The sequence below is a fragment of the Hermetia illucens genome, chromosome 3 (genome assembly GCF_905115235.1).
Source record: "Hermetia illucens chromosome 3, iHerIll2.2.curated.20191125, whole genome shotgun sequence".
NCBI classification, from domain to species: domain Eukaryota; kingdom Metazoa; phylum Arthropoda; class Insecta; order Diptera; family Stratiomyidae; genus Hermetia; species Hermetia illucens.
Genome location: NC_051851.1, coordinates 146,826,576 through 146,942,341, shown reverse-complemented (window position 1 = coordinate 146,942,341; position 115,766 = coordinate 146,826,576). Strand labels below are relative to the sequence as shown.

Genomic DNA, 115,766 nt, shown 5'->3' with positions numbered 1-115,766 from the left:
TGCCGCAACTAAGGAGTACGGCACCAAAGTTGTACAGCGCAACTCCACGCTCGAGTTCCGAGGAGCTCTGCCCGCGATGTAGGCATAACCACAACCACCATGAAACTCCCACTAGGGGGCCAACCGCAAATAACCGGGCCGAGAACACATCCTCCAGAAATTCTCCTGGAGCATATGCTCTCAGAGGGCCATCCCGGTTCCCATGGTACCAGATAACCTCCGGTGAGGCTTCGTAGCAGAGCCACTTCAGATGAGTCCCTTGCAGACTCGGGTCTGTTCGCCCTCCTCGAGTACGTGGGGACGGAACTCCCCAACGGGTTAACTGGAATCAACCCGAGGCGGAGTTGCGCTGACAGGTGGAACTGGTCCAAATGTCGGTAATGATTGTGGAAGTGGAGGATGAGCAAATTCTTCAGTAGAAATCTGCTCGAAGTATTCTCGCCATCTATCCGTTGCGGCTCGACGGTTGGTAAGCAAAGTACCGTTCTTGTCATTAACCCAACAGAAGTGTTCGATATCCGATCAGATATCGGATCTCTCTCGCCATCCCGAGTGTCCAGTTTATCGTAAAGATTTTTTTAATGGTCCGCTCGCGTGACAGCGACGGCTTTCTTTACTTCCCGGTTGGCATTTTTATAAATTTGCCAATTGGCCGGTGCTTTATCGTCGGGAAATTTGTGGTAGAGGCGTTTCTTTTCACGGACCTTCATTTCAACATCATCATTCCAAAGCCAAATATCTCGATTGATGTACCGCTTACGACCGAATTTATAAAATAAGTTCATTAATTCTTGAGCGGTTTTTTTTAAATCCACATTTTCACGGATAAACGGAACCATTTTGCAATTATCCGTTCCGCTCGTCACTGAACAAGAGCTAAATGATGTGGATGTCAGGATGAAACGATATTGGCTGATATTAGCATCCATTGGCTGCTAGCATTCCCTGCTGAAATTGTTATGACGTTATAGTTTTCCAATCAATATGTAGTAACGAGCGTCAACTTATCGCAAATATTCCGCAGGAATGTTGAAATAATGAATTTCCAAAGATATTAGGTCAACCACGGAAAACTACAATATCAAATCTAAGATTACTTGAACACTACAATAAAATTAAACAAATTATCTTTCCTTACGGATACTTATAAATAAGTTTTATTGATTTTTTCATCTTTTATAATTTTTTTCGAATTTTCACATAATTTTTACATTTTTTTTTAAATTTAAATTTCTTTCTTCCGCTTTAATTTCAAGCTAATACAAATATTTACACTAAAATCCTCATGATAAATTAATACTAAGCCAATAGCTCTCATTCAATCGAGAGCATGGCCTTAGTTCAAAAAAATAAATTAAAACATATTAATTCGGTAGAGAAACAAAGAAGCATTGAATCGATGATGAGTCGAATAATCAAGCTGAAATCCTGTCAATAATTGTTTTTTTGATAGTAACAAGCTCATGTGAAAGATAATATTTGTCCCAACAAACAATTACTAGAAAAATTGCGTCTATTGCAATGAATAGAATATTTTTGTGCATTGTAATTGATTTTTAATAAACAGCGACATACTTAGTTGCTCTTTTTTGTTATTTTTTTCTTTATTAGTAAGGAATGCAGCCTCGTATGTCTATTCGTAATTAAATAGGACTTACTCCACAATTCTGTGTTTGTAAAGAGAACCTTGGAATTCATTAGGACGTATTTTGTCTTACAAGAATTTTTTTTTGTTGATTTTCTACATTAACGAGTATTTTTATAATTTTTTTGCTTGTTTTTGTCGCATAGAATGGAGTTTTCTCTACTATGATCACAATAAAAAATTTACTAGAAATGATTAAATGTAGAATTACTTTTTATTAGCGCTTTGTAGTTATAACCCGAGATTACACTTTTTCAGGTACTTGGTCATGGGATTTTTCTAATAAAAAAATGATTAATTTAAAAGAATCGAATTGCAGCGATGAGAATATTTCCTTCGGGATAAATAAATGGGAGGAGGTTAAAAGGAAACGACAACTTAGGAAGGTATCAAACACGTTCTAATTCACGCGCAGTAGCGGCGATAGTAAGGCATTAGCTCAACAAGTTTAAATTATTATGGATGATATGGATAATTCAAGCCTAAATTTTAGACGCAGCAAAACCGGTTTGTAAAAAAAAAGATCCTCAACAAATATTTTTGAAAGTTCTTTCAGAATGAAACTCACAACAAATTTTATATTTATCAACTGCAAATTCATGTATAATTACAATAAAACGATAGGCAATAACAAGACTGTAAGGCTACTGAAAAAAGGTGAAATTAAGCAACACGATTCCCTTTGAAATATATTCCCCCTCAAAAGCTAAGAAATTGATATTTCCTTGACGAATTTTCTAACATTCAAATGGATTAAAATTTGAGAAACAAAAGATCAAAAATCGAATAGCCACTTTATGATATCATTTAAATTACTTTCATTCCATTCCACACTATTTTAAATTGCTTCATCTAAATTACACTTTTTTCGTGGTCATTCGCGTACTGTCGCTACGGGTGGAAATTGCCTATCATCAAATATACTTTTCGTCGGATAGTCCACAGCCTCGCTAAGATCTCGACATTTATCAGATTCTACTAGAATTAATTGGAAAAGAAAGAATTCTGTTAGTATAATTGGTTTACTTGAGGGGCTCGATCAAAAAAATTACCTGTAAGTATATCCTTTTTCGATCCCTTCAAAATTCCGGCGTATGTACATTGAGATTTTGGTGAGCTATTTTTACTACTATTGCTGCTAATATTATCTAAGGATGATTGAGATCTATCACAATAACTATCGTTCATGTCCAGTTCTGAAAATAATAGAAAATAAAATCCTTAGACATTTCAGATCTATTTAAAAAAAAATTGTATTTCCTTTGTCGATGACGAGCAAAAAAAAGAAAACAAAACAAAAAATAAGAAAACAATAGTTCACCTTTGCGTGATAACTGCAGCAACCTGAAATTCAATTAAGTAGAAATGAAAAGGATCAAGGGAATTAAATATCAAGTTTCATATTTATATATAGATTAATTCATCTACAGCGGGATTCGAAATAATAAAGAGTATTGGTAGGTACCAGTGATCGCTCTGAGGAGTCCAATCAACGTTATGGTGCACCGTTTTAATGCCATAAACTCCTAAGACTATAACTGCTGTGGTAGGAGGAAGGGGGCAGACTCTAGCCGACCCAGATCCTCAGGGCCCGTCACATTCAAGAAGGAAAGCAGCTACAGGTTTCTCTTAGGCGAAAGAAGTGACTAAGGGTTTCTCTCTCTCTTCCGCAACTTCAGCAATGTGAATTGTAGTATACACCGAGCCTGGCAGCATGGTCTCCTAAAGGCCAGTTCTCCAAGCAAACTGTTGTGATCCGGTTATTCAGCTATTGGCAGGTCGTTAATACCATCCAAAGTCCATACGCGCATCCGGTATTAACGTGAATTTCTCCTCAAGATTTACATATGCATAGATGGAGAGTCAGCTTGTCTTTTAGTCCAGTAAATGCCTTATCATATTGTAACGAAAATCACTTTGGAAAATTATGTGTGACGTCAAGATTGTATTGGGTTGGGGAAAAAGAAATTTCGTATTTGTGATCGAAATTTGACGCTTTAACATACTTAGAATTATCCGATTTAAGCCAAATATACGCCGTTTTGTTCGCAAACTTGTTGCTATTTAGAAGGCAACTTCATTATCCCCCTCTTATAACCCCCCCCCCCCTTATTTGCAAAAAAAACTCAGGCAGCTAGTTTTCGCAAGCCTCTTTTGAGACCAACTTATTAGCACCAAGAGCGTTTTGCATGGACCGAAAGAGATGGTAATCACTTGGTGCCAGGTCCGAACTATACGGTAGGAGCGATAGGATATCTCATCCGAGCTCCCGTAGCTTCTGGCAGGTCATCAAAAATATGTGAGGCCGAGCATTGTCCTGGTGGAACGCAACACCATTCCTATTGACCAATTCTGCTTCAAACGGTCGAATTGCTCACAGAAGAGGACCGAATTGAGGGTATGGCCATAGTTGAGCAGCTAATATATAGATTTGGAAGGAAGCCCAGACACAGCTACACATGTATCAAGTGATCCAGTGAAGAGATGTAGATCCCAAAAAACATTAGGGTTAGGATGTTTAGGTAATTCGGGTGGATTAAGGAATGGGATCAACATATAACATAAACTGGATCACTCACCTCACACCTGGCCAATTAACTAAATAGGTGTGTTGTATTAAATGTCCATGATTATACATTTTCTGTTTTTCTCTGTCTCTCTCTCGATATGTTCCGATATAATGAAAACGCGTCGCGTCCAAGAGAATAGCCACTAGGCAAATTTTTGCTCTTGCCTCTACGTACCCAAAATGAAACATTAATAACGACACATCAAAAAGTGGCTAATGCTCCCACCAGAAGGAGCCAACCTAAAGTTCTGATTTAGAAGTTTCCTCTTGCATTGAGGGAAACCACCATAAACATAGGAATCCAACAATAGGAAGGGTGGGTCTTACAAATGACGCTAGTTTAGCTGCGCAAGTAGGTAGGGAATAAAGGGTCATAAGGATAGGAAAGAACTATATAGAGAATATTCAGAAGTACAATATCTTATTCATATCTATAGCTTGAATTATACAAAGCCTACTGATGAGTCCACTGGGAATGGACGAAATGTGCATATAGGGGCTCCCAATAGGTCTCAAAACCCAAATAAGGAGGAAAGTCTTCTAAGATCCCCATGCATCCAACATATCCCAATGATGCAATGATATGCCATCTTTACCAATACTTCCTCCAGAGTAGATATAGTGTAACACATAGGAATTAGTTCAAGGGCGGACATACACAATATGTTGACAGCCAATAGCATGTATTAATTTGAATTAGATAGTTTGGTCTAGGTAATGAGTGACTAATTTCTAATGTTTACCTTCGAAAGTTACAACTCGCGGTTTTTCAGGTATACTTATCTCGGTCTACTGATTTTGAAATTTTAATTTTGATTCAAATTCTGCGTAACTATCTAATTTAAGGTAAAATGATTCGTTACAAAAGGACAGTGCAGCTATTGAAACACACATCCCACCCAAATATTGCGCCATGATGGCATAAATTATTACTTATTCATTTCTTTAAATACCACCTTTTAAATTGGTTTTGTGTTTTTATCCCACATGGATTGAGCAAGATAGAGTATTCTCTACCACCATTACTCTTCTTGCAAATTTTTAGTTTATGGCTGATCATCACTCATTTTTGTTGATAATTTTCGATCTTCTTGCTTCTCATCATAAGCATATCACTCATGTCCGAAGTAGTCTTACTATTCCTATTCATTGGGATAGTCTTTTCCTTTCCTTGTCATTTGTCTTGTGGGGTTGTCTGTCTGGCTCCAAGTCGGAGGCGTCGGGAAATTACACTGTTTACCAGGACATAGTTTTATGATGATTGACCTTTACGGTCGATGAGAACATATTGTTTGAGTCGTTGTAGCATGATAGATCCTGGTCATATTAGCCATATGCCTGCTTTCCCTATTTTGCTTAAACGGCAATCTTATGTTATCCTCTTGTTGAGTAGTAGCTGAGAATCATGGTGAAAGTTTCTGCGGGTTGTGGGTTGGATCCTCGGTGTTGGTTCTTTTTCTAAGTTCTAACATTGGTTTTCCACTCATAACATTGAGACCGTAATCATGAAGTCATCCGGCGCAGAGAGGCTGATGTCCTCATGGGATGTCTATTCCTCCTCCCTAACTTACCCATCTATCTGCATCCAAGATCTTGTCACTGATGACTGTCTTTTATTGAATAATTCCCCTTCTTACACTTGGTGGTTTTTCAGTGAGAGTGTGGCTGCTACATTGTACGGTATAAATTAATACCTAGTTATGCCCCCCAAAAAATACCACCTTCCGAAGTTTTTGTAATTCTTGTTTTTTATCCCACATGTATTTAGCAAGATAGAGTATTCCCTACCACCATTACTCTCCTTGCATTTTTAGTTTATGGCTGATCATCACTCCTTTTGATAATTTGCCATCTTCCTGCTTCTCATCATAAGCGTATTACTTATGTCCGAAGTAGTCTTACTATGCCTATCCATTGTCATAGTCCCCTTGCTTTGTCATTTGCCTTGTGGGGTTGTCTGTCTGGCTCCAAGTCGGAGGCGTCGGGAAATTACACTTATTACCAGGACATAGGTTTTATGATGATTTACCTTTACGGTCGATGAGAACATATTTTTTGAGTCGTTAGTTGGGATCTGTTTCCCCCTGGGGTACTCCAAGATAATACCGAGAGTACAACCTCTCCTTATTAACTTTCCTCATGGCAATGACCTTCATCATTGTAGCATGATAGATCCTGGTCATATTAGCCATATGCCTGTTTTTTCCTATTTTTGCCTAAACGGCAATCTTACGTTTTCTTCTTGTTGAGAATTCGCTGAGTATCATGGTGAAAATTTCTGCGTGTTGTGGATTGGATTCTCGGTGTTGGTTCATTTCTGAGCTTTTAACATTGGTTTCCACTCATAACATTGAGACCGTAATCATGAAGTCATCAGGCGCAGAGAGGCTGATGTCCTACTGGGGTGTCTACTCCTCCTCCCTAATTTACCTAGAGTCGTGGGCCTTACAGACTATGTAAGGCAGCCCTTCTGAAATCAGTTGGGCTCCCGAACTCTTAAGATTTTCCAAGATTTATTCAGATGACGTCTGTGGATCCTCTTGGAATCTCCTTAAACTCTTTGTTAAGTTTTCAGGGGACTTCTTTGAGGCTTCCTTCTTATGCTGTTTGTAGTTTCTTGGTAACTCTATTTAATCCCTTAACATCGTACGGTCTCTAGTGAAATGCGGCTGCGCCTCAACATTGGACTCTCTCACTATATCCAGGTGAGAGGGGCGGCTGCTCCCATGCAAATAGTTTCAGTCACCTACTGTGCAATTACACCCTACAATATGAATATCTGGTAGTAATATGGTAAACCAGATACGCATTAAAGATTGCTACACCAGCCTTATGGCAGACATTGTTAGCAACAAATTATAGGATGAGTTTGTAGCCAGAACACAGCAGAAAAGTGATTGCCTGACGACAGGGACCCGGTACTGTGAGGGAGCGGGACCATGTCTTAGAGTAACAGCTGTTGGAGTTCGTGGATATCTCTTCACGAGAACTGATAAAATAATCCGAAAAATGGTCAGAGGTTGATAGTCGCGGGTCAAGCCAGCTTGCAATGTAGAATGCAAGTTGTCGACCACACAAACCAAAAGTTGTCCTGGTGGAACTGAACACCATTCCTATTGACCAATCCTGGCCGCTTCTAGCCAATCGTCTGCTTCAAACGGTCGAGTTGCTCACAGTAGAGGACCGAATTGAGGGTCTGGCCATAGTTGAGCAGCTCGTAATGGATGATTCCCTTCCAATTCCACCAATTACACAACAAAACCTTCCTGGCCGTCAATGTGGGTTTGCCGATGGTTTCGGCCGGCTCGCCGCGTTTCGACCACGGTCTTTTTCACTTGAGGTTGTCGTACGTGATCCACTTTTCATCACCAGTCACCATCCGCTTCAAAAATGGGTCGAATTCGTTCCGTTTCAGCAGTTCATCGCAGGTATAGATTCCGTCCAAGAGATTTTTTTGCCTCAACTCGTGGGGCACCCAAACATCCAGCTTATTTTTGGAATCCAATCTTCTGCAAACGGTTCCAAACGGTTTTATGGTCTATATCCAGTTTCTGGTCAATTGAGCGAATGCTCACATGCCGATCTACTTGGATGATTTCGACGATTTTATCGGTTTCTACGACGATTGGCCTACCAGTACGGGGTGTATCTTCGACATCCACTACACCAGAACTGTGCTGTGCGAATCGTTACAGTATCGGGCCTATAAACTTCACAAATTTTTTCGGCCGCTTTCTTTGCATTTTTACCTCTCAGGCAGTAAAAACGTAAATTATGACGAATTTCTGGCTTGGTGGCCTCCATCTTTGACGTGAGACTGAGAGACTGAAAAGTACAATCACAACACTGCCTAAGAGACACTTGTAGCACAGATTGTCGTCTTTAAATCACCGTATACTATGAACCGATGCGATAAGTACAACACAAGATATGTTTAAGTGTCGCCATCTATTGACAACATGCCATTTCTTTTTCCCCAACCCAATCTAACAGTAAGGCAAATATTTAGTTATGATAATCGTTCACAGATGACTCTTATTTCGGTAGTAAGATCTTGTCGCAAAGTAGTTTTCTAGTAAAGTGCTTACATCCCTTTCTGGAATGTTCCGCGTAGTATAAAAGGGCCGAAAATCCGCTTGTATTAAACTTATAGAACGGGTTTTTGCGTTTAGTGCGACGCAATCCAGTGATACGAGCCTACGCAAAGCAAGTAACGTAACTAGTGACGAGTACGAATTGCTAAGAACGTAACAATTTGTGACAACGGTGCGATTACGTAAAGGAAATCGTAACAATTGCTGACAGCGGTAGAAATACGGAAAAGGAAATTCGTTACAATATTCATTACTCCAAATGAACTTCTCTTCTTTCCGCTGCAATTTGTTAATGGGCCCTTGAATATTCGCGTAGCTTGGTACGAATTTGTGATACTATTAGGTTGTTGCACATGAAATAGCCGATTTGATACCAAAATTTGAAACGACTGTAAAGTTTACAAAAATTTATTTAATTAATCAAAACAGGTGCCAGTCGATTCAGTTTTGTAGAAGTCCAATTTTCAGGGGTTGATAAACTCATCGAAGACAATTTTGATGACCTCTTCATTCCTCAATTGTTATCCCGCCAAAAAATGATCCAAATGTTTACAAAAGTGATAGTCGGTTGGCGAAAGGTCCAGCGAATATGGTGGATGAGGCAGAGTATCATACTGCAATTCGTTCAACTTTTGAACCGTTATTCTGGATTCATGAGGTCGTGCATTGTCGTGAAGGAGTATCACATCATCTCTTTTGACCAATCTCGGCCATTAAATACGCAATTTTTGGTGCATTTCCTCCAATTTTCCACAGTATTTCTGTGCATTTATCGTTTCTCCAGGTGCCAAGAAAGAATAGTGGATAACTCCAGCTGTTGACCACCAAACAGTCACCATTACCTTCTTCGAATGGAGGCTCGGTTTCGCCATATGCTTCCGTGGCTCATCAGCATCTAGCCATTGTGCGGATAGGCGACGATTGTCCTATAATATGCACTTTTCATCACATGTCACTATTCTGTGCAAAAAGGGATCGCTTCTGTTGCGGGAGAGTAAAGAACTGCAAATTTCCATTGACAGCGCCATGTTTTGCTCCGTAAGGACTTGCGGAACCCATTTGTCGAGCTTTTTCACCTTTCCAAGTTGTTGCAAATGCCGGGAAACTGTCGAATAGTGTATGGTCAGTTTCTCTGCAATGTCTCTCACAGACTGACGTGTGTCAGATTTGACTAGCAAACGCAGCTCGTCGTTATCAATTGATGGTCCTGGATGTTTGCGTAGCTCACTTTGATGGTTTACTTCACCTGACCGGAATTTTTCGAACCACCGCCATGTGGTTCGTTCGCTTACCGTGTCAGCATGGCAACGAGATTTCCCTTCGATAAGAAGTTTGAAACACGTTGGAGTAACAAGGCAAACTGGGAGAGCGTGGTGCGACATATGGCTCAAACCATCAACTGATTACTTGATACACTGACGGATCGCTCGCAGCAAAGGGAGCGAGTACCAGTGTCATTGGTCCAAGGAAAATGTACTTTGAGCCAATGGACAGGTACATTAGCATATTCCAGGCGGAAATATACGCCATAGACAAATGTGCCTCCTTTAACCTGCAAAGGAACTATAAGGGGCAGAACATAGCTATTCTCACCGATAGCCAAGCAGCGATCAAGGCACTTAGGTCCAACCAAGTGAACTCTAAACTGGTATGGGAATGCCTTAAGAGACTGAATACACTCGGCTCGTCCAACAAATGTCTGAATACATTGGGTTCCAGGCCATGCTGGATTGGAAGGCAACGAGGCAGTGGACGAACTAGCCAAGAAGGGAGCCGGGACGCCTTCACACGGGCCAGAACCCTTCTGTGGAATCGGAAACGATTTCATGGCTATGAATCTAAGAAATGAAGAGGAACGGTTGAGGGAGCTATACTAGGCGGACCTACTAGGGATGGAGCAGTCCAGGGTGCTTATTGGGGGATACGAACCCATACGCACAAAGGATTGCTTAAACCTCACCAAGAAGAACCTCGAAATCATAGTGGGAATTGTCACTAGTCATTGTTGGCTGAACTATCACCAAGGGAAGCTAGGGATATCTACGGACACTGCCTGCAGGTTTTGTGAGGAAGATGACGAAATCTCTATACACGGCCTGGGACAGTATCCGGCACTTGTGCAAAGTAGGTCGAGGCATCTGGGAGAACACTTACTACCAAAGATCTGGAACTAGGGAACATACTAAAGTTCCTAACGGCTATAGGCCTGCTTGAGATACTATGATCAATAGGTACACTACAACCTGTAAAAGGGGCACAATAGTTCAAGGAGGCGGTGCGACTTTCCCTTAACAGAATAATAATAAGATGTAACGATCTCGAGGATACTACCGAACATTGGTGGACCAAGACAAAGTCGTCGTCGTCTTATTTCAAGGGTATTTAGTTCCGTGCTACTCTACACAGCTCCAGTTTGGGCAACCGTTCTGGAAAACAAATCAAACAGCGGAAAACTGGGAATGGCATATTGACTAAGTGCACCCCGGGTATGCAGTGCTTATCGAACAACATCAGGAGAAACAGCATATATACTGGCAGGGACAATCCCCATAGACATCTTGGCGGATGAAGGTCGATGTCTCTACAACAAAATGTATGCAATCGGGAAGTCTATTTTACTTCGACGGCAACTAGCACGGCGGGAATCCATCGCAGAATGGGGAACTAAGCCACGGGGAACTAAGCTACGAGCTAACACAGTTTTTAAGTGGACATGGAGGTTATCGGGCTTATCTACATCGATTTGGACACGACGAGTCACCATGGTGCCCAAGATGTGGTAATGTGGCTTAGAATGCGGAGCATGCTGTATTTGCCCAAGTTTTACAGTACAACGAACTAGGCTGGAGGCAATCGCAGACAGGCGTTTAACACCTGAAAATATAGTGAAGTTTGTGTTGGAATCAACGAAGGCTTGGAATCAAGTGGTAATTGAGTTGAAAATGATTCATCAACAGCTAAGGCATAAAGAACTGCGCAGAAAGCGAGAAAGGGAGAGAACAATATTGAGCCGCAGTTAAGAACTGATCCAGCCCCGCGATGCAATGCTTATAGCAGTCCCGTAGGGAGAGTGGAAGAAAAAGGAGGTGGTTTTAGTGAGTAGGAGTCTCACATAACTGCATGGCAGGAGTCAGCAGTAGATTTTGAACCTTTCCACCTTCTAACGATGAAAAAAAAGACAAACAGACAGACATTGAACCGATTTGTTTCGCAAACAAAGCCTTAAAAATTGACGTGAATCATTCTTGTCAGCCAAGCCGGCGCAGTTCTTTTGGGATGGAATCCACATATTGCCAGAAAGATGAGAAAAAGTCATAGATTCAGATGGATAATACTTCTGTACATGTCCTTCTTAAATAAACGTCCAAAATAAAAAAAAAACACACGAATTAAGTTAAACATCCAATAAATAAATTTTGTGTGACAGATATACAAACCGACTTCAATGAAATTTGGTCTTACAGAACACCTTAAAAGGAGATAATACTCTGAGAATGAATTTAAGAAAATTAGCCAATCCAAGAAAGCAGATCGAGTTCTTGGCGCTTTGTTAAATTTTTCTTTAATCGCATCTGAGCCCCAGAGTAAATATAAACAGTATTGTGAAAAAGCTGATACTGTTGGCACACTCCAATACCCTGGGAATATTTTTCCACAATCGATGCAACCCCATATCGATCACGGATGTCCTCATTTCCGATGTGATCATGGACACATTACAACACATTTCCGTCTCCACCAACGCGAAACACTGTTCTTTTTCTTTCATATTCGGCCAGAATATGAAACCACAGAGGACGGAATGTACGGAAAATTTCAGGATAAGGGAGGTTTTCATGAAAGAAAGCCGATTTCAATGAATAAACCAGATCTGATACTGGGAAATGATTTTCTTAATTGAAATATCACATTCTATAAAAATTGTAGGAATATATTGGGCGACGTTATTTCTAATTCAAAGAATGGCATATTGTTGATAAATTCATTATCATCATCAACGGCGCAACCACCGATATCCGATGCCTTAATAAGCAACCCCCGGTTTTGCGCCGAAGTCCACCAATTCGATATCCATAAAAGCTGTCTGGCTTATCGACCTACGCCATCGCTCCATCTCAAGCAGGGTCTGCCTCCTCTTCTTTTTCTACCATAGATATTGCCCTTACAGACTTTCCGGACTAGATCATCCTCATCCATGCGGATTAAGTGACAAGACGGTCATAGATTTCGTCGTTATGTAGGCTACGGAATCGCCCATCCCAAAATTCTTCGGAGGATTCTTCTCTCGAAGGCGGTCAAGGGTTTGTAGTTTTTTTTGCTAAGAACCCAATTTTCCAATGAATAGATAAGGAGTGGCAAGATCATTGTCTTCTACAGTAAGAGCTTTGACCCTATGATGAGACGTATCGAGCGAAACAATTTTTGTAAGCTTGAAATAGACTCTGTTGGCAGCCAACAACCATGCGCGAATTTCATCGTCATAGCTGTTACCGGTTGCGATTTTCGACCCTAGATAGGAGAAATTTTCAAGGGTCTCAAAGTTGTAGTCTCCTATCCTTATTCTTACCGTTTGACCAGTGCGGTTTGATTTTGTTGGTTGGTTGGTTCTTGGTGCTGACGTTGCCACCATATACTTTGTCTTGCCTTCAGTGATGTGCAGCCCAAGATCTCGCGTCGCCTGCTCGATCTGGATGAAGGCAGTTTGTACGTTTCGGGTTGTTCTTCCCATAATGCCAATATCGTCAGCGTAGGCTAGTAGTTTGGTGAACTTGAAGAGGATGGTGCCTCTCGCATTTATATCAGCATCGCGAATCACTTTCTCCAGGGCCAGGTTAAAAAGGACGCATGATAGGGATAGACCGTTGTTGATGTTGAATGGTCTCGAGACTGATCCTGCTGCTTTTATCTGGCCTCGCACTTTGGTCAATCAATTTCGTTGGGATACCGAATTCTCTCATAGCTGTGTACAGTTTTACCCTGGCTATGCTAACATAGGCGGCTTTAAAGTCGATAAAAAGATGGTGCAAATGATTTCCATATTCCAACAGTTTTTCCATCGCACAGAGAAAATCTGATCTGTTGCTGATTTGCCTGGAGTGAAGCCTCTTTGGTATGTCCTCCAATGCGAGATAGCAGAGAATATCGTACTTATTAACGTGATACCTCTATAATTGTTGCACTGCGTGATATCCCCCTTTGTTATGTATGGGACAGATAATGCCTCTTTGCCAATCGTCAGGCATTGATTCGCTGTCCAACACCTTGAGGACAAGTTTATGAACCACTTGGTGTAATTGGTCGGTCGCCTCCGTATTCAATCAATTCGGCCGTAATTCCATCGGCTCCTGGCGATTTACGGTTTTTAAGCCGATGAATTGTTCCCTGCACTTTTCTAGTTCGCAGACTTGTTGGTTCTCCCAGGCTTCCTTATTCCGTCCGTGAAGCCGCTCCCACGCTCGACGAAGTTCGTAACAAGTTGAGAGTGGAACATTACTCGGTATGTGGCATTTTTCCGTTTCGTTGCTAGCTCTTTGAGAAATTACTGCTATTTATATGATTATCAAGAAGACAAGATAACATATCTAGAAGCGAACTAACGAAAATATAGGCAACGCATGGCCGTTAAATTTGACTTCAAATTGGCATTTTGAACGAGCTATGTAAGAAAAACACACGATGTCAGGTTTGCACCCTTAATTTTAAGTTAACTTATCAATTCTACACCAGTGTGTCTGATTATTGTCTTTCCGGATCGAAGGAAATGGCTCTCAAAACCCACCCACCGCAAAGGGGAAAGTTAAAACAATACTTAAATAAATAACGTTCAAATATCAAATTTGTGCCTGTATGAAACAGACGCACTCTGTAATGATAGATCCTACCTAGGTCGATTGGAAATAGTCGATCGAAATAGTGCACCGAACCACCTAAGTAACTAACTTATCTAAATAAAGTGCCTAGAATCCCTTCAAATACTACAAACTTACCCGTAACACCTTCCAGCGGATTCCTTAAATCGTGCACACGTATCAGTTTACAATCGCCTCCCTTCCTCGCCTCATTAAATTCATAAATATACAGGAATCCATCTTCGCATGCCATCAAAAGCCTCGTTTGCTTCTCCAACTTCGCCAAAGCACAAACGTACTTCAATCCAGGTTGATTCAGTTGAACCGTAGCAAAAGCCCGATCCTGGCTGAACACATCACTCACTTGACTAGGGAGATACGACTGGACCGCCTTACTGAAGAATCCCGTCCAACTGGATGACGATTCCTCTGCTTTCACAGACGCATCTTCAAGGCTCTCCTTGGATTCCTCCTCGCTAGATGAGGGCGGAGCGCTTGAATCCGCCATACTCTGACGTTCCGCATTCTCAACCAATTTCCCATCAATCTTAAATATATGCACGGTTTCTGTATTTGAACTGGCACAAAGAAATTCAGCGCATGAGTTGAACATCAACGAAGCAATGTTAACATTTCGTTTCACGCCTCGTCGAAACTCATGCACCTTTCGGGCATTTTTTGTACAAAAGACTCGTATCACAGTTCCACGTTCGGATGCGGTCGCAATTAGAGCGCCATCCGGTGAGAAATTTATAGCCGACAACGATGAATCGTGTGCTTGGATATTCACTCCCATCAAGAGTTTATTGGCATCGAAAATCTGCAGTTCACCGTTTGTCGACGAGATCGGATAGGCCAGGTGAGAATTCAAGGACAACGAACATAATCCCACCTCGTTGGGTGAAACGTGTCGAATGGAATGCAAAAGTTTCATGTCTCGGATATTGTGAATGTAGATGCTGTCCCGCAGGCTTACAATTAATCGAGCCCGATTCAGGCGTACCGACAATATGTCGGATGGGTAACTGTAGTTGCATATTTCCGATCCTTTTTTGAAATGACATATTTTCAGCTTATTCGGCTCGGCCACCGTAACCACTGCCACAAGGCTACTGCTGAAAAGACGCTCTGCAATGCGAGTGTTCTCATTGTGACTGCAGAAGATCTCTTCGACTTTTTCGACGGATGAAAGGGTGAATAGACGATATCCTGTGGTTCCCACAACAGCAAGAGACCTAAAAGATAAAATTAAAGGAAATTTTAGTAAATTTGTTTCATATTTTAGTAATTTAAATATTTTTCCATCCATTCGAGATGGAAATTAGTGATTTAATCGAGACAATTGATACTCAGTTCTACAGAAGCTGAAATTCAACATATTCAAATGGATCATGGAATCTCATTATAAGATCTGATTTGCATTTGGTTGTAGAATTTCAAAACGAGAAACGTAATTGAAACACGTTCCACCGTTCATGACCGGATCTATCAAACAAACCATTGGACTTCATCACGTTTCTAATCCTGATAACAAACGATTCCAACGACATATTCTCGCTCATTGGCCCCGCGGGTCATCGACTTAATAAAACGATCCCACAATAAGTTTGTTGTCATTATTATTATTAAACTCAATTTATCAGTTCGTCTTTAATAGGCTTTTTATCAGCGTCAAGTTTATAAAATAATATGAACTGGGTCGTCGTCGCGAACCCTGTTGTGGTTGTTCTCTCAAGCTAAGAACAAATAATCATGGAATATTGCTTTGTGGTTTGCAAAAAACAGCAGCGAAAGCCATTAAAGATTTGTCTCATATGAGAACAAGGTGAACTTGAATAACGATCACACCCGCCCTCGTATTCCCAGGTACGGTATTAGTAGCGAGAATGTCGCTTGTTATCAAATTTGTGTCATTCAAGCGACAATAAAAATTAGGAATATTTGTGGAAACATACTTTACTTGTTAGCCTTGAATGTTCTCGTCCAAAAAGGAGATATATTCGCGTTGATTTGAGGGTGTTAAATGCACGAGTATCTTCTCTTGTTCTATTCGATACAAATGCAAAGAATGCTGTTAATTTATTAAAGAGTTTCCCAAAAGCTCCGGGGACTACTTTAGCTCTAAGTTGAGGACATTAAAAAACGTCGCTCCCAGCAGACTTGCTAGAAATAGAATTTAGCTCCGCCAAGGATGATAACAAACCTATCTGAAAAAGGAGGAGAGTTGAGTCACTGTAATTTGAGTGACCAAAAAATATGTTTCAGGTGTGTATGAGGAAATGCCGTTTTGCAGCTACTTTTTTTCCAATGCCAAGAAATCCACAAAGCCCAGAGGGACTCGTTGAGGAGTTTCTGTAAAGAAATTAGAAACGCTTCCAGAAAAAAATGTGAATCCAGACGAGTCTAGCTAAAGACCCAGATGAAAGAAAGCCCTAGAATTCCTTGTAGTAATGAGCGGTGAGATCCAGTTGGATGGAACACTTCTCCACAATAGGGTTAACAAAGACAATTGAAAACTCACGAGCTTGATTTTGAGATTGAATAACGTGACCGAGAATCTCATTTAAACCATATAAATTACTTTGTCTACCCTCTTCTATCCCAAAAGGGGTTCCATTTCTGGAGTAGCATCTGATTTAATATACATTGAACCAGGGTTGAAAAGGTTACATACTTAAAGTGGCCTCTCTAGAAAAGTCAGGGCCCGACTAAAAGTCTCACTCGCTCCCTTGTCAAAATATTTGAAAATTGGTTGAAACACATGAGGCAGTGGTAAATATCCCCTCCCCTGCATCGCAACCAGCGCGTTTAACAACCAGGAAAGCCTTATTAGACCATCAGCTGACACCCAAAATTGAGACCGCGACAGGCAGCAACTAGGCGAGTATTCTAGTCATGTTAGATATACACAGCAGGCGCCTTCATAATGTCTTTTTGAAATCAATGGTATTAGCCGTCAGGAAGCACGGTATAGAAAACACACGCTGACTCAAGCACATCTATGTGATGAGACTCTAAACGTCGCTATACGCAGGAGATACACACCAAAGGGAGTCCTATGATCTCTAATGTGGGACTTTGCAGTGAACAAGCTTCTAGTCTTAGTGAACAGAACGAGGTCTCATGCCCAAGAATATTCTGATGATATTAATCTACCCATTTCGGGAGAAAATCCTGCAACCGATCTTATAGTTGGTATAAGAAATTTTGAGGAGCATAGAAGGGCAGTGTGAACAGAAGAATCATACGATAAACTCCAAAAATATAGTCTCCTGACGTTCACCAAAAAGAAAAAATTAACGAACATAAGTGAAGCGAAGGCAAACAGTGACGAACTATCCTCGCTTCAGAGATTCGCTACTTCTACATTTTGGGTTCTATGAAGAACGCAGCTTGCCTTGAAGGTCGCGCTACAGCTGCCAACCTTGAATCACGTAGTCAATGGGGAGGCAAGTCTGTAGCGTACAGGTTCAGCTGAATAACATATATGCAAGCCCAGTATCAGACTATTACTGATGATTATCGCAAAGCGACACTCTTTTGATGTGGGAACCAATTTCTGACAAGATCTAGACTACAAGATTCCAGTCCAGGTTAAAACGCATCACAATTGTTCTCTGCTACGTGAGCTAAGGAACGTACCTTTGCTGCAAACTGATTTAGTTACTGCAGATCAAGTGGAGGGTTAGAACCGCTTAACAAAAAGTTGTTAGATGTGTTTTATGTTAGTATTGTCTTGTGAAGTCTTATGTGTTCTATTGTACGCAGAGCGCTTGTTCGCACGGAGCTGATTCTAGTCAACCCGTTGTGGAGTGCCATCCCCACACACTTGTGGAGAGCGATCAAACACGAGTCAGCAAGGGACTCATTTGAAGTGTCTCTTGCCACGAAGCATCAAAGGAGGTTATCTCGTACCATGGGAACCGGGATGGTCCTCTGCATTCAGTATAAACCAATACCGATGTGTTAGTCCTGGCGGGGCTCTGATTTTGGTCTTCAAATCAATCCGTGCCCCAAGAGGGCCGTGGGATTATGCCTTCGCGAGGCGCACTCACGTTAATCCTCCAAGAACTTCATGTGCTACTTGACCAACGGAGATTTCCGATGCGTAAGTTCCAAATCAACCTTATCGGCATGCAACGGATAGCGTTAATTTCATTGCCAGCTACGAAATGCAGGGGAAACCACTCTCTCAAGATAGCCGATGACGGGGTTGTCCCAGGAATATTTGATACCCTGTAATTTCTACAAAGATACTATTTCCACTCATTTTAAAATTCAGAGTATCTGAGATTTTTCCCAGAAAATAGAAGAAAGGCATCCCATCATCGACTTTCTAAAGGGTTTCTTTCAATATCAATGGGAAATATATCTGGAGTACTCCAAGCAGGGAGAGCATTTCAAAGAAACTAGAAGCCGTTATGGCGGCATATGAGAGCACAAAATACCATGCGCTGCATTGAGGGAATCTCGTAAAAATTTGACATCCAAAGCGGAATACAGCAGGATGGCATTCCGTCACCGATATTATTTCTTGTCTTCATCATCATCACCATTGAACCTAACAGGCGGGCGGCACGATGCTGGATCTCCAGGGTGCTGATTGAGTTTGTCAAGCAAACACCAACGTACGTTTTTTTAATGAGCGAGTAGCGAGAGTATTCCTTCTTTTAGGCGCGCCTCGAAAAAGGTTTATGAATAGGTCGTAGTATTTACCGCCCATTAGGGATACCACCCAAACGTAAAGACTCATTTCCGCAGATCCTATCACATACATCCCGCAATTCCTCCTCGTTAATTTTAGGCATAACGCACTCGTTGTGTCAAACCATCGCGTCCGTTCCGTTCTTTTAGTGACTTCATGTGCCGCGACGAAATTCTGTTTAAAATAGTACGTCGCAGACAGGTACTGACGAAGACTTGGAGATTTTCATATAACAGCACAGTAAGAACACTGACACAGAACAGTCTCAACTTGAGCTTGGATTTCCAGATTTTAGACAAGGCAGTGAAAGTGGACGTGGCGATATTAATGCGTCGATCGACATCCAGTTCGGTACCACCGTGGATAGAAACCACGCTTCCTAGATACATAAATTGATCGACGCTTTTGATGTTCTGCAAATTAATACAAATAGGGAGAGTGCGATGACTCGTCAGACTGAGGAGCTTGGTTTTGTTGGTGTTTACCTTCAGTCCAACTCTACTTGCCTCTCTTTCTAAATCCAGAGCCATTTGGCAAAGATCATTCACCGAAAACAAGCCTACTCTCTGTTAATCAGACTTTTGATGGATTATTTTAGCAACTTTAGCTACAATCTTTACGTCAGCAAGGAGACTGCATATACCCCTACAATTGCCACACTCAAAACAGATGTCCTTCTTTGAAATTTTAATGATCACCCCTTCTTCCACTTTCCAGGAAAAGTCTCGGATTCCCAACATTTTCATACAAGTGGAAGTAGCAAATCTGCAGAAACTGTAAGTGCATCGATAAATAATTCTGCGGAAAGACCGACGAGAGCCCGGCGACATTACTCCGCTTGAGTGCATTGATGGCGGGGATGATTTCTTTTCTGTTTGGAAGAACAGTCCGTATTCACATCTTACGGTGACTAGCTATTTCACTTTTTTCATTTCAACTCTATCAGATGTGACAAGATTAAGAACCGAGGTAAAGCGTTCTTTCCACCTCCTCAGCTGTTCGTCGTTGTGGATGAGAAGTCGACCGGTAATGTCCTTCACAGGACCATCGAAAGGTTTGCAACCGCAACCAAGTTTTTTTTTGTGTGCGGTGTACATTTTTGAAATCATTGCGTTCTGCTGCATTTTCCGGTATTTCACTCGATATTGAAATTCGAGCGAGTCACGCCTACCACATTTTGTTGCGGTCAATACAATGGTCAGCAAGATTTTATGACACTTTTTTCAGAACGTGGCCGACGACCTGAGCAGCACCCGAGCAAGGAGCATTGTTGAAGATGATTGTATTGGGCCGCCAATACTGATCAATAGTATCAGGTCCGATGAATTGAAACCCAACTTACCTTGAAGCTCTGGGTTTGAACGATGTTACACCAATAACAAGGCGGTCGAGGTTACAGCATTCCATGAATTTCCCATCATTTTCGTTATCATCATCATCAACGGCGCAACAACGGGTATCTGGTCTAGGCCTGCCTTAATAAGGAACTCCAAACACCTCGGTTTTGCGCCGAGGTTCACTAATTCCATCATTTCGTTATGGTTCCCAAAACCATGCTTCCCCATCTCCTCCCCAAGCAAAATGTTGTCAACGCCCGCCTTGGTATTCAGATCAGCCAGCACCCTTACCACGTCACCTTTAAGTACACTTTAGTATATCCCTCACTAATTTCCCAAACAACTCTTTTAGCTAAAGAAGACGAGTACCACAACCAGCTCCGCGTTTGCTTTGAGCAAAGCAGGTCCAACATTCATTGTCCAGCTGTCTCGCTAAAGAGCCCTTCTGTTAAACTTCCCCATTATGATCTTCCTCCCACGTCCTCTCAAGTCCAAAAACCAGAGCGCATAGCTTGTCCTCATATTCGGCAAGTATAGCGCTGGGTAAATCGGAGCAGGTGCATATGTCAATTCTTTTCACTTTTGCTGCGATAAGTCCTCCTTCCGGTTGTTTCATTATTTCCTGCACTGCTTAAACCTGTCATTCGAACTGATACATATCTTTGCAATGTGATCGAAACCAAGCCATCTAAAGCATCGTTTCAGTGCCACCCTAAGCCAACACATAGCCCAAGTCACTTTGACTCTCCATGTTGCCAACAGTTTGAGAGCTGTCTCCGTAGGCTTATTTTTTGCGTTTTTTACCGCTGAGTTTTGAAATCCTCCAAGACCTCGAAAACCTCCTCCTTTGTGATCTCATCTAAGTCCTTGCAATCTATAGTGATCTCGAGCCTGCTAGCCCTTATATCCGTCGTAACTCATGTATTGTGTTTGGCTTTGTGTTTGCAGCTGCTGCTGTAAGCTTATCACTCACACATCACATGGTCCATGGGCCCAATAGTTGGGCGTTTCTCCTACGACTTTTTAGAAGATTTTAAAGGTTAATTTACAATTGTTTCTGTACGAGACGCGGGTTGAAGTTAGTAGATAAGCCACGTCGCATGAGCCTGACTTTTGAAGTCGATAAATTGAAGAAATCACGAACTTTCTTCTGTATAATCTGTCAATTATCTGTCAATTGGTGTTTTTTTTTTATTAGAGCAATTTCTTTTTTTGGAAACTTTTCTTCGAGTTATTGAAGGCAATGTTCCAATGTTCCAAAAAAAGCGAATATAACTATCTGCTCCGATTGCTGGATTTGATTGCGTCCGACTTTCTCGAGGGATATTGTGAGAACCAGATTTATGACAACCAATCTGATACTTAACATACACCAGGAAATTGCATAAACTACACCCACGCAAAGTGGAGAAAATGAAAGAGCCGATTTGTGTGTGACTGCTGGCCACAACCACTTGTCAGATATTATTTTCAAAAAGTGATTAAATAAATTGTAAAAATCGAAATTTACCAAAAATAAACAAAAAAATGAAAAATTTATCGCATTTTATTTATGTACTTCTTTTGACAAAAACTTCGAGTACCATAAAGAGATCACCCTATACATTCGAGGTATAATTCTGATGATTGGAATTGAATAAGCTTAATAGGTCGCTTCCAATACCGCGTCAAAAGCGTCTACCTGAATTGTCATTGTCAGCGCCACCGAAGTTATACCTCCAAAAATCTAAGCCAATTCTCGGTCACATTAAATACATATTTACCAATGTTATCGTACAGCTGCCTCCATACACTGCAAACTAGAGAAATCTGCAGTCAGAAAGCATTGAAAAGATCAACGAAATATGACCCAAGGCAACATGTATAACCAAAGAGTAAGTGAATATCGTTTCATATGATATTTGAGAATAAATTAAATATTTTTACACACATCCACATGAACACATTCGAATAGTTTGGTATTCCAGCTACATTGGTATTTTGAGGTACTTAAAAATAAGCAAATAATTGGCACACGCTAAGAAGAGCTCAATATCAACGAGATCCGTGCAATTAAGATTCAAGTAACGCTGCACAGCGAACAAAAAAAACGTATTCAATGGCACCGAATGCGATGAACTATGGATCGTTGGAGGTGATATGCTCGCACTCGTAAGTAATGGAGTCATAATGAATTTGAACTTGAAATGAAGCTAGAAAGAGACTTAGCTGAGGAAAACATTCTGTCACTTCAAAAGACCCGCCCCAATGTAGAGTCAACACTGGAATATGGAACTACTGGCATCTTCACGGTCAGAGCCTTATCTATTCAAACGTCTGGAACGCAGTATTAAAGCCTTCTCAGCAGATAGTACGGCGAATCTAATACTAATCGTTGTGTAAGGTCCACAGATTTCGTAATCAACGAGTTGATCATCACAAAGACCAGTAGAAAGCCCAACTAGATCGCCTAGCATTCCGTTGTAATTGCGCCTCATTACTAAATCAACTCAAGTGATCATAACGCAGTTAGAAATGGGCTCATTGGTTAGATTGACCCCTCCCAAGTGCTCTATTATTCGAATATGTTTACAACTGGAGACTGTTGTTTTGCACATAAATATTTAAAACGTAGATTTTTCATTATTATTTGTAAACATAAACAATGCGCGTAGTAAATCCTTGTGCAATAATACGACACCTCCTCCTCCTTCCCATCTAAGGTCATTTGTTTACAACTTATTAAACGTACTCGTGAGGCTTCGTCTTCTTAATTCTGTACACATGCTTTGCACCTGACCTTGTTACTATCAACATAGGTATCTTAGTCACCACCACTGGAATGCATGCACGCGCTAGCATAGAGTATTTTGCGTAAAATTAGTAAACAAAGACTTCGTCACAGAAGCTTTTTTCAAAGTTCACATATCATATCGGCAGGAAGTTGACTAGAGACTTTGTTTGATAATGGCACTTGCGGGGTAAGACAAGAGCTGTAGAGCCACGAGGCAGATTGATATTGTCTAGCATTTCGAATCAAAATTCGAAAGCTGAAAATTGAATTGTTTAGAATTTATTGACGTTTGTTGCAAGATGATTTCCGCAGTAAATTAACTGCGGAAATCAAGCTTGTTTCTTATAAAAAGCACCACCCATCATACGTAGCCATATAGCGCACTTGCTATGGAAATTTGCCTAACAACTACCATTGCGCCGTCTAAATACCTACAAATAGAATAGGAGACGCCAAAATGTATAGCGAAACCCGACATTGATGACATCATTAAGTTCGCTCACAAGCTGGTAAAACTGTCAGACCCCCAGACCCTTCAGAAAGACATTGGGGCAGTAGCAGTAATTTGGAACCCTTATCATAAGCGGCCGTGGTTTATCGACAGAACCCAAGTGAATCAAGACTCTTTTTTGACAGCCCTACTTTTGGCTTGTATACTACAGTTCTATTAGGAAATAATGACCGTCTGGATGGGATACCTCTACTAAACCCAATATTTACCCTTACTCATTTGTCAGTATTAGTCCAAGCAATTCATATTGCAATGTCTCGAACAAAGTTTTGATTTACTACATCTCTTATTCAGCCTTTTGGTATCGAATTATAATGATTGAGATGGAGCTGTAAAGTTAACGCCAAAATTAGTGATGGGCCTTTTCAAGTTTACTATAATGAACCTCTCTCCTTACGAAAAATCGCTGATTTTAAACTTTAATAGAAGAAGTAATTATACCTCAAGTTATAATAGGTAACCCTTTAATTCTCCTTTGACCCAAATCAAAACTGTAAGAATGAAGGAAGGTTCAAAAGGGGATGATCCAGGTTCAAATCAAGGCTCCGATCACTGAAGTTTGTGATTTGTCTAAAAGAGATAAGTCAATGGGTCTACGAAAGACATGAATGCAAGGAAAAACCATGCACTCCAAAAAAAAGGACTCGCAAACTGCCACTAATGACTTTTTATTTTGTTATTATTTTTCCCTTGATGAAAGAGGGAAAAGAGAATTCATTCATTAGTCACAGAAATTGTTTTAAAATTCCTCTTCAGGCTGATATCGAAGTGTAGCTAGATATATTCTGAACTACCGCAAAAGAAAAGGAAATGGAAAAAGAAGAGGGACGAAAAAGGGAATGGAAAAGGAGACGGGAAAGAAATCCCCTGATAAGAGGGAAAAGAAAAGAGGGACGACAAAGTAGAGGGAACGCAAAAGGAGGGGAGACGGAAAGATGAGAGGACGGAAAAAGAGAGGGGGATGGTAGAGAGAGGGGGTGGAAGGGGAGAGGGGCATGAGAGGGGAGTGGGATATGGAAGGGGAGAGGGGGATGGAAGAAGAGAGGGGGATGGAAGGGGAGAGGAGAATGGAAGGGGAGAGGAGAATGAAAGGGGAAAGGAGAATGAAAGGGGAGGGGGAGATGGAAGGGGAGAGGGAGATGGAAGAGAGGAGCATGGAAAGGGAGAGGAGCATGGAAGGGGAAAGGGGGGTGGAAGGGGAGAAGGGAATGGAAAGGGAGATCGGGATGGAAGGGGAGAATGGAATGGAAGGGGAGAGATAGATGAAAGGGGAAACAGGGATTAAAAGAGAGAGTGGATGGAAGGAGAGAACACATAGATGGGGAGGTGGGATGGAAAAGAAGAGGAGGCGGAAAAGGGAAGAAAAAAGGAAAGGAAAGAGAGACGACACGGAAAAGGTGAAGAAAAGGGAAGGGGAGTGGAAAAGGGAGGAAGACGGAAAAGTAGGAAGACGGAAAGGAAAGAGGACAAAACGAAAAGAAGCCAGAAGAAGAAAGAGAAGTGAGGCGAATGGGGGAAGGTGGGAAAACCTAGTGCAAGAAAAAGCAGGAGAGAGGAGGAAATAGGAAAAAAAGAAAGAGGACAGAAGAGATAAAAAGAGTGGGAAAAGAAAAAACAGAGGGAAAAGTATAAAGCAGAAAGAAAGAGAAGAGAAAAGTAGAAGGCAGCAGGGGATAGGAGAGAGGAAAGAGAAAAGGACTGAAAAACAGAGAGGGAACGGAAATCAGAAGATGAGAAAGGGAAGATTAGAGGAAAAAGGGAAGAGGAAACGAGAAACGGAAAGGAGAGGAAGATGTAACGGAGGCAAGTTGTTCATTCATCTAGCAAATTTTCCTCCTACAGTGAAATGATAGAGTTTTTATCCACATACAATCAAACAAAGATGATAATTGATATACAAATGCACAAACAATATAAATTCACTGTCACTAAGGCATCCCAAAAAGTCGAAATATTTACGCCATATTATTTTTTAAGTCTTAATATTAAGTGCGCAATTAAGTTCTCGCTATTTTGTTATAAAAATTCATTCATTCAAAGTATTAATTGAAAGAGCTCGAATACCGTTATGATAGGAGTGTTCGTCTCATGAGGCTATCCACGAATCAAACCATTTTTCGATGTCTTCATATGAGCCGAACTGCTGATCAGCCAGACCATTGAACAGGTAATGAACGTATATCTGGGGAATATAGCGGGCGAGGTAGGACTTCCCATTTCAATGTCTCTATGTAGGTTTCAACGGGTTTGGCAACATCAAGCCGAGCATTGTCATTCAGTAGAATCACCTTTTCGTGATTCTGCTCATATTGTGAGTTTTTTGTGCAATGCTCGACTCAGTCGCAACAACTGAAGTCGATATCGGTCCCCAGTGATGGTTTCGATCGGTTTCAATAGCTCATAGTAAATAACACTGACCTGGTCGCAACAGATACGCAGTATAACCTTCACAGCCTGTATATTCGGCCGAGCAGATGACGTAGAAGCATGATCGGGGAGTCTTTATGACTTTTTCTTTCTTTTTGAATTGATGTAATGAATCCATTTTTCATCACCCGTCACGATGCGATGAAGAAATAATAATAATCGATGGCGCAACAATCCAAATGGATCAGGGCCTTGAAGTGTGTTAGAGCACTTCATTCAAGACCGTAACGGTACACTACAGGATTATAGTACCCTGTAGGAGGCAATGAGGTCAGCATTGCGCTCGGCCGAGATTATTACCCTCATTCAAAGCTGAGTCGACTGTTATCCGACGTCAAATCACGACACAAATCCCGCTGCCACCAATGAGATTTCGCTTAAAAGGGGTCGGTGAACTTACAAACATCAAAGAAGAGCGGTTGGAAACGAAACATTGGGAAATCAATTATGTGTGGCGAACTAAAACCTATCTGGTCTCAGGAAACTACTAGGGAGATCAATATCTACTTCAAACACAAATTCTGGCAGCTCTAGTAGTACTGTCTTGAAATCGATGAGAACGCCATTAGGACTGTCAAGATGAGGTCGCGATTGTTTCTCTGTTCTGTCCAAGCAACACAGTATATGTCCTTTCGAAAGAAATCAGACGGAACTTGAACAGGGTCGTCTGGTGACACACTAAAACTGTCCATAAACACGCATTTCCTCTCTGGTAGAGATCGCAGTCCAGAGCAGGAGTGCAGCACACTGAGTAGCATGACTGAAGATATCCTTATTTGAAGGCCGCAATACAAGTTAATATGAGATGTTTGGGAAACCTACATAGACACAAAGATAAGGTCCGACTAGGAGATTAGATTTATGGAAGCCGTGGATATATACATATTTCCCAGCGGAGCTAGAGATACCAATAAAGTTTTCATGATGATAATGTAGACGAACCCTCTCGAGTAGTATGTATACATAGTATAGCCATAAGTTCTGTCAGTCGATGCATATAACGAGAAATGTTAGGCCGCCGCAACTGGTAACACTGCGCACGGAGAGTACCTAACCATACCCCACTTCCGTCAGACTTTCAGGTTCCGAAGGCCAGTAGAGTAGCGTGTGAACGACAACACGATGAAGTTCGGTAACTACGAAAAAAGAATCGCAATTATTGCGTTGCATCTGTGTAGGATTACGCCGAAAAATATTCATAGTTTGTCAAAAAAAAGCTGCCAGTAAACGAACGATTCGTTTTTAAGGCATTAGCTCGATACCACGAAACAGCTGATGTAGACGACAGGCCGCGGGAGGGCGCCCGCGCTCAGTACGTCGTCCGAATGTCATGCATGCTGTGCGTGAGTGTGTTCGTCGCAATCCTCTCCGCAAACAGAAACGAATGTAGGCGGAAATGGGCGTTTCAACTCGAAGTATGAGTCGTATTTTACGAGAAGATCTCGGTCTCGTGGTGTATCGGCGGTGCGTTAGCCATATATTAACGCCAAAACTGAAGAAAATATGGTGAACTCGGTGTGCTGCTCTTCTGCAACGATTTCCCGGTAAAAAATATCGCAAAATTCTATTTTCCGAGGAAAAAATGTTTACCATCGAGGAAAAATTCAACCGACAAAATGATCGAATAAAGCTCACAATTGTTATGAAGCCAAAGAAAATGTGAACGTTGTCAACATCCGTCATCCGACATCTGTCATGGTATGGTGAGGCGTCTCATATCACGGAGTAACTGACATTCATTTCTGCGGTGTCAAAACCAATTCGAGCATGTACGAAAAGATGTTGGAGAATGTAGTCGAGCCATTGAGTGAATTTCTATTCGCTGGAAAGCAGTGGTCCTTCCAGAAGGACTCGGCCCCCGCTCACAAAGTCGAGATAACTCAACAGTGGTTACTGTCGCATGTTCCTGACTTCATAACTGCGGATGAATGGGCCTCAGGCAGCCCAGATTTGAATCCTCTGGACTACAGTCTTTGGGCTAAGTTAGAGGAGACTGCCTGCGATAGAACTTACATCGATTTGGAGAGTTGAAGGCCAGCATCGTGCGTGCAGCTCGAGAAATGCCGCTTCATATCGTGCGTGAAGCGATCGATGCATTGTCTCACAGACTGCAGGCCTGTATAGCTACTAGTGGCGGCCATTTTGAATAATTTTTTTTTTCGTTTGAAAGCTCTATGTTTCCCTTTTCTTATGGTATACTCCTCAATTGATTTGGTTTATTACTTCGTGAGAAATAAAGACTTGTTTGACTGACAGAACTTATGGCTATACAACATATGTTTACCCAAGCGAACCCGGGATGCACGCTGTTGTATTTGAAATTTGAGTTGCTTACACACATCCTTCACACTATGGTGACTCAATTTCAATTTAGGACTACAGCAGGAGAAATATATCCTCTCATAGGTATACATTTAATAACTAATCTTGCTTTTCCTTCTGAAAATCAAAGCCATCAATAGCAGATCTTTCATCTGACTCTCCTTCAACTCTACACTCATTACACATCCAAACATTAAAGATCGCGTGCATCCATGTAAGAATCGTGTGCATATAATTTGGATGACGAAATAACACCTCAAAAGATATAATCAGCCTAGCAGGCCTTCATTGCAGACAGTAACAGGAAGAGTAGGTCGCCGATAAAATTTGTTCAGTGGTATCTTCGTGGCGCAAATGAATCTTGTCAATAAAGAAGTCGACGGCATCGTCACCTTATTACTATCCACACTAATTATCTGTGCAAATGATTCACGGCTCAATTTCACAATTGGCAATAAAGATCTTTTTTTGCGTCTTGTTCGTTTACACACTCGTGCTAAAGTTGTCCAAGGTTTTTCTGGTCAAGAATTTCATGTGTAATCGAAACGAAGAGCGAGGGGGTGTTACTGACTTAATTTCGCACCGAATTCCTGCATGTGATTTGCATTTGAAATGTTGAGAAGCTTTAAGATTTAGCACAACAGGAAATGACCTCATTTAGTGGTTGGCTTTTGGGATCGATTTCAACAAGGTATCATATTTGGAGTGCATCGTAGCATAAGCAGACGCCTTTCTTATGGAAGACTTCCTTGCAACCATACACATATACTGGTAGCAACATCCACTTCATTCTTCCCCTTATAAAACTGCACAACAAAAACCTGCCGCAATCAATGTCAAAACGACCTTGGGAAACACTCACTCGTTTATGAAAGTAATTTTATAATACCACAAAGGCCGATAAGAAAAAGCGCAACCTTACGAAAATGAAAATGATTTCTTTCTGTTCCTTTTTGCCAATCACTCCAACTTTTTGATAAGAACTTGATTTTCAGTCTAAAGTCATGTGAAATTGTCAGTTTTTATATCAACGGAACATTATGTACATTGGACAGATAGTGCTATCAAGTTGTTTGCCGCAAAGTCATAAATTGATCCAGGAACCAGACTTTAGGTAGTGGAATTAGTATTGCAGTCTAACTGGAAGATACTTAAGAGGTAATGACCTGCCATATAAAATTTATAAAAAATGAAAGGGCATAAGTAATAAAGATCAAAGTTATAGGCTCGAATAGAAACCACAACCATACACTGGACCGAGCCCTAAAAAAATACTCCTTTATTAAAGTTAACAGAACATCACATGGATAACTCTGAGAGAAGCATTCCTGACACAATGTCAAAGATGGAAGAGTTCTTCATTGTGCTGTCTTCAGGCAATGCTTCCCTAAACGGCATGCTGGCCAAAATTGGCAACTGAAAACTTTGAGATGCATGCACGACATGCACTCCATTGAGGAGTACTGGGGCAAACTGGCCTGTAGACCTAAATGCACCTGAGGCCTGCCTCGCTTCGACCAATTGCTTGTGTATCAATCGGAACACCATTCCCACGCTCCTTAATTGGTGAGACACGCGACCCCTATTTGTAACTAAACTCTTCTCCACCAACAGACCGGGACCATATCCTATAGGAGGTAAATACGGGCTATTATGGATTCCATGGAAGCCCCTCTATGTTCTGCCTAAGGCCAGGCTATTGAAGTTAACCTCATGAGAGTTATGGCTGTTGTCCAAGCAAACAATGCGTCGTGTTGCGTTTTCCAAGAGGGTCACAGTGTATTCGAAAATATAGAGATTTGGACAGGGGTTGGTTCCAGCGATTCTAATGGAGAACCTACATCCTTTATGAACTAGAACATCAGCCGGTCTCTCCTTGTTAGAGAGCGCTCACCTTCATTCCAAATGAGATGATTATTCGGTGATTCATCATTTTCAAGGCTCTAGGATCCCTTATTCTTCATTCCTGTTGTCATAATAGTCTTCTGGTTTCCTTGTAAATCGAATTTCGATCACAATATTCGAAAACTTCCATTTCAATGGTTGTAAGCAATATGAACAGAAAGAAGAATGCCGCTACGGGTTTCTCCTAGTCAATGACGAAACCAACTGCAAGGAAATGTTCCACTGCTCCTTATTCTCAAATCTTTCATAGATGCTCTAAAATATATTTTTTCCAGTCGTCCATAGGCTTTGAAAAAAAATAATCCCTCCGTAAACGTAAACCATTTTCACCCCTTAGTTTTTGATAAATTGGGTGCTAAGCTCTAAAAGAGGACTCCGTGGATCGGAATAAGAGAATCCTTAAACAAACAAAAAAATAATCCCTCGCTTTGGTACATATAAGGCACCCCCACAACAGGATAGTAAAATCATTTTAATAATAGCATATGGCATTCCTCACGTATCATTCGTTATTCTGCTGGAACTTAAGACGACGCAGGAACGGAAGGTAAAATAGCCGAGACGAAACTAAAAATACCAAGACGGTTTAAGGAAATTAACTATTCATTCTGCAACTGTGATGACGTGAGATTTCGAAGTGACGGATCAACGAAATGTAGGAGCAATGTAAAGCGGAATCCAATGATTAGAGAGTACGAGGTTAGACAATTAAGTAATGAGACTGATTCCATAAAAACCGTATATTTAAAAATTATTCCACAACTCTGCCATCCCCTTCAAAGTAGTCTCCTTGGGCAGCTATACAGCGATTCCAGCGCGTTTTCCACCTTTCATAACATTTCTGGAACGCTTGGACTGGGATATCCGCGAGTACCCTCGTCAAGGCCGCTTGGATGTCCGTAATTGACTCAAAATGGGTTCCTTTGACCACCAATTCTGCTCTAGGGAACAAAAAAATCACAGGGTGACATATCGGCCGAATAAGGCGGCTGTTGCAACACGACGATCCCTTTAGAGGCTAAATACTGGAACACGCTGAGGGCGGTGTGGCACGGTGCGTTGTCGTGATGGAGGATCCAGTTACGAGCGATGTCTGGGAGCACCCTATTGACTCGTTTTCGCAATCTTTCGAGTACTTGGCGATAGTAGACTTGATTTACGGTTTGCCGCGGTGGAACAAATTCTTTGTGGACGATTCCACGGCTATCAAAAAAGGTAACAATCATCATCATCATTTCACCTTCGACTTGCTCATGCGAGCTTTTTTCGGGCGGAGGGCGTGCGGAGACAACCATTATGAGCTTCGGCGTTTGGTTTCCGGGTCGTATTGGAAAAACCAGCTCTCATCGCCTGTAATAACTCGATCAAGCAGCGTGGCATCGTTTTCCACTTATTCCAAACAGTCTTCTGCGACGGTCATTCGATGCTGCTATTGCTCCTCAGAAAGGTTCTTTGGAACCATCTTCGCGAACAACTTTTTCGTCCCGAAATCACCTGTTAAAATTTGTATGGTTTCACGATTCCAAAATTCGAACTGTTAACGCCGATCTTCACGGATTAGGGCGTGCACACGCTGCGCATGCGCATCAGTCCGCACCTCGACTGGTCTCCCACCGCGCGCCTCATCTTCCACGCTTTCAAGCCCCTCTTTATATCATCGAGACACCTGGGCACGACTAAGGGCACTATCACCATGCACTTTTACAATTTTAGCGTACCTTTCCGAAGCTGTTTCGCCCAATCTGGCGCAAAATTTTATCGCGACGCGTTGCTCTAGATGTCGTTTCTCCATTTCCGTGACGAGTATCACCAACACACATCTACTCAACACGACACAGCAGGGAAACTAAACAGGTTAGAGCGATGGTGAATATATCAATGGAGAGATGAAGGATGCCGGGGAAGGGGAAGGAAATTTGAAAGTTGCAGGTTTACCACAAGCGCAGCAATAAAAGCAGTCTCATTACTTAAATGTCTCACCTTGTATTTTCAAAATTTCGCATTGAACAGCTAATAACGATCGATCTGCTCAGATCTGTTCACATGCTACATTAGGCATACAGGGTCTGCTCAAAGAATTTCATTAAAAATTACGTACCTGGGTCCCGTTTAAAGTACCCCTTTCTCCAACGCACACACAGTCCTGGTACGCTTCTTTTGTAATGCCTTTGAGCGCCTTCGTCGCATTTGCCTTAATCTTGCAATTGGTCTCAAACTTTCTCTTTTGAAATGCTTTTTAGAACGGGGTGTAAGAAAAGATAGTGAGGAGCAAGGTGAACAAGAAGTTGGGAAGAACGGTGATCGAGTGTTTGGCAAAAAGCTTACGAAATCTAAGGACTAATGGGCTGGAGCGTGGAACCCGTGATTCATTATCTGTTATGACCCTTTGACGAGAAGTTTTGATGTCCTTCTGAACGACCAAGCAGTTTCGGGACAGCCATAGTCTTCAATCGTCTTCAACCAACCTGAAAACCTGTTTTTTTTTTTTTTGCTTCAGGAGTCCGACCGGTATTTCGTAGGCTCTTCCGCTGGTGAAACATTGATGAATGGGAAAGTACGATCCGACCGACAGCCAAATCATCAAAAAGGGAAACCTGTAAATAGATTGACAGGTGAAGATAACATAATAGTCTGCCATTATTTTCTCAAAGGACTGTAATTCGAATTGATGCCCAGTGGGAACCTGCACTGTAGGGAGAAACTGAATCACCAGGGGCATCTCTTTGTCAGCCTACTCCTTCTTTTATTCTGAATCGTTTCCTTCATTTTTTTATGGGCTCCCAGTATCTTACCCTTAGGATCCAAAATACGGAAGCTATGATTTTTTCGGCTGAAATTGTTTTTTTTTTTAATTTTTTCACGAAGTGTGCAAACGTGAAGAGCTACTTTCGGTTTTAGGCGTATAGTGCGTAACCAAACTCTGCCAACATAAATAGTTTTACCCTCATTAAAAATCTCAACTAGAATTTTTCGTTCACAACGAGGTAACGGATAACTGTGTGAATTCCGCACTTGGCGAAAAATTGGATTGACATTTTCACCGTACTAACCTCAAAATGGCCTCTTTCCAAAGCGAAAGAGTCAGGCTACACGACAGTGTTGTAGAAAATCCACTCTACGACCGTGAGAACTCCATTACACTTACTTTCTGGACATGCCTCGTGAATAACTCCTCCACCCAGAGGATGCAGTGTTGGATAGCAGTCTCCAATTCAACAACATAACAAACCAAATCAGATGTAGAATTTGTAGAAAAATATGCCAAAAACGAGATGGTTGTGTGAAGTCCATACCGTGTAAGATGATGCTATCAGTTCACCACCTCAGATATGGTTGACCTTCATATTCGTATAACAAATACAAATTAATACTTTTAAGACAAAAGGACTCTATCGATCAAGGCGGAGTGGAGGCCATAAAGACGCTATGTTTTAACAACATCGGAGACAATTCTTCCATGTTATTCGATTTCACATGTGATTTGAACCTTCTATTTTCTTTCTTGTTCCAATTCTAACTTTTTGCAGCCCCACTTGGCAAAGGGGCTGACTGTTCAACCGAACCTACCTCGTCTTTCCAGAAGCTGATTAGCGTAGAAGCAAACCAGGGCGTGTCATGATCGGGACAAATTAGTGGAGCTGCATTTCTTGCTGGCATACCTGAGTCATATTTGGCCGATACACTTTTTTGGAATAGCTGTCCTCGCGAATGACCTCGGCCAATCTGGATGGTCGTTTATGTTCTCCCAATTCCACAATTTCCGTACATGCCGAACCTTTTAACGATATCATGACACCTCCATAGAGTATGCCGTCTGACTTGGCAAATTTCAATGCTCCGCGTCCTGCAATTCCTTTGGAGGTTGAAGTAAGTATCCCACTGTACTTTTAAGTAAGCTCCACAATACACTTGTCAACTGCAAGAACAGCTGAGTTGTCCGCAAATATAGCAGTCATTGTATTATCATCTTAAAGCTATTTCCATTGAACATAAGGCAGAGTTTCTGATTCAGGACATTACCTAGCGGAACACCTGCTAGAATCTCCTTTAGGTCACAATAGTCATTTTTATAACATTTCCTTTAAGGAAATTTTTAAAAAAGGTTTGCAGTTTCACCCAAGACGGAGGCAACTCGCCAGATGCGGTCTTACCCATGCAATGAACGCAGTGTTACTGCAAGCGTCAATCATGCATTAGCCGCCCCCTTTTCCCCAATTACAAAACAGGCTACGTCTACGAGTTACAATGAATGAATAGGCTTAAATCGAGTCTAAAATGTCCTGCCAACCCCCCCCCCCTCCGCCAAGTAATTTCAAGAAAAGGCCTCTAAAGAATGTATCACCCAGGTAAGATTTAAAAATATCATAATATGGACATGGTAAATATCGACGGAGTTTTCATTCAAAACCTTGCTGTGAAACTCTATAAAAGACGTCCAAAAAGACAGCAGAACATACCTTTTTTCATCAGTTCCTCCGAATAATATTTGTCTGAAGCTAAATTGACTTGTTTACGAGCAGGCTAGGTACATGGGAACCAAATCTCCGACCATAGATAAAAATTGGTTACGCAAAGTATTTCGAGAAGTATAAACCAAGTATAAAGAAGGAAAAAGGAAAACATTTTGACGGTCCAGGACCTCCTAAACCCGAGAGTAAGCATGTGGATTTCCGACCATCCGATATCCACCGACCATAATAGGTAGCTTGTCTACTACGGCAACTAATGCAATAAAGAAGAATAGTGGACTGAGAACGAAATCCACGCCGGATTTTTTTTAAGAAAGGCTTTAAAACTTGGAAGAACAGAAATAATTATTTCCAATTTGATCCGGAATTGAGGGACTTTGGAAAAAGATCTAACCGCAAAGGCAAACTCGAAAAAGTTGTTTGGTATTGGAATTAAACAAACCCAACGAGAAGTCTGCAAGTAATTTTCACGGCAAAGTGGAAAAGGTTTTGTAAAGCAAAGACAAGGACCTAAATGAGTTTATTTCACAGGAAACTATCTATGTGGGGCCAAATGAGCAATCCAGCTTCAGGGATATAGAAAAGATTACCATAAAAATTATGAGAAAACTATACAAGAACACAGAATGTTATTAGTTTTTCCGGTGGAAGCAGCAATGAAATAGACTACTATGTACAAGATAAGAGCCCTGTCCAGGCTCAGGAAGCAAATATCTCTTAAAAGGTGCTCCAAATGCCTTGATGTTTCCAATTTGTAGCAGCATGCACCAGCAAAAGTGAAAGGTGAGAAGTGGGCAGGAAGTGTAGAGAAGAAGACCAATTTATTAAGGATTGCTCAGGTCAAGCACGATGTTGAATTGTTCAGCAGCAACACAGATAAATGAAATTCATACAAATCAAGCCTCATAATATATAACAGTTCAGGATCACCTCTCAGAAATCATACCAACCAACAACGTCGAAATTACAATTGCGCTACCTGGTTGAGGGAGATATTTGACAGCATCGCGATATGCATGTGGAAGACAAGCCCTGTGGAAAGCAATCGCTTTGCTGGGAGCACATTTTGTAAAGGCTAAAAATAGTCTGATATTTTCAGCTCCAACGTTCCTTCGAGGTCGACGATAGCGCAATATAAGGAAATGTTAGACAGTTTGGTATTTGATGTTAGAAACCATTGGCTTGACATAATTCCTAGCGATTGCAATGCGTGATTCTTGGAGTAGGGAAACCGAGTATCAAACCCCAGGGACCAAATCCTACCCGAAACTCCTATAGAGTTAGGCATCGTTATACCCAACACTGAATGCACACCCACCTTGTACTGAAGAGGGTTGAACTTGATCTTCCTGACATACCTCAGTACCTGGTGAGTAAGAGGGATGGTCTGGTGAGTGAACGAGCACTAGACTCACTGCTAACTATCTTTGATTGGCAATGAAGGAAGCGAAGATCAATGGCACTAGGGAAGCCCGGACGGTTCCCTTGTCCACCTGGACGGTTGAAAAGGAAACACATTCCTAGTGGCTTCCTAGAGGAAGTGAAAGTAATGGTGTAACTAGGAAATTTTGACGTTGAAGAATGTTTTGTAACTGAGTAAGGAACATCCGCAATCCCCTTGAAGCTGATACGAACAAAACACGCGGGCAAAAATCATTTCTATAGACGAACCCTCGTCTTTTGGTTAAAACATTTTTTTTTCTACAACTGAAGAGTAGATCTTAGCTGTTCAACGGGATGACTTCTAAATCCCTGGGGTTATCAGACAGGAACTACGGAAAATCTACGAACGTTTTAGAGATAATAAGGCAACGAAATTCCAAACAAAGCTCTTAAGTTTTCTACTAAGCCTAGCGCCAATTGGTTTATAAGCACATTTAATTCAACCATGATGGAAGAAGTATTTCCCGACCAGTGGAAGAGGTAGAAATTGATGTTTCTACTAAAGCCCCAAAAACAACCCTATTTGTTGCTGAACCACAATGGAAGAAGATTTTGAAGAGGGTGAGAGTGCTCTGGTTCATTGAAACATCCGGTGGGCTATTAGAGCAACAATATGAGTTTCGCCAGGCGCCCCAGCTAATTCTCTGGTACAAATGAACGAGTAACGAAAGAGTACATTGTGGCAGAGAGTTCTTCAAGGATCCGTATTAGGACTACTGTTGTGGACAATTATTTACAATGCGATGCTCGACAGACCTTGATTGATTTTTTAGACATGAAGTGAAAGCAATCAGCAAACCACGGTTACGAACGATAAAACTGAACTTAGCGAACCAAAAGCGAAAGGGGTCCTTATCCGAGTTTGTGGCCATGAGAACGTTTTAGGAACAGCCCTGATGATGAAGAGGGGTTCCCGAGTTCGAAGTTACCTCGGGACCCCAGAATGGAAACTTTAAGAAAATGACTTCTTGATAGAATTTCTCTCTAAAATCCTGCTCATGTGTAACCACTTCGCGAAAGCATTTAAGAGGATGTTCATTGGTTCGTTCAATGTATATAATACCGGGATAACAGCCAAATTGCCAAGAAATGTGAAAGAAACTCAAATACAGGTGGTACGAAGATAATTAGGATTAAGATAATAGCAATATTTTTGCAAGGAATGAAGGAAGAATTAAACGTTAAACGCAAACTTTTGAAGAGATGTGGTTAAATCAGGTACCGGCAGAAACAGAATTGTTGACACGACAAAATGTGACCCAATGCCGAGATAATGCACATTTCGGGTCACACTCCAAACGGTTGTCCACGGGGCAACAGGCAAGACTGATTAAGAGGAGAAACAACCCTATAAAGAAACCTTATTCAGTGATTATTCCCTCAGCTTTGAAGAAATGATAACTGCCATGAGAGACTTGTGGGATAGTAGTCCTGCCCGCTATAATCAGAGAAAAGCTTCTAGAAATTGGCTGTAAGATATAGGATAGCAAATTTTCGACCCTAGAAGGCAAATATAATAAGGCCTTCGATCGTTGACTTCCAAAAAGCCGCTAGCAATGTATTATACAAGAGAAGAAAGCAACGCAACAATAGCCCCGAAAGTGGTCACTAGCCTCATACATTGACCCTAAATATTGAGAACTGGATCAAGAAAAGGCACGAAGAATTAAAAATTATCACTTGGCAGTTTTCTACGGGTCGTTATAAAAAATTTTTGCACCGCTTCAGGTTAGACAAGTCTCCCGACTTGGACCCAAGGACCCGGAACTTGTTATGATCCATTTTCCCGGGTTCGCACACAACTGCGTGATCAACGGACGGGTAACACGAATGCTTTGATGTAGACCAGAACCCTCTCCAAGAAATAGTACTTCACCATTATCCCGTAAAAATAAGGATAAAAGTGTCAAGGTGACTTTAGTGAGCGTGAACTCCATAAATGGCTGCAACCTGGCACAACAGCGTCTTCATCTTATCTACTAAACAAAATATTAGTCCCTGTGTAAACTCTTTCGCCATATTCCCTCCCTCTGCACAGTGTCACAGTTGTTAGGATATCTTATAGACACTTTCCAGACGTTAGCCTGATTTCTCCTTCTTAATTCAAATCAAATACAGTACAAACCGTCCAAAATAACATGCCATACATCCATTATTCAGCATGTTTCACCGAGGTGCATGCATATACGAACGATGACAAATAACACATTCTATTTTTATTCCAACTAAATCACAGCCAACCAGAGCCTCCAGAAATCATGAAAATCGAATTACATGGTAATGCGATTATTTAAAGCAGTTCCATCTTTGATTGCTTTAAGCTGATAAAAAAACTGAAGCAGAAGTAATCCAATCTACAGAAAAAAACAAAGGCACGCCTAAAATTCATTTTCATTACAAAGTAGGAAAACAGCCATGCACGCCAGACACTCTGGAGGCACGGAGACGTACGTTTTTATCAAGCATTCCATACTGCATGATGTGTCACAGTAGGAAGTGTATTTTCACGAGTTCTCCCGTAGTGTTTACTCTTTCATAAGCTAATACCAGCACTCACAATCTCCATTATAATAACAACATGTTTTTTATTTTGATAAAAAAACGTAATTGGAAGCGTGTGGAAAAACAAAACGAATTCTTTCCCTGGCATTAGATTTCCATGGAAATTTCTGTGAAAAGCTCTAATCTTTTTGACTTTGCTTTGTCCCACAGAGAAGGTAACGAGCTTTTATTGTTACTATTTTCTTCTGTTAATTACCGTTTGCGGTTATTTCTTTAAGAAAATTTTCCTATCTTGTGAAATAGCGCTTGTCTTGCTCACTGCTAGCGCTATCACACTAATCAGGTGTATGTATTTAGTCATTGACGTAAGTAATATTTGCGTCTCGAGAGAACTGTTGTTATTCGAGCTTTATTAATAGAAGGTAATCTAATCCTTTAAAAGCCCAAGGTGTTGAATAAACAACAAATTAAACAGCAATCCAGATAGATGATACTCGATTCTAAAAAAATAGTGGGAAAAGCAGGGTTACAACCATTCAACTATGAAATTGGCGTCGAGTTACAATGTCGTCCACTTTTCGATGGTTTTCTTTATAGGATGAGTGTTGGCCCTCCGCAACGGAAAGCCATCCCCTATCATCAGAAAACTAGCCCGGGACCGTTTGACACATTACTCCGGGCCTAACCATTTTGCCTTAGGGAGCCTTCAAGCCAAAAAATCCTCTTTACCAACGGGAGGTTGAAGGAGAAAGGAAAACTGTTAGTTCAAAGAACTCCCCGCTACCCGATTGAGCTCAATCTTCTCTACGGGAAGAAGAACCAGAACGTAATGCAAAACACGGCCCCATTTACCAGTCTTCCTCAGCATCTCTCTCTCCGAAGAGAATTCCTCTGTGTCTACACGGAGTTGCTGATCCCATCTTACCTTCCAAGAGAAAAAACATTGTAATCGGGGTCGCCCACCATACCATTGCAGCACACACAGTAAAGGGATCATGCTTTACCAATCTTGTGCAGATAAGACTGAAAACCACAACGCTCGCATAAAAACTGGTTAAAAATTAATCAATCTAACCAGGCTTTCGATCCAGCCACGGATCTAAGTTTCCAATCTCAATCTATCTGCTTCTCGGCTCCATTTGAGCCGTTTCCTTTGCGCTTACAAAGGAGGACGACGGCGATCACTCCACTGTACTCAAACGTTATCCGCAAAACTCCACGCCTTTGTTCGTGCGCAAGGCGCTACGATACACCTCCTTGTTAAGAAAGCGGTGCCGCAGGGTTATTTGCATAATCAACCTTTCGCGACTCTTCTTCAGACTATCGTCAAAAGCGTCCAGAGATCAGGCCCAATGCTACTCACCACGGGATCTTCATCCTCCTTTCGCTCTCTGACACCTCGTAGTGCAGGGAGCGGTCTCTCAGATAATCCCTTAATATCCACAAAAGATAGCCCGCTACATGAAGATATTTTTCTAATGTGCCTAGCATATATGTTCTTTTTACATACTGGAAGAAACTTCTAGCATTGTAGGTTACGCGGAGCATTACCCATTGAAATCGACGAATGTACGCCTCACCTCGGCGAATAGCATCTACGACTTCCATGAACCGCCTTAGGAATAAGCTCCCAGCAACACGGATCGCTTCGGCGAGTCTACTTCTGATGAGCCTCTCTAACACTTTCCTAGCTATGTCAACCATAAAGAGTTGTCGATATGCAGGCCACAATGGAAAATACCATCCTTCAGGCAAACATTAAATGAACCTATTAGGAGTAGATCCGGCCCATAATGAAATACCAGTTTGTAAATCTCTGCTACAACACTGTCGAGCCGAGGCACCTTCTTATTGTTCATATGGACGGCTTCCTCCAACGCTTTTCACGAGATACAACAACCCGAACGAGGTGCGCGGATACGACATGGTCCATCTGAGCGGCACTAAGTGTTTTCGCCAATTTTTCAAGTGACCAGTTTCTAATTAATTCCGCGTGGATGCCCATCCACCTCGTCGACTAGCTCCTACGACTTATCTATCGCGCTGCAAAGTCTCGCTGATTTATAGTCTGAAATTTGAACGCTGTGCCAAACTCCAGTTTGTCAATTTCGCATCCACCAATAAGTAGGTCTGTCACGGCTGGACGCTCCTTGGGACAAAAAACATCGCATGTGGTCTTTATCAGGTACACAACTTGTGACAGTGTCAGCTTCACCTCTTTTAGCCCACAAGGGATCTAGCACTGCCACGTTGACGTGGATCGTGGCGTTTAAACTCCGTCCTCACCATCATCTTCAGAATCCGCATTTCTTTAGAGCCTGGATAAGGTATGCCTGATATTATAGTCTCCCCCAACCGCGATCCGTCTCTCCGTACTTTAGAAGCCATCCTCTGCTCAAATTACCGAACACCGCGCCGAGTCCGCAGTATATAAGCTCTATTTTACCAACCACGTCACTCTCCTCAGAACACAACTGTCATTTGTGTTGCATGTCTTCGTTTGGTAACATACTTGTCTGCATCTACTACATGCTGTCCTCCGGTCAGATACTTCAACCATACTCTACAAATTATCAAAACAATTCTGATTGTCTCGTTGTTATAAAATTGTGACAGTGAGAATTCTCTGGGCGTTCATGCTTAATGGTCTTTCCACTTCAGCCTTGGCCGTAAAACAATCAATATCTCCGATTTCCAAAGAGCACATAGGCTCTAGGCTATGAGCCTTTAGTCCCAAAAACGATATACAAAAAGTGTACCCTTTTGGGTTTTCTTCAGTCCTACTTCAATGAGAATTCCACTAACCTTCATTTTTCGTATAGTTACGGGTAGTTACTTCCGCTCCACTATCTTCAGGTTTTATCTTATGGGTCTTGCCCTCCGACAGAATAAAATAGAACTGGCAGTTTAGTCTTCCTTACTTTTTAGTACTACTGCCATGACAGGTGATTGGAAAAAAATGCTAGCTCCGAATACTCTTCTTCCAGTTACATATTAACTCCTATACTTCCTCTTTTGAATGTATATATTTTGCCATAAGTTTAGTTTAGCTTTCCATACTTCATACTGAATTTTGGATTCGCCATCTAAATGGGGATGGCGGACGGGTCCAATTGGGAAGAAACTTTTAATTAACCTCAGCCGCCCTAGGCCCGACTTTTACTAGACGGTTTTTGTCCTAAATATAACATCCAGCATTTTTTGGAATCCAATCTTCTGCGAATGGTTCCAAACGGTTTTATGGTCCTTACCCGATTCCTGGCCAATCGAGCGAACGCTCACATGCCGGTCTGCTTGGATGATTTCGACGATTTTATCGGTTTCTACGACGATTGGCCTACCAGTACGGGGTGTATTTTCGACATCTACTACACCAGGACGAAATCCATCGAACCAAGGCTGTGCTATGCGAATCGTTACAGTATCGAACCCATAAACCTCAAAGATTTTTTGGGCCGCCTTCGTTGCATCTCCATCTTTGACGCGCTATAACTTGCGACTGAAATGTACGATCATAAAACTGTCAAAGAGACATCTGTAGCCCAGATTGTCGTCTGCAAATCGCCCTATAGTGTGACCCGATGCGATAAGTACAACACAAGATATGTTTAAGTGCCGCCATCTATTGACAAAATACGATATTACTTTTTCCCCAACCTAATATAATTCACACATGTAAGGTAGCAAATGTCAACCTGTAGCCCCACGCTGCTGCCAGGGCAGGAATGACGCAACGTCTCATGAGTTGCCTCTACTGTGGAAGTCAATCACGTTGCTCCGTCGACATTTCCTAGTAGCCTGTCCGATCTCCGGCCTATCTCCCTACCGACAAAAACAAATAATCCCCAACTATTGTAAGTAGGGTATCACCCCATAAAAACACATTTTTCGCGAGATTGTGCAGAAGCTGAAGTTTAGTACCATTAAAGGATTGGATAATTGTATTCAAGTAAACATTCAGACCCTCACCTCACAACTGCTGGTCGGTTGAAATTTTCCCCCACTCATGTGAGCCCCCAGAGAGGTAAGAAGCTGAAGGCGCAAAACAAGCTATATGATAGTATGCGGGATGGTTCGGAAACCGAATGAGCCCAAAAGTGTCTTGGTGACGTTGACCGTGTGCTCTCTTAAGGTTTTCACAGTTGCACAGAATTGTCTGACATTGGTCGACCCACCCACTTCCCTAGGCAGAAATTCAATCAAAATCGTTAGTTTTCAGTCTTTTCTTTGACCGAAATTTAGGTGTTAAATTTTCCTCCGAAGGAGAAACTGGTGTATCGCCAACATGAAGGCTGCCCTTTTGCCTCAGGAGTGTAATAAGCTACACAGGTTTTATCTCCAGTTACAATCGGGCAGAGCGAACTTTTTTGCAGGAATTCAATGTTTCACGAAAAGACGACGAGAGATCTGAGGCATCCCCAAGGGTGGGTCCCTATCCCTGATTGCAGCTATCTACAAGAAAGCATCGCACTCAAATCAGCAAATCTTCACGTTTATCGCTAGTAACCACTTTCTGCAGGATGATAATGTGTCAACCAACTACTTGGTTGTGCTATCAGGCTTCGAAAAAATTCATACAAGAAAGTAATTTATAGATTGACCTCGGACAGGATTCATACTACGGAAACGACTACGAACACGAACACGAATAAATGACTACGCTCTTCGATCCTGGAATGTTCACTAAACAAATCTGGCGTTATCAAAGACCTACTTCGACAGGCCAGCAAGTCCAGTCAAGGTTCTAGCAGTTCAGGAAACGAATTGAAATGGTTGCGATATAACGGCAGTCCCACACAATCTTCAAAAGTCAGAAGTTATGAGGGAAACGAGAGTTTGGAGCCGCCTTCATCACGAAAGATTGTGTTCGTTTCGTATCAAAGCAAAGTTTTTAATATACGAGAATATCAACAGCACCAACTAAAGAAAAAGATGACGAAGTCACCAAGCAATTTCACGATAACTTGGAAAAATTATTGGACTATGAGCTATGAATGATGTCAAGATATTGCTCAGCGATTTCGACGCCAAGATTTGGAACGAGGAGACATATCGCGGAACGACCGGAAGGCACAGTTTACACGATAGATCAAATGGCAAAGGTGAACGCCTCATTGACTTTGCAAGTAGCAGAAATTTAGTTATAAAATCGACATGCTTCCCACACAAACGCATTTACAAAAGGATATTAGCATCACCAGATGGTATTACCTTCGCACCTGCAAAAGGTGGTGACCCGGCATCCTCGATTTGAGCTCATGTCGAGGAGCGGAAACGACTCCCACCACTACATGGTAAAAAAGTCTACAGGTCCTGAAGTGGGAAAGCTAAAAAATGATTTAAAAGCGGGAGAATACCTAGGCCCTACTCCCCAGAATCTCACGGGAAAGCCTATGGATGACACCTGATATGACCTAAAACGCGCAATAAAAGCAAAAGCAGAAGTGATTAGACATGAATCCCGCTGCGAAGAAATAATTAGTTTGACGATGGATGTCAAAAAGCGCTTGATAAGAAAAGCAAGGGTATACAGACAATATATAGAATCAAACACAAGACCGAAGAGAGGAATAGGAGCTCCAAAGGTCCCGGTTTTCCACCGAGGTACACCAATTCGATATTCCTAAAAGCTATCTGGCGTCCTGGCCAACGACATTGCTCCATCGAAACTTTATATACATAGGCATACGACTGACGAAAAATAGAAACGAAGTTGACGAAATAAAACGACTAATTCAGCTCGCAAACAGCCTGCAACTCGGTCCTACCGTTTTAAAGAACTAGCTGCATACACAGGAAAGCAAAGCCCCGGGTATACAAAACGATAGTAAGACTTGTGTTATGTTATGGATGCGAAACGTGGGACCTAATACAACCTTCCGAAAAACTGGTCAAAACCCAATACCTTCGAGAGGAGGGTCCTGGCGAGAATAATAGGAGCTAAACGAAAGGTCGATCAATAGCGAATCAGATATGATCATGAGCTGTACCAAATATTTGGCGACTTTGAAGTCGCCAAATTAGTAAAACTTCGAAGGTGCAACGGGTTGGCTACGTTCAGCCAATGGACGACCCTCAGATACCTAAAAGGATATTGGAAAGGACGGTAAAAGGACGAAGACCGGTAGGAAAACCCCGAAAGCGCTGGGCACATTATCTTGACGAAGACAGCGCATCACTGCTCGAATTTAAAAATTTAAGGACGCGATCGATGGATCGAGATGATTGGAGGAAGGACATCCTGAACGCTAACGCCCGAAATAGGCTGTAGAGCTTCGATGACGACAACGAACAACAGACTCCAAATATGGCTCCGGAAACCCTTCAGGTTGTTCAGCAAAAGAAGGCCAATCCCCTGCCTGTTGAAATCATACTGATGCTCAAAAGTACCCTGTCGACTGAATCAACACCAAGTGACCAAGGAGAATTTCCAAATGGTGGCACCGGGAAACGCTGCATTCACATTCACTTGCTGATCGTGATGCTCCGAGGCCTTGGGCGATCAAACCCAAATCTTAATGGGGACACATCTGAGGTGACTCTGGCCACGAAGTCTCACCAGAGGTTATCTGGTACCCGTAGAATCAAGAGAATTTCTCGAGGATGAGTTCTCAAAATAAATATAAAAAATAGGAATCTAATTTAAAAGTTGATATGTGAATTTTGTCAAAACTACGTTCCTTTCTCTAATTCAGAATGTTGCAAAGGTCATCATTAATTGCATTCCCTATTGACAATCTCGAAAGGAAATTAAAGGATTTCGCCCCCACATCTTATGCTTCCTTAAGCATTAAACCATATGGCCCCTAAACCTGCCATAATTTGCGATCAAATAGAATAAAATCAGGCCACCAATTGTCTGAAGAAATAAAATTGGGGACGTTGTTTTCGAGGCACGTTTGAGTTGAACGGGCCTTGTGTACCGGGGTAGAATCTTGTTGAAATGCCTAATCTTGATTTTGGAAAAGAAATAGACTGATAAGTTTGATAATGGCTTCCAAAAAACTACTTGACACCCTGCTGCCGATTTGTTCATCCTTTTTACCTAGAAATGGATGCTGGTGATACCATTGTAACTATCACACCACCAAACCATTACTGAGGCAAGGTGATAACCCTGTTGAACTCTTGGTATTAGTTTTGAGGCTTATGGGAATACTTGGTATGAAGTAAATGGTTTCGACTTCAGCGCCTTACTGGTAATCTTCATTTGACTGACATCAGCTTTCACTGAAATTTGGGGCTTATTTAGAGTGTTCAAGAGAAGGATGTTTTACTTGTCTACAGTGTTCATGACATCAGAACATTTGCATAAACTTTTACTTCAAAGCCACATCAGCTTAGTTTTTTAGGAGATCTGCTGAACTATTGGCCCTGCTTGAGGCCCTGCTATGGTGCTGCCGCTATGAGACCCAGGAACGTTTTCATGTTTCTGCATTTTATTAACAAAGTTCTTATCCACCGAATAGTGACCAGCATTATTCTTCTACGCCACACTACATTCTTACTGAAAGTTTGTCAGGTGTTAGGCTTCTTGTTGGGCAGAAAGGTAGGTAGTTCGTCAGGTGTCTTATGCCTTAGGGTGTGTTATGCTACTAGGAGCAACCAAACTCTTGCTTGTACTGTAAAAAAACTACTCAAACTTTTCGATAAAAAACTACCTAAACTAGATTATTTCTGATCTATTCGAACAAGCTTCTTGTGCTTTATAGGAAGATTACTCATGTTAAATAGTCCAAAAAACAGTATCCGCAAACAAAGTGCTCCTACGTCATCTACACCATCAATATCCCATAAAATTTATGGCCCCACTTTAACTCATAAAAAATCTAGCAAAAATCTTCCAATCAATTCTGCTCAGAAATCTAGTGGACCCAGCCCGCATTACCATAACCGGTACCGATGGCTGGGAACTTCATAAATATCATCACGACAACTTTCCATCTCATCACCATTCTCTGCCATGTTCTACTCGTATTCTGTGCCAGTGTCCAGCTCGACCTTACTTCTCAGCTGACTATTACGGCATCCATAATAATACGCGCACGAATATGATCAGCTGACACCTGTTTATATGCAGTAGATACTTGTTGAATTTAGAAGCAAATAAACGAAAATGAGATAACGTTTGGTTCGTTCAAGGTACTCTTGGTTGTGTAAATTGTCGTTGATAGCGTTGAGTGGGCGTCATCCAGACTAATGTGTACTCATGTGAAAGAGCACTAGAGTCAGCTGAATGCCCCAGACGTTCAGTTGAAGATAATAGTTCAGCGATTAGATGATTATCTATTTACATGCTAAGATGCAACCAGCAATCTTTAGTTAGACTCTAATAAACAAATTCCAGCCAGTTTCAGGTCGAGTGAAATTGCTCCCCAGATAGTGGATTATGTCTGGCTCACTTGCATAGAACAATTATTTGACCGTGTGCGGTGGCAAACCATAAATAATCCCAGCCTGCACAGTGTCTAAGTCCAAATCATCCAATTCTGACCAGAAACGAATGCTATTATCTCTCATTACATCTTGTCCTTGACATTCACTGCATTCCTTCTCGTATTTCGGAAATTGTAAGTCGTAGAATAGTTACAGACAAGTAACAACGCCGGACAACGTATGCACAATACATTACGAGTGATGTGCAGAAAAACGGAGTAGATGACCTCATTGCCAAAGATCCCGAAACAGGAAGGTTGAAGTCTGTAGAAATGAAACCGGTTTATTTGGCAAAAGAAAAGATCGTAAAGTCATCAAGAAGCACCTGGTCATTAAACGTGTAGTTAGAAGAGAAAACAGAAATATAAAGGCAACTCAACCTAAGAAGTGAGTTATATTCCCTGGAGTCCACTGTCCAATAGTAGGCATGCAGCGTTAAAACATAGAGTCCACTTTTGACTGAAATATCACTACATCATCAACATCAACGGCGCAACAACCGGTATCCGGGCTAGGCCTGCCATAATAAGGAACTCCAGACATCCCGGTTTTGCGCCGAGGTCCACCAATTCGATATCCCTAAAAGCTGTCTCGCGTCCTGACCTACGCCATCGCTCCTTGGTCTTCTCTCTCTACCATAGATATTGCCCTTGTAGACTTTCCGGGCTAAATCATCCTCATCCATACGGATTAAATGACCCGCCAAACGTAACCTATTCAGCCGGATTTTATCCACAACCTGACGGTCATGGTATCGCTCATAGATTTCGTCGTTATGTAGGCTACGGAATCGTCCATCCTCATGTAGGAGGCCAAAAATTCTTCGGAGCATTCTTCTCTCGAACGCGGCCGCCAAGAATTCGCAATTCTTTTTGCTAACAACCCAAGTCTCCGAAGAATACATGAGGACTGGCAAGATCATTGTCTTGTACAGTAAGAGCTTTGACCCTATGGTGAGACGTTTCAAGCGGAACAGTCTTTGTAAGCTGAAATAGGCTCTGTTGGCTGACAACAACCGTGGGCGGATTTCATCATCGTAGCTGTTATCGGTTGTGATTTTCGATCCTAGATAGGATAAATTGTCAAAATTGTCAATTGTCAAAATATCACTACTACTACAAAATATGCACTACTGCTGGGACCGAATTTCACTGAAAACTATACCACACTCCTGTTAGGAAATGAAACGAACACTCACCTACCGTCAAACCAGTCTAGCTTTACCGCAGCTTCCGTGACTGAAGCTGTTTAAAATGTTTTCGGCCGTGATATAAAAAAGGGAGCACTTGTCAACAAAAATTAACGAGAGCGTTTTCATATGCTCTGATAGATAACAAAATTCCAGTTATTGTGGGCGTGTGCCTATTTTTCAACCATTGTTTGATGCGGTGTATTTTTCGGGAAAATGATGAAAATCGTCTATCAATATTTGTTTTCGAAAGGCAATACAAAATTGATCCTGTTCAAAAGATAGACATGGTGGCCTTCCTCGATGTCAAAAACAATGGGGCCAATCTCAATATCAAACTCGATACAACGGGGGGAAAAGAGGGAAATCAGTTGCCCATTTCCAGAATTGACACTAAAATTCGGTAGATAAAATGCAGCTGCAAGTCTAGACGAGTAAAGTGAAGCCCAAGGGAAACAATAACGACAAAACCAAAAAGGCGAAGCAGAAAGCAAAGATACTCGAATCTCACGGCATCAAGAGATTTTAGATGCGATAGTAATAAGAGCAATCGTAGAGCAAGAACTACTGAAAATTTTCACGAGACAACAGAATACTGAACAAGCAAGCAGTTCCACATTACGTAAGCAGCGAATGAAGTGAACTAAGAAAATGAACCTCTTTATCATCCGCTCCTGCTTGCAGGGGTGGATATAACATCTTCCGCCCTTCATTGCACCAACAATTTATCGTCCGTCACCAGGGAGCGTGTTCGACTTGAAGCCATCGCGAAAACTAGTGACCAAGAATCAATGGAGGCAGAGGCGGGTGCATCAGCAATATCACGCCGTACTGCAGCCAAAGGTTACAATATTCGCCGAAGTATTCTTCTTCACCGTCCGCCTGAAGTCTCTGCTGAGATCGGGGACGAATTCCAAAGAGCGTGTTCCAAATTTTCAGAAATGAATCCTTTGTATAGACCAGGTATTCCCAAGGTCTATGCACCTCCAACAACTCCGAAAATTCTATCTAAAATCGATGATGGAATTGAGTCTCAACTGTGTGATTATATGTCGCTACTCCAGCTACAGTCACTTACGTATTATGGTGCAGTTGCGGCGGTCAAGTTGCATGATTGGTTTGAGTGACCAGGGATCCACCATGGAAAATTCGTCTGAAACGTCAACCCAAATTACTAAATTAAGATATTGGTAGGTTGATTCAAATGAGCACTGGCAATTCCAATAAGGTGCAGAGAATTTACTATGCTATCCCCACTCGTAGTTGCTTTTGTACACACTAAAGTAGAAACTTTCTGTCATATGCAGACATGTTCAGGAAGCAACCTACGCGAGGAACTAGTAGAGACTTTTCGGTCTTTTCAGGCTCAACATGCGATTGAATTACCACCGCCAGCACCTGCAGCCCGCGGATGTTACCGAAGAGAAGGTTCGTCGAGTCATAAACTGCTCGAAGAACTGGAGGGGCCCCGGTCTGGATCGGGGGCGGAATTCCTGATACGAAAAGTTCACCAGTATACATGGTCGGTTGGCACATAACATAAATCACGTAATTAACCGATCGAAGGGTAACTATTTGCTCATTTGCAATTGTCGAAAATATGGCTGTGGGTTAGTGAGTTCTTTACAGAGACGGAGGGTTTTATGTGTGACATTCAGGACAGTCGGCGTGTTTACCACAAGAGCATATAAAAAGCTCATAATGAAAGAGCGGATGGAAGATGCCAGTGCCAGTGTGTGGTTCAGAATTAGAGACGCTACTGTTATGATAGAGAAGCATAATGCTGTATCTAAAGTGATCCATCAAAACCTCGCAAGTTGGAAGACGAGTGGTTCGGCGTATATTATCGATGTTGATATCCGCCATAATAGCAATATTGAACAGAAATACGCGAAGAAAAAAGTAATCCATAAACTACTGGCTCAGAAAATTAAAGCAATTAGGCGTCTCGAGAGGATGGCTGTAGTTGCCGTAATATAGCCAGCCACATATATTGCACCTAGATCCCTTACAACTTCCCTAGATATCCCTGGTTCAACCCATGCAGAAGAACACCAGTCTGCAAACCCGCTCGATGTTGCGAGGGGTGCTCAAAGGATTTACAACAAATGGTACCCTCAATACTCAAGTCGATAATATATGTATTAAGTTGTTGCAGATGAAATGGCCGATTTGGCAATCAAGTGAAGTTAGTTGCGATTTTGCTGTATCAAACCAGCACCAGTTGGCGCTGTTGGTATCGGATAATGAAGTATACATTTAATCAAGGAGTCATTTCAGTTTTAACCATCGTTATGATAACAGTGAATAAAAAGGAAAAAAGCATGGAAAAGAGCCAAGAACGCATACTTTTTCTGTATGAGTTCAAACTCGGCCATAAAGCAGCGGAACCGACCAGGAACATTAACAACGCATTTGGAGCTGATACGGTAAGCGAACGAATCACACGGCGGTGATTCGAAAAATTCCGGCCAGGCGACGTAAACCTTCAAAGTGAGTCACGTGGACATCCAGGACTATCGATTGACAACGACGAGCTGCGTTTGCTAATCGAATCCGACACACGTCAGTCTGTGAGAGACATCGCAGAGAAACTTGGCGTACACTATTCGACAGTTTCCCGGCACTTGCAACAACTTGGAAAGGTGAAAAAGCTTGACAAATGGGTTCCGCATGCCCGTACGGAGTAAAACATGGCGCTTCGAATGGAAATTTTCAGTTCTTGACTCTCCCGCTACAGAAGCGGTCCTTTTTGCGCAGAATAGTGACATGTGATGAAAAGTGAATATTATACGACAATCGTCGCCTATCAGTACAATGGCTAGATGTTGATGAGCCACCGAAACATATGCCGAAACCGAGCCTCCATCCGAAGAAGGTGATGGTGATTGTTTGGTGGTCTACAGCTGAAGTTTCCACTATTCTTTTTTGGCACCTGGAGAAACTATAAATGCACAGAAATACTGTGCCTAACTCGAGGAAATGCACCAAAAATTGAGTATTCAACGGCCGAGATTGGTCAACAGAGATGGTGTGATAGTCCTTCACGACAATCCACGACCTCATGTATCCAGAACAATGGTTCAAAAGTGAAATGAATTTCAGTATGAGACTCTGCCTCATCCACTATATTCACCAGACCTTTCGCCAATCGACCACCACTTTTTTAAGCGTTTGGATCATTTTTTGGCGGAAAAACAATTTAGGAACGAAGAGGCTGTCAAGATTGCCTTCGACGAGTTGATCAACCCCTGAAAATCGGATTTTTACAAAACTGGCAAACATGCTCTTGTATCTCGCTGGGAGAAGTGTTTTGAATCGACTGGTACCTATTTTGAATAAATAAATAAATTTTCGTAAGCTTTACAGTCGTTTCAAAATTTAAAACCAGAACGGCCATTTCATTTGCAACAACCTAAGATAGTCAAAGGCCGTTATTTATTTGACAAAGACCTGTTCGAAATAATGACTATATTTCTACATATTCTCTTCGCGACGCATTTTTACCACGCTTCAAAACGTTGACAACTTAGTCTAGCAAACTCGGTTCCTTTTCAGAAAGCTTCACACCGATATTTCTAGAGGTAACACGAGCACAGAAATCAGTTAGTGGTCGTTACTCATTTACCTTCAGAGTTGCAATATTATTCTAAGTTCTAAAGTTAATCCTTCAGCTCTTAAGGCAATTTAACTCCGACTAATTTCTGTTTGAAACTATTCAAATTCTCATCTTTCATATCACAATCGTTCCATCAGGAAGGCAAATCCTTCTTGCATATTAAAGGGGTCATGGAAGTCTATCCTACAACTAGCATTTAATTGCCTTTGTTCCGGCCGGTAGTGGAAAATATCGATCGAATGCAGTTCATATGGGTTAACTTCCGGGCTTAGATACTAAACAAGTATGAACATCGATTTCACGAGATTCAGCTGGTTTGTTTAGCGACTACATGAATGTTTGCATATTATACCCTGAATTTATTTGACGCACATCAAAGTGAAAACTACAAACACAAAAGAGATTCGAAGGCAATAACAACAAAACATTTTCAAATTCAAAAACCATAAACAACAATAAAGGTTACGCAGCTGATGTCTACGGGTTTACAGCATTTTCCGTAACTTTCAAAGTACGTTCAGGCCTAACTGAATACAGAATAGAAAACAGTCATCAGCTGGTGGCGAGGCAAGGCAAATGCGCCCTTCAATGGGGACACTAAATTCATTTCTTCGTCCACACAACTGCCTTTTGTGGTAGCTGGGTCATTGTTCCAAGTTGTAGTTGTCCATAAATGGCGAGGCTAATACTCCAACGAGTGGATCACTGGGTCATTTCGAATGAGCGCTTCAAACAAATAATTCAAAGCACACAAGCTGGATGGCTGGCCAATTGACTTCGGATCAGTCTCTCTGCAATTTAGAGGTACAATTTGTTCACGACGCACACAGGCAGAATATAGCATGTGAATATTGCGCAAACTCCCCCCTAAAAACCAATTGAATTGAATACTTGATAGTTGATGGCTAGAAGCGGTGGCTACTCTGAAATCCACAAAGCTTGGCTCTATGAATATTAGTTCACGAGCGAATGATGAACACAACATGTGACAAAAAAGAATTCAAGTCTTACAATCTTTTGATGTATTTAATGGCCTCACTTGAAAGTAGACTTTTATTTTTCTGCTATATCAGATTTACTGTCACTTGAACAAAAAGTGCATATGTACATGTTCAGATCAAAGGCTTAAAAACTTCTTCGTCTTCATTGCCTAACGACAGGTTTGGCTTTTGATGTAATTTAGATATAAATGTGGCTTTGCGTTATACCTTACTATAAGCCTACAACTCCTAAGCTAAAGACAACCCAACAAAACAGCCAGCTTCTGACTTAATCCTTCAACTGCTGGCCGGACTTTAAAGAGTCTACACCCCCTTCAACTGTTTTGCATCATTTGCCTCTAAGATGGATTTCACCTTGTCTTGTTGAAGAAACTAATTCAGAAGGAGAACATGGCAAGAAACGTCGTTTCCCCTTAATATATGATATAATCCAATGGTACACGTATGGAGACAAAAACAACAGATCTCTCAAGGTTATGGCTAGGGGACTCCATTCAACGTTCCAAAAAGACGAAATTGTAGAAGACCTAAAGGAAAAGGATTTTAAGATCCTAGACACTGTGAATATATTGAAAAAAAATACAATGAAAAAGGAGAATCAATAATCAGTAAGCAAGGATTATCGCTATTCATGCTTACGTTCGACAATAGTAAAAACTCAAAACACAATTCACAACTTAAGAGGTATCCTTAATATGAACATCAAAATAGAAGCACTGGGAAGAGTCAGCGACAATGATATACCTTTCTGTGAAGAAGCCAAAATAGAGACATTTGCAGACGACACTGCCATCCTTACCACGAGTAAGACATCCTAAGAAAGAAGGACGACCTAAATGCCAGATACAAACAGATGTATTGGCTATTGGAGAGGAATTCCCAGCTGACCATCGACGACAAGCTGCTAATTTATAAGCAGATCCAGCTCTGGGGCTGTGCCAATGAATTAAACCTGCAGGTCATACAAACGTTCCAAAATAAAGTGCTTAGAAGCATAGTAGACGCTCCCTGGTTTATTGGTAATGAGGATCTGCATACGGACTTGAAACTACAGTTGGTTAGTGACGTCGTTAAAGACCAAGCAATTAAACATAGCCACCGACAACAATCACATGATCACATCCACGAAAGCCACCGACAAGCACATGCGTGCCTCGCTAGCCAAGCTCGGGAAACAACATTTCACATGTCCTCCATAGCTGATGCGTTGGACCGCACTAAGACGCAAATGAGATATCGCGCGTTCAGACGTAATGGGCGTAAATCTAAAAAGATTAGAGGGAAGAACCACGACGAATTGCATCCTTAATCAATATTTCCTGCATCAGATCTTTAGAAGCCGCAGCCGCTAGAGTTCCCTTGTTATATAATGTGGGCTCTGCGGATGTTAGTGAGGAATGGTAAGAAGACTGTAGTGTAGAGGAAGGAACCCACCCTAATCCCCCTTCCCAACCCTAATTAACACAGGTTTGTTTAGGTTTATGGGATAGCTCTCTCTCCTGATTGCCTTCCAGATGCCTCTGAATTTACGGGCCTTTGCAGCTATATGCTGAAAGTTATTGATGTCAGAGCTTCTAAGGAGTGCCTTTCTCTACCTTTCAGTGAAATTAAATCTTTATTCATTTATTTGAAAATTTTAATATTCTTTCGTCCCCGTTGAGATGAAGCGGTACTGTGATAAAAATACAAAGAAACAAAGAGGCAGTTGGCCCAAGCTACCTATTCCATCCTCCCTCTGTGTCCGAATTCCAAACGAGAAATATTGGATATTTGTAATTCAGTTTTTGTTTGATTCAAATTATCTTATACTGTGGGACGAGGAACAACTCATGAGGTATTTCTCCTTCAGTTTTTCCTGCGTTATTTTGTTTTATCTTCATCAATATTTGCCTTGACAATGACGTAGAAATGTCTTTTCCTCCCGTGCTCATCAGACCAACGCCGCTGTTATTAAACTTCTCCCTTGCAACCTAACATTTTTTTATTTATTATCAATATTAGTTATCGGGTTATTGAGATTCACAGTACGAAAGGATAGTGGAAAAAGGATATGACGAAGATGCAGGTCGTGACAAACGGAGGCCAATAGATCGGAAGTCGACCCATCATAAGCGGGTGCGTCCGAAACAGCATGGTATCGCTGTGACTTACGACGATTGAGTCTGTTCATCTGAAATATAAACAAACAGCGACGCCTGCCCATTGACAAGGTCCTTTTCAGAGTCAAAACTTTAACAAATTCTACCCTGCAAGGAACTTTCTCTGCTCTTAGGGCACACCTACACGCTCTTCGTAAACACAAACTTGTTTCTCCATTGCAGCGACCATCTCAGGAACTAGAATTGATGAAAACCTTGCACCAGAACCTACATGATGCGCGCACTGTTTCCCTTGGATATCTCCACAGTATTCGAATGGTTTCGGCAACTGTCGACCGAGACCTAATAAAATTCTGAAATCCCCGATTGGAGCTGTTCCTCGCGTATACGCTGGGACTGTGGAGAAGCGGGTCACCAATGGCAAGATGCTCTGGGGAAACAGCAGTTCTTCTGTTGCGGATCTGGTGTGTTCTCAAAGCCCAATACCGACATGCCGCGTTCATCCAAAACAAAAACTGGAGGAAAAAGCCATCAGGGAACGTGAATCCGAAAACCCATCTGTGTTCCAAACCTCAATTATGTCATCGCACGGTTTGTTAAAAGTTAAATTGCTCGAACATGAACTCATTATTTTATTCATGCCTAGTTTAACGTGAATTTAAGTATTACGAGCTAAATATTGTACAACTCTGTGGACATTATTGCAAAAGATCAAGTAGGAAACTTTTTTTAGTTATACCTTAAAGAAATTGTTCCAGCTCCCCGGTACTAAATTACTTATAAAGGTAACTCAGCTCAAATATTCAACAGCAGCCGGGTTGATAGATTTAAATCATGATTTAAAATGGTAAATGCAAAATTTTTATTATTATTATTTTATTGATCTAAACAGTAGCTCAATATGTTCGTGACGTTTTTCCTAAGAGTTTTATTTGAACGAAAAACAATAATTATAGCATTCAAATAATCAATATGTTCGCCCTTAATGCTCATGACCTATCCCCGTCTTCAGACTAATTTGTAGATCGCGCTCCGCCAAAAATTGTGCGGTCTTGTGTCGATGGAAGGCAAGACATTTTTGTTGAATGGTAAAGAACCTTTCATACGAGCTCTTAGACTACGCCCTTTACCACTTTTACAACATGAGGCCTAGCGTTATTGTGAAGCATTGTTTTAACCTAGTCGCACTGGTCTTTTCAGCTAACTGCTTCATTTCCGTGGTGGGCAATTTACATTTGCTGACCACACTGTTTTTTGTCAATTATCTCCCAATGCAATATATCCTTTCGGTGCAACCAAATCTTTCATTGGGTGGAGGTCCTGCTTGACTCTCGGTATTGGCGTTTCTCCTGGAGTCACCTATTCTTTTCTTGGTTCACATCACGAACGATTCAGTACAAGAAACATTGCTTATAGCCACGTGTTGCTCAGTGACGTGCAAGATGTTGAAGGGTCTTTCTTCCTTTTCTTCGTGTTCATTCGAGTTCGTAAAGCACTCATGTTCCTAAACATGATATCACGCCAAAGAACTTTGGCTATCGAAAACGGACTATGATCGGTTTGATAATGGTTATGATAATGGTGAGATGTTTGTGCATTTTTACAGTTTGCACCCACTCGTCATTGGTGGCACATTGTTCGAGCACAAAGCCTGCCATAAGGTCAGATGAGTTTCAACTGACCAACACCGTACGAGCCATCACATCGACCACTACGCGATCAACAGTAGATTTAAGAGTTGCCTCCTGGATGTGCGTAAAAAAGAGAAGCGCTCATATCAACCTCGAAACGGATCGCTTATGTTCAACACTCATCGCTTGTATCACCCAACTGTCGCTCGATAGGTGGAGAACTACCCTGCTAATCGGACGACAAATATACAGAATAACCCACATGAGAATATTGATGATTATTGGATCAAAGAATGGAAGGGATTGAAGACGTGACGTTCTTGAACTTCAATACTGAAATAATTAAAACTTATTTTTTTCTAACAAGTTTGCAAGGCCAATAAAGCAAGTTTTAATTATTTCAAATAACTTAATCGCTAGAAATGCCGCGTAATTACACTCAGATCCAATGCTTAGCAAAATCCCAAAAAGTTGAGAATAGCGCACGCCTTGACGAAAGGGAATTTGTTACTGCGCTGGACAGGGAAGCGGAAGATACCGCAGAAAGCAGAATCATGCAAGAATTAGTATGTGATTCAATGGTCCTGTGAAAGATGTCAACGGTCGACTTCTCATCCAAGATGACGAGCAACTGAAGAGGTGGAACAACACTTCACCACGATTCTTAAGCTTGTCATATCCGGTCAGGTCCTTCCTCTTGTAGATGAAATGGCTAGTCACCGTAACACCGCAACGAACTGGTCCTCCACGTAGAAGAGAAATCATTTCGGTCATTATTGCACTCAAACGGAGTAAAGCCACCGGGCTTGACGGTCTCCCCACAGAGTTATTTATCGCTGCACCTGCAGTTACTGCTGCTGACACTACTTCCACTTGTATGGGAATCTTGGAAATCCGAGAGCTTTCCGAGAAAGTGGAAGGGCACCCTTTTTAAGTGTAACAACTGGTGCGCGTGCTCCCCGCCATTGCAAAATTAATAGCTAAAACAATCCTGGAATGTCAAAGAATATCTCGAAAGTTTGATCGACAAAGAACAAAGACAAAGAAATTCCCCCTCCAAATCCTTCACTACATCAACACCGTACGAATCATCTTAGAGCAGTGCACGAAGTTTAAATCTTCGTTTCAACTGCTCTTCATCGATTTCGAGAAAGCTTTCGATAACGTGAACAGGGAGTCTACCTGGCGGTTTCCGGAGAAATTAATAGCTACTATCAGAGCGACATATCACAACGCAAAATGTCACGTGTTGCATCGAGGTAAAATTTCATGGACAAGCATCGAAGGCGTCGTTCGATTTGTACATCCAGGAGCGACATTTGCACCAAACTGGATGTTGCCCGACGCATCAAGAGCACTAGATCCGCTTTCGCTACCTTGACTAAAATCTTAAAATGCAATTATCTCCATTCTGTGCTAGTGTTCATCCTGGATTGCTATGTGGGATTAGCACATGGAAAATGACAGCCAATGATCCTCGAAGGCTCCCAACCTTCGTAAACATCGGAATATGCTGACCTGATACTATCAGAAACGAAGATCATCCGGGCACTGGCCTGACATTCGTACGCACCGTGATCGGAAGATATAAGTGGCATTGAATGCGTCACACCTTCCAAGATGGCCGACCAGCAGATCGCCCGAAGCACAGGAAGATACTAGACAGCTACCGCACTTCCCCTTGCCCATCAAGAATGGAAATCAGTGCGAGTACGCACGATTTCAAATTGCATATAACGAAAACCGGATCAGCTCTGCTTGACACGTTGCTCGAACTTGCCAATGTGTTGGTGAGATTGGCACGTTTTTGGCTATGTTTAATTGAATACGTGAAACTACTTTTGGCTATATGGGTGAGCACACATCAGTGCCATGGCTTCTTTAGCACCGATCATGTGTACGGATACGTTTCCGCAACACATTTGCAAGTCAAGGCATTTTAGGGTGGGTACCGCCTATTAGATATACTGTGATCGTATTAATAAAGGAGAGATAAAAAGAATGTTAGCCATGACATTAATGCGTGCTCACCCATTTAGCTAAAAGTAGTTTCACGTATTCAATTAAACATAGCCAAAAACGTGCCAATCTCACCAACACATTGGCAAGCCCGGGCGGCATGTCAAACAAAGCTGATCCGGTTTTCGTTATATGTCGCTCATGCTCAAAGGCAAATCAATTTGAAATCGTGCGTACTCCCACTGGTTTCCCTTCTTGATAGGCAAGGGACAGTGTGGTAGCTGCCTAGTATCTACCTGTGACCTCAAGGACCCTTGGCGCAGAACAGTAGAGGAGTACAGGCAACTTAGGAAAAAATGTGTGTGCGTGTGAAGCGCATTTCAGATAAACACGGGCGATGGCAGGTAGATGTGGTCGGCGCGCGGATCAATGGCATCCATATATATTTACTTAACGCTGTGCGAATCTATATCTCTTTTTGCACATTTGGGTGGCTTGAATAAAAGGAAGTGCATTCAACGTAATTTTGCACCTTACACGGAAGACCAAACAAGGGTAGTGTAAGGTCATAGGACCACAAAAAGCACAAATAGCGAACGCTACGCTTTAATCAGCCCAGGAAAACCTGCAGGGATCCGAGAGAGCTCAGAAACAAATTGATCGTCGAGGACCTCGATGCACTCCGTTCGCCCTAATCCATGCAACTGGATACTCGGCTGAAGTTTTCAATAAATTGGAGGAGGAGGATTCTGTGACCGTTTCAAGCTGCGAAGCATGGATCAAAGAAGTTACTAAATGAGATTCTTAGCGGTTTAAGGTTCCGAAGAAAATATCAACACAAGCTCACATTTCACCACAGACTGTATGCTCTCAATAGAACATACACTTGTACCGTTTGAAAACGAACTTTCGAGTGTGGGATGACTCGTACCCACGGTCCAGGCGAAGGGGACTCCTCGCCGAGCAGCTAGTTATTTTCAAGGCCACATACTACTGCCAATGGCTAATTGCTGTAAGTCCAAGCCAAACACTTGCCGTTCGCATGGAAGCCAAACTTCACCCCAGCTGAAGTGTCGAACCCCGTTCGAAACAGAACGTATCACTGCCGACAGCCTGGCTTGTGACGTGAGTGAATGAGCTAAGCGTTCTCAATCCCGCACTCCCCTCCCAAATGAAAACAAACTGAAAACATTTATCACTAAAAAACTAGCGAACCAAACAAAGAAGTCCGCCGTCATCTGACTGGCTGCTGGCTCCCCGTCCAGCGAATTCGAAGGTGGCTTTCCTCCAGCCACGGAAAGGTCAATTCTGCTTCGAGACAACGTAGGGTCGCAAAAACACTGGTGGGCAACGTCAGGAGGTATTGACTTGCCCGGAGGACGACCTCCAGGGATATTAGCGTGACAATGTTCGGTACTCACGTGAAATCCTGGTTGAAGTTGATGTTGTAGGTAATCATGGAAATGGTGTCGGGGAACGGGCGACTGGACCGAAATTTGCCAATTGAAGCGATGAGCTCTCGCGCACGGGACAATATAAACAACGGACAGCTGATCTACGCGGGGATCTGTTGGCACCAGGAAGCTCGAAATGAGGGAAAACTCGCAACGATTCGCTTTCGATCGGATCACGGGAGCCCTTAGGACGCGTTCGAAGGTTTCTCCAAGGAATTCAAGGTCAAACTCGTATTTTTCCTCGCGTAATTTACCGCACAAGAATTACTTCCGAATCAGCACTCGATAATTGACGCAAAACTTTTCACTTGACGCTGGACAGTCCTTTCTTCACGAATTCTAGCGCAAAACTTGGCAAAATGTTTTTTTCACTTCACACGAAAACCTAGCGATATTCTGTTCTGTTTTGTTGTTTCCACAGTTTGTGTCGTCGCTTGCGCTTTTTCCTTTGTTTATTAACTGTTTTTCGCGTTCACTGAAGTGAGTTCTCTGCCTCTAACGCTGGCTCGCAGTCGCGTCTCCTCTCCGCTGACGGTGACGTTGGGTCGGTTCGATATTTTTAAGTTCGCGCGACGTCGTCGCTTCTCCGCTCTGTGGCTTGTTTTCCACTTTGCTCTTTGTTTATGTTTTATCTGGGGCTTGGCGGCAGCTTTCCGATGGAGTATGAGCGACGATCGCCAGCTGTGGAGCACAACAGAAAACAAGTTCGGTGAGTCAGCAAAGAACATAAAAGCTGCTGCGAATGGAGAGCTCGGCGTCGTTCAATTTTGCAAGTGGGTGATAATCGAGGTGACATTGACAGTTCGAGGAAATGTAGGGGTCCCAGATGCGATGTCACAAATTTTTGAAAACGGCTTCGGTTACTTTTATAGAGTTTTTTGCCCAACCACTTAAATTATATGCAAAATAAAAAAACTCAGATGAAATAACTGTTCTCAAAACTTAAATATAACCAAAAAAGAAAGGCAGATACTAAATTTTTCATTTCAATTTGTGCGGGACCTTTTTACTCGCAATACATTCCACAGAGTTTTTCACTCATTCCCTCACTCCCACTCAATACACTGTCAAAATCGCATTTAGCCAAGAACTTTAGATTTTCCGTCAACTGTCAGAGGCGGCATGTCACTTCTTCTGTGACCAATTCTGGGAGGAATCACCTGCTCACAACTTTGAAAGAAAGATCTCTTAAAACGGAATTAATCCACTGAATTCCTTCGAAAACAAACAAATCTACACAAAAATGGCTGCAATGGATTTGGAACTCAAGCGAGTAAGTCATTTCCGCAAATTTCCCTGCCATCTTCCTCCAACTGAGGTTAACTTCTCTCGGACCATTTTAGGCATTCACCGAAATGCAAGTAAATAAAATAGAAACTACGAAGAAAATGAAAATGATCGACTACCAATGTGATGTTCTGAAGGAGTCGAGTAAGAAGTACGAAATCACAGAACGAGGAATTACCGAATTGGATCCCAACACAAGGTACGAGGGGACTTCCTCTGCAAGGGTTAGGGTTTTTATAAATTATTGATTTTCCAGGGTTTACTCGTCGATCGGGAGAATGTTTGTGTTGTCTACAGTGCCTACGACACGGGAAGAGCTAAAAGCGAAGCAGGCTAAGTGTGACAGTCTCGTGGAGCAGTTGAACGAGAAGAAATCGTACTTGTCCAAGAGCCTGAAGGAACAGGAGGATCATTTGCGGGAATTGGTGCAACAGAAAAAGGACGCTGATGCATCGTAATTTATTCGGAATATAAAATAATCTCCTCACCTGCTCTTTTTTTATTTAAATTAAAACATTGCAATAATATCACAAATGGCAAATTGTTTTAGTGTTTGGATGTGGAAAGTTCTAGACGCGAATAGGTCCTAGATTCACCCCGTAACTACGGAAAAGTACTCCACTAGTCATCCGGCGTAGATCAAGTGTTATTTATCGGAAATAGATAAGGAGAACCTGGCAGGGGTGGACCTAATGAAGTCCGTGAAGCTGCTACCACTTGTAAAAAAATGTTGAACAAAAAGCGGGAAAATCTGATCAAAATGACTAGATTGAGAGTGAAGACGAGCAGTCTACATAGTTTCGCGTATATCTTTCTCATCTCAAAAATGTTCCCAAAGAAAAGAGCGGCGGATCATAAACGGAGATCATAATAGATGCATAGACAACGTCCCGTAGAGGCTGTGAGTAACTCCGGCAAATAAATTAGTAAACTTGAAGATTGCAAGGAAAACAATGGAAATACACTGTATCTGAAACCTTTTGAAGAAGCTCTACGCCAGCAGAGATAGCATCGATTTGCAAGTTTTCCCGAAAACGAATACCTCAGTCCCAAAAAAGAAAGCAATATTTTTTTCCCTGAGATTACTGGTTGGTATCTTATTGTAGACTGGTCTGATTTGCTCAAACAAACTCGCAGATGTTAGTTTCTCCTTGGCTGAAGCTGAAAATCTCCTCAAACCACCACCACCAGAGAAGAAAGGCGATGGACGAAACGAACGAAACGTGGAGTATGATGGATGTATAAACAATCGCCAGTAAAAGCTACGTGCAAATTCTACAGAAAATTGCAAAATATAATAAATAATGGTTGGCTTCTACTCTAAGTTGGACATAGCGTCATAATGGTCCACTGATATATGTTTCCGCTCCTTTCAAGGTGTCCCGAGAAGCTTACACTTCTCCAATGCTTTCCCTATATTCTGGGGCGAACTTTTCATCCGCCATCCTGCTATAATGGATTGAGTTGTCACCGGTCGGTTCGACCTATTTACTACACTTTCGCTTTTGGATCAATGGGTTTACGGATATTTGGTCCGGGTGGAATCTAGCACTTAATATGTCGAGTAACATCAAACTTGGTACTACTGTTGGCAGGTATTGATAGTGCGAAGAGGTGCAGGTGGAGAAATTTGGTCTTGTCCGTGTTTATCTTCAATCTGACTGTGCTGACCTTCTTCAAGTCAAGAGTCAATAACTCTGGACGAGAGCAAGCAGATGTCAGTTTATTCGTGGTGCTTGAGGAATGGTATTATAGTCGATTGAAGTCCTCTAAATCTTTGCGGCAAGACAGCATGAAGAACATCGTCGATAACATGAGATAATATTAGTGACACCGGTTGCAGCCCTAGTGGACTAAGCTTTGACCTTAAAATTTTTCTCAGAGATTTTACCCCGCTCCAGCACGTGATATTTTCCGCCCCATATGTTGCTCTGACAATAGCCATTAGTATCTCCAAAACGCTGCGTGAAACATTCCATATACACTTCCAGCTGATGCCGTCGAGAGCTTTCTTAAAATTTATGAAGGGTGAAACGGAGATTCTAAAGTCCGCACATGGTTCTAAACTGATCCGGAGAATATTGATGTGGTCCTTGGAGGAGAATTAAGAGCCTGCTCTTTGTCGATCAAGCTTCCACCATGCGGTTGAAGAAGATTTTGTCTAGCCATCATCATCAACGGCACAAAAACCGGTATCCGGTCTAGGCCTAGGAACTCCAGATACCCCAGTTTTGCGCCAAGGTCCAACAATTCGATCCCTGAAAACTATCTGGCGTCCTCATGCAAGAGTTCGTAGTTTTTTTTTTTTTTGGTTAAGAACCCAGGTCTCCGGGAAATACATAAGGACTGGCAGGCAAGGAAGGTTTTGTACAGTAAGAGCTCTGATTTCATTGTCATAGCTGTTATCGGTTGTGATTTTCGACCCTAGATAGGAGAAGTTTTCAACGATCTTAAAGTTGTAGTTTCCTATCTTTATTCTTCTAGTTTGACCAGTATGTTGTTCGTTCATTGGTTTTTGGCGATGACGTTGCCACCATGTACTTCGTCTTCCAATGGTGCTTATTTATCTGGAGTGAAGCCTCTTTGGTATGGGCCAATGGGGTGTATGGGGCTTTCCGGCCTAGCAAGATAGCGTCAGGCGTTGGTTCGCTCTCCCACACCTTTAGTATAAGGTGATGAACCACTTGATTTAATTGATCGCCTCCATATTTAACCAATTCAGCGGTAATCCCATCGGCTCCTGGCGACTTGTGGTTTTTAAGCCGGTGGATTGCACGGACTGTTTTTTCTGTGCTTGGTGGTGGCGACATGTGTCCGCCGTCTTCAGTTGGCAGGACCTCCTACTCGCCGATATTTTGGTTGTTGAGTAGTTCATCAGAATACTCAACCCAGGGCTTTCTATCTTTGCCTCGGCACAATGAGCATTGAGTTGTATAAGGTTTCATCCTGCTGACTTGCTGGTTGGCGTCTGGTACGGTTACTCCCTGTACTTTTCGAGTTCACAGAACTGTTGGTTCTCCGAGGCTTCCTTTTTCCGTCTGTGAAGTCGGTTCTCCACTCGCCGGAGTTCGTGATAGGTCTCTGTGCGTCCCGGCTTTCTTTGAGAATACAACATTACTCGTTATGCAGCATTCTTCCGTTCCATTGCTACATTCATCGTCGAACCAGCCGTTCCGACTTTTCTTGCGACTGGGACCAAGTATATTTGTGGCCGTTTCAATGATAACGTTCTTCAGGTGGTTGTGATGATCATTGGTTGATGCTTCATCTCAAAGACATCTGTTAGCTGCGGTTATTGCGGCACCCATTCCTCTTATAGGCATATTATTATATGATTGTCAGAGGAGATTATAGGTGGTATCTTAGAAGGTATCCTTCTCCGACTCTGTAGTCTCCTTTGTATAAGCGTGCACGTTAATGGGGCTTATATTTCTAAATTTGCCTCGCAAGCACAGAGCGCATAGCCGTTCGCTTATATTATCAAAGCCGATAACAGCAGGTTTCTTTTTTTGGCTGACTAGGAAATATACTCCGTGCCCATAGTTTACTGGATGGCCAATATAATATATGGTGTAGTGGCTTCTCCAGGAAACCGATCCGTGTCCAACGTATCTCCTGCAACGCTGTTACATCAGCAACAATCCATATTGGATCAGGGCCTTGAAGTGTGTTAGAACACTTCATTCAACACCGTAACGATACACTACAGGATAGCCTGTAGGTGGCAATTTGGTTAACATTGCACTCGCCCGAGATGATTAGGTATTCATTCACAGCTGAGTCAACTGGTATCCGACGGCAAATCACGATACAAATCCCATTGCCACCAGTGAGGTTTGAGCCGCGACCTTCCGTACGATAGCCTTGTGCTCTAACCACTCAGCTATCTGGACACATTAGCTCTATATTTATCCTAAATACACTTTCTTTGGCCGTTTGCTGAAATATGTTTCCATTCCCTTCAGGGGTTCCCGACAAGCACACTCCTCTTCCGCCTGTTTCTGGAGTAAAACACTCGTCGGCCATCCTTAAACAATGTATTTAGATCTCGCTTTCCTTCATATGAGAACTATCCAGTGCCACTTCCGCAGAAATGACGCTTCCTAGATATACTAATTGCACAACGCCTACAATGCTCTACCCATTAATGTAGACAGGGAGAATGCAATGACGAGTCAGACCGATAAATTTAGTTTTATTCGTATTTATCTTTAACCTGGCTGTGCTCAGCTTCTTCTCCAAACCCAGAACCATTTGACCAAGGTTCATAAATCAGGTAGAGAGCAAACAGATGTTATCAGCTTAGTTGAGGTGTTTGAGGAATGCTTCCAAGGTCCATTGGATTCCTCAGCCTTTCCGTGCAAGCGAACATCATCGACAACGAGAACAAATAATATCGACGACGAGATGCAACTCTTGTGGACTCCGCTATAAATCTTAAAGTTCCTCTGAGTTTTTATCCCACACAGAACCCGACATTTCCCGCCATCATATATCAATCTGATAATAGCTGCTAGTTCCTTCAGAATATCCCTTTTGCGTAGGGCGTTCCACATAAAGTATCTGGATGGCTTAAAGAGGTTAGAGCGATTTGCTGTCGTAGCGGAAGGTCACAGTTCAAATCTCACTGGTGTCAGGGGGATTTGTTATCATGACTGGATGTTGGATACCAGTCGACTCAGCTGTGAATGAGTACCTGAGTCAAATCAGGATAATAATCTCGGGAGAGCGCAATGCTGACCACATTGCCTCCTACAATGTACTGTATTGTACCGTTACGGTCTTGAATGCAGTGTAGACACTTCAATATGGATTGTTGTGCCAACAATTATTATTATTCCATATACAGTCCCGGTCCACGCCGTCGAAAGCATTCTCGAAATCGATGAAGGTCAGATGAAACAGGAATTCAAAAATCCGCACATGGTCCCAAAATGATTCGAAGGGTATTTTGTGGTCAGTGCAGGAGAATCAAAAGCGAAAACCAGCCTCCTCTTTGTCAATCGAGCTTTCAAATTGTTCCATCATTAGCCCCAAAACGATTTTACCAGGTATCTTCTGGAAAGTGAGAAGGACGTAAATATGCTACAAATTGCCGCCCGTCGTCGAAAAATCGAAAAATCTTTTATTCCCAGGATTATCATATAAATGAAGAGGCAGCTCTGATATGGGAATTGGAAGAACGAGACTTATTTTGTGCTATCAGATTCGAAGAGCAGTAGATCGGAGAAGATATATTTTTTTGCGGGAGTTCTGGCAACCGAATGTCACATTCACTGCATAAAATGGCAATAACTTTTCTCCTCATGTTACTAGTTGAAATTATTTCGCGAACTGGAGAAATTCGCTTCAGCAACCTTAAAACCAATACTAACCGATGTTAGTTTATGGGCGAGCCGACTGAGAAGATTGAAATACACCTGGTCAGCTAGTAGAATCACGCATTCGCCTCTCTAGTTTGGTGTCCAGGAACCCAGAGGGTACTGAGTTTGAGTGAGTCAATGAGATGGATAAGTTTATCCCTACACTGTCACCGCCTGTCTTTGATGGCGGCTTGACTAAGTCAAAATAGCTACATTTCGTTTGCAAGTCGGGCATCAAGTCAACATCCAAATATCCTGTGTCCCCAGTATGTCCGGTTTGGATACATTGGCGTGTTCTGGAAAATGGTATGATTCATATATACTGTGCATACCTAGGAAAGGACTCCTGCTCTGACCCGTCTGTTCTACCATCAGTCCTACATTCTGCTCTCCAATTTGCCTTCGCACACGAATATATTTTAGAAGAAAGTGCCACTCTTTACTCATTTAACCGTGGACGATTTGTCTTAATAGTGATGGTGCCATGAGTCCGCTGAGGAATTTCGGTCAATTAGCCTCAGACCCTATAGAGAATCCCAGACATTTACTTAAGAGTGATCATGAAGAAGCCTTCCTTCAAGTCTCACGCACCCACTTCAAAAACAAATCCAGATAAACTGCTTTTCACAAAGTAATTAGCATTAGTACAACATGCCCTAACTGTCTTCCGGGACATAGAGGACCATTAAGGAAATTCTAACTAAAATAGGATTGGAGGGATATTTTCTGCAATGGGTAGTTCCATGCTAAAAACTAGGACCATTCAATCGGACCTAGGAGGTAACTACTTAACCAGAGCTGTGAGTAGAGAGTAGAGCCCCTGGGTGGCGATATATCTCCAGTTCTCTGTTTAATAATGCTGAACGAAATTCTATGCTTAGTGGAATGGCGTGAAGATGAGGGCGTATGCCGACGGCTTGGTGATATTGTTTCAGGAATGTTTCCCTCCATTATGAGTGAAATCATGGAGAGCACGTTGGCCAAAATGTATGCGTTTGGGCTGGAAGATTCAGATAAGACAAAGGCACTCGAATTTCACCTTCCGCGACTTGTACCTGGGTGGGATCCTGGATTCTGTTATATTGAAGACTTAACATAAAACGGAGGGTTCAAAGACTTGTATATTCTTCAATGCCTGCAAGCGAATTTTTGGAATGAAATGAGATCTTCGGTCAAGGATGGTTCTCTGCATGTACGCAGACATCGTAAGGCTCATCCTAACGTACGGTTCTATTGTGTGGTAGCAGACACTGTTCAAGAAGTGCAATAGGACCAAGCTTGAAAGCATTCGAAAAACCCGGTTGCCACTTAGATTCTGCAGTCCTGGTCGGGAGATGCCCTTAATGTACTCCTGCACCTCCACATACGTTGTGGCGTGCATTGCTGTGAACCTACGTGCGAGTTCGAATGTTGGACAGCAAAGCCCTACCGCCATAGTAATATCTGGCGTTCCCAAAGGAACACGCTACACGCAAGTCGAACGTCACGGGCAATTTTGCTGTGGGCTTTCCTACCAGGTTACATTGAAGGATCGGTGAGATATTGCAAGGTGATGATACCGCCGGCGGATCAAAGAACTCTCGGTGCGGGATTTTCTTGAACACGAACAGTGTAGTTGGAGGGAGGTTCGCCTGTGCATGACTGGAGCTTGATCTAAGCCTCAAAAGCCGCATAGGTTTCCCAACAGTCAGAGGTTGAGCAATGCAAGGACGCACTGAACAGTCTGGGGCACATTCACAATGACTTTCCTTTAGGTTCCCGGCCAAAAGAACATAGAAGGGAAATAGGCGTGCCCGGCGGGGCTCTGTTCTTTACAATCCCCGGTGGACACAGTCTGTGTTCCGCTGGCGACTGTCAGGTACATAATCTACTCGCACTACTTAACAGCCGCTGAATTCAATTCGCGAAGGTTCATCACAACGACAAGTTAAGGAGAATTTGGCCCGCCTACAACAAGACTCAATTGTAACAACTTTTGGGCTTGATTTGTAAATACGTACAGGATTACCACAGTTTGCACGGGACACTAGCCTATAGGGGACCATACCGCCAGCATACCTTACAATTCGCTACCAAAGCTGCGGGGAGGAGGGAGAAATCCTCAACAATTTGCTTTCGTTGGCGCAGCTCTAGCCGAGCAACCTAGATATACAATTGTTTGAGTTCCTCAAGGAGATCTCTTGTTGCAAGTTAGGGGATATAAATAAAAGGAACAAATCGTTAGGAAAAACCCGATATGTTCATTGCAGTTGCTCCCTTTCTCAAGATTGCAACAAACACAGAGCCAGAGAGTAACTTGCTACCGAAATATCGATATTTGCAATAAATGTACCGATTTGTCCCCAATTAAAATACCATCTGCTCTTTTTATTTATATAATAAGGACAACCCACAAGTTGAACACCAAAATCAGAGTGAAGCTGTTATACTACGTGAATGCTACGAACTCTGGAGATTTGAGCCGGCTGGACCCTGCTCGCCTTGCTTCCCCATCACCGTTAATTGGGCTCCTCGGTGTCGCCACTACCTGCCTAATGATTTTCAATTTATACTGCATCTTGGGGTCACGTACACATTTTTTTCCAACGTTCCCTCAAACATTTCACTATTAGTCAGAGTATCACATAGATACTCTGGTTCAGCGTAGACTTGTGGCGTTAGGGAAATTGAAGCAGAAGAATCCAGGGCGACTGTCAATCCTTTTTCTGTTCCGTTGTTATTTTTTCGATAATGATGGTGACTAGCAAATTGATGTTTGCTATACCAGATAGTTCGTCTATCACGACATTCTGTTCGCCCGAAGCTGAAGAGTCTTCGTGTTAAACTGGTCAATAAAGCCTCACTGCCGCGGCGAAGACTTCCCTGTTTTCTGCTTAAATGCATATATCAGTCGTTTTGTTTAGCCTTCAGTATCATGATTCTGCCTTCAACCATATCTCGGAATTATTTGACGCTGCTGTACACCACTTGCAGCTCCTGACCACACGCACATCATCTATTACCATTGTATTGCTCCTGCATGGCACCCATTTCCGTATCTGAAGCATCACTGGAGGGAGTAATCATTGCAGTTTTGGGAATATCTTCTGATGCTACCGATATTTAATTGATGATAAAATTGTGAATATTTTACTTCTTTGGATTTTACACGAAAGGTCTTACAAGTCCTTTTTGGTAGCCGCCAAAACTGTTCTTTCTCGATAGGAGGTGTAATGGGTTGGTTCACTGAATATTCATGAGCCGACAAATTCCCTACAAAATCATGTCCTCATACGCTGGAGGGCTGGTGTTCTTTCTACTGCTTTCGCCCTAAGAGCATACGTTCAGTCTTAAGAAGTCTGCCCCTAATATTGGTTGTTCTACATCAGCAACGATGAGTTCCCCCCTAGACTTTCGTCGTAAGCGGGATCATCATGTAGGCGATGATGGGCGTAAAACTTTAAAGTTGATTGCAGTGGCTGACATCTCATTCTTCTATGCGGAATTCTCGGTGTCACCTCTTCTTGTCGATAACAACTAGACAGGCTCTGTAAAAAAGTTCGACCCTGGCTCAGTTTATTCCGGGTGACCTTTCTGGTTTTTCTGCTTCTAGTTGTTCACTCGCACAATACTTCGCACCTATGCGCTTTATTTCCAAACTGCCAATGATAAAAAGAAAGGCTTGCTATCTCAGAATTCAGTCAGAATTCATTTGATTCAATTGACATTCTACTTACGCAATAATTTTCTTCAGGAAAAGTCGGCTTTGTCATACTGGGGTTGGCTCGACTCAAGTTGTTATGCAAAGAAAGTGGATATAAGTTATTCTCCAATTGGTGCGAACTCCCTCAATCTTACAGCAAAATAAAATCTTTCGTTCGGGGACGGCACCTTTCTTTTTAAAGTTGGGTACACCTTCTGAGCATAGTCGCATCGCACACTTTCGCAATCCTATAAATGGCCTGGACCCACTAACGGGGAGAAAGAGCAGATTCCCTCCGGAGACGATTTTTTCCTTCGGAGGACAGGCAATTGAGACTGGAACCAAATTAAATCTCTTTTTGGCCCCGAATCATTTTCATCCCGGGCCCGGGGTTTTCTCTTCACAACCCTAATCAGGTCTACTATAGACCAACCCACGACTTCTTGCAGTGCTGGCACGTCCGAGACCACCTATTACAGTCTTTTGGTTTACTGATGTTTGGAAAAATATAGAAAGTATTAAATCTCTGATACTGGTATTTCTTGAGAATGATTCACTTGTCGACCGAACCAATCAGCCTGTAAACATGTTAGACCTTTGCCAGTTTGAAAGCGTAAGCCTTCAAAACGCTAAACTATAAAGATTCGACTAAATTAAATTATAAATTATTAAAAATAATTATTGTAAACTCCGCCGCGGCAGGACGGGCCCCGGTCCTGTCGAGAAATGGGCAAGGGTTCTTGACGCATGGACGGCGTCAGGACGTAAGCAAGTTAGTCCGCACACAACGAACAAAACAAATACGTGTCTGCACACTAAATGTTGGTACCCTAACTGGCAAGACGGAGGAACTCACAAGAGCCCTTCGGAAAAGGTGCATTGACATCTGCGCTCTGCAAGAAACCCGATGGTCTGGTGCCAAAAGCTGCGACATTGAACGCGAACGCGGTAAAAATGGCTACAAACTTCTCTATTTTGGTAACCCACACACTCAATATGGTGTTGGCATTGCCATCTCAGAGGGTTTCCGTGATGCCATTAAAGAAGTCGAACGATTTGATGATCGGCTGATGAAGCTCACCATTATATCAGCTGATCGCACTATTCACTTCTTCACCGCGTATGCACCACAAACAGGTCGACCTGATGCCGAGAAAGATGCCTTCTGGCAACTTCTCGGTGAAAAGACTTGTCACGTGCCTGCTGACGATTACATAATCATTGCCGGCGACCTTAATGGTCATGTGGGTGAAAAGGCAGACGGTAACAGGTGCCATGGGGGAAAGGGGTTCGGAGCGCGCAATGAAGGTGGCGAGCGTATAATCGATTTTGCGGACACCCATGACCTTGTACTTATGAATACATGGTTCATCAAACGATTGTCTCACCTTCCCACATTTTATAGTGAGAACAATAAAACGCAAATCGACTATATTCTCATAAGACGCCAACATTTTACCACTGTCACTGATTGCAAAGTCGTTCCCTATGAGACCATCGCACCTCAACATCGGCCGTTGATTGCCGTCCTGCGAATTAAGCCACCGATAAAACAACGTGAGGAACGCACTGGCCCGCCGCGCATTAAATGGTGGCGGTTTGGTGAGGAGAAAGAAGAAACGGTCTCACTCATACGATTGCCAACCATTACGAATGTGGAAGAATCATGGAACCAAATGAAAGACACGATCCACAAAGCGGCCTCTGCAACCCTCGGGGTCACCAAGCCGGGTAAGCGGTACATCAACCGAGATACTTGGCTTTGGAATGATGATGTTGAAATGAAGGTCCGTGAAAAGAAACGCCTCTACCACAAATTTCTCGACGATAAAACGCCTGCTAATTGGCAAATTTATAAGAATGCAAACCGGGAAGCAAAGAAAGCGGTCGCTGTCACTCGAGCGAACCATTTCAAAAATCTTTACGATAAACTGGACACTCGGGATGGCGAGAGAGATCTGTATCGACTTGCTAAAAGCCGTGATGAACGCACACAGGATATCGAACACTTCTGTTGTGTTAATGACAAGAACGGTACTTTGCTTACCAACCGTCGAGCCGCAACGGATAGATGGCGAGAATACTTCGAGCAGATTTCAACTGAAGAATTTGCTCATCGTCCACTTCCACAATCATTGCCGACATTTGGAGCAGTTCCACCAGTCAGCGCAACTGAAGTCGAGGAGGCAATAAAACAAATGAAATCGGGGAAAGCAACAGGACCTGACGACATCGCATCTGAGCTCTGGAAAGCGAAGAGCTGGGACCCAACACTGCGGCTCAGTGAATTCTTTAACCGGGTTATTCAGGAAGGAAGAACACCATCTGACTGGCAAGAAAGTACCACTGTTCCAATATGGAAAAAGAAAGGTAGCCCAGCAGAATGTTCAAATTACCGTCCGATCCGGTTACTTTCCCATACCATGAAGATTTTTGAACGCATTCTTGACAACCGTATTCGCGAAATCGTTGAAATAATCGTGAATCAAGCCGGATTTGTCAAGAGCTGCGGAACTACTGACGCAATACACGCTGCGCGGTTACTCATGGAGAAACACCGTGAGAAGCATCGCCCTCTTTACATTGCCTTTCTGGATCTAGAGAAAGCGTTTGACCGTGTACCACACGAACTCATCTGGTATGCTTTACGACAACACTTCGTGCCAGAAGAACTCGTGCGCTGGGTTCAATTGCTCTACCACGATCCGAAAAGTAAAGTTCGAAGTATGGCGGGTGTATCAAAACCGCTTCGTGTCTCTGTTGGAGTTCATCAAGGAAGTGCCCTCTCACCACTCCTCTTTGTCCTTGTTATGGACACCGCCACACGGGATATCCAACGTCCAGCGCCCTACACACTGCTTTCTGCAGATGATGTTTTCCTAGCATCTCATAGCAAAAATGATCTCGAGCAACTTGTTCAAAAATGGAATGATCGCCTCATGCAACACGGTCTCAGATTGAATTTAAACAAAACTGAATTTTTGACGACCGATCCCCATGAAACAGGCACAATCACTGTCAGCGGCAGTGATCTGCCCAGAACTGAGCGATTTAAATACCTCGGGTCAACGCTATCAGCCAAAGGAGAGCTGCGCTATGCAATTGCTTCACGCATTAACGCAACCTGGATGAAGTGGCGTTCCACAACTGGTGTCCTTTGTGATCGACGTATCAACGAACGTCTCAAATCTAAAATTTACCGCAATGTCGTCCGTCCAGTCGCTCTCTATGGTTCGGAGTGTTGGCCAACCATAAAAGACAATGAACGGCGTCTTGCGGTAACGGAGACGAAGATGCTACGTTGGACTAGTGGCGTCACACGTTTACATCACATCCGAAATGAGGATATCCGCGATCGTTATGGGGTTGCACCGATCGTGGAAAAGTTGCGAGAGAGGCGTCTTCGATGGTATGGTCACGCAATTCGTGCAAACGAGAATTCACTTGCCAAGATTGGTCTGAACATCGAAGTCGATGGTAAACGACCAAAAGGCAGACCTAAGCAACGGTGGCTTGATACGCTGGATGGGGATTTGAAAGCCTCGAGATTGCACCCAGATCAGGCATTCGATAGAGCCAAATGGCGAAGCCGATCACGACGAGCCGACCCCGCTTGTGAACGGGACAAAGGCTGAAGACAAAGAAGAAAAATAATTATTTTACTAAATTATTTTGTATTTTTTAAAATTTTATCTATATCAAAATTACTATAAGAAGCGAATTCATTTCCTAAATTTCTATCATGCTCTGGCTTAAAATTACACTTCTTCAATTGCAAAAACGTTGTAATCCATGGTTCGCACACCTCACCTGAACAGAAGATAATTTTCCCGTCAGCTTTCACTACTTTCTTAACAATTGTCGATATCTTTTTCATGCATTCTTCGGAGAGAAATGGTGGGTCAACTATAACCAAGTCAAAGTAGTTCTGAAATTCTTGCAAACATTCTGGATTGTCGGCTTCATTGAAGTCGTAGTAAACAAAATCATCACCGTATGATGCAAATCGCCGATCATATTCGAAGATTTTTACTAAAGGAAAGAAAATTGCTATTGCTATTGCTATTGAATATCAAAAGAAACTGAATTGAAGACGTACCATTTTTGTGGATCTCTTTGATGGAGGTGTATACCGATGGGCATGAAAGTAGACCAATTTTATATGTGTCATCGGTTATGATATGTTGACAAATAGCTTTTAAATCCGATTTTGTTTTGGCGCTGTACCAAAATTGACTTAGTTGCTAAAAAGAGGTGAAGTGCATATATGGATATCAAGAAATCAAGTGTATATATGATAAACGACAACAATATATAAGAATAGAAAAGACCCAACGACAAACCACAATAATCAAATGGATACCAAGCAAGAGCTTAAAATGTAGATAATGCTAGCCTTAGATAAACTGTTATTCCCTGAGTCATCTAACAAGCAAATCTTAATACAGATCCAATGTAAGTAGCTTTTATTTAGGATAATGAATTAATTGGCTTTTAGTGCAATCAAATCTAATTAGATATTAGTAAAAATAGTTGCCGTTCCGATGCTTGAAGTTCTTCTAAATAAAAATAAAACTAGGTAGCTTTCTCCTACTACAATATATTTTAACAGTTAGTAAATACGTATTTCGAGAGCTACTTACTCTCTTCCTCAGTACTTAAGCTACCTAGTTTTATTTTTATTTAGTTATTAGTAATTAAATGATAATTTCTTCGAATATTATTTATGCGTAGGTTTCGAAGCACTATTAATATGTTCCAGTAACTAGCGTGTCTAGCACTGCATATGTCAAACATAAAAGAATTGTTCCATACATTTACTATGAGAGTATTCATACAATCCAGCAGCGGGCGTTTCGGATCCGCTCAGACACAGCATAGCACAGATCAAAATTCTTGCAAAGAATATTTTTTTCCTATACTGGAAGGTGTCCCAGTAAGGAAATTAAAAAGCCATTCCATTGAAAGCGAGGAAGCCTAGACATGCCCATGAGTTTTTTTAGGAATTATTGTGTCGAAGGCCAATCTATATCAAAATGTACCTCTCAAGTATTCAAACATAATTTTCGCAAATATAAAGTGGTTCCATGTGTAGGGTACAATGCGAACTTCTATTCGATCTATAATTTTGCGAAGATAGTAGTGTTGTGTCAAATTCATTCCTTTTTCAACCGTAAATTTATCATCAGCCTTGATAAATTCACGAATGACTAAAACGTCATACAAAAGAAATAGTAGTAGGATTTTTCGGTACTAATTTTACATGCATTCATTTCTCATTAGTTTTGAATTAATTAAATCGTTAATGTCAGAACGAAATACAAAGCCCCCTGATATGGGCGAAACGGCGCACATGCTTAATGATTTTCTTCCACTGTACAAATACAAGGCGGGAGACGAGTGTTCTAGGCTTGTTTGACATGCTCCATGCTGGATCCAGAACGCCTGCTGCTGGATCATATGAATTCTCTCTTAGTAAATATTAGTAAATTTGTCCAGAAATTGACTGACGGTTTCGTCCAGGGTAGAAGCAACTCATCAGACGCTGCCTCATATCTTCCCTGGAAGCAGCGTGACCAAAACCGATGATGGCTCCATATATATATATATAATCGTAAACACGACACCCTTATACATAATTCATAAAACGCCATGGATATGAATTATATTGCTGCCGAAAACCGGCGTGTTATGAATTATTTATCGCGCTGCTCCTGGGGCAGAGGTGAGGGAGCTTCTGATGCAAGTTCGGGTTCTAGCCCAGAACAGACTGTTTTTACTTTCGTCATACTACGGAACTGAATACAGAACACTAACATTCTTATAACTCACTACTTTGCAAGCAGTTTTCTGGGTTGTTTTCGGAGACGATTATGAAACTTCACTATCCACAACACTCTGCGAATGTTCTAAACCAAATCCTGCGATACGTAAACGAATCTGAGATATCCGTCAGACGGGCACGTCGAGTACAATGGATCACCACGCTCTGAATATAGTGTCCTTCTGGCCACTGCCAAGTGCGGAATCTACTCGCATTAATTAGTTACCGTGTACCTCAGATGGCGAAGGCTCACCACCTGTGCGAAGTTAAGGAGGATTTGGCCCGCTTATAGCGAAAGCCGATTGAGAGAGCTCTTCTGCCAAACACATGCAAATACATAGAAGATTACGGCTGTCTGCACGGGGCAATGGCCTATAGAGGACCATGCCGTCAGACTTGGCATACCCTACAATTCGCATTGCCGAAATTGCGGAGAGGAGAGGAAACCCTCAGGCACTCCCTTTGCGATTGGCCAGCTCTAGCTAGAGTCAGGCTAGAGACACTAGTTAAAGCATTCTTTGTTAACCTCAGAGAGATTTTTAGCTGCAGGGTGGGAGAGTTAGTTTCCTTCGTGAATGGTACTGGTTGGCTCTAAACATCTAAGCGGACTGGACTCTGTACCCTTGCTCTCATAACAGCAGTCACGATCTTAGGAGTTTCTGGCATCAAAACGACGCACCACAGCGTTAATTGGGCTCCTCGGAGCGGCCACTGATATCGACCTACCTATCCTATGGTCTGAATATTCAGCGACTAAGCCGCTCCCCACCCTATACACATACCACGTGATCACCAATTTAGTTGCGCAAAAGAATGGCAAAATTTATAATTTGTTGCTTATATAGACACCTGTCTAGGTCAGCCTTTGAGGTTCCTGTGAATTTTCTTAACCATTGTGTCTAGATGACTCCTCGATCTGGCTAAATGTTTGCTAGCGGAAAACCTATTTTTCCACTATTTTTTTTTTACTAGTTTCCAGATCATTACGGAGGTCAACGTTATGAAAATATCAGGGACCAGCGGGGATACATATCACAAGTTTAGACTGAAATGTTTGTCACACATTAATGTTGGATGGTTTGGCCTAGAATGCCTTTGTATCTCATCTGAAATCTGCGTTTCATACAATTTCCCTATTTAGCACCACAGTCCGATGTCAGTTGTTGATCTCTCAAGTCATTCTCCAATTTCAGAAATCGAGCAGCATGCAATTTACATTGACCACTACCATCTGTTTCGAAGTTTTCCAGGTGGTCGTTTACTTTTCGCCTTGTCTTTAGGTAGATGCTTGGAACTTCTGCTGTCCTACTAGTCGAACTTTCCACCCTATGGACGGCAGTTTATTTTTTAGTTGATTTTGTAGATTTAGCATTTCAAATTCAGATAATATTTGTACAGTACCGAGCAACTGATACTGTCGTATGAACATTTAAAAAGAACGACATGAATGTTATACACCAAACAACATCTGTTTCACTGATAATACCTAATCAGTCGTTGACATTCCACGTAAAAATCCTCGCTGGTATTCGCCAACAATATTTTTTAGGAAGGTTTCGAACTGCGTTTCGAATATTTTTTGGACAGCACCGATTTATAGAACAACAACTTCAGACAAAAAGTCTTTGACTTTAAGTTTTAGTTGCTGATTCTTCGCCTCTATGTGCCATTTCCAGTCGAGCCTTCTATCAAGGTGTTGATCAAGTGTTAAGCCTCGTCTGATTGGGGTATATAGCGATGTTGTTGACTTTCACTTGAAGACAATTTTGTTTTTACACTTTCACGCATTTGTCTGTATCCTCCACACCTACTACCGTTAGATAGCATTCCATTTTAAATAAGCTAGTTTTGGGACTGCTTGTGGATTGCGTTAACGCCAGCAATGGTAGCTGTACTGGTTAACGGCTAGCAGGAAAATCTGCCGTAAAAACCAGATTCACTGTAGCACACTCTCCTGAGGATTTCCCGCTCTGATCTTACGTGGTTAAGTGGGAATTTGCTTCAAGGACATTGCTTATGTCTGATACAATCCGGCGCACTTGCCTATTGTATTGTGCTGCTTTCTTATCCCGAATTCATAATTTCATTTCGTATCATGTTGCTGTCTGCTAGGATTGGCAACAGTTTCTAAAGTAGACATTTTTCGACTGATTTTAATATAGCGTGTCAGAGTAGCATCCTTTACATACTTCGAAATGATTGCTGTAAACTATCACTGGAAGATTAGTCTTGTTTTAACTGGCAAGTAAGGACGGACCACCTATTCTGGGCATATGTTGGTTTCCATAGCTTACGTAAGCATTCCAATGATAACACAAATACTGCCACCACTAAGTATAGAAAAAAAGTCCATGCCATTTATGGGCTTAAAAATCATAAGTCGCCCGGAGCCGATAGAACTACAGCCGAATTAGTTAAATATGGAGTGGAGTGGGACAGTGAATCAATGTCTGACGACTGGCAACGGGACATTATCTGTCCCATTCATAAAAAGGGAGATATCACGCAGTGCAGCAATTATTGAAGTATGACGTTGCTTCGCTCCAGGCAAATCAACAACAGATCCGATTTTCTCTCTGCGGCAAACGATTGAAAAACTGTTGAAATATGGACATCAGTTGCACCATCTTTTCATCGTCTAAGTCACGGCCCTGAGAGAATTCGGTATACCAACGAACCTAGTTAAGGTTGACCCTGACCAATGTGCAACAACGGTCTAAGACGATATTGACATTATGGGAAGAACAACCCGAGATGTACAGTCTACCTTCATACAAATCGAGTAGATGGCGCGAGATCTTGGGCTGCACATTAATGAAGGCAAGGCGAAGTACATGGTGGCAGCGTTAACACCAAAAACCAAATAACGAACAACATCGAATCGCTCACAACTTTGACACCGTTGAAAATGTCTCCTATCTAGGGTCGAAAATCACAACCGATAACAGCTATGACGATGAAATCCGTGCATATTTCAGCTTACAAAAACTGTTTAGCTCGAAACATCTCACTATAGGGTCAAAGCTCTCGCTGTACAAGACAATGATTTTGCGAGTCCCCATGTATTCCTCGGAGACTTGGGTTATTCCGAACTCTTGGCACGTTCGAGAGAAGAATTCTCTGAAGAATTTTTGACCCCCTACAGGAGAATGGACGATTCCGTAGCCTCTATAACGATGAAATCTATTAGCGACACCACGACCGTTTAGGGAAAGTCTATAAGGGCAATATCTATGGTAGAAAAAGAAGTACCGATACGTCTGGAGTTCCTAACTAAAGCAAGTCTAGACCGTATATCGGTTGTTGTGCCGTTGATGATGATTATGACCAAGATAGAGCGCAGACGTGGTGGAGGCTTTGCTCACTTTAAAGGTTGTTTCCCATCAACACAGCTGTCTTTTGCGATCGTCATATAATCGAATATCTCAAATGAAAAATGCTTCCGAGTGCTGGATTATCAGCTGCGCTGGTGCTCATTCAATGGACAAGGCTGGCCAGAATATTCAAGACAATAGGAAACAACAGAAAACCGGACTGAATTATCATCGAGGAAACAGCAGACTCGATCCCGTTACTATACCAGACACGTAATGTAGTTAAGGTTGCCAATCTAATGGTTTAGCCTTCGGTGTTCTAAATCTTGTAGGTTAAAACTAATATCGGAAAGCACTGCGACAACTCGGAAGTAATAATGAATGCAGTTCCGTCGACGGAGCAGAAAGGGACGATTTGCAAATAATGACCGGAATATTTCAAGTAGAGCTTATAATTCCCATCACAGACTTTACTCTACGAGGATATTACAGAACAATGCTTTTAGCCTCAATCAACTTTTAATTGTAGCTTTTTTAACAAAAATATTTACCCAATCCTCCTCGAAATTGACATCTTTACCGCCTTCCAATTCCAGCTTTTCCCGTTCTTCCTTTTCTTTCAAAAATGCTTGCAAAATCTCCAGAGTATCTGCAGACAGCTGCGGTATATCATCGTCCTCAACTGAAGTCATCGCTCCTTGTTATTATTTTCACAAAATAAACCCTCGCGACTCCTTCAAGACACTCACAACTTTGACTTTGAAATGTTTGTGGGCCCCAAGTGCATGCGGTTAAAATTTGACGTTTTGAACATTGGTCCACAAACCGGAAGTTATTTTGCAATTTGTATTTAGATAGTCTGGAAGAGTTTTTGATGAAATAGGGTTAATTTGAAATGTATTATAAATTGTACTGCTTATAATAAACTAAGTAGATTACCCTATCTTGCTCCAGATTTCAACATATTACCCCAACCCATCTGTTTCCACCTCCCAAAGGCGTTACCATCCAACAATCAACAATTCCACTTAAAACCGTCACGTTGGTACGCCCGAACGTCAGTCAAATCCTACGCCAGAAATTAATTGGTCCACATCGGATTTTTGTACTTTCATCGTGGGTCCAATTAAAATTTTCCTCCAGTCTTTTAGCGTTTTCCTCTTAAATTCAAAATATTGTAATCAATTACAACTCGGTAGATTTCGCGCTAGAAAATTCTATCTCATTTAAAATTGACGAGAGTTTGTGAGTCATTTGCTTGAAACACGAATAACGTGAAGAACTTTCCAATTTCGAGGAAAATTTCACTAAAAAGTTTTTTTCCGGAATTATTGTGACAGCGAGAAAAAGTCGCGTAAGTAGTATTTATTGTCGAGTGTTGGCTCAATTGTTTCAGATTCTTTTGTTGTAAGTGGAAAATATAATGTTACTGCGGAGTTTTGGATAAAGTTAGAGCAGAAAGTGCTGGATTACATCAGTAAATTATGGACGAGAACATGGAATCGCTAGCGAGCGGGTGAATTTTCCCCAACTACTCGACAATCAATCAACCTGAGATAAAGTTTTCTGATAAGGCTTTATTTACCATTTGATTAGCGCGCATTCTTTGTGGGTCTGCCTTGGTCTGGCTATTATTCCGCGAGTTACATGGAGCCGGAGACTGCGGGTACTGAACGCCGGCTTATCTCGATAGTTGCTTGGTAATATCAGCGAATTGGAGTAATCCAATCGCTACTTTTCGCTGCTCGGTCGATTAGTATTCATCGATTAAAGGCGCCGTTAATCGCAATTGGCTTTTAGATGCCAATTGGATGGTTATTGATTTGCATTTGGCGGAAGAGCGGCAAGCGAACATCCCATAGTATTACAATTACGCTAAATGAAAGTTAAAATCACCTAAAAAGCTGCGGCAATTTAGAAATTGCCTGACATAACCACAAACCATGGCCTAGTGCGCACAATTCATTAAATATTCATGCTCTCGGCTAGTCGACTGCTCCGCGCAATAACGACTCTTCATAAAGTTTTAATTAATGAATTTTTTCAGTGCCACTCGGTAATTACTGTTTCCATGAAAACTCAGGCCTTAGCACGGAAATGCAGCTGTACAATGTTCACTTCTCGTCAGCAGAATTTGAGTTGGTTCGCCTCATATCTCAGTTTTAGAAAGTTTTTATTGCAAACGTTACTGTTTCGTTGTGCGGTAATGTTTGCGTTATGGTCGTACGAATTGCTCTTAACGTGACTGAGTTGCGCACGCTAACTGCCGCAATCTTGTCTACTTTGCCATTAAAAACCTGAAATCAAGCTGAACCCTGTACACAGCAATGTTTGTTTTTAACACTTCTATGTTAGCTTTGAGCTGGGCTGGGCTTGTAAGTAGTAATTTGCCTTTCTGTTGTTTTTTCACTTGGACTTTAATGGATATATTTAGTTCGATGTTTTTTTTCTGCTAATGAAATCCGCACCGGAGTCGTCGCAATGTCACTTTCTTTCACAGAAATGTGCTTAACAAACGGAACTCATCTTATTTTGATGACTCATTCCCGTAATTCATGTCCAATGATAACCGAGTACGTGTCTTTGCAAAAATCCTATGAATTTGTAAAAATCAAACGCATGAGTAACCGCCTCGGTGGTCGCAGTTAATTTGTTACGAACCGGCTTCCGAGCACATCAAATTTGTACTTCGTTATCTCGCCTGCGCTATCAACTGTCGATAGGATAATTACTGCTTCAACAATGCAATCTTTGTTTATATGCGTATGTTGCCATAAATAGCCGCTCGTAACAGTATCTAAGGTCAATGGGTTACTTAACGATTCTAAATGAGGATGACAATGGACTCTTGTCAGCGTTTTAAATACCTACTGGCCGTAGCCGTATAATCCATAGCCATGCTTGGTACTTTAATGAGTATCTGTCGATTTTTGCACCGACACAAAAGAAATTTTATTCGTTTTATTGTGGGAATTTCTATTCGAGATTATATTATTGCCAACCGATAACACAAAGGCCGCTTGTCGATATAGGGCTGCTAAAAATGCCATTAATTTCATGCGATTAAAAGCAGTCGATCTTATCGTGAAATTTAACCCAGCGCTGTAGATTTCAAAGCTCATGGTCAAATGTAAATTGCTAATCATTACAATACTGATCCACTCGGGGCGAGGACACAAAAATCCCATTTGCAAGTTACGAGAAGATTGACCTTGTCTCCTTGAGTATATCTCCCACGGTTTGAAGGCCTTCACTGATTTTGTAAAGGCCTGTAGTTAACTAGGCAGGCATCAGTAGCCAATTAGCGCTGTGGTGCGCCGTTTTGATTCCACAAACTACTAAGCCATGACTGTTGTTAACACATGGGTTATTAAGTCCCGAGACTAACACATACGAGGGTTGTTCCAAAAATAAGGTTCCCAACGTTGTAACTTTGCCGCGCATGATGCTAGGCGAAATCTGGCAATATCGCCTTGTTCACTGGTTCCTCCTCAATAACATTCGCCCGTTTGCGACGGTCAGTACCGGCCTGACAGCCATCCGCGTAGGAGCCCGTCATCGGCGTCACTGCCATTTGGGAAATTCATGCGGCCATCGATATTTCATCCAAAGTTATCACCCATAAAAATTCATCGCTAGTTAAGTGCAGTGTATGGGGAAACGTGTATAAGCATTCAACATGTCCGCAAATGGTGTAGGGAGTTCCCTGATGCCGGATGCATGCCGCACGGGCATCCACGATGAACAACGGAGCGGGTGGCCGTCGATCTTCTGTGAAGCTGTGGCGAGAGTGAATACGATGAGAATACCGAAGATTTCTTAGACGCTATTGTTACCGGGAATGAAACGTGGTGCCATTCCGTTACTCCGGAAACAAAACAATCTCACCAATGGAAATACACCGAGCTCCAATTTCCAGGTTTCTGAACAGGCGTACTTTTTCGAGACCGGAATACAAAATTGGATTATGGATGGTCAGAAGAAAATGGCGATTATGTAGAAAAATAGTTTAAAGATCAACGTTTCCAATGGTGTATTCGTTTTTTTCAATTAAAAATTCCTTGTGAATGAAAAAAAATATGGAAACCTTATTTTTGAAATAACCTTCGTACATCGCGCCGCGATTACCATACTACCATGTTTTTCGGTAGAACCAATTTCTACAGGATACGTGTGGAAATTTCATGGCATTTGGTTTAGTAGTTCTTGAGATATTGAAGGCTAAGGGACGATAGATTTGTGTTTGTTTAAACAACGATGGAAAAACCGAATTTCACGTGTTAATGAAACACTGTTTTTTAATCGGAAAAATACCGTTCAAGCTGAAACATGGTTGAAAAAGTGTTACCCAGAAAGGTGCCCTTCTAAAGCAACCATTTGCCGATGGTATGCGAACCTTAAAAGTGGCCGAACATATAACCAAGGCACAGGGTGCCCAGGACGCTCAATTGAGGTGGCAGCGCCCGAAAACATCCAAAAAGTCCTAAAAATCGTTATGACCGATCATAAAGCAAGGTTGGAGGACATAGGTAAGATCCTGAAGATCTGAAAGGGGGGAATTGTGTCCAAAATTGTACATGACAATTTATATATGAAAAAATCTTGTTCCAAGTGGATTCCGCGTATGCTCACAGTGAAGCAAAAATAAAACGAATTGATGATTCAGAACGCTGTTTGCAGCTGTTTACACGGAGTAGAAAGGATTTTTTGCATTGGTACCAAACAATGGATGACGCGTGGATTCATCAAAATACTACGAAGACAAAACAAGTCCGACAGCCGAATGGAGACTAAAACGTTCGAAAACAACAGTCAGCAGGCAAGCCTCTGTGTGGAAAGAAATTCGACTCGGAGGTGAAGTTATAGCCGCAACTGACGCCTATTCTCAGTCTAAAAACACAATGTTTTATAAGAAAGGCATGGAAAGTTTAGAAAAACACTAGAATGATTGTATCGCTATGAAAAGCAACAATCTTGATAAAAAGTCGAATTTTTAATTAATGACGCATGTGTTATGAGAGCAAACAAGCAGAATCCTGCTGACTCAGATCTTCAGAGCCAACCCGTAGCATTCAAGAGGGAAAGCAGCTCTTTTCATCCTGCAGCTAGAGATCTCTCTGAGGCCCCCAAAGAATAGTTTACCTAGTGTCCGTAGCCTGATGCTAGCTAGATCTGGCCATTCGCAAAGGAATTGCCCGAGGGTTTCCCCCCCTTCTTCACTGCTTGGGCAGTGCGAATTGTAGAGTGTGCCGAGCCTGGCAGCATGGTCCCATATTGCCAGTACCCTGTGCAGACCGCTGTAATTTTATATGCATTTGCACGCATCTGTCACAAGAGCTCTCGTAATCGGGTTTAGTTATAAGCGGGCCAATTCCTCCTTGACTCACCATCTGAAGTCCGCGACTACTAAGTGGTACGACTAGATTCCACACCACTCATCGAAGGACTGCCAACAGCAGAGCTCCGCTTGGCCTGTCCGTCGGCCCGCTCGTTCCCCTCTATGTTCCGACCGAATGACCGGGAACGCAGAGGAGGATAACCTTAAGTGTGCCTCCCAGACTGTTCAGTGCGTTTCTACACTCCCCAACCACTTTGGGGGCCTTAATGGCCGCTTGGCTATCGATCAAAATGGCTTTGTTAAGCTTAGGGTTCCGACCATGCTCCAGCCAAAGATAGGCTTCCAGTATCGCCATTACTTTCACTTAGAAACCACTGGTGAAGCCTGGGAGACCATACGACTCGAATATACAGTGTGTCCGAGAAAACTCCCGCATCGAGTCCACATTTTGATCCGTCGATGAAGAATACTGTGGCATAGGCTTACAATATGCCACCGACCCACTTTTCCCAATACAAGGCAATACAGACTTAATTTCAGATCCAGGACTACACATGCATACACTCCAAGCAAGGCTCTGATTCACAGTCCTTGTCGCTGGTGGGAAAGTGCGTCTAAACCAGTAGCTCCAGGATTTCACCAGAATATTCTGCTCAGGAGCCTTGAGACTTTTTAAGAAAAGATGGGCTCCTATGTTCTGAAAGGTTTGGAGACCTCACCGACGAGATCTAAACTGAAAAATATTCAGCTGTGATCTGAGAAGGATCTAAGGTCAGACACTCACCAGTTCTCCATCCTAAAAATCCCATTGTCAAGGACCTCCCATCAATCATAGTTCTCCGAAGTGGGGGAATGGAAGAATGTTGTATCCTGTTACCGATTTGTATTAATAATAAAATCAAAGAATGATTCACCTCTTTCATTGATTTCCGAGCTGCCCCAAACACGTATTCTTTGCATTCGCGTAGCATATACACGTTTTCCGCTATTGCCTGCTCCAGTTTGACCACACAGGTCGCCGGAACTCAGGTTCGGACACAGAAAAGCGTGCAGGGTGCCCTTTGGGATCGTAAGGATCATGTCTTGTTACACTCGATTGAAAAATTCTTAGAGTCCTAGAGCCGATTGTATGCAGATCTTAAAAATACAATACGTGAAACTAATTTTGGCCGCATGTTGTAGTCTTTTTTTTTTAAACGACTATACTTCAGAAAAGAAATGAATTCAGTTAAAAACATAAACCATAAAGCCGCCTTATACCATAAGCCCGACGATGAAATGCCGTCCAATTAACAAATTTACAAGAATCCCAACTGTGAAGCAGAAAAAACGATCGCTGTTACCGGAGCGGTCCATTACAACAATTTTTACGGTAAACTAATCATTCGGGACGCCGAAACAGAACTATATCGACTTGTCAAAAGCCGATACCAATGTCCACGGATAGCGAACAATTCTGTTACATTTATGACAAGAACGATACTTTACTTACAGATCGACGAGCCGCAACGGACAGGTGGCGGGAATAATTCGAGCAGATTTCTACAATAGAATTTGCTCATCCTGCGCTTTCATAAGCAAAATCAGAGAAACCAATAATACCTGACGATACCGCAGCTGAGCTTTGAAAAACGAAGACCTGGGTCTCAACGCTGTGGTTCAGTGAGTTATTCAAAGGGGTTATTGAGGAAGGTAGAACACCATCTGATTGGCAAGAAAGCACCACCGGTCCAATATAGAAAAAGAAAGGCAGTCAAACAAAATGTCCAAGTTATTGGTTGCTGTTCCACACCGTAAAGATTTTTGAACGCATTCTTAACAACCATATTCGGCACAGTGTTGAAATAGCATTAAACCGAGCCGGGTTTGTCAAGAACTGCGGAACTACTGATTCGGTTACTCATGGAGAGGCGCTGTGAGAAGTTTTGCCCTTTTTACATTACATTTCTGGATTTGCGGCAATGTCTAGTGCCACAGGAACTCTTGCAATGGCTTTGCTCTATCACGATCCGAAAATTATAGTTCGAAGTGTGGTGGGTATATCAAAACAGCTTCTCGTCTGTTGCGATTTGGAAAGTGAGCAAGTAGAATTGAAGTAAACACTAACGAAACTAAAGTTCTTCTTCTGACGGATAATCGTACGCTTCCTATTTGTATTAGTGGACAGAGCATCGAAGATATCGATCAATTTTTATATCCAGGAAGCGTGGTTTCTGTTGAAAACGGCACCAAACTGGATGACGCTCGCCGCATGAACAGCGCTATATCCCCTTTCACTTGTCTAAAATCTGGAAATGCAATTAGCTTAACGCCTTACTGGTGTTCTTTCTGTGCAGCTATATGGGAGTAACATATGAAAAGTAACCAATACTGTCACTCAAAGGTTCCAAGCCTTCGCGAACATCTGTCTGCGATGTGTCCATCGGTAGTACGCTGGCCTAATACTATTTCAAACGAAGAATTTAGTCGCCGCATGGCTCTGAGTGTTGGCCGTCTATAAAAGACAATAAACGGCGCCTGTCGGTAATGGAGACGAAAATGTTGCGTTGGATCAGTGGCTTAACACGCCATGATCACATCCAAAATGAGAATATCCGTGTTCGACATGGGGTTGCACCGATCGTTGAAAAATCGCGAGAGAGGCGTCTTCGATGGTAGGGACGCGTTGACGAGAACTCACTAGGTAAGATTGATACGCTGGATGGCGATTTAGAGCCTTGCAGTTCCATCCAGGTCAGACTTTTGATCGAGCAAACTGGCGCACCGATCAAGGCTAGCCATTCCCACTTCTGAACGGAAACAGGCTGAATAAGAAGTAATTGAAATAAGGTGATTAGGAAAGCTGTTTACATTGCATGGGAGTTTGCTTGGGAGGGTCCCTTGTCAGAAATTTACAGGGGAGAAAGAAGGGCTCCGCTCAGCGTTGAACTACCCATTTAGAGGTAGGCTAATCTCAGAGATACTGGGGTCAAAAGAAGTTTAAACTGCAGGAGACTGAACGGAGGAGACGGATGTACACTGTGGCAGTAATTTGTGCTCCCTCCCGCCCACAAAACGAAAATCAATGACGGAGGTAGTTGAACTTTTAGGGCAGGTGTTTGCCATGTGAAGTAATGTTTCACGACAATCCCGCAAAAATATTGTGAGACGAGGGGCAGGTCCTACAAAAATGTTAGATATCGCCTTCTGTTTGTAGTTAAGTCTAAAATTAATAGACCATTAGCTTAATCCCAACTACAATTTTATTTTATTATGTATATATATATTTCGGGAGCAACTTACTCCCTTCATCAGTACAAAGCTAAGGTCCAACAAGCTGAAGTACACACTATGATTCTTGATCGATGTATATTACGCCAATGCTATATTCATACTAAACCCTTCGTCAACTATTATATTAAGATATAATTGATACCCTTCACAAAACGGGCTTCTAAAAACCGCACAAAAAACTTGTCCAACGTTTCTGATAAAGTTGCATAAATCGTCAAATCGTAACTAACGATATATCTTTTCAATACATTCACAGATACAAGATGAATGACGACCAGGGTACGGAGAGCAATCGCACATCGACGACGCAACCACCGCCACAGGCCCGCCTTATCGAACATGTCAAAGAAAACAAAATAGATGTAGCATTATGGGCAACTCGAGTATTAACAATTGTATTTGCAATTGGTTATGTTTTTCCAATATTTGGGTGAGTATTTTCGCTACCTGCTACCTCCGCTGCAAATCAAGGATTTCCACTAATCCACACTTTTTTTCTTTCAACAGAACGTCCCAAAATAACTTCAATAAGGTTCTGTTAGCTAATGCAGCAACAAGTGCATTGCGACTACACCAACGTATTCCATCATTCGCATTCAATCGCGAATTTTTAAATCGATTGATAATGGAGGACTCGTGTCACTATTTATTATTTTCTTTGATATTTTTCTACGTTAGTCCAGTCTTTTTGATTGTGTGCCCCGTGGTATTGTTTGCTGTTCTGCACGCGTCCAGCTATTCACTTAAATTGTTAGATGTAAGTATAGACGGCGATTTGCCTCTTTTGAAATATTTTTTTATGGTTTTTTAATGTGTTTCCAATAAGTCCAACTGCAGGATCAAGTTGCCTATTTCTGCTATTTACATAGATTGAATTTTCAACGCAAAGCAATTATTTTTGAAAACGATTAACCCAAATTTTCCCTTCTCCACCTCCAGATAATTGGACAGAACTCATGGTGGGGGGCAAGGTTCTTCATTTCGATTGTAGAATTTCAGACGACCAACATTCTACGATTAGCCGCATTCTCTGAAATATTTTTGATGCCGTTGACGGTCATATTAGTTTTCATGTAAGTATCAATTCACCCCATCATATCAGGTCTTTGTGTCTATCGAAATTCTATTCCGTCCTTTTGCAGGGGTCGCGCTGGTCTAATGACACCATTCGTCTACTATCACTTCCTATTCATGCGTTACATGTCACGACGCAATCCCTACACCCGGACCATGTTCACTGAGTTGAGGATGGCCACCGAATCACTGGCATGTCGGTCACCACCAGTTGTTTCGAAAATTCTACGTGGTGGAGTTGCATTCGTATCACGTCTGGCGCCACAAACACAGGTGCCACCACCACAAGCTAATTAGATATTAGTAGAATGTAGTTTGCGAAAGCAGAGACATTTATACCTAATTTAATGATTTAGGATATATTCTGTTCGGTTGAAAATTCTTTACTGGTATGACTCGTCTTATATTGTTGTCGTTTGTTAATCGTTTTATATCGCAATAGTTCTTTCTTCTCCGTGCAATCTAAATGTGTATTTCCCTAGTGTAAAGATAACCACGATCATTTATGCACATCACAGCCAACAATTAAAATTCACTTTCGGTTAAACTGCGTGTAAATCAACCCCAATTCGAAAAAGAATCGTTTCAAACTGAGTTTTACGTGTGATGTTATTAAGTGAACCTCTTTTTCGGGTATCTAAGAAATTTGTTTGATGTTTATAGGAAGAACTCGTCGCACTCTTGTAAAGATGTACACCAAAGCGTTTTAGTTTCTTGTTAAATACATTCTTAATGACATTTACTAAAGATATGATTTGGATATTTTCATTTGGAATTGCCGATACTCTTTACGATTAGTAACATAACATTCAAATTTGGTTTCTATCGTGTAATGCGAAGCACGCTCAATGTGAAAGGAACAACCATATGAAGAATTTTGTACCAATATCAAAGATTTAATTTTAAATGAAAGTGGAATGAAAGGTATTAGAGAAGAAGGAAGTTTGTCATAGTTTAAACGGTAGCTAGTAATCGCAACATGAATAACATTGAACAGCGGATCTATTTTAACGGCAGAGCGCAGTAAGGAGTAATTTAAGAGATCACGGAATAACAATTTCTAAAATGAGTGGTGGTTCACCACTTTTCAATTTGTAGAAGAGAAATGTGGTAAAAATATAACATTTTGCATAATGTGTAGGGAAATATGCAGACTTTTATTTCAAATTATTGTAATGATTGTATTCTTGTAGTTTTAATTTGCCCGCTACAGTGTTCCAAATTGATACAGCAAATCTCTGGTGTGATCGGATAAGGACACTTTGTACAGAGCTATATACGTTTGTGATTTAAATTGTACGCTATGCGGATACAAGGATCTTCTCTCTATATTATTCATATCCAATACCACCTGTGACAGTTGGTCATTTCTTACCACACTGCTTTGTGCCTTGGGTAATAAATGAAGCAACGTGGGTTGGGCTCGTCTAAATCAAGTTCGCAACTTTTCTCGGTCATAGGCTTAGTCCGGGTAGATCCGAGAAGCTTTTAAATACTCAACTATCGTGTCAAACGGTCGCTGTTTCTGCTGGCATCTGTGTACTTTTCACATTGACCTGGATCTTCATGCTCGTTTTAACTAGCTCGAAATACCTCGTCCTTTCTTGCAATTTCCTAATGATGTCGATTGGGCGTATCCTAATTGCTATCGTGATCATAACATGCCACTCATACAATATTATCGTATCAATTACCACGAGGAAATATTCATGGTCTATAGTAGGAGGCCAGCATTGCGGAACCATAGAGGGCTTCCGAGCGAGCGATGCTGCTAGAAATGCTGGTTTTGAGATGGTTTTTTGAAGAGTCCGCCAGTTATACAGCGCGACTTCATTCAGGCTTCATGTTGATCCGAGTTACTCAAATCACTCAGCTTTTTTTAATGACATTCAACGCGTTTACTTTGTGTGGGGCCTATCCTTAAGAAAGATCCGGTAGAATATGTCCTATGCTTTAGTTATTTCTTTTCCTGATTCTCCCAACATTTGGTTTTTATTTACTGAAGACAGCACGAAACTCATTGCCTTAAAACCTCCTCATTTAGCTGGGCTCAGGGTCAGCATGTTACGTTAACAAAAAACGAGCTTTTTTTGCAAAATGCTCACATTTTAAACTGCCAATTTATTGAACTATATCTTTTGTGGAAGGTGTCGTCTTTGTCGGAAATGATCAATCGAGAGTAACTGTGTCAATATTTATTATTTAACTTCATACGACCGTTCAACACTGTTCGGACTACAGAAAAGCTGATGTGCCAAAACAGTTAAGTTGATAATATTTTCTATCCGTTCAAGAGATTTGGATGATAAAAAATTAACGAGGAACAAAACCTGGAGTTCATAACTTTTTTCAGTAGGGATCTGTGCAAGCTATTTAAAATCCCATGCCCTGCAAAACACGGCAAATTAGAAAAAAGTAAGAAGCATTCTCTTAGAGGACAAATGGAGGTGTAGAGGCAATCAGAATGATTCCAGGTATAATTGCTAGATGCATAAAGTGAAAGTTGAAAAACTTAACCAACAAAGAGCAGTCCTGTATCGATCATATCAAAAGCCTACAAACTAGGGGAAAACAGTGCGAAAGCCCCTACCTCCGTCGTTCATATATTTTCCACTGACTGCGGAAAGAAACAAAAGGGTTAGCACATACAATATATACATAGTTTAGCCATAAGTTCTGTCAGTGAAACAAATCTGCATTTCTCTCGAAGTAATATACCAAATCAATCGGAAAGTACACCATTAAAAAAGGGGAACATAGAGCTTTCAAACGAAAAAAAATATTCAAAATGGCCGCCGCTAGTAGCTTAACTGGCCCGAAGTCTGTGAGGCCATGAATCGATCGTTTCACGCGCGGTATGAAGCGGCATTTCTTGAGCTATACGCACGATGCTGGCCTTCAAACTCTCCAAATCGGTGTAAGTTCAATCGCAGCCAGTTTCCTCTAACTTAGCCCAAAGGCTGTAGTTCGGAGGATTCAAATCTGGGCTACCTGAGGCCCCTTCATCCGCGGTTATGAAGTGAGGAACATGCGCCGCTAACCACTGTTGAATTATTTTGGCTTTTCGTAAACTCTCGCATTGGTTTTGACGCCGGCCTCGCAGAAATGAATATCAGTTACTCCGTGATATGAGACGCCCCCAAGTCGGATGGTGACGACGTTGGACTCGCGGATTCATTCCCTTTGGCTTCATAACAATTCTGAGCATATACTCGATCATTTTGTTGGTTGAATTTTTCCTCGATGGTAAAATTTGTTTTTATCAGAAAATAGAATTTTGCGATATTTTTCACCGGGAAATCATTGCAGAAGAGCGGCACACCGAGTTCGCCGTATTTCCTTCAGTTTTGGCGTTAATATATGGCTAACGCACCTACGGCACGCACCGAGACCCAGATATTCTCGTAAAATACGACCCATAATTCGACATTCGTTTCTGCTTACGGAGAGGATTGCGGCGAACACACTCACGCACAGCATGCACGACATTCGAGCGACGTACAGAGCGCGGGCGCCTCTCCCGCGGCCTGTCAACCACATCAGCCGTTTCGCGGTATCGAGCTAATGTCCTAAAAACGAATCGTTCGTTTACCGGCAACTTTTTTTTTTTGACAAACTGAATCTTTTTCGGCGTATTCCCATATTAGTGCAACGCAATAATCGCGATTCTTTTTTGATCGTGTTGTCGTTCAGGCGCTACTGATCTTCGGAACCTGAAAGTCTGACGGAAGTGGGGTATGGTTAGGTACTCTCCGTGCGCAGTGTTACCAGTTTCGGCGGCCTAACATTTCTCGCTATACGCATCGGCTGACAGAACTTATGGCTATACTATGTACATATAAAGGAGAATGCACAAAAAACAATTTCTCAGTTTGATGAGTCATTCATCATTCAAATTAAAACGGCATCTAAGCAACTAAATGCGATCGATATTTGCTAACAAAAAATTGACAATTGAAGTCAACCTTTTACGAAATTTTCTATTATTTGGGACAGCAATTGTTATTCTTCTTCTTTTTCTTCAGCCTTTGTCCTGGTCACAAGCGGAGTCGGCTCGTCGTGATCGGTTGCACCATTTGGCTCTATCGAATGCCTGATCTGGGTGCAATCTGGAGGCTTTTAAATCCCCATCCAGCGTATCAAGCCACCGTTGTTTCGGCCTGTCTTTTGGTTGTTTACCATCGACTTTGATATTCAGACCAATCTTGGCAAGTGAATTCTCGTTAGCACTAATTGCGTGACCATACCATCGAAGACGACTCTCTCGTAATTGGGAAAGCGATTGTTATTATTTACATTTACATTACATTACATTTTCAAAAAATTTCCCCCTGTTTCGACGGGTCGAACTTTGTGCAACTGTTTGAGTATTTCACAATAAAAGTGTGTTTGTCCTTGCGGCACAAATTTACTATGCACCACATATTTTCAGTGAAGGAACACAAAAAGCATCGTCTTTGATTCGTGGTTTGCTCATACTCGCTTTTTTCGGATGAGAAGGCTCCTTAGTGTGTCATTCGCTGCTCTGACGCTTCGGTTTGAAAGCATATCGAAAAAACCTCGTCTCATCCGCTGTTATCACTCTGTTCAAAAGTCCTGGATCCTTTTCTTAGCGTTCATGAAATGCCTAGCATTTCGATAAACGATATTCCTTCATCACAATCGTCAGGGCTTTCGTTGTCCGTAGGCTTGTTCGTTGTCACCGTAGGCTTTTTGAAGCATTTCTAACGTCCTAAACCCTTTCTATCCAAATTTTGCTCCAAAATCTGGTCCATGTATAATTTCTTTTTCTGCTTTAGAATTTCCCGTTTGTCAAGATATTTAAATTCACTGCATTACTCTCAAACAACAGTAAAACAAAAATAAAATGCTGAGATCAGGGAAAGAGATAAATAGAGTATAGTTGGAGTTATTCTACTATGCTAAATCCTACCTGATCTCTCTTGGTGACAGGCCCCGCGACAGGTCGACCAAGAAAATGCATAGAATGTCGTTACAAACATGATGATCGGATTAAGTCACAGGCCTCGGAGAAATGCTAGGGCGTCCACCTCAGTCGACGCGGCAGGACGGGCCCCGGTCCTGTCGAGAAATGGGCAAGGGTTCTTGACGCATGGACGGCGTCAGGACGTAAGCAAGTTAGTCCGCACACAACGAACAAAACAAATACGTGTCTGCACGCTAAATGTTGGTACCCTAACTGGAAAGACCGAGGAACTCGCAAGAGCCCTTCGGAAAAGATGCATTGACATCTGCGCTCTGCAAGAAACCCGATGGTCTGGTTCCAAAAGCTGCGACATTGAACGCGAACGCGGTAAAAATGGCTACAAACTTCTCTATTTTGGTAACCCACACACTCAATATGGTGTTGGAATTGCCATCTCAGAGGATTTCCGTGATGCCATTAAAGAAGTCGAACGATTTGATGATCGGCTGATGAAGCTCACCATTATATCAGTTGATCGCACTATTCACTTCTTCACCGCGTATGCACCACAGACAGGCCGACCTGATGCCGAGAAAGATGCCTTTTGGCAACTTCTCGATGAAAAGACTTGTCACGTGCCTGCTGACGATTACATAATCATTGCCGGCGACCTGAATGGTCATGTGGGTGAAAAGGCAGACGGTAACAGGTGCCATGGAGGAAAGGGGTTCGGAGCGCGCAACGAAGGTGGCGAGCGTATAATCGATTTTGCGGACACCCATGACCTTGTACTTATGAATACATGGTTCATCAAACGATTGTCTCATCTTCCCACATTTTATAGTGGGAACAATAAAACGCAAATCGACTATATTCTCATAAGACGTCAACATTTTACCACTGTCACTGATTGCAAAGTCGTTCCCTATGAGACCATCGCACCTCAACATCGGCCGTTGATTGCTGTCCTGCGAATTAAGCCACCGATAAAACGGCGTGAGGAACGCACTGGCCCGCCGCGCATTAAATGGTGGCGATTTGGTGAGAAGAACGAAGAAACGGTCTCACTCATACGATTGCCAACCATTACGAATGTGGAAGAATCATGGAACCAAATGAAAGACACGATCCACAAAGCGGCCTCTGCAACCCTCGGGGTCACCAAGCCGGGTAAGCGGTACATCAACCGAGATACTTGGCTTTGGAATGATGATGTTGAAATGAAGGTCCGTGAAAAGAAACGCCTCTACCACAAATTTCTCGACGATAAAACGCCTGCTAATTGGCAAATTTATAAGAATGCCAACCGGGAAGCAAAGAAAGCGGTCGCTGTCACCCGAGCGAACCATTTCAAAAATCTTTACGATAAACTGGACACTCGGGATGGCGAGAGAGATCTGTACCGACTTGCTAAAAGCCGTGATGAACGCACACAGGATATCGAACACTTCTGTTGTGTTAATGACAAGAACGGTACTTTGCTTACTGATCGTCGAGCCGCCACGGATAGATGGCGAGAATACTTCGAGCAGATTTCAACTGAAGAATTTGCTCATCCTCCACTTCCACAATCATTGCCGACATTTGGAGCAGTTCCACCAGTCAGCGCAACTGAAGTCGAGGAGGCAATAAAACAAATGAAATCGGGGAAAGCAACAGGACCTGACGACATCGCATCTGAGCTCTGGAAAGCAAAGAGCTGGGACCCAACACCGTGGCTGAGTGAATTCTTTAACCGGGTTATTCAGGAAGGAAGAACACCATCTGACTGGCAAGAAAGTACCACTGTTCCAATATGGAAAAAGAAAGGTAGCCCAGCAGAATGTTCAAATTACCGTCCGATCCGGTTACTTTCCCATACCATGAAGATTTTTGAACGCATTCTTGACAACCGTATTCGCGAAATCGTTGAAATAACCGTGAATCAAGCCGGATTTGTCAAGAACTGCGGAACTACTGACGCAATACACGCTGCGCGGTTACTCATGGAGAAACACCGTGAGAAGCATCGCCCTCTTTACATTGCATTTCTGGATCTAGAGAAAGCGTTTGACCGTGTACCACACGAACTCATCTGGTATGCTTTACGACAACACTTCGTGCCAGAAGAACTCGTGCGCTGGGTTCAATTGCTCTACCACGATCCGAAAAGTAAAGTTCGAAGTATGGCGGGTGTATCAAAACCGCTTCGTGTCTCTGTTGGAGTTTATCAAGGAAGTGCCCTCTCACCACTCCTCTTTGTCCTTGTTATGGACACCGTCACACGGGATATCCAACGTCCAGCGCCCTACACACTGCTTTATGCAGATGATGTTTTCCTAGCATCTGATAGCAAAAATGATCTCGAGCAACTTGTTCAAAAATGGAATGATCGCCTCATGCAACACGGTCTCAGATTGAATTTAAACAAAACTGAATTTTTGACGACCGATCCCCATGAAACAGGCACAATCACTGTCAGCGGCAGTGATCTGCCCAGATCTGAGCGATTTAAATACCTCGGGTCAACGCTATCAGCCAATGGAGAACTGCGTTATGAAATTGCTTCACGCATTAACGCAACCTGGATGAAGTGGCGTTCCACAACTGGTGTCCTTTGTGATCGACGTATCAACGAACGTCTCAAATCTAAAATTTACCGCAATGTTGTCCGTCCAGTCGCTCTCTATGGTTCTGAGTGTTGGCCGACCATAAAAGACAATGAACGGCGTCTCGCGGTAATGGAGACGAAGATGCTACGTTGGACTAGTGGCGTCACACGTTTAGATCACATCCGAAATGAGGATATCCGCGATCGTTATGGGGTTGCACCGATCGTGGAAAAGTTGCGAGAGAGGCGTCTTCGATGGTATGGTCACGCAATTCGTGCAAACGAGAATTCACTTGCAAAGATTGGTCTGAACATCGAAGTCGATGGTAAACGACCAAAAGGCAGACCTAAGCAACGGTGGCTTGATACGCTGGATGGGGATCTGAAAGCCTCGAGATTGCACCCAGATCAGGCATTCGATAGAGCCAAATGGCGAAGCCGATCACGACGAGCCGACCCCGCTTGTGAACGGGACAAAGGCTGAAGAAAAAGAAGATTGCATTACTCTCAAAATCCATCGATTGGCTTCCATGTCCTAACATGCTTTATGGCTTCTTCTAAAAATATATACCGTTGTCATAAGCCCTATGTAAGGTGTAACACGTCAATCATACCTTCGCGGAATCCCTGTCGATTTTTCGATTGTTTCTACACTATTATATGCCACATAGTTCTAGGACCTACTCCGTGGCATTTAAGAATACACTCAAAGTACTCCCTGCTTGTCGTAAAAGACCACTAGAAAGCATAAAGAGTGCCAGCAACTTGGAATTTTCGAAATTTTCTTCCTACCGAAACATCATCGTCAAGGACAGGGATTCACAACACAACTACGATATTTTCTTCCAACTAACGTCCTTTTTGCTCTATTAATAAACAGGAGCCACCTAACACCTAAACGAGTATTCCATAACATGCTCCACCCAGGGTCCAAGGAAGTCATATGTATGCAAACCTTTCAACAAACTACACTTCTATTTCTTTATTTAAAAATTTGAAAATCTGAAAACTACTCAGCTCTTAATAATGGTCAAAAAACATAGTAACCATACGACACAGACCATTTAAGAAACTGACACATTTCAACCAATTTTGTAAATTGTGTTGAATATAGTGCACACCCTCACGCTAAGAAACACATTAAAAAAATGCCTCCCAAGCCAGCCGTTAAAGCAGTAAAAAAATCAGGTAAAGCCCAAAAAAACATTACAAAGGGCGAAAAGAAAAGGAAGCATAAGCGCAAGGAGACCTATGCCCTCTACATCTACAAAGTACTGAAGCAGGTTCATCCAGAGACGGGCATTTCTGCGAAAGCTATGAATGTCATGAACAGCTTCGTTAACGATTTATTCGAACGGATTGCTGCCGAGTCGTCCCGTTTAGCGCAATACAATAAGCGACGAACTATTACCAGCCGGGAAATCCAGACAGCGGTTCGATTATTATTGCCTGGGGAGCTGGCGAAACATGCAGTCAGTGAGGGGACGAAAGCAGTTACAAAGTATACGGGATCAAAGTAAGATAACGTTGCGATTGTGAAATCAGTTGGGATTTTAATTATTTAAATAAAAAATTAAAATGGTGCGCATCCGTTTTATTAATAAGCATACGTCAGAATTTGTCCTTATCAGGTTATATTTAGAAGCATTTCCAATCTGCAGGAGACAGAAGGAGGAATCGGAATTATTCAAATGATTGTTGTCAAAGGGGGCAACTAGGTTCGCTCGAAAATCAACGGCAAACTCAACAATTTTCAGGGCCGAACGGATTTTTACAAACAGGAAAGGGTGGAATGCAATGAGCTAGAAAAATAACCCGTTCTCACATTCTCTAGATCAAGTCAGGAAAAAAACATAAATTACTTCTTAAATTTGCGAAGATACATGAGCCTCTAGTTTAGCTGAACCCGATTAACCATTTTCAAAGTACAGATATTGAAAGAACGGAGAACAGATCAAGCTTATTTGTCTGGAAAAAGCTCTGACCCTATCTAAGCAGAAAGATATAGTCATAATTTTCTGAGAAACGCCCTATATGTAAAAACTTACAATTTTCCCACATTTCTACTCCTAGCGCTTACTGTGCACTGGATGGGCATATTTACCTTCGAACAGGCTTGTCTCAGGGGATGTTATAGACCCCCCTCTCTACTATCCCGATGAAAATTAGTGATGGCCTTCCATCCCCCTTAAATGATAACGACATCCCGAAAAGGGTCACTCACTAAAAAATTGTTGATAAAGCAAATAACGAAGGTGGGTCCTCCCTCACTCTAAATTTACATTCAACTTGAAACGGGGAAGGAAATTATCCTGCTTGCATGACACATCCTCCAAGGCACAGTTCAGAAAAATGTTGAAAGGAACGTATTCAGAGCCACAAAGGAATTAAACTTAGATGGCTCATATCAAAATTAACTTCATAAGGTCACTAGGAAATGAAGCGAAGCGATTTCCAGGAATGTGGAATGTGATGAACGTTGGATTAGAAGCTGCTAAATACGAGAGACAGGCTAGGATATTTCATAACAGTGATACTCAGAAGTGTATCAATTGTAAGCTAGACAAGAGCAAAAGAAGTAAACGTATATTAAAAGAGCACTATTCGGTGAGTAGGCATGTACAAGAGTACAATCAAGGGCTTATAGGGACCAGCGATAAAGAACACAGGAACAGGAATACCTTATTGTGCTTTTATATTCTTCTAGTCTAACGGGGGTAGATCCGAATCTTATGTTGTACGGATTCAAACAGCTACCATAAGCCGTGCGTATCATGGCCAACAAATTGGGTTATGACTTCAACTTTGAATGCTAAGGTGGACGACTGTGACAACATCTTGAGCATATAATGAGAAGCGATGGTCTTAGCGACTGTAACAATAACAATAAAAGGTTCGAGAATTTTGGCAGCATTCACTATCTTTTCATTAGCTGCACACTGTTTCAACACAATGCCTCGATTGGGTTTCGATTGTTCGGAAACAAACATTAAATTCAATGCCTTTTGAATGTGTGTAATTAGAAGAGCGCTGACATCGAACTTGAAGGAAATTCGTTATCTGATGGTTGCTTATCTTCGTTTATACGTTGCTACTACATCTGCTCGTAAAGTGTTAGCTCCAAGACCCCAAGAACGTTAGCAATTGGCCTTTGAGACTGAAGCGAGTGTTATTCACAGAAGCTCTGGCAAGCTGACAAAGTACGAGAAGTACAACGCAGCGTGGGCCGTGACAAACGAATTTCACTATCACGTTGGAAAATAATAACGATTTTACTACGGTATATCATATAACGAAAGAGCTTACATATGCTTTTAATGGTCTTATTTTTACACGACAGTAAATCTTAGAAAGGTACGTCCGCTCCAGCTCCACCGCACAAACACCGGAGGTAAAGCGGGCCCATGTGGGATTCGCACCCACTAAAAACCAACCCTGGTCTTCCCAGCCCCAGCCCACGCGGATTGGGTTTGCCTTTAGGCGCTCATTCTTAAGCTTCTTTTAGCTTTCGTTCTTCGGCAATTCCTACTGTATTTTTACGACTGTGGAGAAAATTGTAAGCCAGTTGTTCTTCGAACTCAGCGTCTCCGCAATTAACTTTTCCGGGCTAATGTTCCTGTCCAACGCTTGATTCATTTTCCTCCTCTCCATTGCGAACCTTGGGCGGTGAAATATCGCATGCTCTGGATCATCCGGTATACCAATTCGGTGGATTTTTCAACCCAAAGCAGATACTGCCTGCAGCAACCGCCGTATTACGTGGAAAACTAGGTTATGTGGTAGTTGGCCTCCCCATGCTTCCGCTGGGCTTATGCGTCCATCAACAATTTGTAGACTCATCCCATCTGTGACCAGAGACCATCCGACTCTGACCTTGTCGCATTGTTGCATTCAATGTGCCCCTCCACACATCTTGCATGGTACAGCACACTTATTTTTTCGCTAGAGATTATGCTCGCTACCACCAGTACTGTCTCATCTGATGTCGTTCTAAAGGACTGTAAACCCTTAAACCAATCACCCGATAAACCGAATTACTTCCACATCCGAGAGTTTGTCTTTACCCACATAGGTGATGAGTAAAGCAGGATGGATTGCACCACTCCGACTAGAAGCAACCCCCGACAGTGTATGTGTACGCTAATATTCGACAACATTTTTACAAGTGGTGCGGTGGTACTGGCTACCATTTGGCATGCATACTGTAGATGCTCTCTACAGCTCAGTTTGGATTCAATTACCATTCCCCGGTATTTGACACGACCGTATATCCACCAACTTGCACTTTCGCAGTGTTTTTTTTTGTTGCTGTTCGTTATTAAGAACGCTTCCGTTTTCGCGCCCATCAAGGTCAACCCGGCTCCTACTTTACCGCTCTCACTCTTTGTTGCCTTAATGTTACAACCACAGCTAGATCATCTGCAAAGCTGACAATTGTAGGCCCTCTTTGCGGCAGAAAAACCAAGCACCTCGTTATACACGACACACATATTTCACAACATGGGAGCCTGTACCGATTCCTGTGGTACCCCGCTGTAACAATGTACTCTTTGAGACTCTCGTCCATCTCGGACGAGTGAACTCTCTCTAAGAGGTAATTTTCAACCAGATTAGCTAAATACTCGGGAACACCTGTCAGTCAACGCACCTTTAATTCTGTTCCAATGTGGTAGAGTAGCCGCTTTAAATTAATGCGCCTTTTGGCACATTCACGACCATGCCTATTGCATTCACGATAGAGTGGGCACGACGGAAACCAAACTGGTGTTCCGCCAAGTCATTGCTGTTTTCGACGATGGGTAGGGGTTGTAGATGACTATTTCTTCATCTTCCCCATTGTATTAAGCATGCAGATAAGGTGGTACAATGCTGGGTCTCCAAGTGGCTTGGTGGCAATACCAACCTTTTCCACTGGGTAGGGAATATTCCTTCTTTTAAGCATGCCTTAGAAGTGTTAGCGAAAATATCGAGTCTAGTCTTCACTGTCAGCTGTAAAGCTCTGTTAGGGATGCTATCTGGACCTTGGGCCTTGTTATCGCCGATCCTACCATATATTTCCTGTAGTTATTGAGGGCATTATGCCCTCGTTGAGGTGGACAACCGTGTGCCTTCTGATATTTTCCTGGTGAGGGAAGAAGAGTGGTAACAACCTCTTTCAGGAGATGTGGACAGGTCACTTGAGGTGATTTCCAAAGCCTTTTCACCCTATAGGCTTCACGCTAAAGGTTTAGCATTGGCATGGTCGCACAACTGCGTGAAACAGTCCCCCTCAAAAGCAAACCACTCGACATTTCGCTCTTGATTTCGCTGGAGGTTACCTGGTGGTCACTGTGAGTATAATTCTCACTGACTTGCCAATCAACTTTGCTGGATAAAGGGACACTCACGTATGTCAGGTCCACTATAGACCTCAGGCCCCCCTCCCTTGAAAGTGTGAAGAGTCCCCAACATTCGAGAGTACCTTTAGCTTCATGAATGTTTCGAGCAGAACACATCCTCTCACATTCAGGTCAAGAGTTCACGCATTAAAATCACCTGCATCAGAACGCTAAGCATCTGCTCATATTCGTAGGTGTAACACTGAGTGGAGTATAGCAGTTGCAGATGCAAACTCCTTTCACCTTCGCTCTGATGAAGCCTTCCTCTGGGTGCTCCAATATTTCCTAGAAGGCTTGTTTTCTGCAAGTCCATAGCGTTGCTTGGCACCTTTAATCGTTGACCCGAAAGGCACCGTGGTCCCGATATGACTCATTATGGCCACATCGATGTTTTTCTTGTGGATGGGAATACTGGAGCATGTTATGTTCCATTTTCCGAGATTCAACGACACCCTCAACGTAATTATCGGACCCCAAATTTTCGTGAAAGAGACGCTGTTGTGGGAAGCAAATTGGAGCGCGACAAACAAGAAAAACTGCAGGAATTGGTGATTTCATCGTACTGGTAAAGACCAAAGGGCTCCATGCGGAGTAATATTTCACGGTGGTCTTGCGGGGAATCTAGGTGGTTCTGGTGGGTGAAAATCCCAAATATCGCTGCAACTTACAGCATGTTTGTAACATTTCGCTCACCCATAGAAAAAAGGATTGATGAAAATCCACCAGTTTCCTTCCTTTCTTCTTCAACCCCGTGCTTATTCTAGGCACTGTTAGATATTGAGCCCTTACTCAAGAGGCAGACATAGACAGAAAAACCAACAGGTACGTACCTTTGAGAAATTTAGAGAGCAGCCGCACTAGACATGGAAGTTTATAAACAGGTCATCAGGTTGAAGCCACCGATGGTTATCTTGCATATTGGAGCGATGCTTTGAGTACAGACAGATGTTAAGCATATCGAATTTATGGACCTCGGTGTTTAGATTTCCTTGTTAAGGCAGGCTTAGACCGGATACCGATTGTTGCGCCGTTGATAATTTCTCTTATGGAGGTACAACAATGGATCTATTGCAATCTAAGTGCCCCATTAAAAATTCGATGATTCCGGGCTTGCCCCTATCCGATCTCAAACCTTCAATTTTTCCCGAAAAATTTAGTAAGGATTTAAGGATAGGAGGCAACAAAGAAGAGTTTTTCATTGACCAATTGGTTGCACTTTGCTTTGTTGAATCTTAGAAATCCACTCAATGAAGATAAATTTGAGATATCACTGAAAAAAACTTATATTAGTACTATTAGCAATATTAGTTCTCCCCCTCGAACAGCACCTTATCGTGATGGAGGAGCTTGTGGTAGTTTACTACTACGCTAAGAATGTCCAAAAACAGATGAAGATGGAAACAAAAGATTAGAATTTTCCGAATGGTAAGAACCCACGACTCTGAGAAATCATGTCGTGGCCGAGGCACAGATTTTGGAGGCCTCAGCTAATTCATGTTCCCCCACGGCGAAATCTGCAGAAGACAGGCTCTCCACTTCAGTGGAAAACCTACACCCGGTGTCTACGGCGCCGTCAGCCACTTGGAAATCTAACTACGGCCGGCCGGTCGGTGACACTATTACCTAACTCTTCTAAAATACGGGAGAGGAAGACTCGGCAGAAGGAAAGGAGAGGGGACTACACGCTTGCCTGTCAGAACCTTCTCCTCCGCCTGTACCAGGAAAAACGGAAGAGAGGGAAGCTGGTAATGTGGACGCAACTGGTCTAATGCCGGCATGTGAAAACAGATCCATGAAGCCCGGACTGAACCTGGGAGGGCTTCTAGCCGACGACAACGGAAGGCACTGCGAAAGAAGGCGAAGTTTCTTGGGAATGAGAACATGGTCGTTGCTACACCACCAACTGTGGCGAAATCCAGAGAAAGCGGAACTTTCGGTGGAAGGTGGCTGGTAAGCCCGGTGAGATCCACACTGAACGCAGCCGACTTTTCAGTTAGCGGCGGTTTTCATATTAGGTTGCTCTTATGGGTACAAACATAGGAGTTAGTCAAATCAACCTGCAGCATGCCAAAGCTTCTTCCTATCTACTGGTGGAAAAGCTGGCAAAGTCCTTATATATTTTTGGTTCAAGAGCCATGGGTTCGTTTTAACCGAATCTGTGATATTGGATCAGTCAAAGGGACCAGGATTTTCTTCGATGAAAGATCCTCGGGACCGAGGGCTTGCGTTCTCATGTCAAAATTGTTAGAAGCAACCATGCTGAGACAATTCTATTCCCAGGACCTTGTTGCGGTCAACTTGCAATACCAGGTTAATGGTAAGAGGAGAAACGTTATAGTTGCCTCTGCCTTCTTACCCTATGATTTTTGTGCCCTCCGCCGACGCAAGAACTAAGGGATTTGGTACTTGAACTTTTATTAGGTTGTGATGCGAACGCTCAGTATTTGCGCTAGAGGGGAGAAGGTGTTTGATTTTATCACTTCAGCTGGTATGATGACCGCAAACGACTTATTGATTTAACTGTAGCCACTTCGTTCTGCATGAGCGTCACCAAGGTTGAGAGAACACTATCCAGGAAGCCTTCTAGGGTGATCGCCAAATAGTCGTCTGACAACCTTCTAGGTGAACTGTATTAATTTGTTCTGCGATTATAGGAGCAGCTGCCACTATACGAAACTTATGTAAACGAGCAATTGTCAGTCCCATCGAGACCAGGATCAACACCTGTCCGGTCCGAGCCCTTAGCTATCGAGTAGGCAATGGCCGGAGATCGTCCAAGGACCATCATTACCGGGCCCGACAAAACCCCTCTTGGTGGGAAGGAGCAGCGACCGAAAAGAAGCACTTCGGGAAATAGGTCTCAAGGTACATGGTTGCAGTAGACAACAAATTGCTGATAAAGGAGAATTTTCCGTTGCAAATGAGTTCCTTGCTGTTTCATTGATCCTTACGAATGCATTTAATGAAAACGATTTTAAAATACTACGAAAAAATATTCGTGTGAGTCCTAGCAGCCGCGAATACCGGCACTGAGTAACCGAGCATTCAGGTTTTATCGCAACCTGATCACCGAACATTGAAACTGAAGCGCTACACTGACAACCATTTGTTTCTACAGAAAATCCCATTTGGAGTAAAACTAACCACTAACTCCTGCCATCAAAATACCCGCGAAATGCCACAATCGAATAAATTTCGCAACAGTTCGAAACGCACGTCAAGGATCCGAGTCCACTTTTAGATTGGAATGAAATGCAAAGACTTCCACATGAGATGTTTTTCGCGTGTATTATCTTAAATTAAAAACAAAACACATCAATTTGTTTATCGTTTTCCACCGACACGAGGAGCGGCCTTTTGAACGTTCTTGGCGGCCTTCTGTTTGGCCGGTTGTTTCGCCTTGGCCGGTGGTGGGGCGGTTGCCTTCTTGGCGGCCTTCTGTTGTCGCTTCTGCTCCTTGGCGACTTTGATAGCTTGGTCGCGTTGGGCCTTTCGCACTTCAGGCTTCATGTTACGCTTGGCCATGATTTCAGCAAGAGAGGCGCCGACAATGGCTCGCTGGAATTTCTGTGTGCGGCGGGTGCGCTTCTTTTGGGCCTCCTCCTCAATACCCTTCTTGTGTTTACGTCTGTACAGGACGGTCCATGTTACCTTACGCGGGTTGCGCTTCAGCAAGTAGGAACGCTCACACTTCTTGTCGAGGAAAGTGAAAACCTGAAACACAAACCGACTTTGAGCACTTTCTCACAAATGTAATAAGAAATCTGGCGTTACCTTTCCATCGACTTTGACCATGGTCTTTCCATGTCCCGGGTAGATTTTGTACCCGCTAAAATGACACATACCAATCCTGAAATGGGAAAATTTTCATTAAAACAATTGCACAACACTCCATCCTAATTGGGGCCGTCATTATTGAGCGAAATAATTAAACGATGCTCGAGAAAAATACTAATTTAATGCTAAATCTTATTTGACGTACTTCATCTTGCTGTTGTTTTTGTACCGAAAAGAACCGGAAAAGAGAGTTCGTTTGACACTTCAGTAAAACTTGACGAACTTTGTTACTGTTCGATGCGACATCTGAATGTCGAATTTTTATCTGCAAAACAATCTAAATTCACAAGAATTTGTAACAATTTTTATCCCAAAATTATTTCATGGGGAATTATTTTGAAATTTAAACAGTTTCATTACATCCAGTTCAATATCAAAATCTTTTTCCTTCCATTTATCTGACATTCAAACAGAAAATGTGAACTTGACATATAATTCAGGACCGTATCGTACATAACAAGGGGAGAAGGGAAAAGGACATCTTCCCATTCTGCGTAGGTCTTTTGTCCAATTGGTTCGGTCCTTGCATCACGAAAATGTCAATTTCAAAGTGAATGGTTTTTGTTGCAACTCCGCGACGACACAATAAGCAGAATGAATCTCTCACTACGTCGTTATTCGTTTATTTTAACATTTCAATTTCTTTTCCTCTTCACTGACCTGCTCCTGAACAGTTTCTCGTACTTGGCGAGAGGTGATAAGTTATCCATCATTTTTGTGTTTCTGTAAGTCTGACTTTGAATAATCAAATCTGAAATTGCGCTCATTGGACGTATTATTCCAGGACCCAGGACATTTGCTTGATTCTGTCGTTCACGGCGTTAGTTTTCAGCATGTATTCGACCTACGTCTACCAGGTAAGGTGCCAGCGTGCCAGCTCATTACTTGAACTGTGAACTTTATCAAGTGGGCGCCTTTTTGTTTCAGGCTGGCGTTGCTGAACTTTTGTATAAGAAATTTCGGATTCCTCTGCTGGCACTCACCACTTACTTTTTGTTGAGTGTAGCTCATCATGTGTGGATTGTGATAAATCACAGCAAAGGACCCTTCACGTTCCAATGGCCAGCTGGCTTGATGGCGCTCTTTATTATTCATCGATTGTGTAAGTTCTTCGTTTATTTGTGGTGAATATAGTGAAGCCATTTGCGGTGAATCCTTAATAGTGATAGGGTTATTAGTAAATGAATTTAAAAACTTGTATCCAACCGCATTCATCAAAACTATATGATTTTTACAAGCAGAGACCTTTCTTAAGAAAAATACAATTAACAACTTAGTATTTTTCATGTTGACGGTAAACAACGCTCTTGGCATTCATCATGGTTAAGAAGTCGAGGGGTACGATTAGCTCATGGTCAATTTGGAAGTGGTCCCGTGTGGAGAGATCCACGTTTGTTTCTAGATTTTTTTCCGCGCAAGCCAGGGTCTTCTGACGATAGTCCGCGCGGCACTGATTGAAGGTTGATTCGCTGTGGGTGGTGAAGTATCGGCTGAAATAGAGGCTCCATCCTTACTTTGCTCTTGAAATTGCTGACGAGTTTGATAGGTTCGCTAGGCTCTGGTAACAGAAAGTCATGGTTCAAGTCTCGCTGGTGACAGAGGGATTTGTATCATGGCTGGATGTTGGATACCAGTCGAATCAGCTGTGAATGAGTACCTGAATCAAATTAGGACGAAAGCAATGATGTAGAGCACTGTGATGTACCGTTAAGGTCTTGAATAAAGTGCTCTCCCGGCAGCGGCCGGTGATCACTTGAAAAATTATTCGACCAACCGGGAAAATATGTTCGTCCAGCCTGTGGACGGACATTTTATGGGACAAAATATCTCAAATTTTCGTCTCATGGCCTTCCACGTTTGGAGTTGAACAGATGCCGCTTGGCTTGCCGTACGTGGATGGTGCTTTTAGTTAAACTGGCGGCCGGGTGCACTGTGGACTCTTCCGTTGTAACTGACAGACCGAACTAAACGTGGAGGGCGGTCTTATCGCACCTCAAGGCTCTGATTCAATAGGATTGTTGGGCCAACGATTACTTTCCGGGTTGTCACAATCTCGGTAGATGCCGGATTTTACCTAATACTAGAACTAAGTGCCAAGCATTTAGGCTCAGACGATCCTACCTACTTAATAATAAATATAAAGGGATTCTGGTCGAGGCAACTCCGCAATATGGAACACGTATGCATAATGCATGTATTTCTTTTATGAAATGCGCGGTCCATCTATCTCTCGATTCTGTTTCCTAAGATTGCTGCCATGCGCAGAGAGTACAGGCTCTCTCTTCACAAGGGGCAGCTTTCTTATTTTCCTCGCCTTTCCTGAGGTGTGTACTGCTCGGCAGCATAGAGTGCAATCAGAATAACTCCCGCTATCATCATTACAGCTAGCTCCGAGAAGGTACGATAGGCGGACACAACTCGCAGAGCCCCTCGTCTTTGTACTTGTGCTAGGCGCTTACGATTCATTTCCTTACTGAGGGAGTCAGCCCATATTTCGGAAGCCTGCTGGATAAGGGACCTCCGACGTTGAACATCAGCCGGCAGATTGCAAACATTCTAACTGCAGCCTTGCCTGCTTGTCATAATGCCGACGTATTTCGCCGCCAGCTTCGACAGGACCATAGGTTCATCAACCTAAATAGGGAGGGCTGTGGGATCCCGTTTTTTGGTTAGCACAACGACTTCGGTTTTATCCACAGCTAGGAAGAATCCATGCCCAGTCATCCATCTGCTTACTTGCCCCATCACTATTCACAGTGTGCGATGAGCTAGCTCAATTGTGCGTGCCGTAACCACTGCCACAACATCGTCCGCGTATCCAATGTCACCTTCCTGGGGGTCGTAATAATCGGCATGGTCCTTTAAATAGTCAGTCAACATCCGAAATTAGTAGCCTGGAGTATGAAAACGATTCTCCAGAGCCTCAAGCATGTGGCACCACCTCGCATAATTGAAGGCGTTTCTTACTTCGAGATCGACAATGGTGACTGTGTGCCTCAGCCACTTCTACCGCTTGGACCACCTCCTCAGTGGCATCAATTATGAATCGCCCCGGTCTAAAATCATACTGTGTTGGTGAGTGTCTCCCGCAGAATGTATTGCGATTGTCAGTCGTAGCTTGATGAGCCTCTGAAGCAATATATTGAGCGGACGATAGGCTGACGGCACCTTTGCCCTTGCTTCAACATTTCGCTTGGAATACCGTCCGTTCCTGGTGCTTTTTTGTCCTTTATAGACAGGATAGTCTCCTCTAGTTCCTTTGCAGTGAAGAGTGGGAATTCCTCAGTACTCACCCTTCATCGACAGAGTTAGTTTAGATGGTTGTGGACAAAAAAGGAACCTGCACGATTTCTTCCATATTCGCTGCTTCCATAGAACATGGTGACCGATGGGCACTAATTTTTTGGAAATCAGCTAATACTCCAGGCAATGGCTCAATGTTTACGTCGTTGATTTGCTCCTGCCAGCAGCGTGTCTTCTGCCTGTTGATTTCGTGGCGGGGTTTCTTTTTCCAACTCTTATACTCTGCGGTACTAAGCGCCACCTCGTCTTGGCTTCATGCGCGCTGAGAAATCCGCTGAAGTCTGAGGCAGTTTCTTCGTAGGGTTGCAATTTCGCCCATCCACCAGTGCATAGCTAATTTCCCGCAATGGAGAAGTTGGCTCGCCATCTTCTCAGAGGCAGTGACAAAGGCCAATTTTTGTCCTTTAAATTTGACATACGTAACCCCCACCTTAAGGTTGCTCACATCTGGTTAATCTCTTTATTGCCTCCTCCACCTCTTCGGTATTAGTGAGACAATCCAGATCCCTTATTTCAAGGGTGTATATGGATTCTAGGCTGGAAACCATTGCTTTCATGCCTAGAATGCTCTATACTGTCTCGCAGAACCCTTTTTTTCGGATTTCGACCCAAGTTCTACAAGTATATCGCCAGTTGATGCCCCTAGATAGATTTAAATTCAACCCCAGCGTCTTCTGGCTTGGCGTTGTTGCGGACTTCTCGGAGAACTTCCGCGAAAGATCTCCCTTTGTTCGACTTAATGAGAATGGCCTCTGACCGTGATTTGCTCTTTTTCTTTTTTTGACGTCGATATTGCCGTCGTAATCGACATCGACTTTGTTACAGTTGAGCCACTGCTGTCGCTATTCAACTTAGGTTGTTGTGGATGAATTTTCTCCTGTTTTCGGCGCTGCTTGGTCTACTGGGTTACCACCGCACGGAATTCTTCCTACTGCGTCCTCGTCTGCACATTCACGCTGTTTTCTCCTCGCCTCCGTTTGTCGATTTTTTGTTCTCTCTCTGGCGAGCTGAAGGCCCTGCGTTTTGTGCAACTAGAGGCTGCATACGCGATGTGATTTTTGCTCAGCTTCTCTTGGGCTGTCATCCAGAAGTTTTGTTGGTGTGCAATAAGCTTCAGCAGTTTTTCCGTCTCCATTATGCTACAAATACCGAATGGTATATTTCTGCAAGGTTTGAACCGGACTACAAAAAGTCCCAAGCCATCAAGGAAAGCCGTGAGGGATCTAATACATGTAGCTGATGATATTACTACAACTAATTTCTCAAAACGCCAAATTTCTTTGATTTCCTGTGCCAGTGGCTCATAGTGCACATTCTTTTCCTCTATTTCCGGAATTCACGTCTTCATCGTGCACGCAAGGGACTCGCCTGCTCTTTGGTGTAAAAATAAGGGTGTACTCAGTGGTCAACTTGGTGATGATGTTGTGTCCCCACGTCAACCACGCCTCTGCCTGATGTCACGAGGCAGGTTTATCTGCTGCACGGTTGAGTTTGGATACTATGTTTGGAATACATAGTAGTCCGCCTCTTTCCAGATCGGTCTGCGTCCACGGCAATATTCTGAATACATAAGCAAGTGCAGGGATAGCGAATACATTCAAGGCGGTTATTTTATTCTTCCCCGGGAGACGCGATTTCAGTACCAGCTTCACACGTCATAGCATCCATGTAGAGATCACCAATTCTATGTCCGCCATACTTTTGCGGATGGCTTGTATTGGACACTTGTCTAATCCAAATTCCATCCGAATTTTACGGCTGAACATGTCTACTATCCGCAAGAGACTTCTAAGGTGGTCGCCGGTACCAGCATTTAACTTGATGTCATCTCAGTACATCAAGTGTGTCAACTCACATTTAGCACGTAAACCATATTTTATTGCGAAACCAAGCCCTCTATCATTATTCAGCAGCCATGAAAGGGGTTCAATTATTCCCCCTGGAAGATGCCTTTCCGTATATGGATGGGCTCTGAGGTACTGGTACTCTCAGATGAACGCACTGGTAAGGTTGTATGCCACTCTTCTATGACTGTCACCAAAAACTTTAGTAGTTTCGGATCTGCAATACAGACCTAGGACACCGATTAGCCAGGTATGCAGGAGGCTATTGAAAGCCTTGGCATAATCGATATAGTCACTAAGGAGGTTTCTTTGGCCTCTAGTTGCTTGTTCTACAGCTACCGAGTCGATAATGAGTTGCTCTTTGCAATCCCTTGGCTCGACTCGGCAGCCCTTTTGCTCCTTGGACAGAATGTCGTTTGTCTCGCGGTGCGCACTCGCACTAATAATGGACGTTATGAATTTGCAAAGGATTATTAAGCAAGTAATCGGTCGGAATTGTGTTTGGATATCACGGTGCTATGAACACGATATCCGGGGCAGCTCTGAATTTACAGCCTTTGGGTTTGTTTATTCAGAGCACTACAATGAGAGCAACTCATAAACTAATTCGCTCAGAGGTTTTGCCTCTCCTCCAGAGCCTAACAATGTCCTGCTTTAGTAAGTCTCCCCGACGTTCCAGAGGTATTCTCCATGGTGGATCTCTTCGGTGACTCAAACCAATAATGCGAAAGCAAATCTTCTGGTTATGCGATCTGACAGCCTCAATGCACCATAATATACAAGTGATTGTAATTGCAGCAGGGATATATCAGCACACAGTCGAGATGTAATCTCATCATTGATTTGAGTTAGAATTCTCAGAGTTGCTGGAGATGCATAAAGCATAGGAATACCTGGTCTATGCAGAGGATCCATTTCGTAAAATTATATACACGTTCTTTGGAATTTATTCCGAACCTCAGCGGAGACTTAAGCCGGACGGTGAAGGTGAGTGCTTCGGCGACTACTGAAACTATTGCCTGTAGTGCGCGTGGTCTTATTCCGCAATGACCTCAAGTCGAACACGTTCCCTGATGGCGGCCGGGATTGTGTCGCTGCGAGTAATGAAGCGGTATTGGTCTGCGACCCCCCCCCCGAGTCACGTGCGCATATTGATGGAAGGGTTCGACGAATCTCTGGTGCAAAAAGAGGCGATAAGATGTTATACATGCCACCGCCGTTATTTCGTAGTAGAAGCGGATGATAAAGATGTTAATAACCTCACACCATTTCATCCGCTGCCTACGCGAACCTACTGAAATGGTCGCCAAAGGTTGTGACGAAACAGCTGTAGCAGGCGGAGCAATGCTCCTGGTCATCGTGGCGCCTAGACGTCGAACCTACGATTAGTTGTTTCAACGCTGTGCTGTCCATTACGGCAACCCAATTCAATCACCAAATCAGATGACTCCCGCCGGTTATCCGTACCGGATCCTAAATTTCTTTTTCCCTTTCCCTAACTGCCAGGTGTGGTGATAGCTTCCTCAGTGAGTAATCTGCAAGACTGCAAAGTTCTTCACCTATCCCCTGAGACGCTTCGGTGGCGTACAGCCATTCAGACTGAAGCTATCTATCCCTCCTTCTACATCCAGGCTTGGGACCGGCTACCGCGGAGTGTTATTCGATGTGCATTCAATGGCTTCTTTTCATTTCTCAGCACATTTTCACACATCCTAAATTTTTCCACTCACGCTCACTTTTTTTCATGCATCGCTAGCACCCACGGACATTCCTGAAATAACTCCGAACACAGAGATACAATAAAATGCGTTATTATTAAACTAATGAGGAAGTACTTGAAAGTTTCTTCCTCTTCTCCGAAACTTCGCCGATTCGAATTGTAGGATAGGCCGAGTCTGACGGCATGCTCTCCTATATGCCAGCACCCCATGCAAACCGCTATAATCCTGTCCGCATTTGCGCGCATCTGGTCTATCTAGAAGAGGGGGGGGGGTCAGATATTGCTTGAATTAGTGCAGATGACAGGCGTTCGCCATCTGGAGTTAGTGGTTGTCAAGTAGTACGAGTAGATTCTGCCCAGCGAGACGCAGACTGGCCCTACCGAAAGAGGAGCCCCCCGTGGCCAGTTCGTTCCCCTCTATATTTATATAATCGGAGTTTTAGGTCACCTTTGCACTGGAGGTTGACACTGAGTACAAAGCCTCAATAAGGTCAAGGAGGAGGAAGTGTAGAAGAAGATTAATGCATCTGCCAGGCGGGACGGCAGGGCCCCAGTAGCAGCGGTTCTTTTCATCCTATAGCTTGATCTCATTTTATTTACTGCTCAATCCTAGATACCATACAATAGAATAGTTCGTAGGGATATGATGGACTACATCTAAATACGTTCAAATAACCATCCTCAGCCGGAGACCTCATTTCTTCACGAATGTTTTCTTACAAGCATGGATGTATACAGGCCTCCTTAATCCTTGGTTTTGTTTTAATTTACTCTAGAGTCTCTAATTTATCTCCTCCATGATATTGTTTCTAGATTTTTACATTAATATATTTACAGTTTGTAAGTGATTTTGTAATTTGTCTACTGTTGTGTGCTCATGTTTCTGAATCTAAAAAGCTGCTGGACAGAAATTTAATTTGTTTATTTCGAAATATTCTCTCTTTAATTATTTTCTACTTTTCCAGTTTCTCCGGTTTACTATTATTTGTACAAACGATCAGCATTACGAATGAGTGATCCACGCTTCTATGAGAATATGGATTGGGTTGCAGAGCATCTAGCAATTAAGTAAAATTCATGTAAAAAAACTGCTCATGCGTTGTATGCGCTTTAAGTCGGAAAGTTTCTAGTCCATCAAGCGCAAAATAAGTTTAACATTTCCACTTTTCTCTCGTACAAACTATGTAAAAAAATCTAGTCAATTTGTTGTTTTAAGTTGCCAGTTAACTTTAGGAAATCTTCTTGACTCTGGATGACCATATGCAGTTCAATGGGTAATTGAGATAGGTCAGTTAGCTTAAAATGTGATAAATTCATAGCTAAAAGTGCACGTGTTATTTATTATTGACTACTTCAATTTCAATCGCTTCCAATGTCCTTTTGTTTGCTACTTTGCTTAGAGTTCAATCTATTTGAATATGCTAGACAATACGTGTCAACAATCTTTGGAAAAAACTGCGGCATAAATTCCAAAAATAGCAATAAAAAGATGGAAAGATACTTTACAAGAAATTTAGATAATTTAAACTAAAAACATCAAATTAAAGCAAATCGCGTATGAAATAATCTTTAGAAAATTTGTCCTTCCAATGATTCGAGTAAGCGCAACATATCCGTGACGTTCATTAGTTTGATAACAGTCTGAACCGTTCCACCCATATTTCACCCATAAGAATAAAAGACGCATTTTAACAGCCAAATTGTTCCAGAAGACATCGTTTATGTAACATAAATGTTTGTTGAAAAAAACTTAGAGAAAGACCAAACACCGGAAGTATCAGTTGTTCAAGTAGTCGTTTTATTTCATTCCGAAAACTTAGCACAATAATGAAAAAAGTTATATATTTTGTTTAGTTAAAAAAATCTGTACATTATATAAGAAAATGTTTCTCTCATCGATGTATAAACAAAAATGAGTTGTAAAAAGTAAAAAAAATAAAATATTTATCTTATTTTCTCTTGAATAAAGTTAAACATATTGCATAGATTTCGTTTTCCTCGAAAGTTTTATAATATTAGTAATTATTTTTATTCTGTTGTGTCGTAAGTGATCTGAGGATCAAATTTTTTATTCACTGCAGAAGAACAATACCTATCACAAGAGCGTGTGTGCTGTTAACTGAACATGGCTTATGTTTCCTGGAAAAATTATAATATTACAGTGGAACCCCCCCTCTCTAAGTCGAATTATTCTCTAACTTGAACTTTTCGATTTTTCATTGGTGTTCTCGTCAGCCTCCTATATAAAACACAATCTCTAAGTCGAAAAGCCCTCTTGGTCGAAGTATTTTTTCTTAACTTTTGGGGAAATATTTCATACATTACAATTCCTTTAAGTCAAAATAGAAAGATCGATTCCACGGTTCAAATCACAAGCCTTTCTATATTCGTATATAAGTGTATATTCACAAACTTACGTGCGACATCGAAATTTTATTGAAAAAAAAAATTTTATTGAAAAAAATAGTTTCTGGGTGTGATTTTCTCCATGGGGCGAATTTTGGGGTACGGTGTACACAATTTATGCAGCCGCTTTCGAGGTTTGAATATTCAAATTCAATTGAAATTTTGAAATTGAAACGTCAAGCTTCGGCCACGGAAGGGAAATTTAACGTAGTGGACTGTCCCCCCCCCTTCGGCTTTGCCGTCCAACATAGCTGGGGAATTGGGTTCTGGGAGGACGGGAGAAGAGACAGAACTATGGTCGTGGACGTGTGGTGACGTGTTTTTTAAACGCTAGGTCGCGATCCGATTCTTAATTTCGTTGCAGGTTGTCTTTAATTTTCTAGTTTAAAGATTGTGTGACAATTAATGTCGATGTGAAGTTATCTTATTGGGGCAAAGACAAGCTCGTGGAAGTTCTACAAAAGAAAAGGACTGCTGTTAGAAAGTGCTCTTAAAAATTTGAAATATGTCACTTTTAAGGTTTTGTGTGAAATGAAACCTTATTATTAGGGGAGTGGGGGCTTAAAATATGACCCCCAAAAAGTGTAACAGGTCTCGTTCTCAGAACATATCCAACCGAAAAATCTGAAAAAAATTACAGCGGTGCATCTCTACGAAATCTAGGCCT

At 42.3% G+C, this 115,766-nt stretch overlaps 7 protein-coding genes across 9 annotated transcripts; 4 read left to right on the top strand and 3 right to left on the bottom strand.

The window, feature by feature from the left end:
• Positions 1-1,182: 1,182 nt before the first annotated feature.
• On the bottom strand, positions 1,183-60,803 carry LOC119650827 (WD repeat domain phosphoinositide-interacting protein 2). Of its 3 annotated transcripts, none has more exons than XM_038053963.1 (4): positions 59,907-60,800; positions 14,296-15,392; positions 2,698-2,841; positions 1,183-2,623 (listed from the first exon to the last, which is right to left on the bottom strand). In XM_038053963.1, exons 1-4 carry the CDS (start codon positions 59,942-59,944, stop codon positions 2,520-2,522), a joined length of 1,383 nt encoding a protein of 460 aa, XP_037909891.1. In that variant the 5' UTR covers positions 59,945-60,800; the 3' UTR covers positions 1,183-2,519. The 3 variants fall into 3 exon arrangements, with proteins under 3 accessions (XP_037909891.1, XP_037909892.1, XP_037909893.1); XM_038053964.1 differs by having other exon boundaries at positions 1,183-2,620; XM_038053965.1 differs by lacking the exon at positions 1,183-2,623 and adding an exon at positions 2,967-2,989 and having other exon boundaries at positions 2,704-2,841; positions 59,907-60,803.
• A 225-nt stretch (positions 60,804-61,028) lies between these two features.
• Positions 61,029-61,761, top strand: LOC119650829 (prefoldin subunit 1). The gene is made up of 3 exons (XM_038053966.1): positions 61,029-61,212; positions 61,283-61,425; positions 61,483-61,761. Exons 1-3 carry the CDS (start codon positions 61,183-61,185, stop codon positions 61,682-61,684), a joined length of 375 nt encoding a protein of 124 aa, XP_037909894.1. The 5' UTR covers positions 61,029-61,182; the 3' UTR covers positions 61,685-61,761.
• Positions 61,762-73,925: 12,164 nt separating this feature from the next.
• On the bottom strand, positions 73,926-80,490 carry LOC119651214 (protein-lysine N-methyltransferase CG9154). Its single transcript, XM_038054665.1, has 4 exons — positions 80,349-80,490; positions 79,961-80,268; positions 74,371-74,515; positions 73,926-74,303 (listed from the first exon to the last, which is right to left on the bottom strand). The coding sequence occupies exons 2-4, from the start codon at positions 80,099-80,101 to the stop codon at positions 73,939-73,941; spliced, it is 651 nt and encodes a 216-aa protein (XP_037910593.1). The 5' UTR covers positions 80,102-80,268; positions 80,349-80,490; the 3' UTR covers positions 73,926-73,938.
• A 136-nt stretch (positions 80,491-80,626) lies between these two features.
• LOC119651213 (Krueppel homolog 2) lies at positions 80,627-90,240 on the top strand. Its single transcript, XM_038054664.1, has 5 exons — positions 80,627-80,763; positions 88,277-88,450; positions 88,528-88,777; positions 88,960-89,093; positions 89,163-90,240. The coding sequence occupies exons 2-5, from the start codon at positions 88,284-88,286 to the stop codon at positions 89,389-89,391; spliced, it is 780 nt and encodes a 259-aa protein (XP_037910592.1). The 5' UTR covers positions 80,627-80,763; positions 88,277-88,283; the 3' UTR covers positions 89,392-90,240.
• Positions 90,241-97,672: 7,432 nt separating this feature from the next.
• LOC119651767 (histone H2B-like) lies at positions 97,673-98,197 on the top strand. Its single transcript, XM_038055507.1, has one exon. It carries the CDS (start codon positions 97,760-97,762, stop codon positions 98,129-98,131), a length of 372 nt encoding a protein of 123 aa, XP_037911435.1. The 5' UTR covers positions 97,673-97,759; the 3' UTR covers positions 98,132-98,197.
• Positions 98,198-105,251: 7,054 nt separating this feature from the next.
• Positions 105,252-106,056, bottom strand: LOC119651293 (60S ribosomal protein L24). The gene is made up of 3 exons (XM_038054812.1): positions 105,972-106,056; positions 105,764-105,839; positions 105,252-105,703 (listed from the first exon to the last, which is right to left on the bottom strand). Exons 1-3 carry the CDS (start codon positions 105,974-105,976, stop codon positions 105,314-105,316), a joined length of 471 nt encoding a protein of 156 aa, XP_037910740.1. The 5' UTR covers positions 105,977-106,056; the 3' UTR covers positions 105,252-105,313.
• A 217-nt stretch (positions 106,057-106,273) lies between these two features.
• LOC119651292 (transmembrane protein 138) lies at positions 106,274-114,676 on the top strand. The gene is made up of 4 exons (XM_038054811.1): positions 106,274-106,551; positions 106,611-106,683; positions 106,754-106,928; positions 113,659-114,676. Exons 1-4 carry the CDS (start codon positions 106,421-106,423, stop codon positions 113,763-113,765), a joined length of 486 nt encoding a protein of 161 aa, XP_037910739.1. The 5' UTR covers positions 106,274-106,420; the 3' UTR covers positions 113,766-114,676.
• The last annotated feature ends 1,090 nt before the right edge of the window (positions 114,677-115,766 follow it).

What these genes read in the sequence shown, in the direction of transcription:
- LOC119650829 (XM_038053966.1), top strand. Translation starts at nt 61,183, where the DNA reads ATGGCTGCAATGGATTTGGAACTCAAGCGA. An exon ending in TGGATTTGGAACTCAAGCGA is followed by an intron (nt 61,213 to 61,282) that starts GTAAGTCATTTC and finishes GGACCATTTTAG; the next exon opens with GCATTCACCGAAATGCAAGT. An exon ending in GAATTGGATCCCAACACAAG is followed by an intron (nt 61,426 to 61,482) that starts GTACGAGGGGAC and finishes TTGATTTTCCAG; the next exon opens with GGTTTACTCGTCGATCGGGA.
- LOC119650827 (XM_038053963.1), bottom strand. Translation starts at nt 59,944, where the DNA reads ATGATTACCTACAACATCAACTTCAACCAGGATTTCAC. An exon ending in TCCGCTGGAAGGTGTTACGG is followed by an intron (nt 2,842 to 14,295) that starts GTAAGTTTGTAG and finishes TATTATTTTCAG; the next exon opens with AACTGGACATGAACGATAGT. An exon ending in GAAAAAGGATATACTTACAG is followed by an intron (nt 2,624 to 2,697) that starts GTAATTTTTTTG and finishes AATTAATTCTAG; the next exon opens with TAGAATCTGATAAATGTCGA.
- LOC119651292 (XM_038054811.1), top strand. Translation starts at nt 106,421, where the DNA reads ATGAATCTCTCACTACGTCGTTATTCGTTTATTTTAACATTTCAATTT. An exon ending in TCCATCATTTTTGTGTTTCT is followed by an intron (nt 106,552 to 106,610) that starts GTAAGTCTGACT and finishes GTATTATTCCAG; the next exon opens with GACCCAGGACATTTGCTTGA. An exon ending in ATTCGACCTACGTCTACCAG is followed by an intron (nt 106,684 to 106,753) that starts GTAAGGTGCCAG and finishes TTTTTGTTTCAG; the next exon opens with GCTGGCGTTGCTGAACTTTT.
- LOC119651767 (XM_038055507.1), top strand. Translation starts at nt 97,760, where the DNA reads ATGCCTCCCAAGCCAGCCGTTAAAGCAGTAAAAAAATCAGGTAAAGCC.
- LOC119651214 (XM_038054665.1), bottom strand. Translation starts at nt 80,101, where the DNA reads ATGACTTCAGTTGAGGACGATGATATACCGCAGCTGTCTGCAGATACT. An exon ending in TCAATTTCGAGGAGGATTGG is followed by an intron (nt 74,516 to 79,960) that starts GTAAATATTTTT and finishes ACCTCTTTTTAG; the next exon opens with CAACTAAGTCAATTTTGGTA. An exon ending in CAAAGAGATCCACAAAAATG is followed by an intron (nt 74,304 to 74,370) that starts GTACGTCTTCAA and finishes TCTTTCCTTTAG; the next exon opens with TAAAAATCTTCGAATATGAT.
- LOC119651213 (XM_038054664.1), top strand. Translation starts at nt 88,284, where the DNA reads ATGAATGACGACCAGGGTACGGAGAGCAATCGCACATCGACGACGCAA. An exon ending in TATGTTTTTCCAATATTTGG is followed by an intron (nt 88,451 to 88,527) that starts GTGAGTATTTTC and finishes TTCTTTCAACAG; the next exon opens with AACGTCCCAAAATAACTTCA. An exon ending in ATTCACTTAAATTGTTAGAT is followed by an intron (nt 88,778 to 88,959) that starts GTAAGTATAGAC and finishes CTCCACCTCCAG; the next exon opens with ATAATTGGACAGAACTCATG.
- LOC119651293 (XM_038054812.1), bottom strand. An exon ending in TGGTCAAAGTCGATGGAAAG is followed by an intron (nt 105,704 to 105,763) that starts GTAACGCCAGAT and finishes TTTGTGTTTCAG; the next exon opens with GTTTTCACTTTCCTCGACAA.